Genomic DNA, 144,179 nt, shown 5'->3' on the forward strand with positions numbered 1-144,179 from the left:
CCCGCTATATATACTAGTCTAAACCGAGACCAAACCCCTAATTTCTAGGGATCCTACCCTAGCGCCGCCGCCCTCTTTCTCCTCAATTTCAGCGCCAGGCCAATCACCTCGCTCCGACCATCTCCCTCGATTTCCGCTGATCCACCCAACCAGCTCGCAGCCGCCTCCCCTTCCCTGCTCCCGTGCGTGTCCAACACCAAAGGAGAGGTGCTCCTCGAGCCCTCGATCCAGCGCGCAGACGCCTGAGCGCCTCCTCACCTCGTCCCCGTGCCGCCGTCGCTTCGCTGCAGTGCCCGCAGCATTGTGCTCGCAGCATCGAGAGGAGGCCGAGCTCCTCTCTCCGTCCAGCCCCGCCTCCGGCCGGCAGGCCACATGAGTCGCCTGACGGCACCAGATCCATCAGGCCAGGCCCCTCGCCGCCTCCCCTTATTTCTCCTTCCTCCCTCTGCTTTCTCCCTCTCACGCAATTCTCTCCCTCTCTCTGAACCTTCACAGGAACAATGGCTCGCCGCCAGGAGCAGCGTTCGCTCAGCCCGCCTGCCTTGGCCGCCTCGTCCCTGCTCCAGAGGAGGACGAGCAGCGCTGTGCCTGTTAACTGCGTCGCCAGATCCGCCGCCCGCGTCCTCGACCGCGCCAAGTCCCTTGCCCTGCGCCGCCGTCTTCCTCTTACGCCTCGTGCCGAACCTCTGCTTCCAACCGTGCCGTTGCTTGCTCGATCTGCCCGTATGCGCGCCCCTGCGCATTGACCAGCCGCTGGTGTTTCTCGATCGAGCGCCTAGGCCGGCCTCGCCTTGTGCCTCGTCGCGGCCCAGCAGGGCGCTGAGGCCCAGGCCTCTCCAGTCAGATTCCAGCCCAGCACCAACCGGGCCAAGCCCAATGTGAGAAGCCCCCCTCCAGCCCCTGTGCAGTGTCCCAGATTTCAGCCTAGTAGTGTTTTTTTTCAGTCTGCGCGAATTTAGCTTTTATCCGCAGGATTGCAGTTTTGCAGAAAACCCCCCAGCATCATGCATTTAATAACTGTTGAACCGTGCATCGGATTAAAACAAACTTACTATGAAATTTGCTTAGAATTTTGTGTAGTTTCATAATATGTCTTTTTCATCCATGTTTAAAATGCTTAAAATGCTGTTTGTTTAAATTTGCTTAAATAACTTGCTAAAATGATTTAATTCATAACTAAATAACCGTAGCTCGGTTTTAAATAATCTTTTTATGTAAATGGGGTAGAAAAATGTCTAGTTTAACATGGTGGCATCACTTTGCATGTTTAACAACTCTAAAATTGTGTTTAGGGAAGAACAGTACCAAACCTTAAAATATGCACATGAGGAGTTTCCGGAATTGTTGTTTGTTATTTCCGGCCTCATTTAAACTTGACTAGATAGTTAGTTTACTTTTGCTTCACCGTCTTGCCATGTTTAACAACTTTTAATATTGTTGGGTACATAAACAAGATCGAACTAAATAAGTCATGTGGTGTTCCGTCAATATGCAACTCATTGCATATTGAGCTCCAACTAATTTGTAGGATTGCTTGTGCATTTTGCCATGCCATGTATCTTTAAACCGGACATGCATCATACTTGGTTGTGCATCATGCCATGATTATGTGATGGTTGTTCACTATGTTGTTTGCTTTCTTTCCGGTGTACTTCTTCTCGGTAATCCGGTAACATTGCGTTTGTGAGGATACGTTGGCTACGTCCATTTGTCTTCTTCATGGACTCGTTCTTCTTCCTTGCGAGATCTTTGCAGGCAAGATGACCATACCCTCGAAATCACTTCTATCTTTGCTTGCTAGATTGCTCGCTCTATTGCTATGCCTATGCTGCGATACCTACCACTTGCTATATCATGCCTCCCATATTGTTAAACCAAGCCTCTAACCCATCTTGTCCTAGCAAACCGTTGTTTGGCAATGTTACCGCTTTGCTCAACCCCTCTTATAGCGTTGTTAGTTGCAGGTGAAGATTGGAGTTTGTTCCCTGTTGGAACATGGTTTCGTTGGGATATCACAATATCTCTTATTTAATTAATGCATCTATATACTTGGTAAAGGGTGGAAGGCTCGGCCTTATGCCTGGTGTTTTGTTCCACTCTTGTCGCCCTAGTTTCCGTCATACCGGTGTTATGTTCCTTGATTTTGTGTTCCTTACACGGTTGGGCTATAATGGGAACCCCTTGATAGTTCGCTTTGAATAAAACTCCTCCAGCAAGGCCCAACCTTGGTTTTACCATTCGCCACCTAGCCTTTTTCCCTTGGGAGTCACGCATCCCGAGGGTCATCTTTATTTTAACCCCCCTGGGCCAGTGCTTGTCTAAGTGTTGGTCCGAACTAGAGTCCTTTGCAGCGCCACCTCGGGGAAACTTGAGGGGTGGTTTTAGTTGTACGGAGCGCTCATCCGGTGTTGCCCTGAGAACGAGATATGTGCAGCTCCTATCAGGATATCGGCACATCGGGCGGTCTTGCTGGTCTTGTTTTACCATTCTCGAGATGTCTTGTAACCGGGATTCCGAGTCTGATCGGGTCTTCCCGGGAGAAGGAATATCCTTCGTTGACCATGAGAGCTTGTGATGGGCTAAGTTGGGACACCCCTGCAGGGTTTTGAACTTTTGAAAGCCGTGCCCGCGGTTATGGGCATATGGGAATTTGTTAATGTCAGGTTGTAGAAAACCTGAAAGTTATCTTAATTAAAATGCATCAACCGCGTGTGTAGCCGTGATAGTGTGTTTTCGGCGGTGTCCGGGAAGTGAACACGGTGTTGGAGTTATGCTTGAACGTAGGTTGTTCTAGGATCACTTCTTGGTCATAGTTTAGCGACCGTGCCTTTGCCTTCTCTTCTCGCTCTCTTTTGCGTATGTTAGCCACCATATATGCTAGTCGCTTGCTGCAGCTCCACCTCATACCTTTTTTCCCTACCTATAAGCTTAAATAGTATTGATCGCGAGGCGTGAGATTGCTGAGTCCCTGTGACTCATAGATACTTCCAAAACCAGTTTGCAGGTGCCGATGAAACCGTGCAGGTGATGCAACCGAGCTCAAGGAGGAGCTCGATGAAGATCTCGTTCATTGTGTTGTTTCATTTCAGTTGTTCAGTAGTGGAGCCCAGTTGGGACGATTGGGGATCTGTGTAGCATTTGGGGTAGTCTTCTTTTATTTTGGTTCCGTAGCCGGACCTTGTGTGTATCTGGCTGATGTAATGTTATATTCATGTATTGTGTGATGTGGCGATTGTAAGCCAACTATGTATCTCTCTCCCTTATGTATTACATGGGTTGTGTGAAGATTACCTCACTTGCGACATTGCTTTCAATGCGGTTATGCCTCTAAGTCGTGCTTCGACACGTGGGAGATATAGCCGCATCGAGGGCGTTACCAGTTGGTAATCAGAGCCTTCCCCGACTTAGGAGCCCCCCTGCTTGATCGAATCACTGGCGTTGTTGAGTATAGAAAAATGTTTTGAGTCTTTTAGGATTATATATATCGGAGAGTAGGATTCTTTTTACTCCTTAGTCCCTTCGTCGCTCTGGTGAGGCATCCTGACGTAGAGTTTTGACTCTTCTCTTCTCAAATTTCACTAAATTTTTTTTAGGATCACGCGAGTATCTTGGAATCGTTCCGATGGTTTTGTGACGAGAACATTGTTCTTGGCGCCTCCTGACATTTAGGGGTTGTGGCAGTGTCCCGGGGATTTGAGCTCCGAGGTGTTGTCATCACAATTTTATCGTTGCAATTCTGGAATACCTGAGTTTCGCCGACATCAAAAATCTCTTTTATGCATTTATTGGTGAGATAACCTCGATGCCACCCAGTACTGGGGCGTGAGTTCGGGAGTATTGCCATAACTCGTATAACGGATGCTTTTCGAAGGTTGAGGTAAATGATTTCGGATGGTTTCTTGGTTATGTGTTGAAGGATGGATACAGCTGGATGTAGGATTTGCTAGTTTTGGGTGAGATATTATGCTTCCCCTGTATCCCCAACACCTGATTGCATAACCAGAAAATTTCGGGAGTTGATAAGTGGGAATTCAAGTAGCTCCTAGGATATCTTTCCGACAGATGTATGATATGAAATTGGGGTTCGACGTCTAGTGGTCCGCCTATCCAAGGTTGGTTTTACAGTGGTCTCGTTGCGTCTTAAAGAGTTCTTGGCTATGTTGACTCGGGGATGCTTCGTATGTCATGTGCACTGCCTTGTACATGATGGTGCTGTAAGATCGAGCCCGTGTGGGCCCCACCACGAAAACTTCGGACGAAATCTCTATCATATGTTTGTTTCGGCTTATTCTGCTTTGTTTTGTTTTGAGTTGTGGTTTTCGAGTTTCTTCAATGTCAAGTGTTGATTCCATACCTTTCCTAAACGGTGTTCTCATATTTCTATGTGAATACTAATCCTTCATGATAATCGAGATTGTCATGTCAATCCTTTTTCAACCGGCGTGTTTCTCTTCAAGTGGATCCGATCATTACTACATTCGCAAGATCAACTCAAGTCTTCCCAATGTTGTTGGTCTCATCCGTCTCCAAGTTGCCTTTGTTTTCCCGCCCACCCAGGTGACGCCCGGATAATTAAGCTACAGTAATTCCACGTTAATGGTGCCATGTCATCGGCATTACTGTTGCTAATCTCGCCTTGGTTCAAACACGAGTCAAATTCAAATTCAAATAACAAGCCAAAATATTATTTCTTCAAACAGTAAATTAAAAATGTTACTTGGGTTGCAAATATTCACTAACTAATTGTCATTTATTAACCAACATTTTATAAGGTGGCCGAGTGTCCTAAAATAAATGAAACATGAGCCAATTCATTGTTTAAAATGCTTTTCCTAATTTATGAAAATACAAACTAATTTAATTAACCCCCCAATACTTTGTTGCGGTGTCTAATATTGCATCACTAAATATGGGCCAAGTTTCATATTTTATAAAACTCATTTACTATTAAAAATAAAGGCAAAACAACAACAGAAAAGGAAAACGGAAAAGGTTAAGTAAAAAAAACACCTCCCCCAGTGGGCCTAATGGCCCAGCTGTCCATTCAGCCGGCCGGCCAGGCCTGCCCACATGGCCCACCCCACTCCCCCGGCCTACATACCCTCCCCCCCGAAACCCTAACTCCATACCCCCACGATCCCCACTCCCTTTGTTCCCTCCCCAATCCAGATCGGGGCAACGGCGCCCCGACCCCATCGCCCCCCCGGTGGCCGCTCGACGACATCGCTGCCGCCGCTCGAAGGCCTCCCCCCTCGCCGGACCCTTGCTGGATGCTCCCGCCGCCTCAACGCGTTGGACCTCCTCCTCTCCCTCGTCGAGGCCACCTCACCGCCACACCTCGTCGTCCCCGTCCTCCTCCCCGAACGGGTACAACGAGCCACGTCGCCGCCCTCTTCCCTCCATCGCCGGTGAGGCCCCGCCTTCGCCTCCCCCTTTTTACTCCCATCACCGCGCCCTGGACCATGCCTCGTCCGGCGTGCCCCTGCTCGCGCGCCCTCGTGCATTGCCGCGCGCCTCGCCCGTATCGCCTGTGTTCGCCGCCGACAGCGGTCCGCGCTTCCCCTGCTCGCATCGTCGCGCCCGCCTTGACTAGACCACGCCGCACGTGCTCCTCTCCTCTCCTGCTACGGCCCTGCCTCGCCCCAGGGTTGCGCTCGCCAGCCACCCTGCATCATGCCTCCCCTGCCCTTGCCTGTTGCGCCGCCCCGGCGAGACCTACCGCGCGCTGGCCCGCCCCTGGCCGCCGGCCAGCCCGTGCCTCGCGCCCTGCTGCTCCTCCGCCACTCGGTGCCCGCTACCGGCGCTCGCGCCCGCGTGTGCCTGGTTTCGCCGTTCGGGCTGGTGCCCGCACCCAATCCCTAGCGCCCTTTTGGCCCTATGGGTCCATGACGAGTGGGCCCCACGCTCAGTGAACGTAAAAAAAACAAATAAAAAATAATAATAAAATAAAATAAAATAATTAAGATTAATAATAATAATGATGAAATTTAATCAATTAATTAATTAAGATAATCAATTAGCTTAATTAATCTTGTTAATTAATCTAATTAACCCTGTTAATTAATCTAATTAACCCTGTTAATTAACCTTAATTAGATGATGAGACAAACAGTCTACGACAGTGGGGCCCCACCTGTCAGCTTGACTGGTCAACGGTCAAAGCTGACTGCTGACATCACCCCGACATCATGCTGACATCATAATGGCATTTCCAAATTAACTTAATTCTATTAATTCCAAAAATGATTAAAAACTTGAAAATTAATATAAATTAAGCCATAGCTCGGATGAAAAAAACTTTGTACATGAAAGTTGCTCAGAACGATGAGACGAATCTGGATACGCAGCCCGTTCGTCCGCCACGCATTCCTAGCATAGCAAACACGCACCTTTCCCCCTCCAATTCATCTGTCCGAAAACGCGAAACCCCGGGGATATTTTCCCGGATGTTTCCCCCTTTGCCGGTACCACCTCATACCGCGTTAGGGCACCCCTAGCACCGCGTATTGTCATGTTATGCCTTGTGATGCTTTGATTGCACTGTTATTTATTGTGTTCCCCTCCGATATTTCTTTCCGGTAGACCCCGAGACCGCTGCCGGTACCCCTGTTGTCGACTACGGTGTTGACGACCCTTCTTGCCAGAGCAACCAGGCAAGCCCCCCCTTTGATAACCAGATATCGCCTACTCTTCTCTATACTGCTTGCATTAGAGTAGTGTAGCATGTTACTGCTTTCCGTTAATCCTATCCTGATGCATAGCCTGTCCTTGCTACTACCGTTGTTACCTTTACCTGCAATCCTAATGCTTAGTATAGGATGCTAGATTATCATCAGTGGTCCTACATTCTTGTCCGTATGCCATGCTATACTATCGGGCCGTGATCACTCGGGAGGTGATCACGGGTATATACTATATACTTTATACATGATACATGTGGTGACTAAAGTTGGGTCGGCTCGTGGAGCACCCGCGAGTGATTCACGGATTGGGGGCTGAAAGGACCTTTGTCCCAACGGCCCTCTGTGTGGATCTTTATGGCGAAGCGACATGGCGGGTTGAGACCACCTAGGAGAGAGGTGGGCCTGGCCCTGGTCGGCGTTCGCGGTTATTTCAAGATAACACGTTTAACGAGATCTTGGTATTTGATCTGAGTCTGGCCACTGGCCTATACGCACTAACCATCTATGCGGGGACAGTTATGGGCACTCGACGTCGTGGTATCAGCCGAAACCTTCGTGATGTCAGCGACTGAGCGGCGCGCGCCGGGTTGGACCGCGTAACGCAACTTCCTTTCTAATGGAGTTGCTAGGTCTGCTCTCCGCCCGCCCACGCAACGTGCAGGTGTGTAATGGGCGATGGGCCCAGACCCCTGCGCCATAGGATTTAGATCGGCGTGCTGACCTCTCTGTTGTGCCTAGGTAGGGTTGTGACGTGTTGATCTCCCGAGGCCGGCCATGACCCATGAAAGTGTGTCCGGCTAAATGGGATCAAGCGTGTTGGGAAATGTGGTGCACCCCTGCAGGGAAGTTGATCTATTCTAATAGCCGTGTCCCTCGGTAAAAGGACGGCCCGGAGTTGTACCTTGACCTTATGACAACTAGAACCGGATACTTAATAAAACACACCCTTCCAAGTGCCAGATACAACCGGTGGTCGCTCTCTCACAGGGCGACGAGGGGAGGATCATCGGTTAGGATTATGCTATGCGATGCTACTTGGTGAACTTACCATCTACTCTCTTCTTCTGCTGCAAGATGGAGGTTACCAGAAGCGTAGTCTTCGAAAGGACTAGCTATCCCCCTCTTATTCCGGCTTTCTGCAGTTCAGTCCACATATGATACCCTTATTCCATTTGATTCCAATGCATACATATGTAGTGTAGCTCCTTGCTTGCGAGTACTTTGGATGAGTACTCACGATTGCTTTGCTCCCTCTTTTCCCCTTTCTATACTCGATTGCTGCGATCAGACATTGGGGCCCAGGAGCCAGACGCCACCGTCGACGACGACTACTACTACTCGGGAGGTGCCTACTACAATGTGCAGTCCGCTGACGACGACCAGGAGTAGTTTAGGAGGATCCCAGGCAGGAGGCCTGCGCCTCTTTCGATCTGTGTCCCAGTTTGTGCTAGCCTTCTTAAGGCAAACTTGTTTAACTTATGTCTGTACTTAGATATTGTTGCTTCTGCTCACTCGTCTATGATCGAGCTCTTGTATTCTAGCCCTCGAGGCCCCTGGCTTGTAATATGATGCTTGTATGACTTATTTTATTTGTAGCGTTGTGTTGTGATATCTTCCCATGAGTCCCTGATCTTGATCATACACGTTTGCGTGTATGATTAGTGTACGATTGAATCGGGGGCGTAACAACCCACCCCTTTTCTTCAAGGACTCAGATTTCTTATTCAAGTACCCTTTTATGGATGGGAAGTCTCTCCAATCTTTTCCGTCAATATTCTTATACGGTGATTCTCAAGAAGATTCTTACGGAGATTCAAGATCATCATTCTTCATTCTTTTCTTCTCCGATGGTTTCAATTCAAGCTTTTGGTGTTGATATTATCCTTTTTCTTCGTGGAAAATACCTTCTTATGCCGGTGCACCTCATAATCTTCCACTTCTCGCTATCCAATTGTTCCGGAGTATTCAAGATATCTCGAGGCTGTTATCTCATTCAAGTCGTTTAAATCAACCGGTGCAATATCTCTTCCTAAGTAATCGTTCTATGGTGTATCTTTTGAGTGGGCCCTAACCCACAGGTCTTTTCCCAGAATCTTACCTGACTCTTCTAATTTTCCCAGAGCTAACCGAAATTCTTTCAAAATTGACGTAAGAATGAATTATCATCAGTCTTCTCTAAGATCTTTCAAATTCTTTTCATCGATTGATTCAACCTTTCCATTATTCATTCTCCCGGAGTATCTCAACAATTCTTGGTGGTGTTTCTCATTGTCATTCTCAACATTTGAAGACCAAAGAAGATTTTACCTCTAAATCTTGCTCCTTTCTCTTCAAGATTCATGGCTCTAGCTTCGTGCCATCCTCTCATAGTTGGTTTTGATTGTGAGAATTCTTTTCACCCACCTGGAGCATTTCGTGAGTTGTTTCCATTTATTTCCTCCGAAGGCCATCTTTTCAAATATTATTCATTCTCAGCTTTCAACTATTATTCTCCAAATCTTACCGGTGCATCATTCAAATATTCTCTAATCAATTCATGATCTCTTCGTTCTCAAGTATCTAAATCCTAGCAAGCATCTTCGTTCATTTGCTAATTTTACACGGTGTTTCTTTATCTTTCCTTCGTTCATTTTCAATTCTTACGGTGGTTCTTCCAGATTTCTCTTCCTTATCAATTTATTCGTTGGTTAAATCCTACCGGTGGTCCATTAAGTTTGCACAATATCTCTCTCCAATCTTTTCAAGAAGAATAAGTAGTATGCCAAATCCGTTGTTTGTCATCAATCTAAATTGGTGAAGGATAAGCATAATGTAATTCTTATCCTTGCTTCATCCAAATGATGGATTCTTTCTTCCGGAGTTTGCTCATGATGAGTAAATTCTTAGTTTCAAGTGCTCATCTTCCTTTCCGGAGTTCCAAGTTTTTCTCGTTTATATCACCACGAAGATTCATCTAAATCATTGCAAGGCTTCACCTTGTGTTTTCAACTTCACTTTCTTTTCAATTATTCTTTTATTACCGAAGTTCTTCATGGAGGTTCTACATGATGGTTCATCTAGGAGTTAATTCATTCTCGAAGTGTTCATCAAGATTCTTTTCAAAGGAGCTCAAGTATTCTTCATCTTGCATTCCGAAGTGTGATTCTTTCTACTGTATCATTTGAGGTGGTGCTATGTCATTCTTCATATTTTTAGTTCATGTTTCATGTTTCACATGTCATCAAGAATGAGGTATCTTAAACCTATCACCTCCTTCCTTGGAGTTATCTTGTGTCATGTTTCACCTAAAGCCTTCCCTAAGGATTGTTGTTATTTATGGTGCGTGTAAATGACCCAAGTTCTTTATTTATCCTCCCGGCGAAATAAGTTTCTCGTCTCCTTGTTGATATCAATCCAATCTATTGTTTTCCGTTAGTGGCAGTATTTCACCTCATAGTTTTGAGATGTTCTCCATAAGCCCATGACAAGCTTACTCTTTTCGTTGTTGGTTTTCCAACAACTACGTTTGACCCTTCTCATAAAGATGCTTTCAAGCTCATTCGAGATAGAAGATATTGATTTTCTCCTCTGTTCATTCCATTCCATTATCTCTTTTCTTCCGAAGGCTTTGCGATGTTGCTCTCTTCGACCCATCATCTTGTTTTATCAAGATCATGTTTCTTTGTTTTGCTTATCCATTCAACTGGAGTGTTGTGCCCTCGGCTCAAGTTCTTTTCATCTTATCAATTCCTGCATCTCTTTTCAATCGGAGTGCTGCCCAAATTATATCATTCTTATTCCTTCTCTACCTTGTTTTAACCGGAGTGGTTCCAATATCTATCTTGGCATTTAACCTCAAAGTTTCTCGTAATGTTCCTTGTTCCTCTTTTCTAACGGAGTGTTTTCAACTTCGTTCATCTCCGTTGCATTCTTTCTTTCAATTTGTTCAACCTCGCAAGGTTCTTTGGTTTCACTCGTTTGTCAAAGAAGCAACTTAGTTTACCTTTTCTCTTCCTCTTCCGTTTTTCCCTCCGGTGCCACTCAAGATCTCGGGACGAGATCCTCTCGTAGTGGTGGAGTGTTGTGACGCCCCAAGACCGTTGCGCCAGGTGTCTTCCAGTTATTCGCTGTCGTTGCCATGCCAGTCGCTTGCGTGTTGCATCTTGTCATGTCATCATGTGCATTGCATGATCATGTTTTCTTGAAACTAGCATATGTCCGGGTTTCCCCGTTCCTTCCGTTGTCTGTTCTGAGTCCAGACACACTTGCACATGCCCGCGGCACGTCCGAGATATTATTTTACAAGTGGCAGGAAAATGTTCTCGGAATGGGTTGAAAGTTGGCATGCGATGTTGCTATAGTGTAGATAGGTCGTCTGCCAAGTTTCATTGCGTTCGGAGTCCGTTTAACGCCCCAACGGATAACTATAGCGGTAGTATAGCCGATCTAACATCGGACGTTTTCGGTCTCCGAAAACAGTCGCTGGGTCTCTCTCTTCTCTTCTCTGAGCCCAAGGCTTTCTGCACAGCCCACTGCCTACCGCCATGCCCAACCTGACCTCTCTCGTCAGCCCGCGGACCTCCCCTCGCGTGCGTCCGAAAGTTGTCCCGAGCCCGACCCGGGCAGTCGTCACCGTTGGGTCCGGATCATCCCCAAACATCTACAAAACGTCTCCGTTTTGTTAATTGGATTTCCTAACATATTTTTTCTCGACCGCCTGATCACGATCGGAGGGACGAGGTAGCCGCTAGCCTAACCTACCCGCTATATATACTAGTCTAAACCGAGACCAAACCCCTAATTTCTAGGGATCCTACCCTAGCGCCGCCGCCCACTTTCTCCTCAATTTCAGCGCCAGGCCAATCACCTCGCTCCGACCATCTCCCTCGATTTGCGCCGATCCACCCAACCAGCTCACAACTGCCTCCCCTTCCCTGCTCCCGTGCGTGTCCAGCACCAAAGGAGAGGTGCTCCTCGAGCCCTCGATCCAGCGCGCAGACGCCTGAGCACCTCGTCACCTCGTCCCCGTGCTGCCGTCGCTTCGCTGCAGTGCCCGCAGCACTGTGCTCGCAGCATCAAGAGAAGGCCGAGCTCCTCTCTCCGTCCAGCCCCGCCTCCGGCCGGCAGGCCACCGGAGTCGCCCGACGGCCAGATTCATTAGGCCAGGGCCCTCGCCGCCTCCCCTTATTTCTCCTTCCTCCCTCTGCTTTCTCCCTCTCACGCAATTCTCTCCCTCTCTCTGAACCTTCACAGGAACAATGGCTCGCCGCCAAGAGTAGCGTCCGCTCGGCCCGCCTGCCTCGTCCCTGCTCCATAGGAGGACGAGCAGCACCGTGCCTGTTAACTGCGTCGCCAGATCCACCGCCCACGTCCTCGACCGTGCCAAGTCCCTTGCCCTGTGCCGCCGTCTTCCTCTTGCACCTCGCGCCGAACCTCTGCTTCCAACCGCGCCATTGCTTGCTCGATCTGCCCGTACGCGCGCCCCTGCGCGTTGAACAGCCGCTGGTGTTTCCCGATCGAGCGCCTAGGCCGGCCTCGCCTTGTGCCTCGTCGCGGCCCAGCAGGGCGCTGAGGCCCAGGCCTCTCCAGTCAGATTCCAGCCCAGCACCAACCGGGCCAAGCCCAATGTGAGAAGCCCCCCTCCAGCCCCTGTGCAGTGTCCCAGATTTCAGCCTAGTAGTGTTTTTTTTTTCAGTCTGCGCGAATTTAGCTTTTATCCGCAGGATTGCAGTTTTGTAGAAAACCCCCCAGCATCATGCATTTAATAACTGTTGAACCGTGCATCGGATTAAAACAAACTTAATATGAAAGTTGCTTAGAATTTTGTGTAGTTTCATAATATGTCTTTTTCATCCATGTTTAAAATGCTTAAAATGCTGTTTGTTTAAATTTGCTTAAATAACTTGCTAAAATGATTTAATTCATAACTAAATAACCGTAGCTCGGTTTTAAATAATCTTTTTATGTAAATGGGGTAGAAAAATGTCTAGTTTAACCTGGTGGCATCACTTTGCATGTTTAACAACTCTAAAATTGTGTTTAGGGCAGAGCAGTACCAAACCTTAAAATATGCACATGAGGAGTTTCCGGAATTGTTGTTTCTTATTTCCGGCCTCATTTAAACTTGACTAGATAGTTAGTTTACTTTTGCTTCACCCTCTTGACATGTTTAACAACTTTTAATATTGTTGGGTACATAAACAAGATCAAACTAAATAAGTCATGTGGTGTTCCGTCAATATGCAACTCGTTGCATATTGAGCTCCACCTAATTTGTAGGATTGCTTGTGCATTTTGCCATGCCATGTATCTTTAAACCGGACATGCATCATACTTGGTTGTGCATCATGCCATGATTATGTGATGGTTGTTCACTATGTTGTTTGCTTTCTTTCCAGTGTACTTCTTCTCAGTAATCCGGTAACGTTGCGTTTGTGAGGATACGTTGGCTACGTCTGTTTGTCTTCTTCATGGACTCGTTCTTCTTCCTTACGAGATCTTTGTGTCGGGGGTTGGGTGCAACATATGCCAAAGGATGGCTTATCATGGTGGGGGCGAGTAGAACGTCGCCGGTGCCTGGAAACGGGATAAGGCGAAGGCATGCACGTCGGCGAATCTTACCCAGCTTCGGGGCTCTCCGTGGAGATAATACCCCTACTGCTGCTCTGCGGGGTCTCCGCATGATCACTATGGCAAAGTGTGTACACTGTTGCTCCTTGAGCTGTTTCCTGGAGGTAGGAGAAGGCTAGGCTAGCTCTCTTCTTCCTATACGATCTGGTCTAGTGCTAATGGATTCGAACCCTTTGCATGGGTGCCCTGGGGGGTTTATATGGGCCTACCCCCCAGGGGTATAATGGTAATCCGGCTGGGCGCAGGCCCAGCCGTCAGTTTCTCCGGCCTCCGTCTTCTCCACCGACTGCTGGGGCCCGCCAACTGACGGGCCCCGTCGACTGGTCTGGTACGGCGCCGACAGGCCGTGTCCGCCGCTGGCGGGTCTTGCCGACTGCTGATTACTGTAGCCGTGCTTCTAATGACACGGGCTTGGTCATGGGGTCGTGGCGACAGCCCCGCCGCCTGGCGGGCGATCACTATTGCCACTCCTCATCACATCTAGTTAATGGTGCGTGGGCCCCGGGGGAGGGGCTGGCCGACTCCTGGGGGCCGACTCCCATCCGGGCCGACTGGTGGCGCTCTCGCCGTCTTCTGGACTCCCGCTGACTGGTGGGACCCGCCGTCCCAGGGTCGTATAGACAAGCCGTCGTGGGCGCAGGATTTTTCCCACTAGTGCTGATGTCAGGGCCGGCATGGCAACAGTGCCGCGCCGGACGGAGATCTCCGCGGGTTCGGCGTACTATGGCCATGCCTGCCCTTGGAAAGGGGTGGGAGTGGGCTTTACTGTAGCCACTCCCAGCCCCGTCCCTCTTGATGAGGGCGTGGGGTTTGTTGGAGTCGTAGGCCGGCTCCCATGGCCGGCTTCTCTGGAGGTCGCTAGTTAGGAGTCAGCTCATCCTGAAGCCATCTCCGGGACTCGGCCGCGAGTGGGTAGTCAGTTGCCTTGCCGCCGACTTCTCAGAAGGCGGCTCTTCGTCCTGGGGTCTTGAGGGGCGCAGCCTGCCCCGATGTCATGAAAGGTTCAGGGACTCGGGTTAGCCTACCCGTGGCCCATTACTCCGATAGTAGTCCCCGAAGCTGATGAGGCGCCGCGGACGATTGGCCGAGGAGCCTCAGTAGTTTCTCTTTCCGGGTGCCCGAGACATGGATCTTGCTTGACTTCTGCCGGGCCGACTAGAAGGAGTCGGACTCACTCAACTCTGATTTGAACAATATTTCGAACGCCACGGCGGGATCCAAGTGGCGTGCTGGCTAAGCTTCCCGGCCGCCGCACGTTCCGGGCCTGTCACGTGGCAACACGCGGCCGGGCCAGTCTGCCTGCCCACGCATGTGACGGGACAGGCCCACAGGCGGGGCCCGCCATTACCGCGCCTCGGCGCACGAGCGGATCCGCTGCGGCCCGAGCGGACGGTTGGGACTCCCGTGAAGTTACTGCGCGCAGTAAGTTTGGCGTGGAAATATGGGGGTCATGGGGTCATGGGCGCAGTAAATCCCACGATCGCCCCCTCGGCTTCGCAGCCCATGAGGCTATAAGTAGGGGGAGGAGGGGGGCGCGGCAGAGCATGTGTGCCCCTCCTCCACGCTACTCCTTGCTCTTCTTCTTCTTCCTCGCACCGCCGTGCGCCCAAGCTTTGCCGAACGCTGCGGCGATCCTCTCACGATGAGCTCTTCCTCCGCCGACGTGCCTCCCTCGGTGCATTCCGGCACCTGGGATGGCTCAAAGGTCCATGACGACCACATTGAGTTCCTTCGCAAGACTCGTCGGCTCCCCGGCGAGGATTATGTGCGGGTACGCCTTGCGTCGAGGGGGAAGATCTCTCCGGCGCCGGAGGAGGGCGAGCGGGTTATATTCCGCTCGCACTGCCTGCGCGGCCTGGGGCTGCCGGCGAGCAGCTTCTTCCGCTCCTTTCTGGAGTTCTACGGCCTCCAGCCGCACCACCTCACGCCCAACACGGTGGTGCTGCTGTCCGCCTTCGTTGCTCTATGTGAAGGCTTCCTCGGAGTCCTCCCCACCATCGAGCTCTGGGGGGAGTTCTTCTACTCCAAGCTCGACACCCAGGCCGCAGGCATGCCGGCTCAGTGCGGCGCGTTCATCGCCGTGCGGAGGTCGGGGGCCGACAACCCCTTCCCCACCATCAAACTGATAAAGTCGGTGAAGATGTGGAAGCGATCGTACTTCTACGTGAAGAGCGTCTTCACGAAGGGCGATTGGGTCAATCTGCCGGCTTTCGAAGCCGGCCCGCCGGCTGGGAGGCTGCCCAACTGGTCATATCGGGCCAAGTCGCTGACGCTTGCGGGAGCCGGCGCCGTCACGCGACTCCGAATGCTGACGCAGTCAGAGGGCTTGACTGGTCCTGATCTGCTGGCCGCCTTCGTGGTGCGCCGAGTTCTCCCGCTCCAAGGTCGCCCCCACATGATATGCCAAATGAGCGGGCACCATGACCCGAGTCGGATGTGCACCAAGGACATGCCTCTCGAGGAGGTGGCCTACATGGTGAACTACCTCTCGGACAGCAAGCTCCTGGAGGATTGGCGGTTCGGCAAGGAGCCGTACTCTCGCGCCAACCCCTCGCCCATAGTGAGTTGCCTTTTTTCCTTCTTTCTTTGAATTGTCTTCTTTCTTGCCGAGTTTGTCTTGTCCGACCTAACCAGTCGGCTTTGGTCAGAATCCCCTCCTCCATCCATCAACCGGCACCGCGGGGCCGGCCCGCGAGTTCCTCGCCGACCGGGAGGAGAGCGACATCGACGACCCCGATCTGGGGGCAGCGGCTTTGGAAGACGACGCCGAGGGAGGAGGTGGCCCGCGACTCGGGGCCAGTCCAGAGGACTGGCCTGATGATGAGGAGGAGGTCACCCCTGCCACCGGCCGGGAGTCGGCCATCCCGGCGCGGGCTCTTCTGCCGCGCCGGGCGCTCCAGGCGGCGGGAAGAAGCGCAGGGCCGTGCTGACCTTGTTCAGTAGTCGGCCGAAGAAGCCCAAGAGTTCGGCCGCAGCGACCAAGCGGGACGAGGCGGCCGCGAAGGCCATCCGCTTCCGCAAGGAAGTAAAGAAGCCGCAACTGGTCTCCGCGTGAGTATTCCATCTTAGCGCCTTTATTCCTTCTTAGTGGCTTTTGTCTGAGTCTTTACTTGCTTCCCTCGCTTCAGGGCTCCCCTCACTCTTGAGAGGGTCGTCGCCGCCTCCGTCATGGGGTCGGCGGAGACGTCCGCCACCACTCGGCGGATTGACGCCGCCGCCGACCTCCGGGAGGCGACGGAGCGGAACGCACATGAGAAGCGCAACGAGGAAGAGGCCGCCCGCCTGGAGAAGGTGGAGGCCGAGAAGGCGGAGGTCTCCGCCAAGAAGAAGCTGGCGGAGGCCGAAGCCGCTATCGCGGCGAGGCGGCAGGCTGAGGAGGCCGCGCACCACCAATCGGCGGTGTTCATCACCCTGCTAAACTTTGCGCCGCCGCCTCCGGAGTTCATGGGGCAGACTGGGGAAACCGGCGGCGAGAACCCCATCATGGAGAGGGAAGGCGGCGACGCCTCCATGCGGACGTGATCGTTCCGCCGCCGCCTCCGCCACCGTCTAGGAGCGCGCAAGGCAAACAGCCGGCGGACCCGCCGGTGCCGCCGACTGAAGACGAGGCCGTGGCGAGGCTTCTCCTTCAAGTCGGCTCGCCAACGCACCGCCGTCTTGAGAAGGCGACTTAGGCGCCACGCCCTTTGGAGACCGGCACCGCCAGCTCGGTGATCCCAGATGCCAAAGCGACGAGCGCCGCGCCCATTGGGTGGGTGCGAGGAGGCGGCACGGGCCCGCTGAACCAGGCGTTTCTGGATGTCCAGACAAAGCTGCGAGCTAAGGGCGACGCTATCCAGAACTGCACGAAGGCGTACCTGGCGTCGCGGGCAGCCGTCCGGGTATGCTTTCTCCTTTGTCCTTGTTTTCTTGTTCCTCTCTATGGGGGCGCGCCAGCGCACCTGTCGGATTTCGGGTTCCGGCAGACCCTTGAGGTTCGAACACTGGGGTGCGCGCGGAGATTTCGCCTCCTACCTACCTGCACCCCTCCGCCTTGCTAAGGTCTGATCTATGGAAAGAATAACACGAGGGACACAAGGTTTATACTGGTTCGGGTCACCGTTGTGGTGTAATACCCTACTCCAGTGTGTGGTGTGGTGGATTGCCTCTTGGGCTGATGATGATGAACAATACAAGGAAGAACAGCCTCGCGAGGGTCTGTTCTTGGCTGGGGGGAAGAACTGCTGGGAGGAGTTCAGTCACCCTTCTCTCTCTCTCTCCCCCTGATCCTTCGATCTCCAACCTCTCACTGAGTTGCCCCCTCCTGCGGGTGGCTGGTCCTATTTATAGAGGCCCTGGTCCTCTTCCCAAATATCGAGCGGGAAGGGAGCCAACAATGGCGGGCTAATTTGAAAGGGGATAGCTAGTACCAGCTATCCTGACAAAAGTAGTCTTCGCCTGCACAAAGCTCTGGTGGTGACGCCGTCTTGGGCTCCATGATGACCTCCGTCTTGCAGTCCTCCTGGTCTTGGTCTTGTTGCACCGAAATGGCAACCTTTGCCTGATGCCTCGGTACTCCGCGGCTGCGCTTGCCCCCTTTGCACCAAAGAGGAAAGGAGGACACTGCGCGGGCTGGCACCCGCCTGGGGCCCTTGGTCGTCATGGCTTGCGTCACGGGCACCTCGTGAGGTACCCCGCCTTGATCTCTCCACCTCCTCGTGAGCCAGCCTGATGAGGCCATGCCCGAGGAAGCTCTGCGTCGTCTGCCCCGCGAGGCTTGGCCCCTCGCGAGGGTCTTGGGTCTGTGTTGATGAAGATGGGTCGTACTGGGCCCCCCTTTGTGCCACGCCGCAGGCCGCAGGCAGGCAAGTCTGGGGACCCCCTTTCCCAAAATGCCGACAGCACACACTGGGTGTAGTCACCGAGTTTCGGGCCGGCTGCTGAGCAGGCGGCCCGGAACTCCAATTGGTGAGTTCTGGGTACTAACTTTTGTCTGAAATACTTGTCGCAGGACTATCACAACCTCCGTGTCACCGCCTTCAACCGCAATGTTGAAGAGCTGGGCAAGCGGACCGCCGACTTGTCGAAGAGCCGGAGTGAGTCCTTTTTCTTCTTTGCGGGGGCGCGCTGGCGCACCCGCGAGCTGTAGTCCCCGAGATTCGGGCCGACTGCTGAGCAGTCGGGCCAGATCTCCCCGGCGACCTTCTTTGTTGATGACCTAATGCCTTCTTTCTTCTTTCTCTTCAGAGGCTAACGCCACTCTTGAACAGCAGCTGAGCGAAGCCAACTCCGCATTGCACGCCAAAGGGGAGGAGTGCAGCAAGCTCGCCGCAGAGCGCGATCTGCTGGCCGCACAATTGGCAGAGCAGAAGGAGCTGCTTAAGAAGACGCAGAAGGAGGCGGAAAAAGCGGAGACCGCCCTCCTGGCCGAGTTCGCAAGCGAGCTCTCCTCTTGGTCCGACAAGGAGGCATTGCTGGCCTCTGGCTTCCACGAGATTGAGGACATCGTTGATGGTGAGTTTCTTTACTTTCTTTCTTCGAGCTGCCGACTATAGGTCGAGCCGACTCCTGATTTTTGACTTGCTTCTTCATTCTTTTCGTCTTGGCAGACTTCTTCCCTGGCCACTCGCAGGCCGCCAACCAAGCCATCGAGGCTGACCGTGAAGGCGGAGGGCGGAAGGCGCAGAGATCGCCGCCGACGCCCCCTGAACCCTTGACGAGCATATCCTGAGCATCGAGGCTCGTCTTCGGCCGGCCCACCGGATACTGCGCCGGCTTCAACGTGTCGGCGCCCAGGCGATTGCTGCCCTGTGGCCGGACATGCAGGCTCCGCGCACCCCCAGCCGGACTGCCGACTGGCTGGAGGTCGCGGCTGGCCGTCTTGAGGCCTGGAAAGGTTCCTCGGCCTGGGCTGGAGCGCGTCGAGCCTTGGAATTCGTCAAGGCGTGGTATCCGGGGCTGGACCTAGACCGGCTGGCCACACTTCGGTCAGAGGCCCAGCCGAAGCTGGCAGCCGCGGAAGACGCCCTTGTCAAGCGCGCGGCAGCGATCACCGAGTACACTGACACCAACATCTTTGTCCCCGAGCGGCTGAAGACGGCGGGGAGGTACCACCGGAGTGGTTTGGGATGAACCCAGACTACGGCGAGGACTCGACGGAGGTGATCGGCTCCAGTGTCGAGGAGGAAGGCGAGGCGGAGGACGGAGGCAAGACGGAGGCACCAGAAGACGGAGCAGACGGCCAGCCTCAGCTCGACCGCGCCTCCAGCAACGAGCCGCGTGCGACCGAGTCGACTGCCGCCAGAGGCGATCAAGCCGAGACTGCCCAGCCGGCCGCCCAACGCCTGACACTGCCGTCTCCTCTGACCCTCCGAATCCGTCTGCCGCTTCCTAGGCTGCCGCCTTATCTTTATTTTATCTGCTTTAGTAGTCTTTGAAGAACTTGTTAATTCGCACAATTCCACCCGCGGGGTGTATTTTGCACTTCTACACAAAGATTCGGCCAAGGGCCTATGTTATGTAAATATTTATCCGAATTCTATTTTTTCTTGCTCATTGCTCCTTTGGCTTTTTCCTTTGCCGCCTTCCCTTAGTTGCCGTCTTGCCAGTCGGACAGCCGCTTTGCGGACTGCCGCTGGATCAAATGCTTGGCTACTTTTGGGAAGGCAAGTACTTAGCCGTTTTAGAGTTGTTTAGCAAATTGGATGGAAGGCGGCGAGCCGATTGCTTAATAGTCGGTTTGCGAAAAAAGGCTGGAAGCCGGCTTAAGCTATGTTTTATGCTTTGAGTCCTTTGCCATTTTTCATGTGAACGCCCATTCTACCTTATCCTGCCCACCGGACAGTCGCTCTGCGAGCTGCGGCTTCTAACAGGAGATGGCTTAGGCGCCACACACTACTTGTCCGGCTGCAGGAACCATTTCATAGCGCAAGGCGGCAAGTCCCTGGGCCGACTAGCCGAACCCGGTGCCAAGCGGCATACCAAAGAGTAACATACTCGTAGGCATAATTATGATCATATAGATAAAAGAGGGCAGTCCCCGAGCTCGTCTCCGTGGGGCCCGAAGTCTTGGTACTTTTAATACAAGAGGTAGCGTGGTACATACTGCATCAACTGTAAAATCTTCGAAGGAGATTTGCATTCCATGGCCGCTCCGTTTCTTTGCCGGAGTCGTCCCTCTTGCATGCTCGGGGTTTCTGAGCGTCAATCAGGTAGTAGGAGTCGTTGCCCAGCACTTTGCTGATGATGAAAGGGCCTTCCCAAGGCGCCGATAGCTTGTGCTGGCCGGCTGTTTGCTGGATCAGTCGGAGCATAAGGTCGCCCTCTTGGAAAGATCTCGGCCTGACCTTCCTATTGTAGTATCGGTGCAGGCTCTGCTGGTAGATGCTGGACCGGCTGAGTGCCAACAGCCGGCCCTCTTCCAGCAGATCGACGCCGTCTTGACGTGCTTCTTCTGCTTCCTCCTCGGTGTACATGGTGACTCGCGGGGAGTCGAACTCTATGTCCGTTGGGATGACGGCTTCAGCACCGTAGACGAGGAAGAAAGGCGTGAAGCCGGTTGACTTTTTTGGAGTCGTGCGCAGACTCCAGAGGATGGTTGGCAACTCATCGAGCCAGTAGCCAACCGAGCGCTCCAGAGGCTCGACCAGTCGGGGCTTGATGCCGGACAGGATGAGGCCGTTTGCTCGCTCCACCTGGCCATTTGACTGCGAATGGGCAACGGACGCTAAGTCTAGTCGGATGCCCTGCATCATGCAGAAACGGGCCAAGGCGCCTTTGGCAAAATTTGTGCCATTGTCGGTGATGATGCTGTGTGGTACGCCGTACCGAATTGTGATGCCGGAGATGAAAGTCACGGCAGTCGGGCCATTCAGTTTCTTGATTGGCTTCGCTTCTATCCACTTGGTGAACTTGTCCACTGCGACGAGTAAGTGAGTTAAGCCACCTAGTGCCGTCTTGAATGGTCCCACCATGTCTAGGCCCCAAACTGCGAAGGGCCAGGCAATGGGGATGGTCTTGATGCAGAAGCCGGCTGATGCGGCTTGGAGCGGAACTTCTGGCACCCTTTGCATTTTTGGACCAATTCCTTGGCCTCTCCTAAGGCCGTCGTACAGAAGAAACCGTGTTGGAAGGCTTTGGCGACGAGTGCTCTGGAAGCTGCATGGTGGCCGCACTCGCCTTGATGGATGTCTTTGAGAATTGCTTGGCCTTGCTCTGGCTCTACGTAGCGCTGGTAGACACCAGTGACGCTGCACCTGACCAGCTCTCTGTTGACTATGGTGTAGGCTGCCGCTCGGCGTTGTACTTGCCGAGCTGAGGTCTCATTAGTCGGCAACTCTTTGCTCACCAGGAATTTGAGGATGGGCTGGGCCCACGAGGGTGCTGCTATTTCTTCGACTGCCAGAACTGCGACTTGGACGAGGGCGGCTTGGCCGGGAGGCGGCGAGCTGGAGTCAGCGACCTCTTGCTGGATCAATGAAGTCCCCGGGCCGACTGGTGCAGCCCTCGGGCCGAGTTCTGGAGTCTTCGGGCTGGCTTCGACTGTGGCAGCTTTGGAGCCATCTGCCAAAATCCTCGTACCATCTGCCGGGGCTCTGGAGTCGGATCCGACTTCTTCGGGAGGAGCCGGCAAAAAGATGGAGTCTGATTCTGGTGAAGGCTTGACAAATGGCTTGAGGAGGCGTTGAAGGGCGACGCCGGATGGTATTGCTTGGCGGGTAGAGCCGATTCGTGTCAGGGCGTCTGCTTGGTCGTTGTCGTTTCTTAGCACATGAAGGAACTCGCACCCTTCGAAATATCCACTGAGTTGCTGCACAAGGAAACGGTAACTCGCCATGTTTGCATCTTTGGCGTCCCAGTCACCAGACGACTGCTGGACCACTAAGTCCGAGTCGCCATAACACAGGATCCGGCGAATGCCAAGTTCTTTGGCAAGCCGGAGCCCATGAATGAGCGCCTCGTACTCGGCGACGTTGTTGGAGGTGGCAAAGTGGATTTGCATTGGGTATTTGAGCTTGTTGCCTTTAGGAGAAGTGAGGACAACGCCGGCTCCCAAGCCAGTGCGCATCTTGGAGCCATCCAAATGCATCCGCCAATGGGTGGAGTCGGGCGCTGGTGGTAAGTACTGGGTCTCGGCCCAGTCGACGAGGAAGTCGGCCAGTGCTTGTGACTTGATGGCAGTGCGGGGTTGGTAGTAGATGGTGTAGGGAGCCAGCTCTATGGCCCATTTGGCCACTCGGCCAGAAGCATCTCGACTTCCGATGTTCTCGCAAGTGGGGCCGTACAGACCACAGTGATCGGATGCTCTTGAAAGTAAGGCTTCAACTTCTTGGCGGCAAAGTGCACGCCATAGCACATCTTCTGGTTGTGGGGGTAGTTCTGCCTGGAGTCGACAGTACTTCGCTCAGGTAATATACCGGTCTCTGGACAGGTAGTGCCTTGCCTTCCTCCTTGCGATCCACTAGAATGACTGTGCTAACTACCCGGCTGGTGGCGGCGATGTACAGGAGCATGGGCTCCTTAGGAGTTGGAGCCACCAGAATGGGTGGAGTAGTCAACATCTTCTTCAACTGAAGAAAGGCTTCGTCCGCCTTGTGGTTCCACTCGAAAAAAGTGGTCTTCTTCATGAGCTGGTATAAGGGGAGAGCTTTCTCGCCCAGCCGACTGATGAATCGGCTGATGGACGCCAAACAGCCAGTGAACTTTTGCACGTCCAGCAGTCGGCTGGGTACCTCCATCCTCTCAATGGCTTTGATCTTTACGGGGTTGCACTCTATGCCGCGTTCAGAGACCAGGAAACCAAGGAGTTGGCCGACTGGTTCTCCGAAGATGCACTTCTCAGGGTTGAGCTTGATCTGGAATCGGCGCAGGTTCTCAAAGGTCTCCTTCAGGTCTTCCAGCAGTGTTCCACGCTTCTCCGTCTTCACCACCACATCATCCACGTAGACATGGGCGTTTCCGCCGAGTTGCTTGAGGAGGCACTTCTGCATGCAACGCTGAAAGGTGGCGCCGGCATTCCTCAAGCCAAACGTCATGGTTAGATAGCAGAAGGCTCCAAATGGTGTGATGAAGGCGGTCTTCAGTCTGTCAGCCGGGTTTAGCTTGATCTGGTGATATCCTGAATATGCATCCAAGAAGCTCAGCAGCTCGCATCCGGCTGTGGAGTCTATCACCTGATCGATTCTTGGCAAAGCAAACGGGTCCTTGGGGCAAGCCTTGTTGAGGCTTGTGTAGTCAATACACATTCGCCACTGCTTGTTCTTCTTCAGTACTAGGACCGGGTTGGCTAGCCACTCTGGAAAGAACACTTCCATAATGAAGCCGACTGCTAGGAGTCGGGCTATCTCTTCTCCGACAACTCTTCTCTTTTCTTCTGATAAGCGGCGCAAGGGCTGCCTGACTGGCTTTGCATCAGATCGGACATGTAACTTGTGCTCGGCGAATTCCGTCGGTACACCTGGCATGTCTTTGGGGGACCATGCGAAGATGTCCCGATTCTCATGGAGGAAATCGACGAGCTCGCCTTCCTATTTGCTGTCGAGGTTTGCGCCTACGACAGCGTACCTCACTGGGTGCTCCGGATCCAAGGGTATCTTCTTTGTCTCTTTGGCCGGCTTGAACGAACCCTCAGCCTCCGACTCCTTGGGGTTAGGCGTCACCTCTAGCTGCTTGCCGGCCATCGCCACAACCCGGTCAAGGAGCCGCTTCTCGGCCGCGATCACCAGGGACTCTGCCAACCGACTACTCTCAGCCGCACAAGCAGACGACTTCCGGTAGTCACCGGCTACGGTTAGAATCCCCTTGGAACTAGGGATCTTCATCTTGAGGTAGGCATAGTGGGGGACCGCCATGAACTTGTCCAAGGCGGGTCGGCCAAGTAGTGCATGGTATGGGCTCTCGAGATCCACCACCTCAAACCAAACTGACTCTTGGCGGAAGTGATCTTTGTCTCCAAAGAGGAGGTCCATCAGGATCTTGCCTATTGGTGAGCAGGAAAGGCCAGGAACAATGCCGTGGAACACAGTCCGGCTGTTCTGAAGCTGTCTTTGCTTGATTCCCAACTTCTCCATGGTGTCTGTACTGGACGTTGATGCTACTGCCTCCGTCTATCAAAACTCGTGAGAAATGAGCAGCTCGTCTATCTGTGGCAAAGGTGGCATCCAAGACCAAGGCATAGGAGCCCGGACTCAGCATCACCTCTGGGTGATCAGCTCTGCTCCAGCTGATAGACTTCTCGGACCAGTGCATGAATTCTGGTGTCTCTGATGCTACTGCATTCACCTCTTGCTGCTACAGCCGCCTGCTGCGTCAATCGTCAGCCACGCTGGTAAATATCATGTAGGCTCCGTGCTCTTCGGGGTACTCGTCTTGTACTGCGCCGATTGGCCTGACAGCCGGCTGCTGGGGTGGAGGCGGAGGCTGCTGCCCAGCAGGCGGGGGAGGCAGGAGGCCGTCTCCTTTGGCGATCCTGGTGAGCCAATGGCACTTCCGGGTGGTGTGATTCGACGGCTTCGCGCTGCTGTGGAACTTGCAAGGACCATCCAGAGTCTGCTCATATGAGAAAGCCGGCAACCAGTTGGGCTTGCCGCCTTTCAGTCGCTTGGGTGGAGGCTGCCCATCCGGCTGCTGGTCTTCGTCTGTCGCCACCTGCCGGCTGCTGGAAGCCGGCTGCGGGGCCTTGCTCTTGTGGTCGCTCTGCTGTTGTCGCCGACTGGCGTCTCCAGCCGGAATTCTAGGAGCCTGAGGGGCCACTTTGCCAGTTGCACTGACTTGAATCTCCACCTTCATGGAGGAGTCTGCCGTAGCATACTTGTCTGCTATGATCAGCAGCTCGTCGAGGGTTTCTAGCTCGTCACAGAGGAGCTTGTGCTTGAGGAGGGTGCCTTCTCTGCACCCGGCGGTGAAGTACTCGATAGCCTGCACCTCGTGCACGCCCTCACAAGAGTTCCGGAGCTCGGCCCAACGCGTGAGGTAGTCGCGAGTCGACTCGTTGGGGCCTTGCACGCACAAGGAGAGCTGGCGAGGTTTGGGAGGACGCTTGTACGTGCTTGTGAAGTTGCGGACGAATGCATCGGTGAATTCGACCCAGCTGTTGATCCTGCGGGGCTTCATGCTGTTCAGCCATGTCCAGGCCATGCCCTGGAGCATGAGCGGAACGTATTTCACGGCAACACGCTTGTTGCCGTTCGCTATGCTGACAACCGTGGAGTAGTCAACCAGCCAGTCCTCCTGCTTCACGGAGCCGGTGTACTTGGGCGTGTCTCTTGGGAGCGTGAACCCTTTGGGAAAGGGCCCGTCTCGAATGCGGGGCCCGAAACAAGGCGGACCCAACTCATCTTCTTCTTCCAGCGCCAGGGATCGGTGAAGTCGGTCGATCCGGTGGCGGGCGTCGTTTTCTCCGACTCCCTCTCAGCGGCCCAGGCAGTCGCCGAGAGTCGGATGGTCAACAGACGGCGGGGAGACTCGCCTTTCCTTGCGAGGAGGAGGAGGCGGACAGTCGTCCCGTCGTTCCACTGCTCTCGGGCGGCCGTCTTGGTCGCGTTCTATTGTAATGCGAGTCCGACTGTGGCTGACAGCCGGCTCCTTGTCTTTCCTTCCTCGGGAGCCGCCATTCGGCGTCCGAGACGTCACGCCTTGGTCTTGGTGTGGAGGCGGGTCGTCGTTTTGTCACTGCGGTGCCTCTATGCGGCAGCCGACCTCATTCTGCGCGGCAGCCGCGTCGAGGAGCCGCTGGACTTACTCTGTCATCAAGCGGCGCTCTTCACCCTCGAAGTTGTCCAGCTCATCCGCCGCCGCCTGGGCGGCCCGAATGTTCTCCGCAGGCGTGGCGTACACAGGGCGGCTTGCCCCGAATAGGTTGGCGATGGCCACGCCGTGCTGCTGGACCGCGCCTAGGCGGCTGGGCCCAGCTGGGGCTGGCGAGCCACCTACATCGCGATCCTACTCATGCTGGTAGGCTTCTGACAAGCGTCTCATGCTAGCTAGCTTCTTCGCGCCTTCGATGAGCTGAAGGCGGCGCGCCTCCAACGTCTCCGCGTCAGCGTCTTCCGGAATGGGCGCGGTCAGGTCTTGCAATGCCGCGCCAAGTGGGTCAGGCGCTCCTCCGCGGGGATGCTCGTCATGACTGATGACGAGCACCTCTGTGACAGTGCTTCCATCGCTCTCCACATGAGGGAGCGGCTCATCGTAGACCACCACATTGGTGGGGAACGCATCGAGCGACGCGGTGTCGGAGTCGACCAGCATCGGGTCGGTGGAGCCTACAGACTCCAAGTCCACGGCAGGCTCGCCGGTGACGTGGAGTTGGTCAAGGAGGCCCGCGAGGAGGCTCTCGGGGCCGCCCGTGCCTGCGTCGGATGCGGGCTCGTCGGAGAGGCGAACCTCGCCGACAAGATCGGCGAGGCAGCTAGCTGCGCAGGCAATCTCAGCGCCATGCAGCGTGTCGGCGCAAACTCCGTCTGGCATGCCGGGCTGGCTGCGCTCGCTAGGGAGGAAAAGGGTTCCCGTCCAGAATAGGTCTCCAGACGACGGCGCACCAGGCCCCATGGTGGGCGCCAAATGTCGGGGGTTGGGTGCGACATATGCCAAAGGATGGCTTATCATGGCGGGGGAGAGTAGAACGTCGCCGGTGCCTGGAAATAGGATAAGGCGAAGGCATGCACGCCGGCGAATCTTACCCAGCTTTGGGGCTCTCCGTGGAGATAATACCGCTACTGCTGCTCTGCGTGGTCTCCACATGATCACTATGGCAAAGTGTGTACACGGTTGCTCCTTGAGCTGTTTCCTGGAGGTAGGAGAAGGCTAGGCTAGGTCCCTTCTTCCTATACGATCTGGTCTAGTGCTAATGGATTCAAACCCTTTGCATGGGTGCCCTGGGGGGTTTATATAGGCCTACCCCCCGGGGTACAATGGTAATCCGGCTGGGCGCGGGCCCAGCCGTCAGTTTCTCCGGCCTCCGTCTTCTCCGCCGACTGCTGGGGCCCGCCAACTGGCGGGCCCCATCGACTGGTCCGGTACGGCGCCGACAGGCCGTGTCCGCCGCTGGCGGGTCTTGCCGGCTGCTGATTACTATAGCCGTGCTTCTAATGACGCGGGCTTGGTCATGGGGTCGTGGCGACAGCCCCGCCACCTGGCGGGCGATCACTATTGCCACTCCTCGTCACATCTGGTTAATGGCGCGTGGGCCCCGGGGGAGGGGCTGGCTGACTCCCATCCGGGCCGACTGGTGTCGCTCTCGCTGTCTTCTGGACTCCCGCTGACTGGTGGGACCCGCCATCCCAGGGTCGTACAGACAAGCCGTCATGGGCGCAGGATTCTGCCCACTGGTGCTGATGTCAGGGCCGTCATGGCAACAGTGCCGCGCCAGACGGAGATCTCCGCAGGTTCGGCGTACTGTGGCCATGCCTGCCCTTGGAAAGGGGTGGGAGTGGGCTTTATTGTAGCCACTCCCCACCCCGTCCCTCTTGATGAGGGCGTGGGGTTTGTTGGAGTCACGGGCCGGCTCCCATGGCCGGCTTCTCTGGAGGTCGCTAGTTAGGAGTCGGCTCATCCTGAAGCCGTCTCCGGGACTCGGCCGCGAGTGGGTAGTCGGTTGCCTTGCCGCCGACTTCTCAGAAGGCGGCTCTTCGTCCTGGGGTCTTGAGGGGCGCAACCTGCCCCGATGTCTTGAAAGGTTCAGGGACTCGGGTTAGCCTACTCGTGGCCCATTACTCCGACACTTTGCAGGCAAGATGACCATACCCTCGAAATCACTTCTATCTTTGCTTGCTAGGTTGCTCGCTCTATTGCTATGCCTATGCTGCGATACCTACGACTTGCTATATCATGCCTCCCATATTGTTAAACCAAGCCTCTAACCCACCTTGTCCTAGCAAACCGTTGTTGGGCTATGTTACCGCTTTGCTCAGCCCCTCTTATAGCGTTGTTAGTTTTAGGTGATGATTGGAGTTTGTTCCATGTTTGAACATGGTTTTGTTTGGATATCACAATATCTCTTATTTAATTAATGCACCTATATACTCGGTAAAGGGTGGAAGGCTCGGCCTTATGCCTGGTGTTCTGTTCCACTCTTGCCGCCCTAGTTTCCGTCATACCGGTGTTATGTTCCTTGATTTTGCGTTCCTTACACGGTTGGGATATAATGAGAACCCCTTGATAGTTTGCTTTGAATAAAACTCCTCCAGCAAGGCCCAACCTTGGTTTTACCATTCGCCACCTAGCCTTTTTCCCTTGGGAGTCGTGCATCCTGAGGGTCATCTTTATTTTAACCCCCGGGCCAGTGCTTGTCTAAGTGTTGGTCCGAACTAGAGTCCTTTGCAACGCCACCTCGGGGAAACTTGAGGGCTGGTTTTAGTTGTACGGAGCGCTCATCCGGTGTTGCCCTGAGAACGAGATATGTGCAGCTCCTATCAGGATGTCGGCGCATCAGACGGTCTTGCTGGTCTTGTTTTACCATTGTCGAGATGTCTTGTAACCGGGATTTCGAGTCTGATCGGGTCTTCCTGGGAGAAGGAATATCCTTCGTTGACCATGAGAGCTTGTGATGGGCTAAGTTGGGACACCCCTGCAGGGTTTTGAACTTTCGAAAGCCGTGCCCGCGGTTATGGGCAAATGGGAATTTGTTAATGTCCGGTTGTAGAAAACCTGAAAGTTATCTTAATTAAAATGCATCAACCGCGTGTGTAGCCGTGATGGTGTGTTTCCGGCGGTGTCCGGGAAGTGAACACGGTGTTGGAGTTATGCTTGAACGTAGGTTGTTCTAGGATCACTTCTTGGTCATAGTTTATCGACCGTGCCTTTGCCTTCTCTTCTCGCTCTCTTTTGCGTATGTTAGCCACCATATATGCTAGTCGCTTGCTGCAGCTCCACCTCATACCTTTTTCCCTACCTATAAGCTTAAATAGTCTTGATCACGAGGGTGTGAGATTGCCGAGTCCCCCTGGCTCACAGATACTCCCAAACCCAGTTTGCAGGTGCCGATGAAACCATGCAGGTGATGCAACCGAGCTCAAGGAGGAGCTCGATGAAGATCTCGTTCATTGTGTTGTTTCGTTTCAGTTGTTCAGTAGTGGAGCATTTGGGGTAGTCTTCTTTTATTTTGGTTCCGTAGCCGGACCTTGTGTGTATCCGGCTGATGTAATGTTATATTCATGCATTGTGTGACGTGGCGATTGTAAGCCAACTATGTATCTCTTTCCCTTATGTATTACATGGGTTGTGTGAAGATTACCTCACTTGCGACATTGCTTTCAATGCAGTTATGCCTCTAAGTCATGCTTCGACACGTGGGAGATATAGCCGCATCGAGGGCGTTACACTATCCATCACAAGCGCTTTTACTGCTAGAACCGTTTGCAAAGTTCCATCACACATTTAGCAGGTTTATTAGTTTACAATTAATAATACCAGTATTATGCAAATTCACATTTCATATCGAACAACTGTTTGCCAATTTCATATCAGACACATGAATATATTTTAACATCATAGTACGATAGCTACATGAAAACAGCACAATACATCATATAGCTAGTTCAACTTCATAAGAACAATATTAGAACAATATATTCATTTCCCTAATTGAGATCATCCAGGCTTGTCTTATCCACCTCTGCTTTCAGTTCAGTAAGAACCTGTTTTGCACTGGCCAACTAGGAAAGTGCCTCCTCCTTCACCAACACCATCTTAGCAAAGTCTGATTAAAAAATCTGAGCTCATTCTCCACCTTCCTCTTTTTATCCCCCATCTTCAAATATTCTTCAGCGTTGACAACACTTTATCTGTTCTCTTCCTCATACATGCTCCAGAACTTCGCTCGGCACATCTTCAAAGACTGTGGCCACTCTTGATCAACCCACTCCAAGTAAGAACACTTCCGTTCATCCTATAATATTTAAAACCAGATCGGTAACAATTGTAGGGGAAATGGGTTTATAGCAACATAGAAAATCACCAATGCTTATTTTGAAAAACTGAATAAACATGTTAATTATGACATATCTTCTCAAAAAGATCAATGTGCAAATGAATTAATTGCTACTGAGATAACAACCAAATTCTGGAACATCAGAAGCTATAATTAACTACAACAACGCTACAACTTCTTACTCATGTACAATAAATAAGAAATTGAACATTTATGAGGAAGGTAAATATAACAGCAACAGCATAGCGACAGTGTTTAGATGACAGCAAATTGATACTAAGAGGTGTGTACATGCACAAATTTAGTAACATAGAACTAATAGCACTAAGGCCGTCCACTATGTATGCCAAGACAACTATTGCTACATCTCGCACCGGTGCCCTGCACTGGCGAGCCGATGCAGCGGAAAAAAATTAGGGACCCGGACTCCGAAGCACCTAGTTGCTCCGATGCCCAGTTCCTTCGTGCCATAAAGATTTAGTATTTTACTGCTTGGCTGTTCGGATGTGTGGACCAAAGTTGGCTGCACAAACTACTGAATCGGTGCCAAATAATTTTCTAATGGCATCGCTGATGAGATGGCAACAATTTTAGATACCAGGTACAAACTGTGACACTGTCTTAGGATGCGTTTGGTTGAAGGTGTGCTATGAATGGGTTGGGACCGTGACAGTGTCTGAATCACATCTAACAAATGATTTGTAACAACGAAAGAGGGTCTAACCTTCTCTGCACATGCCAGAAACTTCCTCCCACTGTCCACAGATTCAAATGCAACTATCTTCACGCATGTATATTGATGGTGACAACGAGTAGATAGATCTTCAACCACCCCGCTCCATTCGTTGCCACTGATGGTCCTAGGGAGCTACAAGAGGAAGAAATGACTCAAATCGACCGCGGGTAAAAATCCTTCATTCCAAATCATAGCTCAAGAGAGAGAAGAGAGGCATACCCGGGTAGTGAAGGAGTCATCACCGGAGGAGGAGCCGCTGGAGAGGTCTTTGAAGAAGACCATGGCAACCCCGGCGGTAGGATGCGAGATGGCGAGAGCGAGGAAGCGGCTATAGCTTAGGAAGGAAGGAAGGAAGGAAGGGGGAAACGGGGGAAATGGGGGTTGGGGTGGGGGAGAAAGGGGGGGGGGGAGGGGGGGCGGGGGTAGATATTTTGGCGGTTGGCCAAAATTTTGGAAATGTGGAGGGAAACTTTGCGCGCGGTGTCGCCGGACCATTCACTTTGAATGATTGTGTGCATTGCAAATGATTCTTCTGCTTTACGCGCATGGGATGAGTTTGATAATTCAAATTTTGGTGGAAATTTCCCCAGATACGTCATTGCATAATTTAACATCGCTTGCTAATTGGGGCACACAAAAGAGAGTACAGCAGACAAACCACACTTACTGAATCGAGAAATTTTAGTAATTAAATAGAGCCAATTGACCTAAACATTGCTCTAATAAAAGACCAACATTAAAAATAAAGCCTAAGTACGCATAATTTTAACAAATCTGCCGCCGCGCCGGTCTATGCATCGCCGGTGTGAGATGAGACGTCGATGACTTGTCCTGGCGACATGCCGCCGTTGGTGGACTCCGCATCCCCCATGCTGAAGTCGGCCGCATCCTCGTCCTTGTCCTCGGCGCCACCCTCAAGGTTGTAGTACTCGTAGTAGTGGCTGCGCCAGAGCTCGCGTTGGTACTCCACGGCCGATTCCTCGATGGACAAACTCTTCTCTACCTCGACCTCAGCCACGCGCAACTCCTTCTCCCGTCGCTCCTCGATCTCCGCCGCCTCCTACATCTCCAGCTCCCGCTCGGCGACCTCATGAGGAAGCATGTGGTCCATGGCCACCATCGCCTTTTCAGATGTGGGTTGCATGCTAGAGTCTGAGGTGGCCTAGAATATCTTAGCGTGTGCATCCTCGATCTTGGCGTGGATGGCCTCGACCCGGGCCAGGGCGACATCGGCGGCACGGACGACAGCTCGAGCGCTCTCGATGTTTGCAGCCGTCGTCGCAGTAGCAGCTGCAGCCGTCTTGGCTATTGCAGCTTCCCTGTTGGCTGTCGTAGACGCCCTCTTGGCGGAAGCGGCCGCGCTCAATGTGGATGCGGCACCACTCTCGGCGTAGGCGACCGCACTCTCGGCGCAGGCGGTGGCGCTCGGGGGGACGCGACCATCGTACGGGCCTTCACGAAACGATTCCATGGCGTCATCTTTGCAAGAAGGGGTGTGGGAATGGGGATCATGATTCATGGATTCGGGGGTTGCCGGCACTGGAGCAGACGAGCCGGCGAAGCTTAAGGAGGAAGACTTAAATAGACCTAGATATTTTCATCGCAAACGGTTCCTAGAAAACAACTGTGTGTGATGTTGTAGATATTTTTTATTACCTATGAAAGACGAATTTGGAGTAAAGTGGCAACATATGGTGTTTTAAATGTACGAGAAAATTTGTAGTACTAATACAACTGTCATGTCAAATTTTGGAAAATTTCAAGGGTCATTTGAACTTTTAAGACATTTAAGTGATTTTCTAGCCATTTAATGACCGTAATTGAAATTTGAACTACATGTACATGCAACAGCTAACCATAATGGTTTGAAAAGTCATATTTTGTGTACTTGTGTGCGATTTAATTCCATGTGCAGTAAATTGGAAGGAATTTTCAAACATATTGGTCTAACGGCTATGCCACAATTAAGCATGTATTTCCATGGCATTTAAATTCCAAAAAATAAAAAAAAATCAGAAACACATGAAACCTTGGTTGATGTAATGTCATGCCACCAAGATGATGTGGTAAAAACTTGGCATGTGTGACGAAAGTTTGTACACACCCCTCACAAACCGGAGCAACTCACTAGAAGGCTCATGGTTCCGAGAGGGAACAATGCATGTTTGATGACGAATGGGAGATAGCTTCCTCTTACAGCCTTCAAATTTTTTGTACGTGTAACGTGCACTAATACAACTATCATGTGAAAAATTGGAAAATTCCAGGGGTCATTTGACCTTTTAAAGACATTTAAGTGATTTTATAGCCATTTAATGGCCGTAATTCAAATTTGAACTACATCTACATGCAACGGCTAACCATAACGGTTTGCAAAATCATATTTGTGTACTTGTGGCGAGTTAATTCCATGTGCAGTAAATTAGAAGGAATTTTCAAACATATTGGTCTCACGACATGGACACGTGCATATGTATGCATGGAGTGCCATGGCATTTTAATTCCAAAAAAATTAAAAAATTATCAGAAAAACATGAAACCTTGCTTGATGTAATGTCATGCCACCAAGATGATGTGGTAAAAAATTGGCCTATTTGACAAAAGTTTGGACACACCCCCCTCACAAACCAAAGCAACTCACTAGAAGGCTCGTGGTTCCGAGTGGGAAGAATGCATGCTTCATGACGAATAGGAGATAACTTCCTCTTACGGCCTTCAATTTTTTTTCTACATTTAACGTGCACCAATAAAACTGTCATGTGAAAAATTGGAAAATTTCAGGGGTCATTTAACCTTTAAAGACATTTAAGTGATTTTCTAGCCATTTAATGACCGTAATTCAAATTTGAACTACATCTGCATGCAACGACTAACCATAACGGTTTGAAAAATCATATTTGTGTACTTGTGTGCGAGTTAATTCCATGTGCAGTAAATTAGAAGGAATTTTGAAACATATTGGTCTCACGACATGGACACATGCATATGTATGCATGGAGTGCCATGGCATTTTAATTCTAAAAAATTAAAAAATGATCACAAAAACATGAAACCTTGATTGATGTAATGTCATGCACCAATATGATGTGGTAAAAAAATTGGCCTTTTTGACGAAAGTTTGGGCACACCCCCCTCACAAAACCGGAGCAACTCACTAGAAGGTTCGTGGTTCCGAGAGGGAACAATGGATGTTTGATGACGAACATGACATAGCTTCCTCTTACGGCCTTCAAATTTTTTTCTACGTTTAACATGCACTAATACAACTGTCATGTGAAAATTTGGAAAATTTCACGGGTCATTTGACCTTTTAAAGACATTTAAGTGATTTTCTAGCCATTTAGTGACCGTAATTCAAATTTGAACTACATCTACATGCAACGGCTAACCATAACGGTTTGAAAAATCATATTTGTGTACTTGTGTGCGAGTTAATTCCATGTGCAGTAAATTAGAAGGAATTTTCAAACATATTGGTTGCACGGCATGGGCACATGCATGGAGTGCCATGACATTTTAATTCCAAAAAATTAAAAAATGATTAGAAAAACATGAAACCTTGCTTGATGTAATGTCATGTCACCAAGATGATGTGGTAAAAAAATTGGCTTGTTTGACGAAAGTTTGGACAACCCCCCTCACAAACTGGAGCAACTCACTAGAAGGTTCGTGGTTCCGAGAGGGAACAATGCATGTTTGATGGCGAACGGGAGATGGCTTCCTCTTACGACCTTCAATTTTTTTCTATGTTTAACATGCACTAATACAACTGTCATGTGAAAATTTGGAAAATTTCAGGGGTCATTTGACTTTTTAAACACATTTAAGTGATTTTCTAGCCATTTAATGACCGTAATTCAAATTTGAACTACATCTACATGCAATGGGTAACCATAACGGTTTGAAAAATCATATTTTTGTGTACTTGTGTGTGAGTTAAAAAATCATCAGACGATGTAAATATCTGGTGTTCAAAAAAGAAAATGTAAAGATCTGGCAAGACAACTGCCCCCACACGATTGGCGCTCTATCTCGCGGTCGAGGTTTGGTAGGTGAGTGGCGAGGATCATTAATTAGGCACTCTGTTTTTGTATACTAATTTGAATCTAGCTATTATCATCCACATATACGGAATGGAAAGCGTATATACACACATTGAAACAGAACATATAAGAACGGAAAATAGAGTACACACATTGAAACAGAGTAATAAAGAGAGCAATACTATGATTGCTGTGAATACATAGCTATTCATGTCGAAACGACTCAAAAAAAGAAAAAAAACGTCCATGAGACCATGACCAATAGCCCTTGCCAACGGTAGCTCTTGGCTCTGCCTGAACTCGTGGAGGCGTTCTTCCAAGCGGTCGACACGCTCGCGGTACATCCGGAGTGCGATCTCGAGCTCCAAGTTGGCTATTTCATCGGAGATCACCAGCTCGAGGATGTGACGACCATGTTCCTCTACTGTGCTCAGGTGGACACCTGGGCCAAGGAGGCGGTTGAGCCTACCGACCATCACGTTGGCATCGAGCGGGCCGCGGACAAGGCGAACGACGCGACCCATGCGAACAGCGTGGCGGGCGTCCGATGCAAGTACGGCACGACCAGCCACTGAGGGAGTCTTGGATAAGGGGTCCTCGAGCATCCAGCCTGTGTGACATGGGCCATACTATTGGGCCATGAAGATACAAGATAGAAGACTTCCTCCCATGTCCGGATGGGACTCTCCTTTGCGTGGAAGGCAAGATAGGCATCCGGATGTATTATTTCCTTTCTCTGTAACCAACTTTGTATAACCCTAGGCCCCTCCGATGTCTATATAAACCAGAGGGTTTTGTCCGTAGAGGACAATCACAATCATACAGGCTAGACTTCTAGCGTTTAGCCACAACGATCTCGTGGTAGATCAACTCTTGTAATCCTCATACTCATCAAGATCAATCAAGCAGGACGTAGGGTATTACCTCCATCAAGAGGGCCAGAACCTGGGTAAGCACCGTGTCCCTTGTCTCCTGTTACCATTGACCTTAGACGCACAGTTCGGGACCCCCTACCCGAGATCCACCGGTTTTGACACCGACATTGGTGCTTTCATTAAGATTTTCGCTGCGTCGTCACCAGAAGGATCGATGGCTCGCCTTGTCATCAAGGACGGCATCACCTCTGGAGGAGCCCTGGCCCCAGGCCAAACCCTCCGGTTAGGCGACTTTACCATGATCGCCCGTTCGGCCATTAACCCGACGATGACTTCTCAGGTCATCGAAAATCCCCTCTGTGTTGACTCCGAATACTCCAAACGGATGGATCCGGCGGAGTTGTCATCTTTAAACGAACTCCTGGATCGCATCGCCGCCATGGGGTCGCTACAGACTACGATTAGATTGGGTTTAAACCCGATTAGAGAGAAATCAAATATCTGCCGATCACCCATCAGATAGCAGTCGTAGAGGAGCAAAACAACAACTCTTCCTCTATGTTGAAGACGAACTATGTTCGGATTTCCAAGCTCGAAGAGCCAGACACCTGTCTATGGAATGATACTCCCAGTCCTCCGAACCTAGAGTCGGACGTTGGGCCTGAAAAATCAACTGACATCCCGAAGCCCAGTCTAATAAGCTCGGAAGCCTTTCAAACTCCGAACTCCAAATTGGGTCAGGGTTCAGATTTAAAGCCACCCACCCACCACATGCAATATTCAACAAAAAATTCCGGTCATCCGGATATGTGCGACCTCACGTGCATACGACAACAGTCTCAGGAAACAGTCCATCACTTTTGGGCCAGGTTCCTCCTTGTCAAAGACAAGATTAAAGTTTGCCGCAACGAGGACGCGATTTCAGTATTCTGCAATAATTGCACGGACGAAGGAATCCTCAACTCCATCAACCGCCGTCGCGTATTACACTTCACTGACTTGGCAACTATAGTACAAAAGTACTGTATAATGGAAAGCACCTGGAAAACCCAGACAGCTCACTGGCAGCCACCGGTCTCCACCCAACCCCTCGGGCGAGCAAAACGGATGCACCCTCACAGGGCACCCGAACCCATAGTAAAGAAAACTAAACCCATTACGGGACACGAAACCGTTCTAGAGGGATGGCTCGATAGGCAATGCAAAATACACGCGACACCGGATACCGTACCAACCCACAGCCTTAGAGCATGTTGGATACTCTGGCAAGTGGCCACGACCGGCGAGGATATCCTCACCAAAAACACCGCGGAGCAAATTCCCCCGGAAGACGATGACCTCAAAGTATTAACAGTCTTCAAGACTTTTGCTTCAAACAATCGGCACAAGAGGGCACTCCGCGACCTCGCCGAAGTCTGCCAAGTCGCAACAATAAATCCTTGGAACAACACGGTCATAACTTTCAATGCCAGTGACGAACCAAAAATCTGGTCAGTCCAGGCACCAGCCGCCTTGGTCCTCAACCCAATTGTGGATGGCTTTCGGCTCACTAAAGTGCTCATGGACGGCGACAGCGGACTAAACCTCATCTACGAGGACACACTGAATAAAATGGAAATAGACAAGAGCCGCATCGAGCATAGTAATACGACCCTCCGAGGGATCATTCCCAGCCAGGAGGCACGACGCCCGGGGAAAATTACACTTGAAATGGTATTCGGCACGCTGGAGAACTATCGGTCCGAAGAGATAACCTTCCAAGTGGCCCCTTTCAACAGTGGATATCACGCCCTGTTGGGGCGAGACGCATTCACACGCTTTCAAGCTATACCTCATTACGGGTATATGAAGCTCAAGATGCCCAGGCCCAACGGTATTATCACTCTTGCTAGTGATACGGACATAGCCCTCCGCGCCGAAAATAAAACAGCATCCCTGGCCCTCGAGGCACTATCTGAGGCCCTCGCGGCTGAAGAGTTAACCGCACTACGCTCTATGGTAGATAGGGATGACATAATCCTTGATAAGCGTCCCAAATCCACCTCCTTCAAATCAGCAGATGAAATAGTCAAATTTCAAGTCCACCTGACGGACCCCAAGAAGACAGCTTCCATCGGGGCACAACTGGACCCAACGGTTGACGCCGCACTACAAACGTTCCTGCGTGAGAACTAGGACATATTCGCCTGGCACCCTTCTGATATGCCAGGAATCCCACGCAGGCTGGCCGAACACAACCTCAACATATTGAAGGGATATAAGTCGGTCAAGCAAACACTGCGGCGCTTTTCCGAACCTAAACGAGAAGCTATGGGGGAGGAGCTAGCCAAGTTAATCGAGGCTGGATTCATCAAAGAAATAAAACACCCGGACTGGCTAGCAAACCTGGTGATGGTGCTAAAGAAGGACAAATCCTAGCGCCTGTGCGTCGATTTCAAAGACCTGAATAAGGCTTGCCCTAAGGATCCCTCCCCCCGCATCGATCATACTATTGATGCAACTGCCGGACACGACTCACTGTGTTTCCTTGACGCATACTCCAGATACCATCAAATTAAAATGAAGGAGTCCGATCAAGCCGCAACGGCATTCATCACCCCATACGGGCCTTTCTGCTTCAACACTATGCCCTTTGGGCTTAAAAACGCCGGCGCAACCTACCAATGCATGATTCAAACATGCCTGGAGAAACAAATCGGCAAGACAGTTGAAGCATATGTGGATGACGTCGTCATCAAGACTAAGCACGTCCATTCATTAATAGAAGACCTGCGTCTCACATTCAACAACCTCTGGACATATGACATCAAGACCAATCCGGAAAAGTGTGTTTTCGGCGTTCCCGCCGGAAAAGTGTTGGGCTTCATCGTTTCCAATAGAGGAATTGAGGCAAATCTAGCCAAAATCCGAGCTTTGTCACAATTGGCTACACCAACGAACCTTAAATAGGTCCAAAAACTAGCCGGATGTGTGGCAGATTTAAGCCGCTTTATCTCCAGACTAGGAGAAAAAGCATTGCCACTTTATCGCCTTCTCCGACGTACCAACAACTTTGAGTGGACGGAAGCGGCAACAGCTGAACTGGAGGAAATAAAGGCTCTTTTAGCGATCAACCCAATCCTGGCTGCGCGAAACATCGGTGAACCGATGCTATTATACATCTCTGCAACAGACCAGGTGGTGAGCGCAGTGCTCGTCGTTGAGCGAGAACAGGACGGACACAAGTTCCCACTTTAGAAACCGGTATACTACGTATCCACTGTCCTCACACCATGCAAAATCCCGGTACCCTCATTACCAAAAGATAGCATACACAATCTTCATGGCATCCCGGAAGCTACGACACTACTTCCAAGAGTGTTCGATCACGGTGGCTTCCGAAGTACCACTCAATGATATAATAAATAACCACGACGCTACGGGCCAGATTTCCAAGTGGGCTATTGAGCTCCTACCATTTTACATAACATACAAACCATGCTGAGCCATTAAATCCCAAGTATTGGCCGACTTCGTCACCGAATGGACAGAGGCCGAACTCCCTAAAGAGTATGGTACATATTCCAACTGGGTCATGCACTTAGATGGCTCTAAAATGCTGGCCGGCTTGGGACCGAGCGTCGTCTTGACATCCCCCACTAGAGACACAATTCAATACGTACTCCAAATATTATACACAGACTCCAACAATGCAGCCGAATGCGAGGCCCTATTGCACGGTCTTCGGATGGCTGCCTCCATGGGCATACAATTCCTGGTGGTGCGCGGGGATTCAACTCTCGCGATATCCCTAATAAATGGAGACTTCGACGCCAAATATCCAAAGATGGCGGCATATCATAACGCCGTACTCAAAATATCAGCTTGGTTCGAGGGACTCGAGTTTCATCATGTGGCTCGAGAAAGTAATCAAGCGGCGGATGTCCTTGCTCGCATGGGCGCTAAGCGCGACCCCGTCCCGCCTAACATCTTTCTGGAATGGCTCTTCAAGCCATCCGTGGTGTGGCAGGACGAGAACGGCAACGCCAATCCAGATTTGATTATACCTCCAGAATCCGAACATAATACCGATATCATCGGGGGCTCAGCCACCGAGATAACACCATCGGCCCATCTAATAATGGCAGTAATTGCCCCATAGACCGAACCCTTCTTGGCCTACCTTAATAGGCGAGAGCTCCCCAAGGATCAGAATGAGGCTCGCTACATTGTTTAACATTTGAAAGCCTATAAGGTCCATGAAGGAGAGATCTACAAGAAAAGTGCTACCGGAGTCCTTCAAAGATGTATCTCTGAAGAAGAGGGACGGTAGCTCCTGGCTGAAATCTATGTTGGCCTTGGTGGTCACCACGCCGCGGCTCGGGCCCTTGTAAGTAAAGCCTTCCGTACAGGTTTCTTTTGGCTGACGGCCCGAGCAGATGCACAGGACCTTGTCCAATGCTGTGTCGGATGCTAGCTTTTCGCCAATCAATGCCATATGCTGCCTAACCCTCTACAAACAATCCCCATTACTTGGCCTTTCGTGGTCTGGGGGCTTGATATGGTCGGACCCCTCAAAGGAGGAAGCCACAAGAAAAAATATCTACTGGTCATGGTAGATACGTTTACAAAGTGGATAGAGGCCAAGCCAGTTAAAATGGCCGAAGCCAGACCGGTGATAGACTTTATATCCAGTGTCGTGCATCGTTATGGTGTCCCACACAACATCATCACCGATAATGGCTCCAATTTTATAGCCGACGAAGTAAACATGGTGTGCTAACCTAGGCATTAAGCTCGGTTATGATTTCGTCTATCACCCACAAACAAACAGTCAAGTCGAACGAGCTAATGGTCTTATCATGAGCGGCATCAAGCCTAGACTAGTGCAGTCTTTAAAGGAATTAGACAAGCACTGGGTTGAGGAGCTCGACTCCGTACTCTGAGGGCTATGGACCATGCCCAGTCGCACAACCAAATACACACCATTCTTCATGGTGTATGACGCAGAGGCCATTTTGCCCTGCGACATCCTTCATGACTCACCTCGAGTGCACATGTACGAAGAGAGAGAGGACGAGCTCGATTGACAGGACAGTCTAGATGCCCCGGTGGAGGAGCATGACGTTGCAAAGGCCCGTTCTGCATTCTATCAACAACAGGCTCACAGATACCAGAATAGAGAAGTGTGGGCCAAGACTTATAATGTTGGTGAACTCGTTCTACGCTTGCCAGAAAAGAAAAAGGACAAACTCAAGCCCAAGTGCGAGGGTCCCTTCATCATAGATGAGGTTCTCACTGGAGGAGTGTACCGCCTGCGTGATGCATCTGACAATCGCCTAGAGCCGAACCCGTGGAATGCCGCAAGACTCCAAAGATTCTACGCCTAGTGCCGTACTCTTTGTTCGTCTTCTTCTCCCTTTGTTTTCATTTTTACCCTCTTTAATTTTTCTCTAGCTCTTTAGCTTTTGTGCGGCCGGACCGCACACCTATGATGTGCACATCCTTAAATGTATACACTCATAATACCTGGGGGCTTCTTTTACAGAAGCTTATTATTATTTTCCGAGCATCAAGCTCAACACATATGTGTCCTCTTCCGCATATGTACCTTTTCTTCGCCATTATATGCATCGTTATGACTTAAGTTTTTGCCAAGCTAGGTTGCCTGGCTCCTGTGCTTATGCCCTACGTTCCCGTTTGTTCGGCTAGGGCATAAAGGGAGCACCTCTGCGATTGTTACAGCCGGGTCATCCGGATTTGTACCTCAGACTGGGTGAAGCCGAAAGCTAGCGTTCTTACGGGAATATTCGGTCGGCGAACTAACTACGTTTTACCTTCATCACACTATGAATCCCCAGATGTTACGTATACTGTGATTTTTCAATCACAGTTCGGACATGCATACTAACGCGTATCCGCCCAGGGAAAGGAACCCTTAACGGAACTATTCTCCCTGGAAGATGTTTCTTACAATCAACATGTAATATAACATAGCTAGCCAGATACAACTTGTCTGTTCAAGCAACTATAACCCCTACATCTGGTTTCCACGCGTACCCCGGTCTATATTATCGAGCGGGTATTCGGAAACACTCCTTCGGATCCAGAGGTCGAAGCGAAAAGGTGTGCCATGACAATCATTTTATAATCCGGCTAGGGACAAATTTGTCAAATGAAGTACATAGTCACTTGGACTCAAAAACTTCTTCCTCTATGCTATCTAACAGACTGTCTAGCTTACAATCCTGTTGTGAAAACTTGGCGGCTATCTTTACTTGGTCATATACCAGACTAACTGGAATTTCTTTTCCATCTGACCCCCGAGGTCCGACCCGGGCCATATGATTTAGATCAAGCTTGGTGTACCGTGTTTTTACCATGGCCCAGGCCTCTCGTGCACCTTCTTGGCAAGCCGATATCTTCCATAATCGGAAGCGCCACCAAGCTCCTTGGAATAGCTTCACAAGATCCTCTATACTTCCTGGAGGAGAGGCGGATGGCCACAAACCTTTGGAAATGCTCTGCATTGCTTGTCGAGCTCGCTCGTGCAGTTGGGACAACTCTTGCAGCAGGTCGCCTTGAGAGCCGGACATTTCCTCTTCAGGACGGCCAGTCAGCATACCTGTAGACATAAATCTGTTAAATCATTTCTTCGCTGAATTACATTAAGGTAAGGTCAAAAGCATACTGAATATGCTGCCTCGTAGCCTCCTATTCTCCTTGACAGCGTCAGCTAGCTGGGCTCGCTCATCTTTTAGTCCTTCACCCAGCAGGGTATTAGAATCCTGCAGCTTGTTCTTTTCATCCCTGACCCGTGTCAGCACACGTTCGCCTGCGGCCAGTTGCCTTTTGGCCTCTTGTTCGCCTGCCTGCGCGACTTTCAGTTCCTCTTCCAGTTGATCTACTGATCCTATCATCAGAAACGCAATATTATTAACATTACTGGTTTATGATTACATTTTTCTGGATGGAAGGGAATATTACCAGGCGTTGCCTTCTTGGATTTCTCCAGTTTGGCGGTAAGCGCAACCAGCCGGGTCTGACACTTTTCCAACTCTTGAGACAACAAGCTATTCTTCTCCGTGAGCGCCTGATTATACAATGATCCTTAAATCAGTTGTATCAACTTCTTCAAGTCTCAGGGGCTACTGGTACGTGATTACCAAATTTGTATTTACCCGCATATCTTTTAAATGTTGGTCCGTGGCTTTGGCAAGCCCATCCCGAGTAGCTCGGATGTATGCGTCAGCCGAGCTGAAGGCATTAAATGCCTCTTTTGTAAAGTCGGGGTCGCAAAGAGCGGCCCTTCGGCGCCGATGATTCATGGCGCTCTCCACTTCAGAGTTCGTGACAGACATATCATCTGAATCCTCTGCAGAAGGACAATCCAGCGTTACTCCCATGTCAGCCCCCATCCTTAGGGCAGGGTCTGGAATCTGACTAGTGGAGGAGCGACTGGCGGGATCGCCGGACATAGTCCGGCGAACGCTGTTCCTAATAAGACGCCGCGGATAATGTCACGGTTTGATGTGACGGCCAGGATGCATATCTAAAAAGCCATACCTCTTTGATGAAGGTTCGGACGTGTTATTGTCTGCCTTCCTCTTTGACGACTTGTTCGGCGCTGTCGGCGTTCTGGGAACAGGGGTCCCCAGACTTGCCTGCCTGCGGCCTGCGGCGTGGCTCAAAGGGGGGCCCAACATGGCCCATCTTCACCAACACAAACTCAAGACCCTCGTGAGGGGCCAAGCCTCGCGGGGCGGATGATGCGGAGCCTCCTCAGGCACGGCCTCGTCAGGCTGGCTCACGAGGAGGTGGAGAGATCAAGACAGGGTACCTCACGAGGTGCCATGACGCAAGCCATGACGACTCAGGGCGCCAGGCGGGTGCCAGCCCGCGCAGCGTCCTCCTTTCCTCTTTGGTGCAAAGGGGGCAAGCGCAGCCGCGGAGTACCGAGGCATCAGGCAAAGGTTGCCATTTCGGTGCAACGAGACCAAGACCAAGAGGACTACGAGATGGAGGTCACCGTGGAGCCCAAGACGGCGTCATCACCAGAGCTTTGCGCAAGCGAAGACTACTTTTGTCAGGATAGCTGATACTTGCTGTCCCCCTTCAAATTAGCCCGCCATTGTTAGCTCCCTTCCCGCTCAATATTTGGGAAGAGGACCAGGGCCTCTATAAATAGGACCAGCCACCCACAGAGCAAAGGGGGGTGGTAGGAAGAAAGAGGCTCGTTAGAGAGGTTAGAAGCAAAGAGAGAGAGAGAGAGAGAGAGAGAGAAAGGTGGCTGAACTCCTCCCATTAGTTCATCGCCTGAAAGTGCAACTATCCCTAGGTGGTTTTGGTAATTCATAACAACAAATAGCTCATTGAGCTAATACTATTCCAAGATGATTATTTCAGGAAAGCTCAATGATTGGCATGGCATGGATGTGAAAGTGGAACCCTCAAAATGCTAAGGACAAAGGATTGGCTCAAGCTCAAAAGCTCAAGACTCTTCATTTTATATTTTAGTGATCCAAGATCACATTGAGTCTATAGGAAAAGCCAATACTATCAAGGAGGGATGAGGTGTTGCTTAATGAGCCTCTTGCTTCAGGTGCTTAGTGATATGCTTCAAAACCCTCAACTACTTTCCCATATCCACATATGACCTAAACCCTAAGCCAAACTCGGTCCTACCGATTCTTCCTATCCGGTGCCACCGAGTTTCACTTGTCATTAGCCACTGCCAAACCCTAGCAATTTGGTTCTACCGATAAGGATCTCGGTCTCACCGAGATGGGGTTGCAAACTCTCTGTTTCCCTTTCGTAACTTTTCGGTCCCACCGAAAGAGCGAATCGGTCCCACCGAGATTGCAATGTAAACTCAGTGTTTCCCCTTTGTAACTTTTCGGTCTCACCGAGTTCCACTCGGTCTCACCGAAAGAGCAAATCGGTCCCACCGAGTTTGCCTGACCAACTCTCTGGTTAGCTAGTTACCAAATTCGGTCTCACCGAGTTTGTGTAATCGGTCTCACCGAGATTACGTTATGCCCAAACCCTAACCGAATCGGTCCTACCGAGTTGCATGTCAGTCCCACCGAAATTCCCAACGGTCACTAGGTTTACTATTTCGGTCAGACCGAGTTTTCTGATTCGGTCCCACCGAGATTGGTAAATTGTGTGTAACGGTTGGATTTTGTGTGGAGGCTATATATACCCCTCCACCTTCTTCTCATTCTGTGACAGAGCCATCAGAACACACACATCATTCCAACTCACATGTTCTGAGAGAGAACCACCTACTCATGTGTTGAGACCAAGACATTCCATTCCTACCATATGAATCTTGATCTCTAGCCTTCCCAAGTTTCTTTCCACTCAAATCTTCTTTCCACCAAATCCAAATCCTATGAGAGAGAGTTGAGTGTTGGGGAGACTATCATTTGAAGCACAAGAGCAAGGAGTTCATTACCTACACACCATTTGTTACTTCTTGGAGAGTGGTGTCTCCTAGATTGGCTAGGTGTCACTTGGGAGCCTCCGACAAGATTGTGGAGTTGAACCAAGGAGTTTGTAAGGGCAAGGAGATCGCCTACTTCGTGAAGATCTACCGCTAGTGAGGCAAGTCCTTCGTGGGCGATGGCCATGGTGGGATAGACAAGGTTGCTTCTTCGTGGACCCTTTGTGGGTGGTTGCTTCTTTGTGGACCCTTCGTGGGTGGAGCCCTGTGTGGACTCACGCAACCGTTGCCCTTGGGTGGAGCCCTGTGTGGACTCGTGCAACCGTTACCCTTCGTGGGTTGAAGTCTCCATCAACGTGGATGTAGGATAGCACCACCTATCCGAACCACGGGAAAAACATCCGTGTCTCCAATAGCGTTTGAATTCTCCAAACCCTTCCCTTTACATTCTTGCAAGTTGCATGCTTTACTTTCCGCTGCCAATGTACTCTTTGCATGCTTGCTTGAATTATGTGATGATTGCTTGACTTGTGCCAAAATAACTAAAATCTGCCAAGAACTAAAATTGGGAAAAGGTTAGGTTTTTATTTGGTCAAGTAGTCTAATCACCCCCCCTCTAGACATACTTTCGATCCTACAAGGATCAATATCCTTTATTATGAAACCTTCCGTCGCATGGGGTTGACAGATAAAAATCTTAAACCGTCAAACACCGTTTTTCATGGTGTGGTGCCTGGTAAATCGGCGTACCCAGTTGGTAAGATAGCTCTAGAGGTTTGTTTTGGAGATGATCATGATTCAAGATCAGAGACATTGACTTTTGAAGTGGTGAAAATCAAGAGCCCGTATCATGCCCTGTTTGGACGGCCGACTTATGCTAAGTTCATGCAAGGCCATGTTATGTTTATCTGCGGCTTAAGATGCCAGGTCATAAGGGGACCATCACAGTGCATGGGAGCCGGAAGATTGCTTTGGAATGTGAAGAAGGTGATGCGGCCTATGCTGAGTCGGTTTGTGCAACAGAGGAGTTGAAGTTCTACAAGGACAATGTTGATCCGGCAGATATGACTTCTCTGAAAAAAGCCAACTACAGAGCATGATCCGGCTTTGAAGTTTAAATCGGCTGAGGAGACTAAGCTGGTTGACTTTGTTCCTGGCGATTCATCCAGGCAGTTCAGCATCAGCGCCAACCTGGATCCGAAATAGGAAAGCGCGCTCATCGAGTTCATCCGTGAGAACCGGGACATCTTTGCATGGAAACCTTCTGATATGCCAGGTGTACCGAGGGAACTCACTGGGCACACTCTTAATATAGATCCTAAGTTTAAACCGGTCAGGCAGTTTCTCCGGTGCTTCAATGAAGAAAGGCGCAAGGCTATTGGTGAGGAGGTAGCCTGGCTCTTGGCAGCAGGGTTTATTCTGGAGGTTTTTCACCCTGAGTGGCTAGTTAATCTGGTGCTGGTACTTAAGAAGAACGACACTTGGCATATGTGTGTGGACTACATAGATTTGAACAAGGCTTGTCCAGCTGATCCCTTGGCTCTCCCTTGTATTGATCAAATCATTGATGCTACGGCGGGTTGTGACCGTTTGTGTTTTTGGACACTTATTCTGGTTATCATCAGATTTAAATGGCAATCAAAGACCAGGAGAAGACAACTTTTATAACTCCCTTTGGTGCCTTCTGATATGTATCTATGCCTTTTGGGCTCAAGAGTGCCCATGCGACTTATCAGCGCTGTGTGCAGAATTGTCTTAATAATCAGATCGGGCGCAATGTTCATGCTTATGTAGATGATATTGTGGTGAAGTCCAGAAAAGAGGAGACGCTAATAGATGACTTAAAGGAAACCTTTGATAATCTCCGGGTCTATAAGATGATGCTTAATCCGGCCAAGTGTGTTTTTGGTGTTCTGACAGGCAAGCTCTTGGGTTTTCCGGTGTCTAACAGGGGAATTGAAGCTAATCCGGAAAAGATCAAAGCTATTACGTCTCGGGCTAAACCGGCATGTATTAACGATGTTCAGTGTCTCGCAGGTCGTGTTGCAGCATTGAGTCAGTTTATCAGCCGTTTGGGAGAAAAAGCAATCCCTCTGTATCTGATGATGAATAAGACAGACAATTTTGTCTGGAGTGATGCTGCTAATGCGGCATTTGAGGACTTGAAGAAACAGTTAGCCGAGCCACCTGTCCTTGCGGCTCCGGTCGATAAAGAACCACTTTTTTTATATGTGGCTGCTAATGTCCGGGCTGTTAGTGTGGCCATTGTGGTGGAGCGCAAGGAGGCTGGGAAGGAGTATCCGGTTCAACGACCGATTTATTATATAAGTGAGGTGCTTATTGAATCCAAACAAAGGTACCCACATTGGCAGAAACTGGTGTATGGAGTTTTCATGGCAAGCCGGAAGCTCAAGCAGTATTTTCAGGGTCATCCTATCACTATGGTCAGTTCTGCCCCTTGGGGGATATCATACAAAACAGGGAAGCAACTGGCCGGGTTGCCAAATGGGCCATTGAGCTTGGACCTCACGGGTTAAAATATATGCCTCGCACGGCGATCAAGTCCCAAGCACTTGTGGATTTCATCAATGACTGGACAGAGTTGCAGGCACCAGAGGAAAAGCCAGATAACACTTATTGGACTATTCATTTTGATGGGTCCAGACAATTGGAGGGCTCGGGGGCTGGAGTCGTATTAACTTCCCCACGAGGTGATAAGTTTTGTTATGTTCTCTGTTTAATGTTCCCTTGCACTAACAATGCAGCTGAATATGAGGCCTTGCTCCATGGTCTTTGAATGGCTAAGGAGATGAATTTAAACCGGGTTAAGTGCTTTGGTGATTCGGACCTGGTAGCTCAACAAGTGTTTGGCACTTGGGATTCCAAGGATCCACTCATGGCGGCGTATCGATGAGAGGTGGACATGGTGGCTGGTCATTTCAAGGGTTATCAGGTCGACCATGTAGACCGATGAAAGAATGAAGCAGCGGACGCTTTAAGTCGTTTGGGCTCTCAACGTAAACCGGTACCACCTAATGTTTTTTTGGATGTTTTGCATAACCCATCGGTCAAGCTACCTACAGAGGAGGATTTGGCCATTCCTGACCCGGAAGCTCAATTGGTGGCGGCTCTTCATGTTATTCCAGATTGTACAGTCCCATATTTGGCGTATATGAACCGGGGCGAGTTACCGGAGGATGAAACCTTGGCCAGGCAGATAATCTGGCGGTCCAAGTCAATGACTATTGTCAATGGGGAATTGCATCATTGCAGTGTAACAGGGGCGTTTCAGCATTGCGTATCTCCTGAAGAAGGCTGTGAGATTTTGCGTGAGATCCACGAAGGAGATTGTGGTCACCATGCCGGTTCAAAATCCTTGGTAGCCAAAGATTTTCGTCATGGCTTCTATTGGTTGACAGCTCATGCTGACGCTGATGACTTGGTGAAAAGGTGCAATGGTTGTCAGAAATTTTCACGTCGAGCCCATGTTCCGGCTCAAGAGTTGAGGATGATTCCAATCACTTGGCCGTTTGCAACTTGGGGGCTAGATATGGTTGGGCCCTTTAAGAGGTCCAAGGACAAGAAGACCCACCTTCTGGTGGCGGATGATAAATTCACCAAGTGGGTGGAGGCAGAGCCAGTCAGTACGTGTGATGCAGCTATGGCGGTTCAATTCATCAAAAAGGTGATCTTCCGTTTTGGTTTTCCACACAGCATCATAACCGATAATGGTACTAATCTGTCCAAGGGTGCTATGGAAGAATTTTGTCAACGTGAGCACATCCGGCTTGACGTGTCATCAGTGGCTCACCCCCAATCTAATGGTCAAGAAGAGAGAGCCAATCAAGAGATTTTGACATTCATCAAGCCCCGGCTTATGGTTCCTTTAAAGCGGACGCCGGGTTGTTGGGTGGAGGAGTTACCTTCTGTGTTATGGAGCATCAATACCACACTGAATAGATCTACGGGTTACACACCTTTCTTCATGGTTTACGGAGCAGAGGCGGTTCTCCCTAGTGACATCCGTCATGACTCACCCCGTGTGGCGGCTTACGTTGAAGCTGATAATGAGAAAGCACGTCAGGATTCACTTGACCTGTTAGATGAGGAGCGTGATATCACTACAAAAAAATACACTTCCGTGATGATACGTGTTTGTCACAGTAGGTCGTGTTTTTGTCATGCATGTACATCCATGGCAAATTTATGACAGAATCAAGATAGTCATACCTGTGCTGTCGTAGAAGTGTTCCATGACATTACCAAAATTATCATCACGGAAGTGTCCACTTCCATGACGATAAATCATGCGTCACAGAAGTGCTTTCGTCAAGGGTGACCGACACGTGGCATCCACCGTAACGTAACGCCGTTAAGCTATCGGGTCGGGTTTTGGATCCGATAACCCGTTAACAGCCCCGACCAATGGGAAATTTCCACGTGTAAAATTCTTATTGGCCGGACGAAACACGTGTCAGCTCGTCAGTGGGTCAGATAGACGCCTATGATATGTCGACACGTGCCACGGCCCACAACTAGCCCATTTAGCTTACAAAGCCGGCCCGTTTGACTTGGTCAAAAGTTAACGGGCTGGCCCATGAAAAGCCTGTTAACGGTATCTTCGCAAATAGCCCATTTTATGGCCCATTAACTCATGGCCCGTTAGGCCCTAAAGGAAATCGGACCAACAACGTCATGTGGGCCATTGAATATAACACCAACCCATTTCACTTTCGGGCCATGTATGGCCCATGACGTCTTTCGGCCCATATGAGGCCTTCGTATCTTTCGGCCCATATGAGGCCTTCGTATCTTTTGGCCCTTTACAGGCCCACGATGACTCTATCCCATAATTAACAGTAATTTTCTTTATACCCGTTAACGGCCCGTGATTTACATAGGCCGTTTCCACCCCTTTTAGCTTTCGTACTATTGACGGCCCATACGTTCTTGGGCTCCTTTTTGGCCGTCGATTACTTCTGGCCCGTTACTGGCATGTTCCCCTAATGGGCCAAATTCAGCCCATGGCAAGAGTCGGCCCGTTACTGGCCTGTTCCCCTAACAGGCCAAATTCGGCCCATGGCAAGAGTCGGCCCGTTACTGGCCTGTTACCCTAATGGGCCAAATTCGGCCCATGGCAAGAATCGGCCCATTTCTGGCCTGTTAACCCATTGCGCCATTTCCGTTATGCCCAACCCGTCCTATATTCTGGCCCATTAACGACCCGTTATGCCTGTGACAGAATTAAGCCTTTGCTGTCCTACGGCCTGTTAACGGCCTGTTACCGTGCTGGGCCGATACCAATTACGCCCGATTACGGCCCATGTAGACCCATTTATACGACGGCCCGAGGCCCACCGATTACAGGCCCATTTATCGACGGCCCGTAGGAGACCCATGGATCCTACGGCCCATATATGGCCCATGGTAGTTGCGGCCACTAGCAAACCAGCGAAAAAGAAGACTAGGAAATAAATAAGGCCGAAACTAACGCTAGGCTATTAAGGCGATTGCACAGATTACATCCACTCGGCATCAAAGATCACCACCAGTGCAAATATAGGGAACACCCAACACTATACAAAAATGGCTTGCTGTTTTCTTCAGCCGGTGGCTGCACGTTAAGAATAAATTTTGTATCACACCAAAACAAATTACAACTATATAACAAAAGGTAGGTTGGCATAAAACTTAACAGTCTAGCAGATAAATGCACCACCAGAAGTTCAGAAGCTCAGTTCATTTGACCTGACTGTTATGTTTTCATGCTGTATTGTCCGATGGAGCACCATAACCCTCGCCTTCATTTCCCCTAGGCTCCTGAACAACATAGCAAATGTCTGATAGTCTGGTTTCAAAACCATGCATATCTTGACGACATTGAGCAATGTTTCTCCTTGTTTCACAAAGGGTCTCTGTTAGGGAATGGACTTGTATCTGGAGCGCAGATACAACATTGCTTTGAGCTTGCATATCTTGATCGTGAGGCAGTTTGGACGATATTGCCTTAACAACCAACCCAGTATTACGCAGGAACGTGCTTTTGGCACTGTTAGTGGACAGGTACTGACCCACTGTAGCAAGAGCTGACATTGCGGTTATAGTTGCCTCGCCACCTTCAGAAGGTGGCAGTTCCACCATTTTTTCCATAGCTCGCTGAAAAGTTGAGGTTTTACATTAGTAGTACCAGAACATAAGATATTAAGGAGGCAGCAAAACCAAACAAAATAGCTTTGGTCTATATATAGAACTTATTCTGGTGAACCATGTAAAATATTAGTTGTATTTCATTGCAAAGTACGTAATAAAACCAGGTTCCAAACATATGACCATGTACCATCGCTAATGTATTGTCTATTTCTTCACATTGTATTGAGGGCTAAGGATAAAGAGACGAAGTTTATAATACGGAAGCATAGTATGACATCATTCATATCACAAAACAACTGAGATTAGACAAACAGGCAATTGTAACGTTGTGTGGGCAAGTCCACCACGGAACTAGATTACGGGTAAAGATCAAAGGAACATCACTCCTCTCTTTTAAACCTTGTAAGGTGCAATGATACGCTAAGACAATTGTGTATAAAATTGAAAAGAGTAATAGACATTGGCTGTAAACCATGCAGTTCAAGGCACAAGTCAGAGTAAGTAGTAGTTAAAAGGCATGAGGATTAAGGACTTACAATAGCGGCTTTGACTGGTGTAGTCATGCCCTTCTTCTAGCTGGTGTGACAGTCCTTGAAGATTTCCACAACATTTGGTTCAGGTACTTTTTGGTCCTTGCGGGCTTTCCTCTGCATTTCGAACAAGTCAATATAGATCTGATAATATGGTACAACGAAAAGAGTGAAACAACAGCGAATTACAAGAGCCTCGCAGTGTGCAATATAGCTACGAGATCCTGTTGTCTGTTGGAATTTCACTTTCGTACGGTTGGCCTTGTTCTTTGAACAGTTCACCTACAAGAAGATAGATTTGTGTGGCACATGCGTAAATAGGACTTTAACATGTGATCTGATCACATATATATAATGTACCTGATACTTCGGATCAGACCAGTGTTTAACAAGGCCCCTCCAGTCTTCATCCGATATATTTTCCACTAGAGATGTTTGGGAAAGTTCACTATTAGCCTTGCCTTCAAAGTGAATTTTCCTCAAGTTATATCGATACTGTTGCAGAGCAGACTTGAAAACATGGGTGCAAGCTTGTCTGGTTGCATCATCTTGGCTATCCAACTTGAACCTCATCTGTTGAAAATTATGGGAGTCTCATTATCAGCAACCTAGAAAGTATGGGACAGAGCAAGACGATATTACTAGTTTCCATACATAACCATACTTACAGATAAATGGTCGAGGAAGGTGTTGAACTGGGTTTCTTCTTTGTCATTCCTGTACTGAATCCATGTTGGGAGGATACATACATGACACCTAACGACAACTGCTACCTCTGATACTAACTTGGCTGACTCTGTAGCATCACGTGGCCTTTTTAAACCTGCCTCAAAATGGATCTCCATTCTTCCTCCTCTAGATTTAGTTAACCTATCGAACATTATCCCTGATGTTTGTTTCCTCTTGCGCCTAGGTGCTAGTCCAACAATGAACATAGGAAGTGTTAGTGTACATCAAACTGTGAGACTACATATAAAGAAGCATGCAACTATAACTTGACTCCAACAACTACCTTCTTGCTGTTAAAGCTCACAACGTTCATCTGATATTGCCAACTCGTCTTGTGTCAAGAGTGCTTGGGAAGTAGTGTCAGGTGGCAAGGGAGCTTGGGAACGTGCTGCTAGCTCAGTTGACGCACGAGTAAGTCGTGCAGCTAGTAGTACTGTGGTAGGTGTTGCAAGAACTAGGGATGTCTTTGCTTGTTTGGTGGCAGCTATTTGTTTCTGTTTGGCTTTTTTTGCAACTCATGTAGCATGGGATGCCATGTTTGTAGAATTTTCCGCTGGGCTTTGACCTTCTATTGCACCATCAGTACCAGCAGAATCTGCAGGATTCATCTGCTTCTCATTCCCTGCCATTCTGTGTTTCTTCCTCTTTCTCTATGCCATGTTAAGTCAAGCCGACAATAAAAACGAATAACAATTTAGTTCTTTAGAACAAATTGATGCGTGGTCTAGACGAACTGAACTTTGATGTTAGACAACCACATGATAGGAGGATGTAATATGTATGAAAAATAGGACGGAAGAGATAACCAGAACTATGATGTGTAAACTAAGAAGAAGACATTTCACCAAATTAGAAGCAATGCAATGGAAGGTAGACACCATATGAAAGATGCTACAAATATCGCTCTGCCAAGTTAACAATGTCTCATCATAAATGGCGTTTAAACAAATGTGAAGAAGTACAAGAAATAAATCATATGCAAGATGCAAACAACATCACACTACCATGTTAGAGGTCTCTCGTCATTAGTGCCATTGCATATTCACAGCTTATGATGTGTAAACTAAGGAGAAGGCATTTCAACAAATTAGAAGCAATGAAAGCTAGACACCATATGAAAGATGCAATGAATATCACTCTACCAAGTTAAAACTGTCTCATCATAAGTGCCATTTCAACAAATTAGTAGTACAAGCTAGAAAAGAATGTGAGATGTAACCTATATCACACTCCAAAGTCAAACGTGTCTTATGATAAGTTATTGTTGCAGGTTACACAACAGTAGTAATTTGATGTAAGAACATGGTGTGATAGACATATATTGTATGTTCTAGAAACAGGAACACATGTCTTATTCAAGTATAATGTGTAAAGTAAGCAGATGGAATTCAACAAAATTAGAAGCAATACAAGCTAGACAGCACACATAACATGCAACCACATATAACAGTGCCAAGTTAGAGGGAGCACCGGTGATGCTGCACTAGGGGAGACGTGATCATCATAAACACAGCTTTGTTGAGTGTCTATGCATGTGTTGTCTTGGAAATCATCTTGGGGGTGTGGAGGAGTAGAAACTGTAGAGGCCCTCCGTTTGGAAGGAGCACCTTTATCCGCTGCCTTGCTAACTTCCTTCCGCTTTATAGATTTTGAATTGTCAAGTAAAACCGACAAGAAAAAGCAATAAAATTCTCTCTTCAGAACTCATTCATGCATGATACTAACAATCACTACTTTGATGTAAGGCAAACACATGATACTAGGATGGAATATGTATGAAAAACAGGACGGCATGGCATGTTCACAACTGTTTGTGTAAACTAAGCAGAAACCATTCCAGCAAATAAGAAGCAATACAAGCTAGACACCACATGAAAGATGCAACCAATATGACTCTGCCAAGTTAAAAGCGTCCCGTCATAAATGGAATTTCAACAAATTAGAAGCAGCACATGCTATAAATCATATGAAAGATGCAACTAATATCGCACTGCATATACTAAAGGTGTCTCGTCATGTTGATTGATGCGGGATACAAAAAAACAATAGTTTTATGTAAGGACATGCTTAATAGACAGATGTACTATGTACTAAATATAGGAAGGCATGTCACATTAATAGGTATAATGTATAAGCTAAGCAGACTAGCACATGCAGTTTAACCAGATTGGAAGAATTACAATCTAGACACCATATGCAACATGCAACCACATATCACGCTGCCAAGTTAGAGTAAGCACCTGCGATGCTAGTGTAGGGGAAATGCTGTAATCAACTACAGAGCTACGTTTACTATCTTCATCTAGCATTTCTGTTTCTTGAGAATCATATCGGGAGGCTGACGCTGCATTCTTTAAATGAGGAGTAGTCCCCTTGCCTGCCTGCCTCGTCATAAGTGATTGATGAGGGATACACAAGAACATTAGTTTGATGTAAGAACATGGTTAATACACAGATGTACTAGTATGTACCAAAACCAGAAAGGCATGTCATATTCAAAGGTATAATGTGTAAGCTAAGTAGATGCAATTTAACCAAATTGGAAGCAATGCAAGCTAGACATCCGGCTGGAGTGGTGAGCATGATCATCTAGGACCTGAGAGCCTGGTGGGAGGCGGGCTGCTTCGCCTCCATCGTAGCTTTTTAGTTGGCTTCCAGGTGATGACTATCTTTGCTGGGCTTGTCACTGGCTTGACCAGTGCCCTGACTAGCTATTTGTCTTCTGGTGCTCACGGGATGGTGGTTCATGTAAAAAAATATCTTTCCTTATCTTACCGACTTCGGCCTTTCGAATATAAGCTAGACACCATATGGAACATGCAACCACATATGACACCGTGAAGTTAAAGCAAGCACCTGGGATGGTGGTTCATTGTGAGCAAGGTCATCAACTCCATAGCTATGTTTACCATCTCCATCTACTGACACTGCACCCTTTATAGCGCTGTAACGTGTCTTGCCTACCCGCATACGAAGCCGGAGCGACTTCTCTCTTTTCTTTTTGGCTTCTCTCATGGCAGCAGAGTCTGAAATACCCTTGCATAAAAACACAATAGTGAGAGTAAGGGTAAAGTGTGTGCAGAACTAGTGCACTGTAAAAGTAGCAGATAGAAGGTGGCTGAAAAATAAATGATAGGAGACATACAATAGCTCTACAACATTGCATGGCAAACAAAATTAGATTCTACTCCATATGATTTTGTAATATATGAGCACAGGAAATGCAAGTACTCCTCCAGCACACCACCACATGTGGTCATATCTAAGATAACACTCGACTGAAAATAAATAGGTCAGTCGATTGTTTTAATGAACCATCCGATCTATAAGGAACGGGCACATGGCCTTCGTCTACCTCCCGCCAGTCACTGTTGACGATCTTTCTCGAACCGCCAACGACCACCAGCCTAGACCCCTGCCTCCGCCGCCCCGCCCTCCCATTGACCTCACACCACCGCCGTGCTTGGCAGCACCCCCAGGCCATCCCTTTAATCCCGGCCGACCTCCAGATCGGGCGCCAGTAGCTCTAGACCGCACACGCCCCTAAGATAAACACCAAGGCGCTGCTTCCCCGGCGTAATAGGCATACTAGCGCCTGTTATGCTGGGGAATTCTTCCGTTAATTGGGAATCAACTGGCCAGAAATTGAAATTCAGGGGGGCGACGGACCTCTAGCTAAGGTGAAATAGTATATGAGGAGAAACCTTGTGCATCAGGAGTTACTAGCAACATCTAGTATCAAGAAGAAGAGGTCAACTAGTGCCTTCTGTGGGATGAATACCGTGCAAGCAGAGACATAAGATTTGCATGAATAAGGGAAGAGGAGTACCTTTTTCGGTTGCCGGTGTGGTCACCTCCACATGTCGCGCCGATCTTCTTCTTTTTACCAGGGAAACCGATGTTCTGGAGGGTGCAGGCTTGGACGAACCCATGGCCAAATTGTTGACTGTGTTGCCGTGGCCGTATGTCGGCGGAGGGGAAGCAGATCCGAGGCGGCGAAGGACGGCGTAGCAGGAACACCTCCGGTGCGGTGGAGGGTGGCGAAGTTGGAGCGGCAGCGGTGAGACGCAGGACGGCGTGGTTGAACTGGTTCGGGTACGGACGGCTCGGCCTCGGCTTCAACTACTAGCCGTGGAGGGCGTTGCGGTTGAGGTTGCGGTGGACGACGACGTCGGGATATCGGCTCCGGCGTGATGGAGGAGGGCGGCGGTTGATGGGTGGGATGGGGTGGCGGACGGAGGACGCCGGGGTTTCGCGGCTGGTGGAGAGGTAGTTTTGGCGCCCACGGAGTACGAATGGGGAATCAGACGGGTGGGGGGAACCATGTTTCGGTCTGGGACGCGCTTGTTTTTAGCTTTTTTGAACAGAAGATGGGACGCGCTTGTTTGAAATTTGGGGAAAGTACAAACTTTGCCCCCCTCTTAAATTTCGGACCTACTGCGGGTCGGGGGTAGGATGGTAATCCCAGGTGTCCCAAATAGTGGGCGAGAGCGATTTCGGCCACGCGCATGTGTGCTTAGGCGGCCATTGTGTATGAATATTTTTTGGATGCGGTTGCGTGGCGTCTATATGAAGCTACAAACCTACCCCGGTTTAGACCTTTGGACGTCGGGCTGGTAGGTTTCACGGGTCGGAGTTATTAGAAAAGTAATTTCCTTGTACTACCAAACATTGGTCTCACGCGGTTTCGGGCGTGTAGAGGCTCTTTTGGCACTTCGTTCGGAATTTTGAAACACAAGCATTCACGTTTAGAGTACTCTTGAACTATTAGGATTGACCTAAATAGACAACGTTATATTTGACCTTGTATGTTTGAAAACCTCATTAAATTATCCGCTTCTTTTTGAAATTTTGATACTTGAAAATCCTATAACTACGATTATTTTGGAATGGAGGAGCTAAATTTGAATCTATTTTGTACATGACTACATATGCTATTATGTACAAAATCAGAGCAAAGATTGGTGCCCCCATAATTTAGGTATGGTTTACAAATGCCATGATATCAAATTCAAATAATTGAATGGACTTCATGTTGAATTCGATTTTTTTAAACCACCTTAAGTTGAATTCAAATGTATGCTAGTTCATAGGTAGCTATTTATAATGTCCATTGTGTAACTTTCGTATATATAATGTGCTTTACACACACAACATGAACTATACTCACGTTTATATTTGATTGCTAAAGCAATGCATTGTCTGGACTTCAAAATACTAACTATGTGGATCAATTGTGTCGAATAATAACATAGACATGCTCAAATTCGATAGAATCTAGATGTCTGATGGATCAATGACCGCTCCTTACGCGAATTGCAAATATCATGATCCCATCCTAATATTTGGATACAATTTATATATTTAATCAATGTGTAGAGCAGTCTTTTACGTGTAGTTTCACTCTCCATCGGTGGTCTCTCACACATGCTCACACACTCTCTCCCGAGGTGTCTTTCTCGCACACATGCTCTAGATATAACCCTCCCTCACTCTCGTAACCATTTACAACTGTTTCCACTAACCTTTATCACAAGCACTCTTCCTCTCGCAAACATGCACACGCACAATTCTCATCGACCCTTTCTATATACATGGACATGCCTATGTGTCTCATGTACGCACATTATCTTTACGCCTGTTTCTCACGCATTGTCTCACACCTCTCTTCCTAATCGACGAGTATGATTCTAGCAGAGCATTCTGTAGGATGCCCCATAAAGTTAGGTTGGATGAATAGTAATATCAGAGATAAAGGGGTTACCTTAGTCCGAGAACCTAGGGTTACAAATCCTAGCTGGCTTTGTCAGTGGACACAGAGTCCTTCACCATTCTGCTATCTTTGTCTTGTACGACTAGTCATCAATGGGTCTTCCTAAATGCGTCATGGGCCGACCAATGTGGTGCAGGACGAAACCGAATGAAGGGCCTCACCTCGACCCACCGGACCTCACGCGGTGACGCACCCTCTGCCCCCACGTCTCATTATCTTCTCACACCCACACATACCAACACAAACACCACACACACAGAAAATTTCTCCTGGTGCCTCTATTCCCCCCCCTTGCATATACACACTCAAGGGAATGGAATCTCTTGTCGTGACGTCATATTCGTCTCTCTCTAGACCACTCTCATTTCTCGTGCTATCTCTCCCACGCCCCCCCGTCGGCCCCTCTATCCATGCCTCTCTCGAATAGGTAATACACACACATACCTCTCCAGGCCCCGCCAAATGCATCAACTACACATTCACACATGTTACATCACGTACCCCATTGATCTAAAAAGCCCTCTCTTCATGTTTATTTCGCATACAACATTCCTATTGAATAAAGTGTGGCAAAAATTATTTTAGAGTGTCTACATATATACAACATTACAAAGTTATATGGAGGAGTACGAACGCTAATTTGCATTGCATGGTGCCCATAATGATATTTATTCCGCACTGTGAATTTGTATATTTTTATACTATATACAAAGTTAGTCATAATAAAGAGAAACGAAGAGCATTTCTCTCTCCATCGCATACCCCCTGTACGCCCCTTTCACGTATGCACACAAAACTATCCCCAGGTCCTCTAAAAGTAAGCCCCCAGAAAATTCACGCATGTTTCATCTTTCTCTCACGATATATGCAATGACGATCATTGTATTTGAAGCGAAAGCACGATACGTACATTGGACTTCAGAATCCACTCATTACGATCCCATTTACATTTAGTGGTTATTATACAGTCATGGGCTCACCGTACAACTCTGTATTTGCTCATGACATGACTAGTTGACCAGTTAAACGCTCCACGTGGCACCTCTAGTGTTGCATCACATTATCTCACTACCATCGTGCCCACCTGTTGACTTGTATCTACTCTACATCTACACTCTTATAAAATACATAAAATGCACTCTTATGGTGTGCCTGCAATATAGGCCATCGACTTATCTCTAACGGATAGGAAAAAAATTATGGCAATTTTTCAAAAAGGTACCCACACACCTCTCCACATTTGCAAATAAGGCCTTCCGTCATTCATCCTTTTCTCTCACAAGATAAACAAGTCATACAAATGCATCTTGATGTTACGTGCAACACACGGGCATCTTGCTAGTAAGAATGAAAACAAATGACAAAAAAATATTTGGACGGTGGTTCGAAGTCATGACCGCGGGCACAATGGACAAGGTGGCCTTGTATTGGTATGCTGAGCCGTCTGTTTTAACACACATGAGCTAGTGTGGTGATTATACACACACGCACGCATGCACACGAACTGCATCCACACAACACATGCACCCATGCACGCACGCAACACTCACACATACACACGCAGCCACGCACGCACGCAACACTCACACGCACGCATGCATGCACACACTAGTACACCACACGACCAACACACACTCTCACGCTCAAGCGCTCAACCTACACGTGCATGCGCACACATCATGCCCTGACAGACACATACGCAACCAGGTGATTCCCGCGCACGGGTTGGAGCCTTGTCGCGCCTGCGTAAATTTGTGTTTATCTGACCTTTTACCTATGCGAACTGACAGGTGGGACCCACAAGGAACGTGGTCAATTTAACTAGTCAACATGGCGCCATGCATACTATTTGGCCGGTCAATAGAGTGCAATCCGATGCTGAACTGTGAGCAAGTGACCGTATAATCACTGCAAAACGTATATAGTGACTGTAATCAGCTTATTCTGAAATTCGGTGACCGTATTACACTTTTCTCTCTGTAGGCCCTCCAAAACTACATCTCTACACGTTCTCGCATGTTACATCTAACAACTATGCAATACAGCACTACTACTACACTCTAACACAATAAATCATATGTGTTTTTAGTTTTACTAGATATCATATTCTTACTTATAATTATTTAGTTTGCATACATTAAAATTGCCTTTGAAATGTATGGCCAGTACCATCTACTGCGCGGGAAAAATCCCGCCCTTTCCTATTTAATCGGGTTTGTATCGATGGATCATGCGAAACAGCAAAACTATAGTACTATATAGTACAAGTGACAATTCACTTGGCCGTCGTGTCGTCTACTCCTCCGTCGTAAGAGTCGAGCGCTCGCTTTCATAAATCTTCTAGTCCCTTTCGCCGACATGTGGGACATCAAGCTACCGGGTCCACGTGCCATACCGGAATACAGTGCAGAGCAGCCGGGGTGAAGCACCCCAGTCATGGCGCCGACATAATAATGAGCAATGAGGCGTCAAATCACAAAGTTGCACCTTTCCCGCAGTTAAGTTGGAGGGACAAAGCAATCATCATTTCACTCGTTGCTGAATCCGCTTCTCCCTCATCTGCTTCAACTTAACCACGTGTTGCTTCTGCCGTTGTTCTGCCTCATGTGGGACGCGGATCAGCTTGGTAAAGCACTGACATGTGGGACCGCATGTTAGCAAACGACGAGGACAACGTCCTCCGAAAATAAGAAGCCTAATCCTAGACTTACAAAGGGCTACGTAGCTGCTACGTATACTTTCCATCTAATCTATATATGCCCCCCTGATTTCAGGTGGGGTGGGCCTAATCCTCTCCTTTAATCCAATCAAATAGTCCCACATCACATCAGTTCGTAACTTTACGTAAACCATTGCGTGGATGTAGCATTGCTCAAATAAGAAACCTCCCCCGCCATCCGCGGGGCAAAATCACCTCCTTTTTACTAATCTTGATTCTATAGTTTTTTAGATCAATATTATTGAGATTTATATAGATAGCACACAGGAGCAAAACCAAGTGGTACGGTTAAGGGCATCCACAATGTGTAGCCAAATGTGAAAATAGCTTTTGGCATCGTGGGAACCATTGTGGATGGTGTTGCCAAAGCCAAAAAGATGGAACCAAAGCTCCCTGATCGATTGATTGAAGGAATAGAAAAATGCAACGTCTCTCCTCTTTCTCCCATGCTTGGACGCATGTAGTACAATATAGAGCACAGAGTCTACTCCCCTGTCCCTTCTATCACAAATCACAAAGCAGTGAGGCGTCAAATCAAAAAAGCACGGACGAAGCAACCATCATTTCACTCTTTGCTGACTCCGCTTCTCCATCATCTTCTTCAAGAAACCATCTCACCGCACTAGTACTCCTAGTAGTACTCCCTCCGGTCCTTTTTTGTCTGCGTCTTTTGTTTTCCCCGCAATGCTCCGCGCATTGTCATTTTTTCGCTGCTCTTTCCAACCGGGCCCTCCATCCCTTTCCACCGCATGCGTGCCTGCAGTAATCCCATCTCTCTCTCCCATGTGCGTCGCATCTTCCCAAGGCAGAGAGAGCTGCTTGCATGCAGAAACAGGAGAGAGAGCGAGAGGCACATGTATGCAGAGAGATGGACAGGGGAGAGAGAGAGACGACGTGCACGCATGCGGAAGTGAGAAGGTTGGATTGCATGGCGCTGCATTAATCAAGCGATGAGGAGTGAGATGGTTAGCTCTTTGGTCTTTGGAGAAAAAAATACGCATTAATTGACACGTGAAATGAGGATTTGTATCGATTAAATCCCGCGAAGGAAAACCCCACCTTTCTTTTTTAACACTAATACTCCTTGTACGTACGTACTTATCCTGTTTGGGTCTAGGCCTTGCATTGCCAAACTTCGCCACACATTTTTGCCAAGCTTGCCTAAAGTTTTCAAAATGAGAAGGAGGTACACTTGCGCATGGCTATCGCGGTCGCACCGCACCCTCACACGGTCGCTCCTGCACGTCGCGGTTGCACCGCACCCTCACACAGTCGCTCCTGCATGACGCAAACCCAACCAAGGGAACGCACCCTCACTGACACGTGCTGTCCCATGTGAACAAACCAAACTCAGCCATCCTATCGCTGACACATAATTTTCGTTCATAGAGTATGTTTATATAACCGCATGTTGGGGAGTATCCGTACGGCCCGTGCGGTGGTCTGTTGGGGAAGAAGAAGAGGTGAGGAAGAAGGAAAGAAGGGTTAGGAGACGTAGGATATTCATCCAACCGCTTGAAATGGTAGACTGACCCAAGTCAGGTGACTTGCATAACAAATATATGTTTTTACACAGCAAAAGATCCATAAAAACAACAACATAAAGAAAAACTATCACTGCTCGTGGAAAGAGACGGCCTCGTCGTCTTTGGTTGCTGGCGTGAACCAGCCGTTGCTGCCGATGTGTGTCTCCGCACTGTGGTTGTCCTCGGCCTCCAGCTCCTCGTTCAAGCGGAGTGTGCAGGCGCTCTGCACGGACGAGAGAACAGCCCGGTTCAAGTCAATGACGTCCGGTTCCGCCTGCAGCAGGGCCTCGATGGCAGCGGCATCCACGCACTCCGCGTCGAGTCGAGTCGAGCCTCCGCCGCCCGGTTCAAGTCCAGGACGTCCGGTTCCGCCTGCAGGAGGGCGTTGATGAGAGAGGCATCCGCGTTCTTTGCGCCGAGTCAAGCCTCTGCCGCCCGGTTCAAGTCCAGGACGTCTGGTTCCGCCTGCAGGAGGGCCTCGATGGCAGCGGCATCCGCGCGCTCCGCCTCAAGTTGAGCCTCCGCCGCCCGGTTCACATCCACAACATCCGGTTCCGCCTGCAGGAGAGCCTCGATGGCAGCGGCATGCGCGCGCTCTGCTTCAAGTTGAGCCTCTGCCTCCCGGTCCTCCTTCAGTATCGCCATGTTGAACCGCTGGTCCACCTGCACCATGGGGGACTCAGACGCCGGCACAAAGTCGACGTCCATCGTCTCATACCCATCGGGGGCCTTCTGCACCGCGACCTCCGCCATGAACATTGGATCGGCTTCCTCCTCCTCGTAGCTTGGCTCCAGAGAACTCGGGGATTGGCCCTCCGCAAAGCGAGCTTGGGAACGGATGTCTGTGGCGCCGACCGCCGCCACGATTTCTGCGGGGTGCTCCGGCGTCAGCATCTTGTAGTAAGTGATCTTGCGGCGCACCATGGCTTTCTGGCAAACTAGGGGACGCTTGATGCGGGCTAGGGGATCGAAAGGTGGGGGAATGGGCTGGAGATTTGGTGTGGTTTTAGGGCAGTGGCTGGCGTACGCCGAGCAGCGAAGGTTCAGGTGTGAATAGTGGTTCCGGTGACGACCGGACAATTGGTTTTGACTGTACATCGCTCTTGTCGCATTCGCGTTGCAGCCCGGCACGCCGGACCCTCCACGCCGCTCACCGAATGGAACGTGCTTCGTCTTGCGTTTTCGCTCACTTGTGGGTCCGCAGTTGAGAGCAAACCGACGTCCCTCCCCTCCCCGCCCGCGTCATTTATTATACCACCACTCCCTCCGTTCTATGTGGAGTAAATAAAAACAGAGGGAGTATACTACGGATGAGGATCCCCTGACATGGCTGAACCCATTGAGTAACTGACATGCGGGTCCTAGCAAGCATGGGGTCCGCCAGTAAGTGACCGAAAGGGAGGGTAAGGCAGGGATACCTACGTCAGAGGATCCACTTCCACTATACTACTTTGACCAAATGTTAGAGTAATAATATATGACATGCAACTTACACAAATTTTAGAGTAATAATATATGACATGCAACTTACACAAAGCATACAGGGTCTAATGCGTTTTTAGAGGCTAACTTTGACCAAATGTTAGAGTAATAATATATGACATGCAACTTACACAAAGCATACGGTCAAATTCGTATGTGAAAGGAGTTTCCAATGATATAATTTTCACATTATACATCTCATGTACTATTAATCTTGTCAATAGTCAAATTGGAAACCATCTCGAGTACAAATCTAGCAGTACGTACGAATCTAACAATATTGATTGGGCGTTGTTGAATGTTGATACCTTTTGGATCAAAGTAGAGATACTTTGACTACACATAAAACTTATATGTAAACTAGAAAGGATAGGAGGGAGTATATTGTACGTTCAAAAATGAAACGAACATTGAATACCCTTTATATATGATTTGCGGATGCTATGATCACCGGTTCAAAATTTTGAATCCGCCTTAGGTATCACGTGCCCCCACTCGTTCCCTCTCGATTTCATCTCGGGGTCCGGAGATCTATTGAAAGAGGACTAGGGTGGGTACATGCGAATGATACTCGGCGGAATGTTCAAATGAGGCATGCAGGAGGATGGACTCGACTGGAGGGCGACATGATCGATGGAGAAGAGGGTTGGAGAGGAATGAGAAATAAGCAAACACCACATGATTATACTTGAACGGATCAAATAAACAATAAGTTGTCTCACTTGGCCTACATAGTGAAAGGCCTAATGCGCAACGCGGAGCACTGACGCTCGAGTATGGCCGGGAAAATAGGGAAACCGACATGTGGGGCAGACTAGTCCAATGGAGGAGCTGGCCCACGACCTCCTCGCCACCGACAACTGTTCATGTGGGTCGTTGGGCTAACAATGGGGCGCAGCTCCAGCACCGCCTCTGAAAACGGCGACCGCGGTGAGCGACACGCTCATATCGTAGCTAGACACGGTCGGTTTCAGTGTGCCGAGGGTGGCATTAGTGATGTGGCACGACCAACGGTATGTTTGGTTTGTGCCCAAGGTTGCCCCATCAAAGCATTGGGTAGCCAAAATTTTGGTTGAGGTATTGGTTGCCCATGATTTGGCCGATTGGCAAGAAAAATGAACTAGAGTTGGCTAGAGTTCATTGGCATGCCAAAGAAATGGCAACCATCCAAACAAAGACCAATCTTTGGGTCATGACCAAAATTTTTGTTGAGGTATTGGTTGCCCATGATTTGGCCGACATTGGCAAGAAAAATGAACTAGACTTGGCTAGAGTTCATTGGCATGCCAAAAAAATGGCAACCTGAAAGCACAAGTGCTCCCTGGGTGGTTTTGGTAATTAATGTCAACATATCTCTTGTTGGACTAACACTTTTACCTAGTATGTTTCAGGTAAGTTCAACAATGGAGTGGCATGGACTAGAGGATGTGGAACCCCTTCAAGATGCTAAGGACAAAGGATTGGCTCAAGCTTGAAGATCAAGACTCTACATTTTCTATTTTAGTGATCCAAGATCACATTGAGTCTATAGGAAAAGCCAATACTATCAAGAGGGGATGAGGTGTTGCTTAATGGCTTGCTTGCTCAAAGTGCTTAGTGATATGCTCCAAAACCCTCAACTACCTTCCCACATCCACATATGACCCAAACCAAAACTCAAACCGGCCCCACCGATTCTATCTACCCGGCGCCACCGAGTTTCAGATGTCATAGCCACTGCCACAAACCCTAGCAAATCGGTTTCACCGATAGGGATCTCGGTCTCACCGAGATGGGATTGTTATCTCTCTGTGTATGTCCATTACCAAAATCGGTCTCACCGAGTTTGAGCAATCGGTACTACCGAGATTACAATGCAAACCCTCTGGTTAGCTTATTACCAAATTCGGTCCCACCGAGTTTGTGTAATCGGTCTCACCGAGTTTGCCTGACCAACTCTCTGGTTAGCTTATTACCAAAATCGGTCCCACCAAGTTTGTGTAATCGGTCACACCGAGATTACATTATGCCCTGACCCTAACCATATCGGTCCTACCGAGTTACATCTCAGTCCCACCGAAAATCCTAACGGTCACTAGGTTTGCTGAATCGGTCCGACCGAGTTTAACCATTCGGTCCCACCGAGTTTGGCAAATTGTGTGTAACGGTTAGATTTTGTGTGGAGGCTATATATACCCCTCCACCCACTCTTCATTCGTGGAGAGAGCTCAGAACATACCTACACCTCCAATACACATTTTGTGAGAGAGAACCACCTACACTTGTGTTGAGGTCAAGATATTCCATTCCAACCATATGAATCTTGATCGCTAGCGTTCCCCAAGTTGCTTTCCACTCAAATCTTCTTTCCACAAAATCCAAATCCTGTGAGAGAGAGAGAGTTGAGTGTTGGGGAGACTATCATTTGAAGCACAAGAGCAAGGAGTTCATTACCTACACACCATTTGTTACTTCTTGGAGAGTGGTGTCTCCTAGATTGGCTAGATGTCACTTGGGAGCCTCCGACAAGATTGTGGAGTTGAACCAAGGAGTTTGTAAGGGCAAGGAGATCGCCTACTTCGTGAAGATCTACCGCTAGTGAGGCAAGTCCTTCGTGGGCGATGGCCGTGATGGAATATGTCGGCGTTCTGGGAACGGGGGTCCCCAGACTTGCCTGCCTGCGGCCTGCGGCGTGAGTCAAAGGGGGCCCCAGCACGGCCCATCTTCATCAACACAGACCCGAGACCCTCGCGAGGGGCCAGGCCTCGCGGGGCGGATGACACGGAGCTTCCTCAGGAACGGCCTCATCAGGCTGGCTCGCGAGGAGGCGGAGAGATCAAGGCGGGGTACCTCACGAGGTGCCCGTGGCGCAAGCCATGACGACCAAGGGCGCCAGGCGGGTGCCAGCCCGCGCAGTGTCCTCCTTTCCTCTTTGGTGCAAAGGGGGCAAGCGCAGCCACGGAGTACCGAGGCATCAGGCAAAGGTTGCCATTTCGGTGCAACAAGACCAAGACCAGAAGGACTGCAAGACGGAGGTCATCGTGGAGCACAAGACGGCGTCACCACCAGAGCTTTGCGCAGGTGAAGACTACTTTTCTCAGGGTAGCTAGTACTAGCTGTCCCCCTTCAAATTAGCCCGCCATTGTTGTCTCCCTTCCCGCTCGATATTTGGGAAGAGGACCAGGGCCTCTATAAATAGGACCAGCCACCCGCAGGAGGGGGCAGCTGAGTGAGAAGTTAGAGGTGGGAGACCGAGAGAGAGAGAGAGAGAAGGGTGACTGAACTCCTCCCAGCAGTTCATCGCCCCAGCCAAGAACGAACCCTCGCGAGGCTGTTCTTCCTTGTATTGTTCATCATCATCAGCCCAAGAGGCAATCCACCACACCACACATAGGAGTAGGGTATTACACCACAACAGTGGCCCGAACCAGTATAAACCTTGTGTCCTCGTGTTATTCTTCCCATAGCTCAGACCTTAGCATGGCGGAGGGGTGCAGGTAGGTAGGAGGCGAAGTCTCCGCGCGCACCCCAGTGTTCGAACCTCAAGGGTCTGCCGAAACCCGAAATCCGACATTTGGCGTGCCAGGTAGGGGTGCGTCGGAATCCACCTTCTATCGCTTCGTGCCCCGTTGCGTCGTCATCACCATGTCCGGCGACCAGGCGGGCAACCCAGATCCATGGGCGGCGTGGCCCGCTCGTGCAGAACCGCTCGCCTCGGGCGACCCCGTGCCCCAGGTAGCTCGCGGTCCGCAGGGCGCTGTGGGCCGCGGGCGATGCGGACAGGCTCCGACAGCTCCCACACCACGGCAGGCGCGGTCGGCAGCAAGGGCCTCCAATCACACCGCGACCACGACACCGTACACCCACCGGGAGCAGGCGAACTCGAGGGCCGCGCTCACGGTGGCCCGAGAGCTGCTGAAGTGCAGGCTGCTGGAGGGTGGCCGTGACGTGCTGTTGGAGCGGGTGGCGGAGCTCCTGGGCTTCGCCGCCTCGAGGGCTCACCCCTTCTGGACCCAGCTCCCATCTCAAGCCCAGGGCGGCCTGCGCGGGGCTCCGCGCGCGCCCGCGGGCTCCAAGGCTACTCCAACGCCAGCGAAGCTGTCAGCACCGGACCGGTGGTAGCGCTGCCCCCACTCCCGGTCCGCGAAGAAGAAGGACTCGACATGACCCGCGGCCCCAGCGGACAGCCGCGCTGCCACCCCACGGTGGGCGCGTCATGCAGGACCGCGTGGCACGCGGGGCACTGCAGCATGGCCTTCGGGATGGCGGCGCCAGAGGAATACGTGCCCCTCATGATGGACCAAGGACACCCTCACGAGAGCGAACAAGGCTCGCTCCTCAGCCCAAGCTAGGGGGACGAGGCGCCAGAAGCTGAGCCTTTCCGGGAGCCCCAGGACGGTCCCACTGGCCACGCTGGAGGCAACGATTATCGGGTACCGCTAATTCTTCAGGAGCAGTCATACGCTAACCATGGATCGCAGGAGGTGCAGGTCGCCACAGTGAGCAGGTGCCCCGCTCCCACAGTCTCCTACCCCTCGGGAGGAGGGCGCAGGGGACTGCAGGAGAGGGGTCGGGATCCGACATCACCACCGCGGCGTTCGGAGCAAGGTGTTCTTAGGAGGTAGGCCCTCCGCTGGGGAGGTGCCTCAGGGCCTGCCCCCGGTGGAGGACCCGTGGTCGTCGGGGGAACCGCTGGCGACCGCTCTACCCCATCGGCGGCGTCCTGGTTTCTGGTCGTCGTTGATGGCACTAGAGTGTGGCGCAAGGCGGGGCCCTCATCTGGCGATATGAAGCAAGGCCAGTACCTGTGAAGAAGGCCCAGTACCTGTGAAGCTCGCCGCCCCGTGACACTCTCACATAATAATAGTGGGGCTGTACACGCCCCCGAGTCTCAGGGGTGCCGGCCTCAGGCCCTGGGGCTCCCTCCACGCCCAGTGGCAGCACTTAGCTCCGCGCTGGTGAGAAGACGTCCAAGACTAGACTAGGTGCCGGACGCGGCCTTTTGTTTGCTTTCGTTGCTTTTCCCTATGGTTGTCGCTTTCCCCCGCTGGATTCAAGTTGGATTCGAATTTTAGAGTTGTGTGTGTTCGGGGAAGGGTTGCTTAGTCTCGTTCGAGCAATTTCTCGCGTTTTGGTTACCACTTCGCCTCAGCTGCCTCCCCTCGCGAGCCCCTCGCGAGCCGGGTCAGGCCTAGCTTGCGCGCAGCCCAGACAGCCGCCGACATGTCCTCTCAGGAGGGTGTTTTACTGCAGATCCTACGAACCCAATCAGGGAACACTCGAGACACCACAACCTCCCACAGGCTGCCTTAGGGCCAGCATGGGACAAAGGTAAACTAGCCGACCAGCGTGTCGCTTAGGCCAACCACTTGGCGTGGGCGCATGGGCAATGTAGTGTCTACTAATACGATGAACACAAGTTTTACATAAGGGGCTCCCCCTCCAAAATGCTCTCACTGCCATCAGGCCAAAACCTGAGTTTTATTCATGCAGGGTAAGGAAGTAGGAACGATACACAATCAGTCAGATAAATCCCCCAATGTGTTCTCAGGAGCACCACCTGAGCCGTTGCTGGCGTCGCTGAACTCGCCATCGCCGCCCTCGTCGGCCGCCACGATCACGTTGTGATTGTCTGAAGTGAAGGCCCAGATAAGAGCATCCACATTGTCTTCCACCCGGTGCGTCAGATCGCCTCGGACGGCCTGGGGGACTGGGGCGATGGCGGCGTCAAAATCAAAGTGGGGATCCATGTTCCCGAGGTGGCTGAAGACGCGAGAAAAGGCACGCCCGAGCAGGGCGCGGCTCCTCTCGTCCACCAACCTGTCAGCCCTGACCGACTGCGCCTCCAGCTGCGTCACCACGTCAGTGAAGAACTGAAGATTGCCAGCATAGTTGACTGCGTGCCGCTCGCCAACAGCCGCCTCGCAGATGTTGCCCAAGGCTGTGTTGGCTCTCTCCCGGAGCATGGTGAGCATGGGGCCGTGCTCATGCTCCAGGATCCGCCGCTGACGTATCTCGTCTGCATTCTGGCCCGCGACGACCTCAGCATCCTCCACCCGCTGGCGGAGAAGGAGCACCTCGGCCTGGGAGGCGGTTAACTCACCTTGCGCCACCTCAAGAGCGCCCCGGAAAGCGTCGGCCCGCCGCGTCGCCTCCTCCAGCTTGGCCCTCAAGGCAGCAGTCCTGCCTTCAGCTTCGGCCCGGATCAACCCCAGCTTCTCTTCGAACTCATGCTCGAGGTTCAAATGCGCCATCGCCACTCGACGTCCGACCTCCTCCAGGACGCGGGCTTCCTGTGCAGCAATATCATCCTCCGCCTGCGTCACCAATCGCTCCCTCGTCTCCAGACGCTCGTACTCACGGGTACGTTCGGCGGATTCCAGCGTCAGCGCCTCCTCACGCTTCTGGAGCTCTGCTGAGTCGCCGGAGGCCACCTTCATCAACGCGAGGGCTGCCTCGCGCAGCTCCACCTGCTCCTCCAGTGAGTGACACTAGGCCAAGAGCTCCCGAGCCCGCTCCTCCGCCGCCGTTCGCTGCCGGTCAGCTTCCCGAGCCTCCTCAGCGGCCCAAGATCGGGCCTCCCGAGAGGCCACCAGCGACGCCTTGGCCTCTGCGTCGTCAAGATCGCACTGACGGCGCGCAAGGGCGATGGCGTCCTTCAGCTCGCGCCTCTCTGCAGCCAGGCGCAGGCCCTCGGCCTCAAGGCGCGCGTCTTCATCGGCAAGCTCCTCTCCAAGCAGGCTTACCGCGTTAGCCTCCCTTCGAAGGAATCCTTGGCGGAGAGCGCGACGCTCCCGAGCGCGCTCGAGCACGTCTTCCACACCATCATCAGCCCCAAGCAAGTGCCGGGGGCCACGAGTCAGCACCCCCCCTCCGGGCTGGGGGCTGGGGGCTGGCACCCTCGCGATGGCCGGGCACGCCGCGTCAGAAGCCCGGCCTGGGGCCAGCCTGTCCCCAGGTGAAGAGCGCAGGAAGCACCTCAGCCAATCGTAGTCCACGACCAGGCGAGAATCCCACGGCAGGCTGGCTATGCCACGAGAAGGCCCGCGAAGGATCGCGAGGTGCGCGGGGCCACGATACGCCTCGGGACGGTTCGCCTCGTCGTTCTCCCTCACCACAGGGGCTCCACTGCTTGGAGCGCTTGAGGACGGTGGAGGGGGAGAAGCCAAGGGGGACGGCTCCTCAGCAGTCTCCGCAAGCTCGACTGGAAGGGGCCTGCGGAGCAAGGTTCAGTAAGAGCAACAGAAGGATCGGGAGCTGGGAAAGGAGAAGGCTTACTCATCAGTGGCGAAGTACTTCCTACGCTTCAGCAGGCGACAAGGGTAATCGTCGCCTAGGGCCTCCCTTCTCTTCCGGAGGGCCTCAAAGTCCACGCGGAAGCGGCCTAAGAGTTGGGCGCAGGGATCAACCTGCGACGAAGATGGAGCGTCAAGGCGATCTGCGTCAGGGGCGCCTGCCTGATGTGCGCCACCAATCGCCTCGCCAAGAGAAGCCACCGGAGCCTCAGTGGCCTCGGTCGTAGGCATAGAGGGCAGCTGCTTGTCACCCTCAGCCTCAGCGGCACGGGCCCCAATAACTGCTTCCTCATGAGCATCGCCCGGCGCTGTCACCTTGCCGGGAGCCCCCTCGGCCTCTGGCGCCTCATGCCTCCCTGCTCCGCCACTTGAGGAAGAGTCGCCTTGGCCGACTGGAAGGGCAGTCACCACCACTGGGTTCTCGCGAGGCCCCAGGGGGCCGGCGGGGCGCGGCCCCCACTCATCAAAGATAGGCATCTGCCTCACAAAATTGCCCCCGCTCTGGCAGAGGTACAGCAAGGCCCCTCCCTGCTGGATGCTGCCAGGGTTGGGGTCCCCCGTCAGGGTCAAGAGTGCCATCCTCAGCACTTCAGGCGTCAGGTCCTCTTCCTGGAGCCTCATACGATCATCGCGCCCGCTGAAGGCCCACATCCGACAGGAGTGGCGTTGGAGAGGAGCAACGCGGCGTAGCAGGAACTCCTTCACCACCTTGGGCGTTGTCGCGCCAAGCGACCTCAAGAACGCGAAGCGGTGCCAGACGAAGACGAGCCGGGGGCTCTCAAGCGTCTCCTGGCCCCAACCCGAATTGGGGACAGCAGGCGAAGTTGGCTCCGACAGCAGGGGGCTGGGCACCCCAGCATCCACATACAGCCACCGCTCGCGGAACCCAGCCGCGGGCGGAGGGAGCTTGAAGTCAATCCCAGAGGCCGCCGTCTCAGACGCGGCAACGAAGCTCACACACGCCCAGCATTGGGTAGGGTCAATAAGGCGCAGCGAGAAGAAGTGGCGTAGTAAGGCAACTGAAGGAAGGATGCCCATCATAGCCTCGCAAACAAAGGCGAAGACCGAAAGGAGGGTGATGGATTCAGGACCCAGGTGCATCATGTGGATCTGATAGTGGGAAAGCACGGCATTGAAGAAGTCAGAAAAGGGAGGAACCAGACCCGCCCACAGGGCGTCGGCAAAATACGGGACCTCGGTGACTATCCTGTCGATGGAGAAGTGGGACGCGGGCCAGGCCGTCGTCCTCCTGCACTCGTTGAAGATAGTGGCCAGAGCCGAGCTGACCTTGCCCAAGCCCTCGGCGGGGGACGCCAACGGCGGCGGGCAAGGCAGAGACACGGGTTTCTTCCCTCTTCCCTTCTTCGTCGGAGCCATGGCGATGGGGAAGGGGGGGAAGGTTTGAGATTGGGTTGAAAACAGAAGCCGGAGTTCGAGCGGAGGAAGAACAGAGGGTGCTCAAGCAACAGAAAGGGGAACGGCTGTGTACGACTACGGGTCTGCCTAGCATGGCGCAAAATAAGGAGGGAGTGGGGGAACAGTGCCGCCCACGTCCAATCAACCGCCACGCGGCGCCCAGGGCCGCAGGCTGTTCGGGCCCGCGGCGCTTCGCTCTTGCCCTTCCGCCTCCCTGCATGGCCAAGTCTGGGCATGCCTTGGGCCCGGGGGCTACTGTCGGCGTTCTGGGAACGGGGGTCCCCAGACTTGCCTGCCTGCGGCCTGCGGCGTGGCTCAAAGGGGGGCCCAGCACTGCCCATCTTCATCAACACAGATCCGAGACCCTCGCGAGGGGCCAGGCCTCGCGGGGCGGACGACACGGAGCTTCCTCAGGCACGGCCTCATCAGGCTGGCTCGCGAGGAGGCGGAGAGATCAAGGCGGGGTACCTCACGAGGTGCCCGTGACGCAAGCCATGATGACCAAGGGCGCCAGGCGGGTGCCAGCCCGCGCAGTGTCCTCCTTTCCTCTTTGGTGCAAAGGGGGCAAGCACAGCCGCGGAGTACCGAGGCATCAGGCAAAGGTTGTCATTTCGGTGCAACAAGACCAAGACCAGAAGGACTGCAAGACGGAGGTCATCGTGGAGCCCAAGACGGCGTCACCACCAGAGCTTTGCGCAGGTGAAGACTACTTTTCTCAGGGTAGCTAGTACTAGCTGTCCCCCTTCAAATTCGCCCGCCATTGTTGGCTCCCTTCCCGCTCGATATTTGGGAAGAGGACCAGGGCCTCTATAAATAGGACCAGCCACCCGCAGGAGGGGGCAGCTGAGTGAGAAGTTAGAGGTGGGAGACCGAGAGAAAGAGAGAGAGAAGGGTGACCGAACTCCTCCCAGTAGTTCATTGCCCCAGCCAAGAACAGACCCTCGCGAGGCTGTTCTTCCTTGTATTGTTCATCATCATCAGCCCAAGAGGCAATCCACCACACCACACACTGGAGTAGGGTATTACACCACAACGGTGGCCCGAACCAATATAAACCTTGTGTCCCTCGTGTTATTCTTCCCATAGCTCAGACCTTAGCGTGGCAGAGGGGTGCAGGTAGGTAGGAGGCGAAGTCTCCGCGCGCACCCCAGTGTTCGAACCTCAAGGGTCTGCCGGAACCCGAAATCCGACAGAATAGACAAGGTTGCTTCTTCGTGGACCCTTCGTGGGTGGAGCCCTCTGTGGACTCGCGCAGCTGTTACCCTCCGTGGGTTGAAGTCTCCATCAACGTGGATGTACGATAGCACCACCTATCGGAACCACGACAAAAACATCCATGTCTCCAATTGCGTTTGAATACTCCAAACCCTTCTCTTTACATTCTTGCAAGTTGCATGCTTTACTTTACGCTGCTCATATACTCATTGCATGCTTGCTTGATATGTATTGTGTTTGTTAAACTTGTGCTTAAACTCCACTTAAACTTAAGAATATTTAAAACTGCAACTTTTGGCACTTAGTGTCTAATCACCCCCCCTCTAGACACCTCTTCTCGATCCTTTCAATTGGTATCAGAGCTTTGGTTTCCATTGCCTTGGTTTAAACACCATTGGAGGAAGATGGATGTGTCTACTTTGGGGAGTGAGGGAGTCCTGGATTAGGGGGTGTTCGGATAGCCAGACTATACCTTCAGCCGGACTCCTGGACTATGAAGATACAAGATTGAAGACTTCGTCCCGTGTCCGGGATGGACTTTCCTTGCGTGGAAGGCAAGCTTGGCGATACAGATATGCAGATCTCCTACCATTGTAACCGACTCTATGTAACCCTAACCCTACCCGGTGTCTATATAAACCGGAGGGTTTTAGTCCGTAGGACAACATACACATGAACAATCATACCATAGGCTAGCTTCTAGGGTTTAGCCTTCTCGATCTCGTGGTAGATCTACTCTTGTACTACCCATATCATCAATATTAATCAAGCAGGACGTAGGGTTTTACCTCCATCGAGAGGGCGCGAACCTGGGTAAAACTTCATGTCCCTTATCTCCTGTTACCGTCCGGCCTAGACGCACAGTTCGGGACCCCCTACCCGAGATCCGCCGGTTTTGACACCGACATTGGTTCTTTCGTTGAGAGTTACTCTGTGTCGTCGCCGTCAGGCTCGATGGCTCCTACGATCATCAATAGCGATGCAGTCCAGGGTGAGACCTTCCTCCCTAGACAGATCTTCGGCTTCGGCGGCCTCGCACTGCGGGCCAATTCGCTTGGCCATCTGGAGCAGATCAAAAGCTATGCCCCTGGCTGTCAGGTCAGATTTGGAAGTTTAAACTACACGGCTGACATCCGTAGGGACTTGATCTTCGACGGATTTGAGCCACTGCCGAGCGCGCCGCACTGTCACGACGAGCATGATCTAGCTCTGCCGCCGAACGGTGCCCTGGAGGCCGCACCCGCATCGGCTCCGACCCTTAATTCGGAGCCAACTGCGCCGATCGAGGATGGGCGGTTGGACGCCACCCCGGGGGCTGCGACCCCAACGTCGATTGAGCCGAACACCAGCCCCGTACTCTGCGAGACTCGTGACTCCAAGGATCCGTACTCCTCTCCAGACTCCGAACCCTCCACGCCCCTGCCAATCGAATCCGATTGGGCGCCGATTATGGAGTTCACCGCCGCGGACATCTTTCAGCACTCGCCTTTGGGCGATATCCTGAAGTCAGTGAAGTCTCTCTCTTTATCAGGAGAGCCCTGGCTGGACTATGCTCAGTGAGATTGGGATGCGGACGATGAAGAAATTCAAAGCCCACCCACCACCCACTTTGTAGCCATTGTCGAGGATTTAACCGACATGCTCGACTTCGACTCCGGAGACATCGACGGTATGGATGCCGATGAAGGAGACGATTAAGAACCAGCGCCTATTGGGCCCTGGAATGCCACCTCATCATATGACGTATACATGGTGGACGCACCAAAAGATGACAACGAAGAGAGGAAGGACGCACCGAAGGCTTGTTCCCTCGAAAAGCAGTCAAAGCGGCGACGCAAGCGCCGCCCCAAATCCCGCCTCGACAGAAATAGCAATCACACAGACCCAGCTCTGGAGCAGGGCGAACCGCTGCCGGACAACGGCAATCCGGATAATCAAACCGAATAAAAAGTCCTATCAAGGATAATGGTCTGGACGACATAACGCTGGACAGACACCCGGAGCAACAGACTGCCCGTAAAAGGCTTGTTGCCACCGCGAGGAGCCTGAAAAAGCAACAGCAAATGCTCAAGGCCGCGCAAGACACACTCCAATTCAGATGGAGTAAAATACTCAGCACTGCAGCAAGGTACGGCGACAATCGCCCCTTCAAGAGCTACCCGAAGCGGAAGCTGCTACCCGAATTCGATGAGGAGGCCTCAGCACCCCCACAACCAAATATCGAAGCAGCCACCTGGTCGGATAGACGACCCCTCTACCAATACAGAGCGGCATACAACGCCGCTCACCATACAACACACAACCAATGCGAGGGCTCGCACCCAAAGGACGGTGTCACAAGATCCATCTATGGACCACGCAAGCGTGCCCCAGCATACAATGCAATACAACAAACATCCGAACAACGCAGTACACCCAGCTACAGGGGTGCCGCACACCCCCTATGTTTCACCGATGAGGTGCTGGACCATGAATTTCCAGAAGGATTCAAGCCCGTAAACATAGAGGCATACGACGGAACAACAGACCCTGGGGTCTGGATTGAGGACTACATCCTTCATATCCATATGGCTCGAGGAGATGATCTCCACGCCATCAAGTACCTACCCCTCAAGCTCAAAGGACCAGCTCGTCACTGGCTCAAAGGACTCCCCGAAAGCTCCATCGAAAGTTGGGAAGAGCTCGAAGACGCCTTTCGGGCAAATTTTCAAGGGACTTATGTCCGCCCTACGGATGTGGACGATTTGAGTCATATAACTCAACAGCCCGGAGAGTCGGCCCGAAAGCTTTGGAACAGGTTTCTTACTAAAAAGAACCAGATTGTCGAATGTCCGGACGCCAAAGCCTTAGCAGCTTTCAAGCATAGCGTCCGTGACGAATGGCTCGCCAGACACCTCGGCCAAAATAAGCCGAGAATGATGGCCGCATTAACAAACCTCATGACCCGCTTTTGCACGGGGGAGGACAGCTGGCTAGCCAGATGCAGCACCAGCGAGCCCAGTACATCTGAAGTTAGAGATGGAAACGGGAAATCACGGTGCAACAGCAATAACAAACGCCGGAATAAAGAAGACAGCACGAAGGGCACGACAGTAAATGCTGGATTCAAAAGCTCTCGGTCAGGTCAAAAGCCGCCTAAAGGCACCAGGGATGAACTGTCCAGCCTCAACAAAATTCTGGACCAAGTATGTCAGATCCATAGTACCCATGGTAAACCTGCTAATCATACCCACAGAGAATGTTGGGTCTTCAAGTAGTCCGGCAAGCTCAACGCCGTACATAAGGGGGAGGATACACCAAGTGAAGACGAGGACGAGCCTCCCAAGCAACGGCGGAACAAAAGAAATTTCCACCAGAAGTCAAAACAGTAAACGTGTTACACATAATCAAGGTAAAAAACAATACGGCACTCCCAGGAAAGTATACCCAAGTGCCTATCACTACGAAGTCCTGCCACTGGTCATCTCAACCGATCACTTTCTACCATCGCGATTACTCAGCAAGTATCCGACACACAGGATGGGCTGCCCTGGTATTAGACCTAGTAATCGGCGGATATCACTTCACAAGGGTCTTGATGGACGGCAGCAGTAGCCTAAACCTAATATATCAGGATACAATCCGCAGGATGGGGTTAGACCCAACACAAATTCGCCATAGCAATACTACCTTTAAAGGAGTAACGCCAGGCCCAGGGGCTCGTTGTACGGGCTCCCTCTTACTACAAGTTATATTCGGCTCCCCCGATAACTTCCGTCGCGAGCATTTAACTTTCCACATCGCTCCATTTCAATGTGGCTATCAAGCACTGCTCGGATGCGAAGCTTTCGCTCGCTTTAATGCAATACCGCACTACGCCTCCCTCACACTCAAGATGCCCGGTCCACGTGGCATCATTACAGTGCATGGAAATATCAAGCGATCTCTGCGCGCCGAAGAGAGTGAGGCTGCCTTGGCCGCCGCGCACTAAAGGCGCCCGGACAAACGAAAGCATCCAATAGGTCGTCAAGACCTCAGATACAACTAATCAAGTCCGGCACCGCTATTTATACAGAAATAAGTGGTCACACCCCTATTTGTCAATACAAGGGGCTCAACGCGCGCAGACAAGTGGCAATTTCTTATCATCTTGAATTACACATGGTTTCTTTAAAAACTATCTTTTTGCATGACAACTTTTTCACTTAACTTCCTCTCTTTTACAGACGATCATCGTGCTACACCCGTCTAGGATACGGCACAACAGAGACACAGGCGCAGACGTGCAGCAGGGACCCGTTCCAAGGATTCTTTTTAGATTAAGACCCTGCGTAAACCTTTTTTACTGTCTCTTGTCGATACATATCCACCATTGAGAAGGATGCTGACGTCTTGGCATGTGGCCACGCCAGAACGATGCACGTACCTGGACACAAGGGGCTTCTTACAAAGGCCATTATGCCCGGTTTATACCACAAAGACCGAATACCTTAGGGAGTGTTCGGTGTTGCGAGTTTGGCCCTATATGCATCAGCTCCGAATCATTATCTTTGTCAAATGTTGGGTTTGCCCGGCTCCTGTGTTTTGGTGCCTTACGTTCCGCTTTATCGGCTAAGGTAGCACCAGGAGAACTACTGCGATTGTGCCCTGGTTCATCCGGACGAGCACCTCAGTAGAGAAAGCCGAAAACTGACTTTCATGATATAGCGTGAGACTGGTCAACCACTCGATGACCCTGGGAATGTTAGAATTCCTCCGCCTTAACGAAGGGCCGTTTTCCGGCCAGGCATGTACGCACCCCGGAACCGGGAGAGTGCGGAGCCACCAGGGGCTATCTAGTAGCCCCACTATCAAACTCCTATGGCTAAGTGAAAGTGCTAAAGCATTATAGTCCGGTTGCCTCGCTCGCTCCGCTATCACCTCCTTAATAGGACCAAGACGTTGGGTTAAGTGTGAACGCGTGTTTTTGTGAGCACCTCCGCATTATATGCGTGGGGGCTGAAGCCAACGACTGCAATCTTTCAGGTTATACACATGTATACATAAACGGCCGCCCAGGAGGCATCATATTACTTTCAGGCAAAAGTATAAAAATAGCCTTATAAAAATTTATAAAAGCATTTCGCTTACAATGAGATTACATATCACTCAAACATAATATTTTTTGAGCACTGGGTCTCTATCAAACGGGCACCCTCAAGAACTTCTTCAAAATAGTGCTCAGTAGCCTTTCGACCTATAGCCGAATCCCGCGCTGCAACATTGGTAGCATCCATCTCCGCCCAGTATGCCTTAACACGGGCAAAGGCCATCCGTGCGCCCTCTATGCACGCCGACCTCTTCATCACATTAATGCGCGGCACCACGTCAAGGAACTGCTGCACCAAGCTAAAATAGCTGTTCGGTTTTGACCTTCCCAGCCACAGCTGATCCACAATAGACCTCATAGAGAGTCCGGACAACCTGTTTAGTTTGGCCCATTCGTCTAATTGGTCAGTCAATGAAAGTGGTCGCTCGGGAGAATGGAATTGTCTCGAAAATAGCTGGTCTACTCCACGGTCTGTCTGACCCTGGAAGTACTTGGCCGCATCGGCAGCGCTAGCCGCCAAATCCATATACACATCCTCCGAACTGCATAGCCGATCCAAAGGGGCTTACCGTGGATCTCTGAATTTCCTCCGCAACATAAAGGATTTCCCAGCTACAATATCCCCGGCTTCCCGCAGCTCCTCCTTCTTTGCCCTCATAGCAGAGCGGATATCCTTTTTCGTCGCAGCAGCCTTCTCAAGGTCTGATGCCTTCGCTTGGTTTTCCTTTCCGAGAACCCGACAACGGTCGGCGGCGGCTTTTAATTCCACAACCATCTTGGCCATCTTGTCTCGGGTCTCGCCATGCGTGGCCTTCTCGGCTTGCAACTCTTCGGCCGCCTTCACAGCAGCTGCATTACCTAACCTTGCTTGTTCCTTGGCTCAGGCAAGTTCTGCCTGCAAGGCTTCAACAGTGGCAGCTCCATCTGCAGTCACAACATATTTAAGATACTGGTATCATGCTGCTCTTCCTATGTGGCATTTACCAGATATTGACACTTACCCTGTGCCTCGTCAAGCCTTTTGTTAACAAGCTCGATGTCGGCATCTGCCGCATCCAACTGCCATTCTAAATGGGCAAACTCGCTAGTCCGGCTAGCCACCGGAGCTTCCATCACCTGCACATAGAGGTAGTATGGTTATTACCTGGGAATATGATCCTCTGTTCGTTGCCGTTTCCGACGACAACCAGAGTCTCAGGGGCTACTATCTACACAGGGCACACCTAGCATGTGCAGGACTATCATACATTGTTTTACGTACCTCAAAGCCTGTCAGTAGACTCATAAAAGCTTCATGAAATCCGCTTTCGGCAGACGATATTCTCTCCATCACCGTATTCATCAGCACACGGTGTTCATCTGAGATGGCCGCTCGCCCCACCAACTCCCTCAGAACATCCGATCGCACACTAGACGGTGCCGGACTCTTTTGTCTGCTCTCTTCGGGAGCCGGACATTGGGAGCTTCGAGGGTCAACGTGATTATCTTCTGTCCTCACCGGACTCGGAGAGGCCCTCCGCGACGACAGTTCAGGGTCGCCCGCTTCCAGAGCGGAGGAGTCCGGAGGAGGCGTTTCACTCTCCATCATCTCTGGAAGAAGATCCCTTGAAGATGAGCTCATTTGAGAGGGGCTAAGGCCCGAACTGCAAAAAAATATGCGGTGGTTATCTTCTCAGAAGAAAAAGATGGCATATCTGTACTATCAAAGGTGTTTCGGGTCGCTTACGACTCGTGGGAGGATTGATCCCCCCGCGGACTTTGTGCGGCAACAACGCCCCCCAAGGTGGGACCCTCTGTGGGAGACTTCTTCTCCCGTTTGGAAGCTTCGGCTTCCGAATCCCTGAGCGCAGTCCTTTTTCTCTTCTGGTCACCTTCCCTCATGGAGACACTCGCTCCCTCGGCTAGAATGGGCAGCGTTGGGGGCCCGCGTCCGCCCGCATTATCCTCCACAGTATCTTCCTTCAAGGGCTCCGGGTAAGGTGCGGTCTGGAGCATCTTTTCCAATACCGGATTTTCCAAACCCTCAGGGAGGGGGGCCGAACACCGAATCAACTTCGCCTTTGTTAGCCAGTCCTGGTCAAAAATCGAACTCTCAGAGATAACTTCGTAACAAAGTAGAGAAAGTATGTTCGGTCAGAAGATGCCTTACCTGTTCGGCGGTGCGGTTGTTACTCAGGCCCACGTCCTCGGTGATTTCCGGACACTCCGTCTGAGGTCCGAAGAATGATTTGTACATCTCCTCGTGCGTCAGGCCGAGAAAATTTTGAATGGCATGCGGTCCCTCGGGATTGAACTCCCACAGACGAAGAGGCCGGCGTTTGCAAGGCTGGACTTGACGAACCAGCATAACATGTATCACCGCAACCAAACTGAAATCTCCATTGAAGAGATCTCGAACGCGGCCTTGCAGTATAGGCACGTCCTTGACTGGCCCCCAGCTCAGGCCTCTGCTGATCCATGACATCAGTTGTGGTGGGGGGCCCGAGCGGAAAACAGGGGGGCCGCCCACTTGGCACTTCTAGGAGCCGTGATGTAGAACCACTCCTGTTGCCACAATTCAGACACCTTTAGGATGGAACATTTGGGCCACGGAGCTCCCGCCATCTTGCGTATTAAGGCACCTCCACATGCTGCATGCTCCCCCTCGACCAACTTCGGCTTCACTTCAAAGGTCTTGAGCCATAGGCCAAAGTGAGGGGTAACCCGTAGGAAGGCCTCGCACACGATAATAAATGTCGTGATATGAAGAAAGGAGTCCGGAGCTAGATCATGAAAATCTAGCCCGTAGTAAAACATCAAACGCCTGACGAAAGGATCCAGGGCAAGGCCTAGGCCTCGGAGGAAGTGGGAGACGAACACGACATTCTCGTTGGGTTCGGGGGTGGGCACGGTCTGCCCTTGGGGAGGCAGCCAATGCAAAATCTCGGCGGTCAGATATCTGGTCTCCCTCAACTTCTTGATGTCTTCTTCCGTGACGGAGGAAGGCATCCTTCGGCCTAGAAGGCTAGATCCGGACATGAATGGAGGTACGGAGCACCTGACCTAAACTTCGGGCATTTGAGCTTGAGATAGGGGAAGGATTCGATTGAGCACGGGAGGGAAAAATAAAAGCCTTGTCCCCTTTATAAAGAGGGTGAATATCAAGCGTCATCTCCGTGTCCGCTTGGACTTGCCTATAATCTAGGAGTCCTAAAAGTGGTTGGGTTACCCACGCCCGTATTGATGAGAATCCCGGAATAAGGGGACACAATCTCTGCTTTAACAAGACGTGCCAAGGAAACCACCTCGCATAACGCACGGAGATGGGACAGTAAAATGGTTCAAATAAAAGCTTGGCTGTGGTGTGATGTCGCACCACGGAATACGTCAACAGATTAGATTTGTGTAAATATTATTCTCTCTATGGCAATATGTGGAAACTTATTTTGCAGAGCCGGACACTATCTTTGCGTTCAAAATCTTCTATGAAGTACTTCGAGGAGGAACCCGCCTTGCAATGCCGAAGACAATATGCGCGCCGGACTCGTCGTCATTGAAGCCTGGTTCAGGGGCTACTGAGGGAGTCCTAGATTAGGGGGTGTTCGGATAGCCGGACTATACCTTCAGCCGGACTCCTGGACTATGAAGATACAAGATTGAAGACTTCGTCCCGTGTCCGGGAGGGACTTTCCTTGGCGTGGAAGGCAAGCTTGGCGATACGGATATGCAGATCTCCTACCATTGTAACCAACTCTATGTAACCCTAACCCTACCCGGTGTCTATATAAACCGGAGGGTTTTAGTCCGTAGGACAACATACACATGAACAATCATACCATAGGCTAGCTTCTAGGGTTTAGCCTCCTCGATCTCGTGGTAGATCTACTCTTGTACTACCCATGTCATCAATATTAATCAAGCAGGACGTAGGGTTTTACCTCCATCGAGAGGGCCCGAACCTGGGTAAAACTTCGTGTCCCTTGTCTCATGTTACCATCCGGCCTAGACGCACAGTTCGGGACCCCCTACCCGAGATCCGCCATTTTTGACACCGACAGGGAGTCTTAGACATAGAGTGCCTATTCTTGATGGAGAGTATTTTCATGAGTGGAAAAATGAAATGCTTGAGATTTGCAATGAATATCATTTGAACAAGTACATTACTAGCCCTTGTGCACCTCATGTTGATCCTTTGCACCCTACCCTAGATGAAGATATTGACATGATTCGCAATCTTAGAACTGTTGAGCTCATCATTAGAGGCTTGCCTAGAAACTTGATTAGATGTTTGCCTACCCTCAAGTGTGCCTACACCATATGGAAATTTCTTGAGGAACTCTTTCCTAATTACTCCTTGAAAGATCTAGATGAAATCCTCCATAAGTCTATTGCTTTCATTAAGATGAGTTCCAATGATCCCAAATTTGGTGACTGCTTATTTGAGCTTACTAATCTTACGAGTGCCAAAGGATATGTTGGAATCATTAGCAATATCATTTCTAGAGCTATTAGAATTCATAAAGATAACTATAGAAATGATCATTTATCTAATGAATTGCCCTCTCTAGGAATTGATCAATCACAAGATGATGTTGAACATGAATACTCGGATGAGGAGGATGATGATGATGATGATGATGATAGTGACTATGATCTCGATGATATGATGAGACACTTTGGTCTTATGGCAAATCTTCGCGGCTACATGGCTGGAGGAAAGGAATGGGTCCTTGATAGTGGATGTACTGATCATATGACCGGAGATAAAGATACGTTCTGTGAGCTTGCTGAAAACGACGGCCCTCAAAAATATGTCACTTTTGGTGATAATTCAAAGGGTAAGGTGGTTGGCCTTGGTAAGGTGGCCATCTCACATGATAGCTCCATACAAAATGTCATGCTCGTTGAATCCCTTGGATACAATTTACTTTCAGTTTCTAGACTTGCGGATTTCGGTTTCAATGTCTTATTCACTGAAGTAGATTGCCAAGTGTTTCGTAGAGACAATCATAAAATGGTCTTTACCGGTATACATAGAGGAGATCTTTACATTGTTGATTTCACTAAAAAGGCTTAACCTAGAACTTGCTTAATTACCAAATCTTCTAAAGGCTGGTTGTGGCATAGAAGACTAGGTCATGTTGGTATGCGAAATCTTGATAAGCTTATTAAAGGTGATCATATCCTTGGAATAAAAGATGTCATATTTGACAAGGATAGACTTTGTAGTGCTTGTCAAGCAGGGAAACAAGTTGGAGGAAGTCACCGCGCGAAGAGCATCATGACCACAAGAAGACCACTCGAGCTACTTCACATGGATCTCTTTGGTCCAAATGCCTACAAGAGTCTCGGTGGTAACTCATTTGGTCTAGTCATAGTTGATGATTTTTCAAGATTTACGTGGGTGTTCTTTCTTCATGACAAATCGCAGGTCCAAAAGATCTTAAAAAACTTCGCTAGGAAGGCCCAAAATCAGTTTGACGTGAAGATCAAGAAGGTTCGGAGCGACAACGGAACGGAGTTCAAGAACGCAAATGTTGACACCTTTCTTGACGAAGAAGGGATTTGACACGAGTTCTTGGCTACGTACACACCTCAACAAAATGGAGTTGTTGAAAGGAAGAACCGGACTCTTATCGAGATGGCAAGAACGATGCTTGATGAGTACAAAACGCCAAAGCACTTTTGGGCGTAAGCGGTTGAGATAGCTTGTCATGCAACAAATCGCTTGTATCTTCACAAGCTACTCGGCAAGACGGCATACGAGCTCCTCACCGGTAACAAACCCCAAGTTGGATACTTTCGAGTATTCGGCTCAAAGTGCTACATTCTTGATAAGCATCGTCATTCTAAATTTGCTCCTAAATCTCATGAAGGTTTCCTACTTGGTTATGGCTCAAACTCTCACACTTACCATGTCTACAACAATTTCACCCGAAAGGTTGAAGAGACGGTAGATGTGAAGTTTGATGAATCTAACGGCTCGCAAGTAGAGCAATTGCCAATTGATGTAGGAGACAAAGACCCTTTAGAAGCAATTCAAGACTTGTCCATTGGCAAGATTCGTCCAACGGAAGTGAAGGAGAGTACCTCGTCTGTCCAAGTGGAAGCTTCTACCTCACGACAAGGTGAACCAAGAGTTGATACAGAAGCATCCACAAGTGGGACACGCCAAGATGAAGAAAACGAGGAAGAGCACCAAGATGAACATCAACAACCTCCTTCTCCACCACGACAAGAGAACGACAACATCAACAATGAAGAAGGCCAAGAAGAAGCACAAGATGAAGAGGATGTTCCACCCCGACCCAAGCAAAAGCTTTCACGAGTTCGAGCAAGAATTGCTAAGGATCATCCCGTCGAACAAATCTATAATGATATCCAAACCGGGAGAATCACTCGCTCTAAAACTCGTTTAGCTAACTTTTGTGAACATTACTCATTCATCTCTAGCATTGAACCTATGAAGGTTGAAGAAGCATTGGAGGATCCGGACTGGATAAACGCTATGCATGAAGAGCTACACAACTTTGAGAGAAATCAAGTGTGGACATTGGTCGAGAAGCCCGACAACAACCACAACATCATTGGTACCAAATGGGTGTTTCGCAACAAGCAAGATGAAGATGGACAAGTGGTTCGCAACAAAGCACGTCTCATCGCCCAAGGCTACACACAAGGGTAAGGTATGGACTATGGTGAGACATATGCTCCCGTTGCTAGACTTGAGTCGATTTGCATCTTACTTGCTTATGCTAATCACCATGATACTTGTACCAAATGGACATTAAAAGTGCTTTTCTAAATGGCAAAATTGAGGAAGAAGTTTATGTTAAGCAACCTCCTGGCTTCGTCAATCCTAAGAAACCTAATCATGTTTACAAACTTCACAAAGCCCTTTATGGTCTTAAACAAGCTCCTAGAGCATGGTATAAATGCTTGACCAAGTTCCTTACTGAAAAAGGCTTTGAAATTGGTAAAATTGATTCTACTCTTTTTACTAAAAGGGTTAATGGAGAACTATTTGTGTGCCAAATTTATGTTGATCATATCATATTTGGTTCAACTAACCCTCATTTTAGTGAGAAGTTTGGAAAGCTAATGTCGGAGAAGTTTGAGATGTCTATGATGAGTGAACTCAAATTCTTTCTCGGTTTGCAAATCAGGCAAACTAAGGAAGGTACCTTTGTCTCTCAAATGAAGTACACCAAGGACTTATTCAAGAAGTTCAATATGCAAGAATGCAAAGGTATGACTACACCCATGCCTACTAGTGGACATCTTGATTTGACCAAAGATGGTGAATCGGTTGATCAAAAGGTTTATCGCTCTATGATTGGTTCATTGTTATATCTATGTGCCTCTCATCCCGATATTATGCTAAGTGTGTGCATGTGTGCACGATATCAAGCTGCTCCTAAAGAGTGTCATCTTAAGGCTGTGAAAAGGATAGTGAGATACCTAATCCATACACCAGATTTTGGCATTTGGTATCCCAAGAGGTCCTCTTTTGATCTTGTTGGCTACTCCGATTCGGACTATGCCGGAGACAAGGTTGATAGAAAATCCACTTTGGGTACTTGTCAATTCCTTGGTAGATCTCTTGTGTCTTGGTCTTCCAAGAAACAAAACTCGGTATCCTTATCCACCGCCGAAGCAGAATACATTGCCGCTGGTTCATGTTGTGCTCAATTACTTTGGATGACCCAAACTCTTAAAGATTATGGGATATATGTGACATATGTTCCGTTGCTATGTGACAATGAAAGTGCTATTAAGATTGCTCACAATCCCATGCAACATTCTCGAACCAAGCATATTGAAGTTCGTCATCATTTCATTCGAGGTCATGTTGCAAAAGGGGACATTAACCTTAAGCATGTTCGCACCGATAAGAAATTGGCAGATATATTCACTAAACCACTTGATGAGAAAGTGTTTTGCAGGTTGAGAGGTGAATTGAACATCATTGATGCTTCAAACTTGGAGTAGGAACTCCATTTGATACATGCGGGGCATGAGCCTATGACTAATCCTCGATATTTCTCTTATAATGCTATTCATATGTCTTGGATATATTTGTACCTTGCATGTTATCTAACCCGTGTAGGTACTTGGTTGAATATAAATCTATGAGATTGCAACTCACTCACATCTTGAGCAATTTCTGCATCACCAAGTCTCTACACAATGGTGGTTGAAGACAAGGAAGCACGAAACCATTCAAACATATCCTTTGGAAAATTCTATGTTGAGTCTCATGATTATCATTTTGGATACACAAGTGCTCTTCCTTGCAAAGCTAACCCATGTAGGTAGATGAACTCAAAATCCAAGTGGTGCTCCCAACTCTTGATGAACTACATCAATCTTGAGCAACCCACACAAGTTCAACTACATGTGCAAGATCAACACCACCACCCAAGGTATGTTATTCCATCTTAGAGAAGCTTTACTCCAAGTCATGAGTCAAAGCAACTCGACAAGATGTGAATACATCAAGATGCTTAAACGAAAAATGGTAACCCCATTTTGAGCTTAAACGATGAGTATGACCTATGATCAAGTGCTCTCACTTGACTCCTAAGTCAACATACTCTAACATAGGTGACTTTGTCACCGACCATTTCTAGATGAAGTTCTCTAGTGTTTCTTCGTGCTTTTGCATTTGCATATTTGTTTCCCCTTTCAAACTTCATCTAGAACTTTTAGTTTCATTTCTTTCCTTTTTGTTCTGCATTTTCTGCATCCAATTCATTGCAAATCTCTCAGTAAATTTCTTGCATATCCTTGTGAGATCTTACTTGTCTAGTGAGCTGAGGTGACAAGTGGTTTCACTCTAATGAACTCAGTCACACCGGTTTGTTCTCTTTGGCCCAACCAAAATCTCTCGGTGCAACCGAAGCACACAACTCGGAGTCACCGATTCCATCACAGGAAAACCAACTTGCAACTTATTCCTGATTTCTGTTTGCTCCAGCTCCACTCAATGATTCTTGTCCTCTACCAGCATCATATTAGACATGCTGCTTTGCTCTGTGACTCAAGGACCAACCCATTTGTATCACATGTCCAGAAGAGCCCTTTTTGGAAATTGATGTCGAGGGGGAGAGAGAGATCACATCAAAGCTTAATCCTTCCTATATGGGGAGAAAGAGAGAATACTCAGGGGGAGAGAGTTTCTCAACTAGGAGAAAGTAATATCATCAAAGACCCCAGATGCTTGGTGTTCAAGAGGAGAGATGTCACATGTCTTTAAGAGGGGAAAGACATGTTTGGTTGCTTGCTTTAGCTCAAGCTCTGTTGTTTCTTTTTGTTGCTCTGATTTTCTGTTCCCTATCTTCTCCCAATATCCCATGCAGATTCAGGGGGAGCAAGACATCTAAGGGAAGGAAATCTCTGATTTTATTGCATATCTTTACCTTTGGGGACATGTCTATATCCAATGTGGTACTTAGTACTCACTCTACGTGTCATACTAGTCTTGGTTCTCTTGTGGTTTCTCTTGCTTGCTCTGGTCAGTAGGTGCATCTGTGTTATTTAACCTTGTTTGCGCAGGTTCATCCCATCCTAAGCCAACTCAAGACCACAAGGTAAGTATATGCATCACAGTCATGTGAATGAGAAGTTCTTGCTGATGTACATACTGTTTGCAAGAAGGACTCATGAGCATGAAGGTACATTTCTCACATTCACATCATTTGCTCTGATGCATATAGCCAAGATACATGTAACACATTGCTTACTCTGTCATGTTTACGCATTCACATGCTCCTATATTCAATATTCACATGATTGCATACATGTAGGGGAGCCTATGCATGTTACATGTCTTTCCAAAGCTTTACTTGCTATTCTCTATATCTTTATCTAAAGCTTTGATGTATGTTGTCATCAATTACCAAAAAGGGGGAGATTGAAAGCACAAGTGCTCCCTAGGTGGTTTTGGTAATTAATGTCAACATATCTCTTGTTGGACTAACACTTTTACCTAGTATGTTTTAGATAAGTTCAACAATGGAGTGGCATGGACTAGAGGATGTAGAACCCCTTCAAGATGCTAAGGACAAAGGATTGGCTCAAGCTTCAAGATCAAGACTCTACATTTTCTATTTTAGTGATCCAAGATCACATTGAGTCTATAGGAAAAGCCAATACTATCAAGAGGGGATGAGGTGTTGCTTAATGGCTTGCTTGCTCAAAGTGCTTAGTGATATGCTCCAAAACCCTCAACTACCTTCCCACATCCACATATGACCTAAACCAAAAGTCAAACTCGGCCCCACCGATTCTATCTATCCGGCGCCACTGAGTTTCAGATGTCATAGCCACTGCCACAAACCCTAGCAAATCGGTTTCACCGATAGGGATCTCGGTCTCACCGAGATGGGATTGTAATCTCTCTGTGTATGTCCATTACCAAAATCGGTCTCATCGAGTTTGAGCAATCGGTACTACCGAGATTACAATGCAAACCCTCTGGTTAGCTTATTACCAAAATCGGTCTCACCGAGTTTGCCTGACCAACTCTCTGGTTAGCTTATTACCAAAATCGGTCCCACCGAGTTTGTGTAATCGGTCACACCGAGATTACGTTATGCCCTAACCCTAACCATATCGGTCCCACCGAGTTGCATCTCAGTCCCACCGAAAATCCTAACGGTCACTAGGTTTGCTGAATCGGTCCGGCCGAGTTTAACCATTTGTCCACCGAGTTTGGCAAATTGTGTGTAACGGTTAGATTTTGTGTGGAGGCTATATATACCCCTCCACCCACTCTTCATTCGTGGAGAGAGCCATCAGAACATACCTACACTTCCAATACACACTTTCTGAGAGAGAACCGCGTACACTTGTGTTGAGGTCAAGATATTCCATTCCAACCATATGAATCTTTATCTCTAGACTTCCCCAAGTTTCTTTCCACTCAAATCTTCTTTCCACCAAATCCAAATCCTGTGAGAGAGAGTTGAGTGTTGGGGAGACTATCATTTGAAGCACAAGAGCAAGGAGTTCATCATCAACACACCATTTGTTACTTCTTGGAGAGTGGTGTCTCCTAGATTGGCTAGGTGTCATTTAGGAGCCTCCAACAAGATTGTGGAATTGAACCAAGGAGTTTGTAAGGGCAAGGAGATCGCCTACTTCTTGAAGATCTACCGCTAGTGAGGCAAGTCCTTCGTGGGCGACGGCCGTGATGGAATAGACAAGGTTGCTTCTTCGTGGACCCTTCGTGGGTGGAGCCCTTCGTGGACTCGCGCAACCGTTACCCTCCGTGGGTTGAAGTGTCCATCAACGTGGATGTACGATAGCACCACCTATCAGAACCACGACAAAAACATCCGTGTCTCCAATTGCGTTTGAATACTCCAAACCCTTCTCTTTACATTCTTGCAAGCTGCATGCTTTACTTTCCGCTGCTCATATACTCATTACATGCTTGCTTGATATGTATTGTGCTTGTTAAACTTGTGCTTAAACTCCACTTAAACTTAAGAATATTAAAAACTGCAACTTTTGGCACTTAGTGTCTAATCACCCCCCCTCTAGACACCTCTTCTCGATCCTTTCACAACCATCCAAACAAAGACCAATCTTTGGGTCATGACCAAAATTTTGGTAAGGTGCACTTTGGCCACAATCCAAACACACCCCAACACCCGGCTCGTCGAGGATGCACGGGGCGCCGCAACGCGTCCGCGGAGTGGTGTAGTGCGGCCAACTGCATCCTTTGGACCTGACACCATGCCGGGTCATCTTGCTTTTTCAATGACATGCAGGGAACGCATGTGAGCAAAGGGCATCTCCAACGTTGCCACGACCGCAGCTGACTACCCTGGCACACCAAAACCCTCACGCCGTCACGCGATGCGTTCCCAGCCGGCGCCAGCTGCCCGCATTCATGCCGTCCGTTCGTATGTCGTCGTTAAGAGGCTCGGTGCCCGAGGAACCAACTCCGGCGACTTAATGACGCACCCGGACGCTTGGCCTCACCGGAATGCGCTACTTAAAGCGGCAACGCCCAGCTAACCTCCACACCATAGCGCATCGTCCTCCTACCTGGCACCACATCCGCCATGACGCAAGTGCGAACGCTCTGCGGGAGAGCCTGTCTTCGGGGATGAAGCTCGAGGTCGCCACCCTCGCTCAAGTCACCTCTCGCGACGCAATAGCGGCGTAGCCTGACGTGGACGCGACCGCACAAGCGGTGGCCACGCTGGCGGCCGATGACGGGAGCACCGTCAGCCACACGTCCTACTTGCCGCCGTCCAACGTCCAGCACCGCCGAGGCCAGGGACTCCTCCGAGGATGAGTAGGGCATGGGAGGCGACAGGGCATGGTGTGCCAACTGGCCGGTCCGTATCCCGTGTTCTACTCTTCCTCGCCGGAGACCGCACCTTCACTTCACGGGTCTTGAACCCCGCCCCTATACATAGAGATCGCAGATGGAGGACGTCAGTCGCCGCCGTAGAATAGGTTTAGGGTCGGGTTTCTTTTATTTTTCTGTCCTATAAAAGTTCGAAATGTAATGAAAATCTGCCGTGTTTGCATTAATCTCGGCCGGTGTATATGAACTTTCACAATAATATACATATTGTAGGAGTACTAGCAAGATGCTCGTGCATTGCACGGAAGATCAAGATCTTGTGGGAGAAAAGGATGAACGAGGGAAAGCCTTATCTGCAAATGTGGAGAGGAGTGCGGGTAAATTGTCATAGTTTCCTTCCTATCCGTTAGATATAGATTGGATGACCTATATTGCAAGATGACAGGCACACCATCATCACCAACTCTGCTTTTTATTGTACCGAGACAAATCTAACATGCGAAGTAAAATAAACACATAGGGTCTATACATACACAAATTATCTTAGGCACTCCAATAGTACGTCCACTACACATTCACACATTTCGCATCTTTCTACATCTACGGGAACCTACGAAAGGGTTAACGTAAATTGCCTCTCTCTCTCCTCCCCTGATTTTCATGGTGGTGGGCCCCTCCCTCCCCCCAATCTACAATCAACAGCTCACACATTTCACATTATGTTAATTACGTAACTGGGATTACGTAGGTGTAGCATTACTCGTCCTAAAAAACCCAACTAAGCCAACCTCTGTCGGATTTCGGGTTCCGGCAGACCCTTGAGGTTCGAACACTGGGGTGCACACGGAGATTTCGCCTCCTACCTACCTGCACCCCTCCGCCTCGCTAAGGTCTAAGCTATGGAAAGAATAACACGAGGGACACAAGGTTTATACTGGTTCGGGCCACCGTTGTGGTGTAATACCCTACTCCAGTGTGTGGTGTGGTGGATTGCCTCTTGGGATGATGATGATGAACAATACAAGGAAGAACAGCCTCGCGAGGGTCTGTTCTTGGCTGGGGGGATGAACTGCTGGGAGGAGTTCAGTCACCCTTCTCCCTCTCTCTCTCTTCTCGATTGTCCCTTTTCTAAACCCTAACCTCTCAGCCCCCTGATCCTTCGATCCCTTTACCCTGCGGGTGGCTGGTCCTATTTATAGAGGCCCTGGTCCTCTTCCCAAATATCGAGCGGGAAGGGAGCCAACAATGACGGGCTAATTTGAAAGGGGACAGCTAGTACCAGCTATCCTGACAAAAGTAGTCTTCGCCTGCACAAAGCTCTGGTGGTGACGCCATCTTGGGCTCCACGATGACCTCCGTCTTGCAGTCCTCCTGGTCTTGGTCTTGTTGCACCGAAATGGCAACCTTTGCCTGATGCCTCGGTACTCCGCGGCTGTGCTTGCCCCCTTTGCACCAAAGGGGAAAGGAGGACACTGCGTGGGCTGGCACCCGCCTGGCGCCCTTAGTCGTCATGGCTTGCATCACAGGCACCTCGTGAGGTACCCCGCCTTGATCTCTCCACCTCCTCGCGAGCCAGCCTGATGAGGCCATGCCTGAGGAAGCTCCGTGTCGTCCGCCCCGTGAAGCTTGGCCCCTCGCGAGGGTCTCGGGTTTGTGTTGATGAAGATGGGCCGTGCTGGGCCCCCCTTTGAGCCACGCCGCAGGCAGGCAAGTCTGGGGACCCCCGTTCCCAGAACGCCGACAGTAGCCCCCGGGCCCAAGGCGCGCCCAGGCTTGGCCGTGCAGGGGGGCGAAAGGGCAAGAGCGAAGAGCCGCAGGCCCTAACAGCCTGCGGTCTTGGGCGCCGCGTGGCAGTTGATTGGACGTGGGCGTCTCCACTTCCCCATGGCACCTCGGCAATTGCACGAATTGGACAAGTCCCTGCATGCAAAGCGGGTCATAATTACCTACGATCGTGGGGGCCGTCGGTTGGCCCTCGCCAGCTATAAGTACGGATCAGCGCGCGCCCTTCCAGTTCATCCTCCCTTGCTTCTCCTTCTTCTTCATGGCCCCGTCGAGGAGGTTCTCAGCCGCAGCGGCAGCTCCCCGCGGCCGTGGAGGGGATTTTCAGCATAGCGACGGGCGGATTGCTGCGGCTGGGGGGGCGCGCTCCGGCTGCGCGTCCCCCTAGGCCGCGCTTTCGCGCTGCTGAGGTGCTGCCGGAGTTCGTCTTGTGGTCGGCGGAGCCGACTAGCACCCGGCTTCCACTTCCTCGCTTCCTCCTTGGCGAGCTCCCGGCCGGCGCCCCGGGCGGCCTCTGGCTTCAGGCCGACGGCTGCTGCAGCCGGGCCTCATGGGTCTCACTGGAGGTCTCCACAGCCGGAGCCTGGCCCTGGCCTGCGGTTGGCAGACGTTTGCCCGCGCGCGTGGCCTGAGCCATCGGTGCACCCTGCACTTCAAGTTCGACGGCGATGCCACCCTCTACGTGAGGGTGTTTGGGGAATATGGTCGCCGCGCAGGGTGTTGTCCCGAGGGCGACGACCGTGGCTGGGAACCCAGCTCCGGCGATGATGGAGAGGGCAGTGCTCGCGCGGCTGGCGGCGCTCAGGGTTCCCCAAGCTTCTCCGGTTCTTCTTCAGGCGGCGACTCTTCTAGCGGTGGCCGCGGTCAGCCTCCACGCCGTCGTATCTGCTCTGGAGGTGGTAGCGTGTCCGCCCGCCGTCGCGCCCCGGTGAAGCGCGAGAGGGAGTCTGCCTGAGCCTCGGAGGCAGCTCGGGTCTTCCCTGCGGGCCGGTGTGAGGCGAGCTACGCCTGATTTGTTCTTTCTTTTCCTTTTTCCTACATAAAAAGACAGTAGTGTGGAGCCCCGCGGGGGCGTGTTTGGGTTATTGCTATTAATCATTGTTTTGCTTTCGTTATCGTACCTTCCGGCTACGTGCCCGCGCGTGGATAGTTCCCGGCCCCAGCCGTGGGGGGCGACCGACCCAGGCCCTGTGTTTGTGTCGCGGTGCCCGTGGGGCACGGACTGGAGGGGTGCTCCTGTAATGGGCCCAGGTCACGAACCCTTTGAACGACTAGGATAGGAACGCTCACGAGGGCGCTCGGCTGCCCCCCCTCGCGAGGCCTTGCACAAGAGAAATCGAGGCAGGAGGGTGAAAAGTTGAAGAACCACAAGCCAAAGACGGCAACAACTTCAATAAAACTTCGAATGAGAAGGAACAAGCCAACTGCGGAAAGCAAATGAAAAGCCGCGTCCGGCACCTAATCTAGTCTTCGACGTCTTCTCACCAGCGCGGAGGTAAGTGCTGCCACTGGGCGTGGGAGGGAGCCCCAGGGCCTGAGGCCGGCGCTCCTAAGACTCCGGGGCGTGTACAGCCCCAACTCATTATTACGTGAGAGTGTCACGGGCGGCGAGCTTCACAGGCGTTGGCCTTCTTCACAGGCTCTGGGCCTTTTCCAAAACGCGACAGCTTCATAGGCATTCGCCTTCTTCACAGGCTCTGGGCCTTTTCCAAAACGCAACAGCTTCGCAGGAATTCGCCTTCTTCACAGGCTCTGGGCCTTTTCCAAAACGCGACAGCTTCACAGGCATTCGCCTTCTTCATAGGCTCTGGGCCTTTTCCAAAACGCGACAGCTTCACAGGCATTTGCCTTCTTCACAGGCTCTGGGCCTTTTCCAAAATGCGACAGCTTCACAGGCATTCGCCTTCTTCACAGGCTCTGGGCCTTTTCCAAAACGCGACAGCTTCACAGGCATTCGCCTTCTTCACAGGCTCTGGGCCTTTTCCAAAACGCGACAGCTTCACAGGCATTCGCCTTCTTCACAGGCTCTGGGCCTTTTCCAAAACGCGACAGCTTCACAGGCATTCGCCTTCTTCACAGGCTCTGGGCCTTTTCCAAAACGCGACAGCTTCACAGGCATTCGCCTTCTTCACAGGCTCTGGGCCTTTTTAGGGGTAGAACCTCCGGAGGTGCTGGATGTTCCATGCGTTCTGGACCGGCACCCCCTCCTGAGTCTCCAAGCATGCGGAGCCGGGCCTGGAAACATGAACAACTTTGAACGGGCCCTCCCACATGGGAGAGAGCTTGTGCAGCCCCTCCCTAGAGAGAACCCACCTGAGCACGAGGTCTCCTACCTCAAGAGTTCTGGGGCGGATGTTGCGGCAGTGATATCGCCGCAGTGCTTGTTGGTACCTCACCGCTCGCAGCGCGGCTTCTCGGCGACGTTCCTCCCCCAGCACGACGTCCATCCCCCGCATGGCGTCCTGCTGCGCCTTGTCGAACGCCAAGACCCGCGCGGAGCGACGTCTGACCTCGTGAGGGAGGACCGCTTTGGCTCCGTAGACCAGGAAGAACGGGGTCTCTCCAGTCGGCTTGGTCGCGGTTGTGCGGATGGACCACAACACGGACTGAAGCTCGTCGTACCAACCTCTGCCGCAGGCCTCCAGCTTCTTCTTGAACGTCCTGGTCTTGAGGCCCCTCGGGACCTCTGTGTTGGCTCGCTCGGCCTGGCCGTTGCTTCGGGGGTGCGCCATCGAAGAGTAGCATATCTGCGTTCCAAGGTTAGCACGGTATGTTTTGAAGAGGTTACTGGTGAACTGCGAACCGTTGTCCGTGATGATGCGGTTCGGCACCCCGAACCGGCTCACGATGCCCTTGATGAACTTGACCGCGGAACTCGCGGGAATGGTGCGGACAGCCTCTACTTTAGCCCACTTGGTGAACTTGTCCACGGCGACGTAGAGGTAGTGGTAGCCCCCTGGCGCCCGAGGAAACGGGCCCAAGATGTCCAGCCCCCAGACTGCGAATGGCCACGAAAGGGGTATAGTCTGCAGGCCTCCTACTGGCTGATGGATCTGCTTGGTGTGGAACTGGCAGGCCTCACAAGCTTTCACTAATTCGACGCCGTCATTGAGCGCGGTGGGCCAATAAAACCCACTGCGGAACGCCTTGCCGATGAGGGTCCGTGATGATGAATGATGTCCACAGTCTCCGCCATGTATATCTTCGAGCAGTTCCTTCCCTTGCTCCCTGGAGATGCAGCGCAGGGATACATCGTTTGGTCGCTTCCGGTAGAGCTCTCCATCCTTGATGCAGTATGCCGTGGCCTGTCGTGCCACTCGCTCCGCTTCCTCCTCCTTCTCCGGTAGGGTCCCTTGTGTTAAGTAACTCCGGAGCTCCGTGATCCAGCATCCCTCCCGAGGTTCCATCGTCAGGAGCAGGCATGCTCCTGAGGCCGGGCCACAGGCCGGAGCTCCCCTGGCAGGTGGCTGGGGGAGCTCCTCCCGAGGCTGAGCCGTGTTTGGCATTGATGGCTGGGCTGAGGGCTTGAAGAGCCGCTCCTCGAAAACGCCAGGCTCCTGAGGTAACCGCCTGGACGCCCGTTTGGCGATGTCATCGGCCTCCTAATTGGTGCCACGGGGCACATGCTGCAACTCCAACCCCCAGAACTGCTTCTCCATCCTGCGGACCTCCGCAAGGTAGGCTTCCATGTGCTCATCTTTCGTCTCATACACCTTGTTGGAGAAATTGACAAGAAGCTGTGAATCGCCCTTGATGGTGAGGCGTTTCACTCCCAGGGCAGCTGTGGCCTTCAAGCCTGCTATTAAACCTTCATACTCCGCTATGTTGTTGGAGACCTTTTCACCTTGCTGGAAACAGAGCTGCACAGTGTAGTAGAGCTTGTCCTGAGTGGGCGATATAAGCACCGCCCTAGCCCCAGCGCCATGCCTGGAGAACGCCCCATCGAAGTACATGACCCAGCCTTCTGGCGCCTCGCTTCCCGGGGAGAGGGACCGATCCTCGTCTGCCTTGAGGCCTGGTGCCTCCGTCCATTCTGCCACAAAATCCGCCAACGCTGCTCCCTTGATGACTCTGGTCATGCTGAATTCGAGCTGAAACGATTGTAGTTCTATGTTCCACTCAGCGACCCTTCCAGCTGAGTTAGGGCTCCTGAGCACTCTCTCCCGGGGGTATGACGAGACGACCTTGATGGGGTGACCCTGAAAGTAGTGCCGCAGCTTGCGTGAGGCCACCAGTAGCGCGAGGAGGAGCTTCTGAGGCATGGGGTACCGTGCCCTTGCATCCCGCAACACCGTGCTGACGAAGTACACTGGGTGCTCAACGAGGTGGAGTGCGTCAGTGCTGGTGGCTCCCTTCGGAGACCATGGCGCCTCTTGAGGCAATGAGGCCTCCTGAGACTGGCCATCTGGGAGAGGGGCCTCTTCCGCCTCCGATGCACTCCTCTGCGGCGGCTGATCCTCCTCAGCCGCGGTGGCGGTTTCTGTGGCCCTTCCTTGTTCCTGTTCTGCCTTGTCCCGGGCTGCTGCCGCGGTTTTGATTCGACGCTCCTCTCTGACTGCCACCAAGGCTGCGCTGGCGGAGTAGGGAGTGGCGGCGAGGTAAAGCACCAGGGGCTCTTGAGGGCGCGGAGCCACCATGACCGGTGGGCTGGTCAGGTATCTCTTGAGATCCTGGAACGCCTTGTCGGCCTCTTCAGTCCACTAAAAGGGCCCCTTTTTCTTCATTAGCTGGAAGAAGGGCAGCGCTCGTTCCCCCAACTTGGAGATGAAGCGCCCTAGCGCGGTCACACACTTCGAACACACACTTCTCTGGGTTGAGCCGTAGGTTCACTGCATTGAGGCTCGCGAAGGTTTCCTCCAGGTCTTGTATCAAGGTCTTGGCCTCCTGAAAGTGGCGTTGGTGGACCCGTCCTCATCGACGGGTATCTGCTTGGTTTCTGCCTTGTCTTGGGTGAACAACTGTTTCTTCTTGGCGGGTGCAGCCCCCTTGGGCTCAGGGGGCTCCAAGTCGGCGGGCTGTGCCGACGCCGCCGTCTTGAAGGCGAGCTTGAGCACCCGCAGCGCGTCTCCGGTGTCCCCGTGCACGGTGAGGACACCGCTGCTCCCGGGCATCTTCATGAGGTTGTACGCCGGGTGCGTCGCGGCCATGAACTGGGCCAGCGCTGGGTAGCCGAGGATGGCGTTGTAGGGGAGGCCGATGGGGGCGATGTCGAAGTCGACCAGCTCCGTGCGGAAGTTGTCGTAGGTGCCGAAGGTTACTGGGAGCCGGATCTGTCCCAAGGAGCTGGATGATCCGCCCCCAACGCCTGAGAAGGGCCGGCTGGGTTGCAGCCGTTCGAGGGGTATGCGGAGGAGGTTGAAGGCCTCGATCGAGAGCATGCAGAGGCCCGCACCGCCAATAATGAGAGTTCTGCTGACGGCCACCTGGCAGATGGTGGGGGTGCACAGCATGGGGAGCACACCCGAGCAGGCCGAGTTGGAGGGGTGGTCCTCCGAGCTGAAGGTCAGGCCGGTCTCGGGCGTCGCCCGGTCCGGGAGAGCCCCCTGCCGCGTGGAAGCGGCGCTGACCCGACGGATGAACGGCTTGACGTGGTGACTTGTAGGCGGCACCTGCGAGCCGCCCAGGAGGGCCGCAACGACCGGGGGTGTTGGTGTAGCGCGATGGGCGGGGAAGAGGCTGCAGGGCTCTTCCTGTGAGGCCACGGAGGCTGCCGGCAGGTGGAGCAGCCATGTGCGCGGAGCACCGGTGAGGGCCATGGGGAGCCAGTTGGCCACGACCCTATCGTCACATTCGGCTTCGAGGAGGGCCTCCTCGCTCGCCAGCAAGAAGGCCAGCGGATCCGTCGCGCCGCCGTAGCGCGGCGGCGTCGTTGGCTTGAACTTGTCCGGCCACCGTACCCGTTGCCGGGCTGGGGCCAGGGCTCGGAGCCCCCTGGCCCCCGAGCTGGCACCGGCGGCCGGAGCGGGCGACGTGCTACTCATCGTGAGGCAGGCCGTGGCGGTGGCGGAAGAGAAAACTCCGACGCACCCCTACCTGGCACGCCAAATGTCGGATTTCGGGTTCCGGCAGACCCTTGAGGTTCGAACACTGGGGTGCGCACGGAGATTTCGCCTCCTACCTACCTGCACCCCTCCGCCTCGCTAAGGTCTAAGCTATGGAAAGAATAACACGAGGGACACAAGGTTTATACTGGTTCGGGCCACCGTTGTGGTGTAATACCCTACTCCAGTGTGTGGTGTGGTGGATTGCCTCTTGGGCTGATGATGATGAACAATACAAGGAAGAACAGCCTCGCGAGGGTCTGTTCTTGGCTGGGGCGATGAACTGCTGGGAGGAGTTCAGTCACCCTTCTCTCTCTCTCTCTTTGTGTTTATCATTGGATGCGATGTTGGCTGCTTTTCGCAAATCTTTCCCGGATGCGTCTGAGATGCCATGTTTGTAAGAATAATTGTGTTCTGTTTCGGAAGGATTATGCCAACTTAAGTGAATGCCCGAAATGCAAATCATCAAGATGGAAAGATGGCGATGCTGTGAAGAGGATTCCTCATAATGTTCTGAGACATTTTCCAATTACACCAAGATTGCAGAGGTTGTTTCATGATGCTGAAACAAGAGAGGATGTACTGTGGCATTCTAGGAACCAGGAGTACAGAGATCAGAATGTAATGAGCCATCCATCTCATGGTAGTGAGTGGAAAAGCTTCAACGATAAACACAAAGAGTTTGCTGCTGACCCGAGAAACATTAGACTTGGCTTAGCTTCAGATGGATTTAACCCATTTGGCCACCAGAGCGCCACATATAGCATGTGGCCAGTGCTTGTTATCCCTTACAACATGCCTCCAAATGTCTGCACCAAAGAATCAAACTACATGATGGCCTTGCTCATCCCAGGTCCAAAAAGTCCTGGAAAGGATTTTGATTTGTTCATGGAGCCTCTTGTGGAGGAACTTCAGCAGCTATGGAAGGGTGTTCTCACTCGAGACCTATATAGCAGCCCTCCAGCTGATTTCTTTCTGCGTGCTGTTATAATTTGGTGCATCCATGATTATCCGGCTTTGGGCACTATGTCAGGGCGAACGGCACATGGTTACAATGCATGTGTTCGCTGTGACAGGAATCCGCTGTCATACGCAATACTTAGCAAGATCTGTTACATTGGACACTGTCGTTTCCTTGCCAAGGACAAGCCGCATCCTAGAAAATACTAAAGACATGTGTTCAATGCAAAGCATGAAAACCGTGATGCGCCAAAGAGGCTCACCGCCGATGAGTTGCAAGTGGAATTAGAGAAGGTCAGGCATATTACACCAGGAAAGCATCCTGGTAATGGTAGCGGGAAAAGGAAGTGTGGCAGGGTAGAAGAGAGATTATTGTTTACCTGCAGGTCCACTTTGTGGGACTTGGAGTATTGGAAAGATTTGGATCTGCGGCATAATCTTGATGTGATGCACATCGAGAAAAATATATGTGACAACATTATCGGACACTTCTTAATATTGAAGGCAAGACGAAAGATACCTTAAAATCTAGGATTGATTTGACACACCTGGGTATCAGAAAGGATTTGCAGGTGCAAGATGAAGGTAAACCATGGAATATGGCACCAGCTGTGCATGTCTTGGACAAGGTAAAAAGAAAAGAATTCTGCGAGGTCCTATCACGTGTGAGATTCCCACATGGATTTGCTTCCAACCCTGAAAGGAGAGTCAGTGCAGATGGAAAGAAGGTACACGGGTTGAAAACTCATGACTGCTACGTCCTACTTCAAAGGGTTTTACCTGTTATCCTTAGAGGATTGGGCCGCCCTGACTTATACAGAGCAGTTGCAGAGTTGGGACAATTCTTCAGGGAACTCTGCAGTAGGAATATCAGGATAGATGCTTTGGAGCGTATTAGAGACAATATACCAACTATCCTATGCGACCTTGAGAAGATATATCCTCCAGCCTTCTTTGATGTGATGGTGCATTTGGCTGTTCATCTACCTGATGAGGCACTACTTAGAGGTCCAGTACAGTATGGCTGGATGTACCCTATTGAAAGGCGGCTAGGCACTTTCAAGGGCTATGTTAGGAACAGAGCTAGACCCGAGGGTTCCATTGTAGAGGCCTACATTGCTACAGAAGCGTTGACATTCTGCTCAAAATACATTGAAACAGCTCATCAGCCTAGCAAAGAGGTGGGTGAAGACAATCCCGGGCTCAATGTTTTCGATTATTCTGTTCGAGTTACAGGGAAGAGTCGACAAGAGGACAAACCTAAAGATTTGGACAAAATGGTTTGGTATGTGTTGAATAACTGTCCTGAGATACTACCTTATATCAAGTAAGTGCAGTACTGCAGCTTATACATCGTAATATACTAAACTTGCAGCACATTCTTATATATTTAGATGTTTGACGCGATCACTATGTTGTGCAGCATCTACAAAGAGGAGTTACTGCCGCAAAATCCAAGAAACATTGACAAACTGGTTATGGCAGGATTTGCGAAATGGTTCAAGAACCATGTAAGCTTTTGAAGTGCACTGTCAGTTTTTTTAATATATTGAGTACATAAGATGATCATCTTGTCTATTTTCTAACCATAGGTTAAGAAGATGCGGGAGGATGGGCAGGCAGTTGATGATGCCCTTTACTCACTAGCAATGGGTCCTGATACTCGGGTAAGACATTATGAATCTTGCGTTGTTGGACATGTGCGCTACAACACCCTTGCACGAGACGAAGGCAGGAAGACACAAAACAATGTCATCATGAGCACGAATACGTATGACAAAGAGACAACTGAAATGTATGCTAACATAACAGACATTGTTCAGTTGTAGTATATCTCCAGTTTCGAGGATCATCGGTGTGTGGTTCTGTTGTGTTGTCATTGGTATAACCTGTTTTCCAGGATCGCAAAACCCAGAGCTAATGATTATTTCAAATCCATCAATGCCAAGGCGGCGTACCAGACCAACGAGCCTTTTATTTTGGCAAATCAAGCAACACAGATATTTTTCTTGGAAGCCACATTTGCACATAGCGATGACTGGAGAGTATTGCAAAGGTTTGAGCAGAGGAATACGTTTAATGAAGTTGCACAACAAGATGATGCTTACACTGCTCCTGATGTACAAGATAACACAGATGTTCCTAATATCTTTGAGAACCATCACGTCAATGACGTCGGCGAAAAGATTGCCTGTCGTGCTATGGACATACAAGAGTTGATCAAGAAGAAGCCAACGTTCGAGGACGTTGAGGACGAAGAAGAAGATGACACCATCGGGAATTACGATTCAGACTGATACACATGGCGAAGATGTTGACGCTGCTGCTGCGGATGATGATTACATTGCTTTTGTCGTATTTGCCTGTCAGAAGATGTTTTTATCTACTATGTGAAATTGTGTTTGCTATGACAACTGAAACCTGATGAACATGTTGTTTAGTATTTTGCTTTGAGAACATCACTTGTTATGTATGGCGATTTGTGTTTGGTGATTGTATGACAACTAAAACATGATGACATTGTTGTTTAGTTGTACTCATATTTGGCTATGAAACTTGAATTTGATGACATAGTTTGCTGTTGGACTACAATTTTCTCGACGTCTTCGAATGAGAACAAAGCTGACCCGACAGGGCCTCTGCTATTTATTTATTTATTTATATGAGCAAAAGGGGATACCCCCTGATTTCCGTTAATAGAAATCATTAGATGTTCACAACACTACGCCCAGGCTGCTACACAGGTTTCATTCATTACTAGTTTCAGCAATGTGCTCATGTCGTAGCGACTGAATACATCACGGGTGCTACATACACTACAAATAAAGAGACAATCATCCTACAGAGCACATCGATTTTTCCCATTATCTTCACAAGCTCTTTCATCTCCTCATTGCTGTCAAGGCCGTCCAGCAGCTGTTGCTTGGCCATGATCAGAGGAACTGCATCTTTAATCTTCTGCTCTGCATCTTCCTCTTCTGCCGTTCCTTCAGTTACTTGTCCAACACCCCAACCTCCTGGTATTGGGATTCCTCGGCCAACCAAATAATCAGCGTAGTTGCATTCCCCCACATCAGCAACTTCCCAGAAATACAAATCACACGGATCTTCCCTTTTCTGCACGAATCAAATTGGAAGATCATCAACCAAACTATTAAAAAAATCAGCAACTGAAAGCGGCAGAACAACACTTAAACATATTATTACCCCATGATTCGGGAATTTGTAGAAGACTCGGCCAGGGTTGCAGATTGTGGTTGAGACGCGACGGATGACTCTGCGTGATTTGCAGCAGTGGCACCACACCAACGGCAGCGGGTTGCGATGAGCAATCGGCTGTGGTGCGCGTGCCGGCGGGGGTGTGATGAGACCCACAGGCAATGGTATGGGTGGCTACTTGGCGCATATCTGGTTGTTGCATGCTGAAGAGCGGCTGGACGAGCAGCCAGTGGACATGGTTGCTGCGGCCAGAGCTTCTGATGCTAGGCAGAGTAAGTAGAGAAGAGGAGAAGCGAACGTTGGATATGTCAGTTTCATTACTTGCAGAGTAGCATAGATAGTCATAGTCTAGGTTTGGATTCGATCCAGCTACAGGAGCACGTCTTTCTTTTTTCTAAAACTCGGCAACATCTCTTTACTGGTACACTAGCTTGTTCTGTACGCCTTCCCAAGTCTTTGATTTTCTTTATATATTTAAAGAAGTATGCTACTTGGTGTCCGCTTAGTCAACAAACGATTGTGCGAACCTTGACCGTTGGATTGAAATTCAACGTCTGTCGCGTTTCTTCAGTCTCTTCTTCCTCAAGCCGCCAAAGCCAAACCAGCACCGGCGGGACCGCCTGCTCCCGCCTCCCACGGCTGGCTGTGATCTTCCCCGGCTCTTGTTCGTTCCCGTCCGAGGCCTCACCATCATCCTCCTCCTTGGTTCACTCACCGTGGCGCCGCCCTCCGGTGTTGTCAGCATGGTCAACAACCGAGAGGAATAAGGAGATGACTGTACATGGTGAGGATGACAGTAGGGACCCAGCAGCGCGCAGTAATTTTGTTTTTTCGGGACGGAGAAGGGAATCAACTGGGTTGTGCGGGACCCGTGGCCCGTCTAGCCCAGGCTTTTATTTCACATGTTTAGCACATGACCAGCCCAGTTTGTTTTTTTTTCTTTCTAAAAATGGCTAGCCAGCTATTTTGTTTTTTGCAGAATAACCAATGTAGGCCTACTTGCTTTTCTATGCCCTGTTGGGCCGGAAATCTTTCAAGACGAGGAGGGATGCATTTTGCCCAGAAATGGGCTATAAGTAATAAGAAATGGGCTATAAGTAATAATAAATGGGCTGTAAATTAAAAAAATACAGCAAACATGCAATTAGTTCCAAAATATTGTTTTCTTTCGGATTTTGATATTTTAAATTTCATTGTTTTTGTGCAGGTAAAATTTCATTGAATTTAAATTAAGGTATATTTAGATTTAAAATTAATTTGAATCTGGCTAGAAATTTCGGGCTGTATGCTGTTTGGGACAAATTTGGAGGCTGACTTGTGGGTCTACTAGGTTGACGTGTACTTTGGCTTTGTCAACTTAGTCCACAAACGATTCTAGCAGCAGTGACCGTTGGATGTTAATCCAACGGCCGTGCTGCTTCTTCAATATCTGATCTTCTTGCTCCAGCCGCCCAAACCAGCTCCGGTGGGACTGCCTGCTCCCGCCTCCCGTGGCCGGGTGTGCTGCCGCACAGGCCACACCGCCCCACCCTACTTCATTGCTGGTCAGGCCATTCCTCTACTCACCCACACCTCCTGTTATTTTCTGGCGACGGCAGCCGGACCAGTAAACCCTCGTACACCCCACCACGTGGGCAACTATTGCCGAGTCTTCCCCGGCTCCGTGTCATTCCCTTCCTAGGCCTCGCCGTCGTCCACCGCCATGGTGCTCTCGGCGTGGTCTGGTCAACGTGGTCAACGAACGACATCCATCGGCCGTGGACTATACGCACAAAATAATGATTCCTCCACCTGGGAGCTGGGACCCACCGGAAGGGCCTATGTATTTCACGAAAAAATGCCCCCCCCCCGCTGACATGTCGGACCCACCAGCTATATCTTCGCATGCAAGGAAGTGCCTCCTTATTACGCATAAAAAAATGAATACCCCTACTAGCTGGGTTCCACCATTGTGGGAGGCTGACTTGTGGGCCTTCTAAGTTGATGGGGACGGAGGGCTTTGTCAACTTAGTCAATATGAACGATTCTAGCTCCAGTGACCGTACGATGTCCATCCAACGGCCATAGTGCTTCTTCAACCTCTGGTCTTCTTGCTCCAGCTGCCCAAAGCAGCGCCGGTCATGCCGAATGCTCCTGCCTCCCGTGGCCGGCTGTGCTGCCACGGAGGCCTCACCGCCCCCTACTATTCCCACCACTGGCCAGGCCCTGCGGCGACGGCAGCCTCACACCGCAGCCGAACCAGTGAACCCTCGTACTCCTCTCCGCGCGGGCTTCCACTGCCGCGTCTTCCCCGGCTCCACGTCGTCCCCTTCCTAGGCCTCACCGTCGTCCACCGCCATGGTGCTCTCCGCGCGGCGTGGTCAACGTGGTCAAGGAACGACTTCCATCGGAAGAGTACTATATGTGGAGAGGCTGACAGCTGGGTCCGTGTCCACAGCCCAGTTTTTTTGTGATTTGCCAAGTAAGTCGCTTTGTCAGGCCTGTTGGGCTGCAAATCTTTCAAGACGAGGAGAGCTTTCATTCGGCTGCCCGAGAAAATGGCCCATCAGTAATGAGAAATGGGATGTACATTTTTAAAACACATCAAACCGGCAATTAGTTTCAAATATCTTTTTTTTCAATTCGAGATTTTAAATTACATTAATTTTTATACGTGGAGAATTTGTTGGATTTTATATTGATATACATTTATTTTTAAAATCAGTTTGAATGTGAGTTGAAATTTCGGGATTAAAAACAGTTTGGACCGCACCGAAATATGCAAAATTTCTTATAATTTTTTAACCGTGGCCACAATATGGGCTGTAATGCTAACAAAAAGAATATGGGCTCCAAAAAACCTTAACAATTAGCAAATGGGCTATATGTTGTTTTCCACAGATTTGAGGCTTTCCTAAAAAAAGGTTGACGCATAAGCAGTGACTGTTGGATGTCCATCGAACGGCTGTCGTGCTTCTTCAATCTCTGCTCTTCCTGCTCCAGCCGCTCAAACAAGCGCCGGCGGGAGGACTGCCTGCTCCCTCCTCCCCGTGGCCGGTTGTGCTGCTGCGCAGGCCACACCGCCCCACCGTACTCCCATCGCTGGCCTAGCCATCCCTCTACTCACCCACACCTGCAGTTATTCTCCGGCGACGGCATATGAACCAGTAAACCCTCGTACAGTCGTACTCCCCTCCGCGTGGGAAACAATTGCCGAGTCTTCCCTGCCTCCGTGTCGTTCCCTTCCTAGGCCTCGCCGTCGTCCACCGCTCTGGTGCTCTCGACGCGGCCTGGTCAACGTGGTCAACGACCGACATGCATCTGAAGTGGACTGTACATGGAGAGGCCGACAGCTGGGTCCATGGCCGCACGCAAGGAAATGCCTCCTTATTGCGCGCAAAATAATGATTCCTCCACCTGACATCAGGGACCCACCGAAAGGGCCTCTGTATTTTGCGAAAAAAATGTTACTGCCGCTGATAGCTCGGACCCACCAGCTATATCTTTGCATGCAAGGAAGTGCCTCCTTATTACGCACAAAAAATGAATACTCCCCCTGTTAGCTGGGACCCAGTATAGTGGCAGGCTGACTTGTCGGCCTACTAAGTTGACGAGGACGGAGGGCTTTGTCAACTTAGTCAATATATGCACGATTCTAGCTCCAGTGACTGTACGATGTCCATCCAACGGTCGCAGTGCTTCTTCAACCTCTGGTCTTCTTGCTCTAGCCGCCCAAACTAGCGCCAGTCGTGCCTCGTGCTCCTGCCTCCCGTGGCCGGCTACGATGCGGCGGAGGCCTCACCGCCCCCTACTACTCCCACCGCTGGCCAGGCCATCCCTATACTCACCCACACCCCCTGTTATTCTGCGGCGACGGCAGCCACACACCGCAGCGAACCAGTGAACCCTCGTACTCCTCTACGCATGGGCATCCACTACCGCGTCTTCCCCGGCTCCGCGTCGTCCCCTTCCTAGGCCTCGCCGCCGTCCACCGCCCTGGTGCGCTCGGCGCGGCATGGTCAACGTGGTCAAGGAACGGCTTCCATCGGACGTGGACTATACGTGGAGAGGCTGCAAGCTGGGTCCACGGCCGCAGCAAGGAAGTGCCTCCTTATTACGTGCAAAATAATTATTCCTCCACCTGACAGGAGGGACCCACCGGACGGGCCACCGTATTTCATGAAAAAAACGTTTCCCCCCTGACTGCTGGGACCCACCAGCTACACCTTCGCATGCAAGGAAGTGCGTTCGGGCAAAAAAACCATTCGCCCCCCTGACTGCTGGGACCCACCAGCTACATCTTCGCACGCAAGGAAGTGCCTGACAGTCGGGACCCACCTGGTCGAAGCGTACGTAGCATTGTCATTCTGGTCGCGAACGTGTACGTACATATATACTGGTCGATTTAGAGGCGCGCACGTGTCATATTAGAGGCGCGCACGTGTCGTAGTAGAGACGCGCATGTAGCATGTACACGTACGTACAATGGCCAGGTGCAAGAAAGAAAATACGACCACGTACGTACATACAGGCAGGGTCTCGAACGCCTACTCGCGCCTACGTACGGCCAGGGCTCATGTACATGGCTGGGTCGGAACGAAGAAACAGTGTCGTCGTCGTGTTCATGGGGAGGCAACGGAATGCGTCGTGTTCATGGTGAGGCAACGGAATGCGTCGTGTTCATCGGGAGGCAACAGAATGTGTGGTCGTGTTCATCGGGAGGGCTTGGACGGAACAGGCGATGGAAACGAGGCTTGGCGTACCATAGAACGGAGGAAACAGACTTCCTACGGTCGAAACGGGGGTCCTGTTGATCGGGAGGGGTGTGGCGTGCCACAAAACGGAGGAAACAGACCTCCTACGGTCGAAACAGGGGTCCTGTTGATGGGAGGGGTGTGGCGTACCGCAAAACGGACGAAACGGACCTCCTACAGTCGAAACGGGGGTCCTGTTCATCGGGAGGGGTGTGGCCTACCGCAAAACGGGACTCCACGGGATACTGTTCATCTCCACCGTCGACCTCCTCCAGCCTCCACGGGCTACCGTCCACCTCCTCCAGCCTCCATGGGCTCCTGTTCATCCAGCCTCCACCACGCGCTACTCCACTGGCTATTGTTCAACCACCCATCCACCGTCTACTGTTCATCCAGCCCTCCACACCACAGGGTCTTGTTCAACCACCCCTCCACGGGCACCCCTCCACCGTCTACTGTTCATCCAGCCCTCCACCACACCACGGGGTCCTGTTCATCCAGAGGCAACGCCACCGCTCACTGTTCATCCAAACCCCCCGCAACGCTCACTGTTCATCCCAGAGGCAGCATCGATCGGCTTCAGTTAGCAGTAGTAGCGAAGGAATCGCTTGATCGGGTTCAGTTAACAGCCATCGATCAATCGCTCGGGTTCAATAACGCGTAGCCTGCAGTGCAATCACTCGGGTTCAGTTAGAGCCCAACGCCTCGCTCGGGTTCAGTTAGAGCCAACGCCTCGCACACACGCGCGTACGTGTACGAGAGAAACGCGCATCGCTCGGCCCCCGACCTCCCACCATAACCGGGAACTCCCCGAAATTTTCCTCCCCCTCGCTTCTACCATGGTTTTTTCCGTCAGGGACGGCCCAAAGAATGTCATGCAACTGCGTCTCCGGCCCACCCAGGACGAAAAGCCCATTTTCTGTCATGATTTTTTGTCATAGAAGTAGGAGCCCACCACATATATGATGATACCGGGTTTTGTCACAATTATCGTCATAGAAGTGTCATATGTATGACAGAAAAAAAATTGTTCAGCCCAAAATGTCACGGATGTGTCTTTTTTTTGTAGTGTATTGCAGCAGCTCGTTCGGCGATTTACCAGCAAGTCTTGCATCGTTATCACAGCCGCCGGGTTCAAACCAGAACTTTTCAAGAAGGCGATTTGGTGCTCCGGCTCATCCAGGATCAAACTGATATGCACAAGTTGTCCCCACCTTGGGAAGGACCTTTTGTGGTCAACAAAAATCTGCACAATGGACCATACTACCTTATCGATGTTCGAGAGCACAAAGACTCACGTAAATCGAAGGAGGAGACCCAGCGGCGGTGGAATATAGCTCATCTTCGGCCTTACTATACTTGAGCCACATGCTCTTCTTATGTACATAGTTATGACAATGTGTATATTATGATCAATATAATAAACCGGAGCCTCAGCTAAAGCGGGGTCTCTGTTGTTTTTCTGACATCATGTGTGATTACATGGGGGCTTCTGTTTATAAAGTGGAGTTCTGTTTACCCATTGATCCGGCTTATAAAGTCATATATATGAAAAAATCACTTGGGGGCTTGGTCGTTCAAACCATAGCTACACCTCTTGATCGGCATAAGGCCACCAGGCAAATCACTTGGGGGCTTGGTTGTATTTAAACCATAGCTACACCTCTTGATCGGCTTAAAGCCAAAAGGAAATCACGTGGGGGCCAAAGAGAGTGTTGCAAAAGCACAACTCAAACATAGGCACCCACTGAGCACAACTCAAAATATTGTTTGGGGGCTCTTTGCTTTTCAAAGAACAAAGAGTCTACACCCTTGTAATAGGCTATCAAGCCAGGCTTGGAAGCCAGGTGTATTCACCTAAAACCCCGGGTTATCCTGCCTTCTTAAGTAAGCCACTCCGTCCAGGTAATCCTGGTATGACACGCTGAACGTTTGACAAGTCAATCTCATAGACCCTGAACTTGTCAAAGTTAAAACGACGATTGGTTAATGTGAGGTCCATCTTAAAAGGCTTTGTAAAATGGTTTAACTCAGTGGCCTAGCTGCCCATGAAAAGTCTCGATTTGGGCCTGGCAGCCCATGAAAAGCCTTGCATGTTCTTTTTATATTTTTATTTGCCAAGTTTTTTCTCCTTTGATGAAGTTTATAATATCTTATGATAAACCAGCGTTTATTGACCCAGCTTGGCTTTCAACTATAAGTTGTCAGTTCATGATCAGTTATAATCCGGTGCTTATTGACCCAGCCTGGCTGTTGACTATAAGTTGGCCGAACAAATTGAGAATATTGCTGGTATCTATTGACCCGGCTTGGCTATCGATTATAAATCGTCAGTTTACAATCAGATGTAAACCGGTGTTGATTGACCCGGTTTGGCTTTGACTACAAGTCGCTAGTATGATATACGAATAATCCGGTGTTTATTACAACCCGGCATGGTTTTATTATAAGCCAGCGAAGTAAGGAGGAGTTATCGGTACTCAAGATTTGGGTTATCACCCTTACTACAGAACGTTGGTAAGCCAACGATGTGATTCAATATCACAGGTATGATATATTTCATATTTGATTATTATTATTTGCAGCCTGGTTATAAACCTGGGTTATATGTTGGGCATTATGACCCGCCTGGCAATAAACCGCCAGGGCACTTTATACTTGTCATATGCAGAAACAAATTCAATAAAGCTACTAAGGATCATAAGCAGACATAACATAAATCATGGCGGATTCACAGTATCAGGCAAAAGTGAATATGCACGATGGCATAGAGACCAAGTGTTTAAACTAGCCTATTACGAGGCACTTTGATGCCCAAAAGGATAACTATTTTTTTTCAAGCAAAGGATTGCAGTATGTAGAGAGCTAAACCGGCCTCCGGATCACGATTCTTCGGGCTAACTTGACGGCTGCGGGTCATCCTGTGCTGGTTCATGCTCCTCCTCTCTACCCAGCAGCTAGAAGTCAATGGTTGTCCAGTCGATTCCAATTAGGGCCTTGAATACAGCTTCGTCGCTTATAAGGGTGGAGGGGTCAACATCAAGGGCATAGGTATGCTTACGGATTGGCGGGATAAGAACTTCTGCATCATGAGTTGGCGCAGGAAGTCATGTGTTGTCAGTATCATAAACCGCGTGATAATGCGAAAGATATGTTTCTTCAGCCAATTTGCTAACTAAGGGGCGCATTTCCTTTGTCAACCTTCAAAGATCATCATTGTTAAACTCTGAACCGTCTTCCTTTAGGCTCGGATAGCCGCTTCCTATATCTGCTGAGTCAAGATCTGGTACCCAAGCTTTAGCCCAGATTACCGCAGTCAGAGCACCCGACCTTGCAGTTGATCTTTTTAACTCGTCCAACTGGGCAGGCAGCATTGATAGCTTCTCAAGTGTTTCCTTCATCAAGGTTGGGGGCGGTTTGTTATGAGCAGCAGTGCAAATGGCCCGTTGGGCACGGGAATATAATTGCTCTATAAGAGTATAGGCATGCTTCAGCTTCTTTGGCATATTAGAGCCCGGGTGGGTAATGCAGGATCCTGCGGCATTGAACATATTGATAAACCGGCAGTTTATGGGATAATACATATTGAAGCTTATCATAAAGGTACTTACCAAATACAGCAGTGGTCATGGCATTGATTTGCCACTTCAAGCCAGTCAATTCTTCTGCTACCGGTTTAAGAGATGTTTCAGCATCCTCCGCCCGTTTTAGCAGAGCTGCTTTTTCAGTATCCCATCTTGCCCGTTCGCTTTTGAAGCTTTCCTTCAGTTGTTCCATGGCAGTTAAAGCGCCAGTCAGCTCCTCTTTAGCCTTGGAGGTTTCAGCTTGCTGGGACTTAATATTTTCCTGAAGGTCGGCGATTTGAGATTCTTTCTGGCTCAGATTAGCCTGCAAGCGTCATTTACTAAGTCAGTAGTGCATGTTGGAAGTCCCAAGCACATAACAGGTTATACACTTGGCACTTGGGGGCTAATGCATATGGCTTTTCTCAACTGACATTTTAAGTCCCAAGCACATAACAAGTTATACTCTTGGCACTTGGGGGCTAATGTATATTTTCTCAAGACAGAATTATGGATTTTTCTTCATCAACCGGTTTACAAAGATGGTTATCAAGAGTTTTGGAAGCTTCATGACAAGAAGGTACCGATTCATCCTAAAAGTATAAACCGATCCCTTGGGGGCTTCGCAGGCAAAAAATGAAGTATTACAAAGTCCCGGTTCATGTTGATATCATAAACCGGCCCTTGGGGGTTGCTGGAGTTGATAGTAGAAATTGAACACGAGAAACAATTATGAAGAGTTAAACAGTGTTTACCTCATACCGCTCCTTCATCAGGCCTACTAAACCGGCTTCATAGTCGCGACTGGTATACAGGTGGTTCAAGAAACCAGAATGAATCTCTTGAGCGTTGAGGTGGGCATAGCTGGATAAATCCGTTTTACACTTGCCCTTGTCCATAGCAGAAAACTCTTCCTTGGCACTATGCTTTGATGAAGCGATAGGATTGCCAGGGGTGGTGTGGCTGACATCAGTAACAATAACGTTGTCTGATTGTTCCTTAGCGGATTTGGCCGGGCTTGGCGGTTTATCCGCGGCTTTGGCTGGGCTTGGCGGGTCAGTAGCACGACCGGTGGGATCCTCTTCCATCGGTTCAGCAAAGGTATCATGGTATTCTGGTGGCGAATCATCATGTATGTCATCAGCGTTCGGCTCAAACTGTTCTGGGTTATCTTCAGCTGGGTTATCATCAGCCAGGTTATCGTCCGCTGGTTTATTCAATTTGGCCTTTTTTCTGGGCCTGGCCTTGGCTCTGAAAGGAAAAGATATAAAGGTTAGTATAACATGCAAGTATAAAGCGTGAAAAGGTTAAGTTTAAAGTGTTTACCCAGGAATAGTCTTAAGAGGAGGGAGATGTGTGGCCGTTAACTCGCCAGATGATGAATGAAGCGTTCCCTGATAATTTGAATCGGACAGATTAAGAGGTTGTCAGAAATAGCCTGCCTTGGGATAAGAAGTATCAGAAGTATGTGAGACCTCAGATTGACGTTTCCGAACCGGAGTGTTCGGTAAACCGGCTGAAGTGACTACTTGGCCGCTGTGCCGGGTTGTGCAGCGAGCTTCGTGTTGCTGCTTCTTCAAAAGAAAGTTTGGGTCCAAGTGAGCTAGGGGGTGAGAAAATCTTACTTTCCGGTTTGCTTGACGGATTTTCTGTGTTGGCAGAGGATCTGAACCGGAGGAAAGAATAATTACCTCTGCGTCATCGGCTTGGCTGCCTTCAGCGTCATCCTGATAATAGTCATTGTCAATGAGGTGTACGAAAAACGAACCAAGAGAGTCAAGTTCTACCTCTGAGTCCGGATTATCCACGTCATCATCAACGTTCGGTTCAGAGGGTTCAGCGTTTTTCTTCTTGGCAGGTTTTTTAGTAACCTTGGTCTTGGGGCGAGGCGTCTTGGCCGGTTTGTCCTATGGTTTCTTCTTCTAGAACGGATCATCACCCTGTCAAAAATTGACAAAATTTTGAGGGAATATTTAAAAGGATCAGATTAAAGCAGGAGTTATATGATTCTTACAGCTGGCGGTTTATTGGAAGCACAGAAGGGATTCAGCAGTGTTTTGCTGTAGACAGCCACCGATTCATCCAATATCTTCTTAACAACTTCAATAATTTCATTTTCTGTTAGCTGAATGTCAATATGTCGTTGAGGATCTTTCCAGCCCCCTGTGTACTCACACATTAAACCAGGGCGTTGGCTTAAAGGCCGAATGCTCCAGGCGATACAGCAACGAACAAAATTGACGTCTGTTAAACCGTTTGCAACGAAGGCCCGAAGCTTTGGAAGCTGTGGTGCATACTTGGATCGTTCCTTGGCACTAAGACGTTGGGCAAATGGATGTGTATTGCTAAGACGATGAGGACGATAACCCGGTAGAGGATTTTCATCAGTTGGAGATGTATCTTAGCAGTAAAACCAAGTCTGATTCCAGTCCTTGGGGTGACTGTGATGCTTGGCGTGAGGGAAGGTGACGTCTTTCCTTTTCTGAATTTCCATCCTGCCAAGTTCAGTATTGGGTCCGTCTGTAAATTCTACGGCAGTTCAAGTAGAAGAAATCCCTAAACAGTTCAACCGTGGGCTCTTCTTGAAGATAAGCCTCACAAAATACTTAGAAATTGCAAATATTGGACACGGAGTTTGGTCCAATGTCTTGAGGATGGAGTTGGAAGCTAGCAAGCACATATCGAATTTTTTTTGATCCGGGAGGGCTAAACCCTCGGCCCAGATGGTCAGCAAACACAATCACTTCTCCGTCCTTAGGCTCAGGAGGATTTTCTGGGCCAGGGACCCTCCAGTGGATGGCCTCCTTTTTTGCTAAAGCGCCCATGTTGACTAAACCGTTCAATTGTTCCTCGGTAACCTGGGACGGAACCCAATTGCAGGAGTAAAATTGCTTGGCCATTTCAATGAAAAGCTGAAAGAAAAGATTAAATGTCGGTTTATGATTTATGACTGACAAGTATAAAGCGTCACAAGATCAAAGGAAAAGACGTTGAGGCATATACACATGTTAAACCGGAGTCTGACATTGGAAGGGTTAAAAAGATAAAAAAATCGGCGGTTTAAAGGGGACTAATGGTACCTACCAGATTATCATTTTCTAAAAACCAAACTGCCTATGCTGGTAAGGAAGGTACAGATCTGAAATAACTAAGTGATGGAGAAACAATTTCCACAAATTGGTATTACAAATATGGATCTATCATGTGTCAGAAAATGAAAAATTAATCAGGGTTAAATATTTTGGTACTTGAACAGTCAAAGGATTCAGATGGGATTTTCTACTTAAATAAGATGCATTAGTAGAAAGGAAGGATCATGGCGATTTCTATGCGGAATAAGCATCAAAGTTTAGATCAAGAACCATCAGGAAGAGATGAATAAGGACGAACACCGACGAACTCCAATGAACACTGAAACCCTAATGAAAGATCTAGGGTGGAAGGAAAGAGGACTTACCAATGTCACAGGAGCAGCGGAGAGGCGCCGTGGTTCTCTGGTTTGATCAGGATGATGCAGTGGCCATTGTTGGGGTAGAAGCGAAGGACTAAGGCGGCGGTAGAGCTCGAGCGCTAGGTCAACGCAAGGAAGGGGATAATGCGAAGAGGCACGAGGGGGAAAGATGAAAATGACCCCCGGCCTTATTTACAAGGCGAAGGGATAAGTGACAGGCACAAAAATCGAGGAGCCCAAAAATTGGATATGTGACAGAGCTGTCGCCTCGATTGTCGGAGGCTCATTAATGAAGGTGTGGTATATACAATTTATCATAACAGGTAACGTCATGGCGGTTTACTATAATCCTGGAAGATGACGCCATGGCGGATTACAAGATTTACGCGAAGGTATTGAAGGAGGAATTTTTCTTAAAGTGTTGAAGATTGACATGAACTGGTTCAAATCAACCTGGGGCCTAATGTTGGGGATATTACTACTGAGTATAAACCGGCCAGGAGGGGCCGGGTTATACCCATAACAAGTTATTCATATGGAAGCCCATGAAGACAAAGGGATATGACACTTTATGGAGTAGATCTGGCATAAAGGCCCAGGGCCCAATGGCAGATTAGGGCCCGTAGACATAAACCGCCATACGATATGTAACTTGTATTGTAAGATAGGAAAGGGTAGAAACCGAGCCGGACACGTTTATGAGCCGGCCGTGATTCTGTGAACCACCGGGTGTCAACTTGTGTATATAAAGGGACGACCCGGCGGCGGTTTAAGGGGAGGACAACAACTCGAGAGCCAGGAAAAGCGGATTCGCTCCCTGGTCATTGAAACCCTAGCAATTCCATCACAACTGGAGTAGGCTTTTACCTTCACCATAAGGGGCCGAACCAGTATAATTCCTTGTGTCCCTTGTTCCGCTTTAACCCCTCTAAGCTACTACGTTGCGATGGCTCCACGACTAAGTCCTTACGCTAGGAAATCTGCCGTGACAAACCCACGACAAAGCTCAAAGAAGAGAATCGTATCTTGAGGGGCATCATCGCCAAGAATATTACATCACCACCCCCGAAGAAGGAGACATGAACACATGGGTATGGGCACTCCCCTTGGCAACTGCCAAGCTTGGGGGAGTGCCCCGGTATCGTATCACCATCACTTTTATCTTTACCATTTTTCTTAGTTCGATCCTTTTGATAATATCTTGATCTAGTAGAATAAAGTTTTAGTATGGTCTAGTTGTGAGTTTTGCTTTATGATCTTCTTGTGTAATCGAGTCCGTGAGCTATATATAATAAAGATTAGTGTTGAGTCAAGGGCTTGATTATTTTTCTATGATCTTGAGGGAATAAAATAAAAGAGAAGAAATAAAAAGAAATAAAGAGATCATATGGATCTTATGGAGAGTAACGAGCTCACATATAGAGAGTATGATGAATAAAAGTTGTTGAGAGTTGACAAACATAGTTTTGGTCATTGTTGCAATTAATAGGAAGTAATAAAGAAAGAGAGGTTCACATATAAATGTACTATCTTGGACATCTTTTATGATTGTGAGCACTCATTAAAATATGACATGCTAAAGAGTTGACGTTGGACAAGGAAGACAATGTAATGGGTTACGTTTTCTTACATCTGAGATAAATTATATTGTCATGGATCATCCAACATGTCGAGATTTCCTTTCCCTCTCTTGCTAGCCAATTTCTTTGCACCAAGTAGAGATACTACTTGTGCTTCCAAATATCCCTAAACCCGTTTTTGCCATGAGAGTCCACCATATCTACCTATGGATTGAGTAAGATCCATCAAGTAAGTTGTCATTGGTGCAAGCAATAAAAAATGCTCTCTAAATATGTATGACTTATTAATGTGGAGAAAATAAGCTTTATATGATCTTGTGATATGGAAGAAATAAAAGCGACGGACTGCATAATAAAGGTCCATATCACAAGTGGTAACATAAAGTGACGTTCTTTTGCATTAAGATTTAATGCATACAACTATAAAAGCACATGACAACCTCTGCTTCCCTATGCGAAGGGCCTATCTTTTATTCTTGTCTTATACTTCATGCAAAGAGTCATGGTGATATTCACCTTTCCTTTTTACATTTTATCCTTTGGCAAGCACAATGTGTTGGAAAGATCCTGATATATATAGCTAATTGGTAGTGAGTTGTCATGAACTATTATTGTTGACATGACCTTTGAGGTAAAACGTTGGGAGGCAAAACTATAAGCCCCTATCTTTCTCTGTGTCCGATTAAAACTTCATAACCATAAATATCGCATGAGTGTCAGCAATTGTGAAAGACTAAAAGATGGTTGAGTATGTGGACTTGCTAAAAAGCTCTTATATTGACTCTTTCCTATGTTATGATAAATTGCAATTGCCTCAATGACTGAGATTAGAGTTTGTTGGTTCTCAATGAAGTTTATGATTCATACTTGAAATTGTGATTGAATTGTTACTTTAGCATAAGAGATCATATGACAATATATATATATGTTGCTATTCTAAGAATGATCATGATGCCCTCATGTCCGTATTTTATTTTCATCGACACCTCTATCTCCAAACATGTGGACATATTTTTCGATTTTGGCTTTCACTTGAGGACAAGTGAGGTCTAAGCTTGGGGGAGTTGATAGGTCCATTTTGCATCATGCTTTTATATCGATATTTATTGCATTATGGGTTGTTATTACACATTATGTCACAATACTTATGCCTATTCTCTCTTATTTTACAAGGTTTACATGAAGATGGAGAATGCCGGCAGCTAGGATTCTGGGCTGGAAAAGGAGCAAATATTAGAGAACTATTCTGCACAGCTCCAAAAGTCCTAAAACTTCATGGAAGTTATTTCCAGAATATATAAAAAATACTGAGCGAAGAAAGTTCCAGAGGGGGCCCACACCCTGGCCACGAGGGTGGGGGCGCGCCCTACCCCCCTGGGCGCACCTCCCTCCCTCGTGGACCCCCTAGTGGCCCTCTGATGCCCATCTTTGGCTATATGGAGTCTTTCGTCGAGGAAAAAATCATAAGAAAGCTTTGGGAAGAAACTCCGCCGCCACGAGGCGGAACCTTGGCGGAACCAATCTAGGGCTCCGACAGAGCTGTTCTGCCGAGGAAACTTCCCTCCGGGAGGGGGAAATCATCACCATCCTCATCACGAACGATCCTCTCATCGGGAGGGGCTCAATCTCCATCAACATCTTCACCAACACCATCTCATCTCAAACCCTAGTTCATCTCTTGTATCCAATCTTTGTATCCAAACCTCAGATTGGTACCTGTGGGTTGCTAGTAGTGTTGATTACTCCTTGTAGTTTATGCTAGTTGGTTTACTTGGTGGAAGATCATATGTTCAGATCCATTATGCATATTAATACCCCTCTGATTATGAATATTAATATGCTTTGTGAGTAGTTACGTTTGTTCCCGAGGACATGGGAGCAGTCTTGCTATAAGTAGTCATGTGAATTTGGTATTCATTCGATATTTTGATGAGATGTATGTTGTCATCCCTCTAGTGGTGTCATGTGAACGTCGACTACATGACACTTCACCATTGTTTGGGCCTAGAGGAAGGCATTGGGAAGTAATAAGTAGATGATGGGTTGCTAGAGTGACATAAGCTTAAACCCTAGTTTATGCGTTGCTTCGTAAGGGCTGATTTGGATCCATATGTTTCATGCTATGGTTAGGTTTACCTTAATACTTCTGTTGTAGTTGCGGATGCTTGCAATGGGGGTTAATCATAAATGGGATGCTTGTCCAAGTAATGACAGTACCCAAGCACCGGTCCACCCACATATCAAATTATCAAAGTACTGAACGCGAATCATATGAACGTGATGAAAACTAGCTTGACGATAATTCCCATGTGTCCTCGGGAGTGCTTTCCTTCATATAAGAGTTTGTCCAGGCTTGTCCTTTGCTACAAAAAGGATTGGGCCATCTTGCTGCACCTTATTTACTTTTATTACTTGCTACTCATTACAAATTACCTTATCACAAAACTATCTGTTACCGATAATTTCAGTGCTTGCAGAGAATACCTTACTGAAAACTGCTTATCATTTCCTTCTACTCCTCGTTGGGTTCTACACTCTTACTTATCGAAAATCTATTATAGATCCCCTACACTTGTGGGTCATCAAATAGAAGGTCCAAGTCCACCAGATAATTGTACAAACACGGTATCCCCTGCTACACTAGCTGCAAAACAATCCAAATGCAAACGAAAAGCTGGCACCAAACAAGCAACAACAACCCTAGTTGTTGTAGCGCCTTCTTCCACAGTACCAACATCCGCACGAGTTACTCGTTTGTCAACTCAGCTAGCGGCAAGTTCCGAAGCTCCCTTGCCACCTGACACTACTTTCGAAGCACTCTTGGCACAATAGGAGTTGGCAAAATCAAATGAACCTTGTGAGCTTCAACAGTAAGATGGTAGTTTCTTAAGTCAAGTTACAGTTGCATGCTTCTTTATATGTAGTCTCATAGTTTTATGTACACTAACACTCCCTATGTTCGTTGTTGGACTAGCACCTAGGAGCATGAGGAAACAGACATCGGGGATAATGCTCGACAGGTTAATTAAATCTAGAGGAGGAAGAATGGATATCCGTTTTGAGGCAAGTTTAAAAAGGCCACATGATGCTACAGAGTCATCCAAGTTAGTATTAGAGGCAGTGGTTGTCGTTAGGTGTCATGCACATATCCTCCCAACATGGATTCACTACAGGAATGACAAAGAAAAAACCTAGTTCAACAACTTCCTCGACCATTTATCTATAAGTATGGTTATGTATGGAAATTAGTAATATCGTCTTGCTCTGTCCCATACTTTCTTGGTTGCTGGTAATGAGACTCCCATAATTTTCAACATATGAGGTTCATGTTGGATAGCCAAGATGATGCAACCAGACAAGCATCCACCCATATTTTCAAGTATGCTCTATGACAGTATCGATATAACTTGAGGAAAACTCACTTTTAAGGCAAGGCTAACAGTGAACTTGCCCAAACATCTTCAGTGGAAAATATAACGGATGGAGACTGGAGAGGCCTTGTTAAACACTAGTCTGATCCAAAGTATCAAGTATGTTATATATATGTGATCAGATCACATGTTGAACTCCTATTTACGCATGTGTCGCATGAATCTATCTTCTCCTAGGTGAACTGTTCAAAGAACAAGGCCAACCATATGAAAGTGAAATTGCAACAGACGACAAGATCTCATAGCTATATTGCACACTATGAGGCACTTGTAATTAGCTGTTGTTTCACTCTTTTCACTGTGCCATATTATCAGATATATATTGACTTGTTCCAAATGCAGAGGAAAGCCCGCAAGGACCAAAAAGTAACTTAACTAAATGTTGTGGAAATCTTCAAGGACCGTCACACCAACAAGACGAAGGGGATGACTACACCAGTCAAAGCAGCTGTTGTAAGTCCTTAATCCTCATGCCTTTTAACTACTGGTTACTCCGACTTGTGCATTGAACTGCATGGTTTGCAGCCAATGTTTATTATTCTTTTCAATTTTATACATAATTGTCTTAGCTTATCATTGCACCTTACAAGGTTTTAAAGAAAGGAGTGATGTTCGTTCTATCTTGATCTGTAATCTAGTTCCGTGCTGGACTTGCCCACACAACATTACAATTGATTGTTTGTCAGTTCTCAGTTGTTTTGTGATATGAATGATGTCATACTATGCTTACCGTATTATAAACTTTGTCTCTTTATCCTTAGCTGTCAATACAGTGTGAAGAAATAGACAATACTTTAGCCATGGTACATGGTCATATGTTTGGAACATGGTTTTATTATGTACTTTGCAGTAAAATACAACTAATGTTTTACACGGCTTCAGCAAAATAAGTTCAATATATAGACCAAAGCTATTCTGTTTGGTTTTGCTGCCTCCTTAATAACTTCTGTTCTGGTACTACTAATGTACAAACTCAACTTTTTAGCAAGCTATGGAATGAATGGTGGGACCATCACCTTCGGGAGGTGACGAGGCAACCATAACTGCAATGTCACCTCTTGCTGCGGTGGGTCAGTACATGTCCACTAACAGTGCCAAAAACACTTTCCTGTGTAATATTGGGTTGGTTGTTAAGGCAATCTCGTCCAAACTGCCTCATGATCAAGATATGCAAGCTCAAAACAATGTTAGCATGGTAATTTGCTTTGGTTATAAATTTAGTCCTAATATGATGGGCATCCAAAGAGGGATATAATAAGAACTTTCATATAAAGTGCATTGAATACTGTGAGAAGTTTGATTCCCTATGATTGTTTTGAGATATGAAGATGGTGATATTAGAGTCATGCAAGTGAGTAATTGTGAATTTGAGAAATACTTGTGTTAGAGTTTGTGATTCTTGTAGCATGCACGTACGGTGAACCATTATGTGATGAAGTCGGAGCATGATTTATTTATTGATTGTCTTCCTTATGAGTGGCGGTAGGGGACGAGCGATGGTCTTTTCCTACCAATCTATCCCCCTAGGAGCATGCGCGTAGTACTTCGTTTCAATAACTAATATATTTTTGCAATAAGTATATGAGTTCTTTATGACTAATGTTGAGTCCATGGATTATACGCACTCTCACCCTTCCACCATTGCTAGCCTCTCTAGTACCGCGCAAATTTTGCCGGTACCAAAAACCCACCATATACCTTCCTCAAATAGCCACCATACCTACCTATTATGGCATTTACATAGCCATTACGAGATATATTGCCATGCAGCTTTCCACCGTTCCGTTTATTATGACATGCTCCATCATTGTCATATTGCTTTGCATGATCATGTAGTTGACATCGTATTTGTGGAAAGCCACCGTTCATAATTCTTTCATACATGTCACTCTTGATTCATTTCACATCTCGGTAGACCGCCGGAGGCATTCATATAGAGTCATATTTTGTTCTAAGTATCGAGTTGTAATTCTTGAGTTCTAAGTAAATAAAAGTGTGATGATCTTCATTATTAGAGCATTGTCCCACCTGAGGAAAGGATGATGGAGACTATGATTGCCCCACAAGTCGGGATGAGACTCTGGACAAAAAAAAGAGGCCAAAAAAATGAGAGAATGCCCAAATAAAAAATGAGATAAAAGAGAGAAGGGGCAATGCTACTATCCTTTTACCATACTTGTTCTTCAAAGTAGCACCATGATCTTCATGATAGAGAGTCTCCTATATTGTCACTTTCATATACTAGTGGGAATTTTTCATTATATAACTTGGCTTGTATATTCCAATGACGGGCTTCCTCAAATTGCCCTAGGTCTTCGTGAGCAAGCAAGTTGGATGCACACCCACTTAGTTTCTTTTTGAGCTTTCATAAACTTATAGCTCTAGTGCATCCATTGCATGGCAATCCCTACTCACTACATTGATATCTATTGATGGGCTTCTCCATAGCCCATTGATACATCTAGTTGATGTGAGACTATCTCCTTCTTTTTGTCTTATCCACAACCACCATCTATTCCACTTGTAGTGCTATGTCCATGGCTCACGCTCATGTATTGCGTGAAAGTTGAAAAAGTTTGAGAACATCAAAAGTATGAAACAATTGCTTGGATTGTCATTGGGGTTGTGCATGATTTAAATTTTTTGTGTAATGAAGATGGAGTATAGCCAGACTATATGATTTTGTAAGGATAAGCTTTCTTTGGCCATGTTATTTTGAGAAGACATAATTGCCTTGTTGCTTGAACTATTATTGTTTTATGTCAATATTAAACTTTTGTTTTGAGTCATACAGATCTGAACATTCAAGCCACAATAAAGAAATTACATGGATAAATATGTTAGGTAGAATTCCACATCAAAAATTCTGTTTTTATCATTTACCTACGCGACGACGAGCAGGAATTAAGCATGGGGATGCTTGATATGTCTCCAACGTATCTATAATTTTTGATTGTTCCATGCTATTATATTATCTGTTTTAGATATTTTATATGCATTAATATGCTATTTTATATTATTTTTGGGACGAACCTATTAACCTAGAGCCCAGTGCCACTTCCTGTTTTTCCTTGTTTTAGAGTTTCACAGAAAAGGAATGCCAAACGGAGTCCAAATGGAATAAAACTTTCGCGATGATATTTCTTGGACCAGAAGATATCCAGAGGACTTGGAGTGCAAGCCAGAGAATCCACAAGGCGACCACAAGGACGGAGGGCGCGCCCAGGGGGGTAGGGCGTGCCCCCCACCCTTGTGGGCCCCTTGTTACTCCACCGACCTAGTTCCTTCGCCTATATATTCTCATATATCCCAAAACCAACAGAGAGAGCCACGAAAACACTTTCCCACCGCTGCAACCTTCTATACCCGTGAGATCCCATCTAGGGGCCTTTTCCGGCGTCCTGCCGGAGGGGGATTCGATCACGGGGGGCTTCTACATCAACACCATTGCCCTCCGATGAAGCGTGAATAGTTTACCACAGACCTACGGGTCCATAGCTAGTAGCTAGATGGCTTCTTCTCTCTCTCTCTATGATTCTCAATACCATGTTCACCTCGATGTTCTTGGAGATCTATTCAATGTAATACTCTTTTGCGGTGTGTTTGCCGAGATCCAATGAATAGTGGATTTATGATCAGTGAAAGTGCGTTATATCGACTAGAGGGGGTGAATAGGCGATTTTTATGAAATTCTTCACTAAGGCATTTGCCGGTGAGGAAATTCCTTAGTGAAGAACTACTAGCAGCGGAATAAGTACTCAAAAGTAAACATAACAAAATACAAGCATAGTCATCATGATGAAATGAAGACAGGCACAGAGTACAGGAAGCGTAAGCACAGGATAACATAGGACGAAGACAAATAGATTGAAGAAATTAAACTGAGGAAATTGAGAAAGTCTTCAGTCAAAGTCTTCAAACACAGATATGAACAAATACACAACACAGTTATGAGGAAATGAACGAGTTGAGGGAATAGAACCAGTAAGCTTGGTGAAGATAATGATTTGGTAGACCAGTTCCAACTGCTGTCTCAGTTGTACGTCTGGTTGGAGCGGCTGAGTATTTAAACTCGAGGACACATAGTCCCGGACACCCAGTCCTGAACACGCAGCTCAGGACACCCAGTCCTCACCGTATTCTCCTTGAACTAAGGTCACACGACCTCGTCCAATCACTCGTGGTAAGTCTTCAGGTGACTTCCGAACCTTCACAAACTTGGTCACTCGGCGATCCACAATTCCTCTTAGATGCTCTAGACCATGACGCCTAACCGTCTTGAAGAAGCACAGTCTTCAAAGGTAACAAGCGTCGGATCCACGCAGGATCAATCTCTTCAGTGATGCTCAATCACTTGGGGTTTGTAGGTGTTTGGGTTTTGGGTTTTTTCCTCACTTGATGATTTTCGCTCAAAGTCCTCGGAGGATGGGTTGCTCTCAAATGACAAGTGTCAGTTTCTCTCGGAGCAGCCAACCAGCTAGTGGTTGTAGGGGGGCGGCTATTTATAGCCTAGGGAGCAGCCTAACATGATAAGACATAAATGCCCTTTAATGATATGACCGTTAGGTGGATAGATATTTTGGGACAGCTGGCGCATAGCACAGCAATGGTCGGAATTTTGAGTAGCAAAATCCTCAGGGCTATCATGTTCCTCACTATGTAGGCAATCCGCACTGGTGAATTCCTAACTCCTCAGTCAGAACAAATTCCTCAGGGACCAGAAGAACTTCGTCTCTGTCGCTGAAGAATATGACTGAAATGTATGAGATTTCCAATGGCTTCACTCGAAGGGATTGGTAGGTGTAGGATTTTGAGTTGAGCATCACATGGAAATTTTTCCTTAGTATTTCCTCGACCCCCTTTAAGAGTACGGTGTTTCCTATGACTCAAGAAAGAGAAAATGAAACTACGAAAACAAAAGTCTTCACGCTTCATGTTCCTCGAATGAATACCAAGTCTTCAAGGTCACACCAATTTCTTCACTTTCAAAGTTTTCAGAAAGTCTTCAGAGATTTAAAGTCTTCAGTCGAAGAACTTCATTTTTAGGGGTCGACTTTCTCTGTAAATATCAAACTCCTCATGGACTTATAGACCTGTGTACACTCACAAGCGCATTAGTCCCTTAACCTATAAGTCTTCAATACACCAAAATCACTAAGGGGCACTAGATGCACTTACAATCTCCCCCTTTTTGGTGATTGATGATAATATAGGTTAAGTTTTCAATGGGGATAAACATATGAAGTGTAAATACTGATATTGAGGAATTTGATTGCAAGATATAGAAGAACTCCCCCTGAAGATGTGCATAGTGAGGAATTTGCTTTTGAAGCAATGCACACTTGAAGAGTTGAATCATGGATATCTCCCCCTATATCTTGTAATTCATACACGCATTTTACATATAACAGTGAAGAATTTGAAATGCATGATGAAATATGGTGACTGATGTAATTCAGCATGCGTGCAATAATATTAGCAAGGAATAAGCATGCAGGAAAACGTCTCAAGAGTATCAGAGCACCATCGGGTTTAAGTTTACAACTCGATCCAATAAAGTCTCAGAAGAACGAGAGTTGTAGCTTGAAAAAATGCCCATATAGAAAGACCCGCTTGAAGACTAACTCAAAATTCTCTCCCTTTGTCATCAAATGACCAAAATGATCGAATATGAGGACTAACGCCCCTGAAGAATATCAAGTTGATGAAGGAGCGCCAGCATTGTTAGGGTCGTTTGTCGTAGTAGGGCCTGCCGCAGTGTCGTCCAAGTCTTCATTTTCATCAGTGTCGCGCGATGAAGAATATGAGCTGGCCACTAAGGAAGGAACCTTGACCTTCTTGAATTTCTTCGGTGGAGGTGCAGACCAGTCAAAATCTTCCTTGAGACCCATTTTCTTCAGATCGTCTTCACCATACAGATGTGACAGAATTGCCCAGCCGCGACCGAACACTTCATGGAGGTACTAATGGTTTTTCTTCACTGCATTGTGTGTAGCAGTCATGTTGTGAAGAAATGAACCAAACTGACGCTTAACCCATTTATGATTTTGATCCACCTTCTGGTGAAGACTAAGCAGAAGCTCACGATCAGTCATCACACGAGGAGCAGTGGCTTGAGGAGTAGACTTGGTTGCATTGGCAGAGTCGTGTGTGGCAGAGTCATCATTGGTGGAATAAGAGGCAGCTTTGCGAAACTGTCCATCCAATGGACGTATGCCTTCATCTATAACAGCTGGTGCCTTGCCCTTTTCATCAACTGAGGAATAGGTCTGCTTGAGGACTTCAATCGGGGGCAAGTAGCTGAGGTGATTCTGAAAATCAGCTTTGTAGTTGAGTGAAGACCTTGTCCTGAGGAATCTCATAATCCAAGGTGCATAAGGCTTCAGCTCAAACGGAGATAGTGCAACATTTGCCAGAGTCCTCATGAAGAAATCGTGATAATTGATAGGAATGCCACGAACGATGTTGAATACCAGATTCTTCATGATGCCAACAATTTCCTCATCAGATGAGTCATGGCCTTTGATAGGACTCATTGTCCTCGTAAGAATATGATAGACAGTTCTAGGCACATAAAGTAATTCCTTCACAAGGAATTTGGTTCGTGGGGCCTGGCCTGGCTTCAAAGGTTTCATCAGAACCTGCATGTAGTGATTTGTAAGCTCAGGTTCACTGTAGATGCAACGAGCTTCTTCAAGGGGAGGACTGAGTGGTAAGGCACGAAGCAATTCAGAAGCTGGTGCAGTGTAGTGAGTGTTTTCAGACATCCAGTCCAGCACCCATGAATTCACATCTTCAGAATCTCCTATGATGTGCAGCGTTGCATAAAATTGAAGACTCAGTTCTTCATTCCAATCGCAGATGTCAGAGCAAAAGTTTAATAGTACAGCGTCGTGAAGAACATTGAGGACTGGTGCAAAGCACGGTAGAGATTCCATATCCACGTGAGGAATATGCTGATGGTAGAAGATTTTCTCTTTGTTGAACAGCACTGAGGAATAGAAATTGGCTTGACTCGTAGTCCAGAAATGCCTCTTCCTAATGCGAGCGGAGTTATAAGGATTGTAGTCTTCGAAGAATACATGCTTGCCGAAGAAATCATCAACCTTGAACTTTTGCTTGCGTGAGAATGGATCCTTTGGCTTGGGCAGAGGAGTGTCAGTGAGTTGCATCACGACCTCAGGAATCGCAATCTCAGGTTCTTCAGGCTGAGTAATTTTTGGTTCCTCTTCAGTGGCAGTCTGCGTCTTCAGATGTTCAGCAGCAGCAGTTTCTTCAGCACTAGTGGCTGGAATTTCCTCATGTGCAGATGAAGTGGGGTGAGTTTCTTCAGAGCCCATTTGAACAGTTTGTGTGGGGGACTGAGGTTTTGCTGCAACGGTGTGAACATTAGAGAGTTTGGATGCTGACTTTCCCAGAATTCATCACTTATTACTGGTGTGGAGCAGCCAACGTCCACATCTTCATCTTCCATTTCTTCAACGCCAGCCTCTTCAGCTGTGAACTGAGGCATGGGCGAGGAGATGACAGGTGTTGAAGGGATCGTATCCACTTCAATTTCTTCATCAATCTGCTCTGACGAAGCAGCAGAATGATTTTCTTCATCAGATCCGCTAGGGATCTCATATTCTTCACCAAAAGGAACAAGGTCCTTTGATGGCATGGTTGAGATCGGAACCGCATCAATGGGATTAACAAATGAACTGGTCAAAGGCTTCATCTTCTTCGGAGCTGAAGAATCTGATGTAGCTGATGCTTTCCTTTTCTTCACTGCTGCACGCTCTGCAGCCTTGGTCTTCTTCACATCTGATGCAGATGGAAGTATCGGAGTTGGTGTTGGCACAGGAGGAGCAGAGGAATCTGGTTGATTTTCTTCAGGCACAACTGATGCAGTTCTCCTGATTTCTGCAGTTTCTTCAGGTGCACCACTAGTGGATGCCCTGGCAATTTCTTCAGCGGCTGGAATGTAGTCATCAGCCTTAGAACTCACATATTCTTCAGCAGCCTGATTTTCATCAGTGGTGCTGGCATGTTCTTCAGTCGGCTGAGCGGATGCTTCAGCCTGAGGAACTTCCTGTTGCGTTGGGGCAGCAACATTGGAAGTGAAGTTATCCGCAAGTTTCACAAAACGAACCTTGGCTCCAAGCCAATCAGCATGGTATGGGTCAAATTCATCACTGAGTTTCTTGATCTCAGATTGAGCAGTGACAAGTTCTTTAGTTGTCATAGAGACAAATTTTTTCTTTAGATAGCACTCCTTTTTGTACTACGCTTTCTTGATCTGCCTGGCCTTCTCATATTTCCATTTTTCTTCTTGGATGAAATGGGTCAGCATGTGACTTTGGCCAGGAGTCAACTTGAAATCGGGCATGGGAGTGTTGGGGTCCTTGTGCCAAACATCAATGTATTCGAGGATCAACTTGGGATCCAAAAGTAGTGACACATCTGTTCCCTTGGCTCTAGCAGCCCTGACTTGCCTATCTCTGATGATTTCAGCAAGTTCATCATCATCAGCTTCGTCTTCATCAGACGGCACTTGGAAGGCAACTTGCTTCTTCTGAGGACTGGGGCGAGGACCTCGTCCAGCAGTGGCCTTTGTCTTCAGTAGAGAGGGTCCCATTGAGGAAGTTGGTGCAGCTGAGGAACTAGCTGAAGCTCCTGAGGCAATTGAGATGCCTGTAGTCCTTTGGCACGAGGCAAGATGCACAGGTGCTGAGGACTTTGTCGGAACAGCCGAGGACTTTGGAGGAGCTGAGGATTTTGAAGGAGCAGGAGCAGGATGAGGAATTAGCCGTGAGGGCTTTGAGGATTCTGGCTGTGAGGGCATTTCTGAGGAACTTGGCATTGAGGGCACTATTGGTGAAGCACTTGGCTTGCGCGCATGCTCCTTTGACATAGCCTTCTTCGGCTTGACAGCAGAGGCCTCAGCAGAGGCAGCAGCAGCAGAGTCTTCATTGAATTTCCTCACTGCTTCTCTGGCTTGCTTAGCCAACTTGGCTCGGCACTTGGCCCATTCGTCAGGATAGTCCTGATCGCACTTGAGGCTGGTGGGATCAGCTATTTGGCCAGGTGCCAATGGAGGTCTTGGGCATGGAGGATTGAGTGTGAATTTCTTCATGTACTTGGGAGTGACATATTTGTACTCCCTCCACTCTCTAGCCCATCTCCTCTCTATCTTCTGAATGCGCACCTTGCGCTCATTCTTGGTTTCCTCAGTAGGTGTGCAGTACCCAGCATATATTTCATCAGGGATCTCAAAAGCTGTATTGACCTCAGGCCTCTTTCCTCCTTTCTATGGCTTCTTACCGTCAGCCATTTTCTTCAGTTGAGGAATTTGGACAATTGAATTCTCTGAAGAAGTATGCAACTTTTCTTCGAGGAACGCTGCAAATGAGTTAAGTTGATGAGAACCTAGTGATTCAGCAGCTGACATGAGTACCTGTGAACAGAGTATAGTTGCAAGGAATTTGGAGAGGTCATATGCGTTCTCAGAAGGTTTTTCAAAAAAGGAACAAGTTTGAGGAATTTGACCAGATGAGTCTTGAAGAATTTCACTAAGCGTTCTTTGTCTTAGGTTCTAGAGTTGTATAGATCGAAGATCCACATAATTGAGGAATCTTGAAGAAAAATGATGCTTAGAGAAACGAATCAAGAACAGATGACTTGTGAGGTGTTTAGTGTGTGAAGATATGAAGAAAAACACCTTTGAAGATTTTGTAGATAATCATGCGAATCAACGAAGGCAGTAAAAGTAACTTTTAATTACCCTGGATGAAGAACACGACGAACAGTGAAGTAGAGAGGTGAAGTTCGTTTGTGTAGATCTTCCACGCCCTAACTCGGCGGAGGAAGACGGCTACAGCGGCGGCGGAGTGAAGATTTCCGCGGACGGCGCTGCTATGTCTTGAGCTTGCGTTGGTTTTCCCCGAAGAGGAAGGGATGATGCAGCAGAGTAGCGTAAGTATTTCCCTCAGTTATTGAGAACCAAGGTATCTGTTAGGACCCCGATTCTAAGTCACACCGATCTAGCATGTAACACCTCATATCACTTTGCGGCCTCACGCACGATATTCCCACGGGTGTCGCCTTACCATGGCCCGGGACCGTTTGTGCCTTTTGGCTCACGTATATGATAGTGTCGCTAGCATCCATATGACAAAGAACTCGGGCCGACATGACTAGTCGTGAACCCAAAGTGGCACTAACTTACAGGAACAGGCATACATGAATCAACATCGAGCATGTCGGTCAGCAGCGTGTGAATCCGGGCTGTAGCACTGGGCTAGAAGGACTCCGGGAACCCGGGCTATAGCAGGCTAGGCAGGACTCCGGATGTCACCGCGTGACATTTCCCCGAAGGGACAGACACAGGAACGAAGTGAATCACATGCCGACCAGTCAAGTATTCCGAAGCAGTAGTGCTGGGCTAGCAGGACTCCGGTGAACCGGGCTATAGCGGACTACTATGGCTCATGGAAGCACAAGACTACATTTCCCCATAAGAGAGGCTACCAAGGATAAACAACTAGGTTGTCGGATCCCACACATACCAAGCATTTCAATCATACACACAATATGCTCGATATGTGTAAATACAACATAACTCTACGACTCAAGTATTTATTCATTAGGCTCCGAAGAGCCAGATAAAACAAACATGGGTCTCATGACCCAACATTCAAAGCATACAAGTCAAAGCACAAGCGGAAGCTTAATATGTCTGAGTACAGACTTCTACAAATAAAAAAGGCTGAGAAGCCTGACTATCTACCAGATCCTGCCGAGGGCACAAGATCATAGCTGAGGTAACAAGCTAAACGTCGAAGTCCACGCGGGACTACTAGCGAGACCGACGTCTCTCTGCAAAACATAAAATAGGCAAACGTGAGAACAAATGTACCCAGCAAGACTTACATCAGAACTAGCTACATATGCATCAGTATCAACAAAGGGGGTGGTGGAGTTTGACTGCAGCAAGCCATCTTTGACTCAGTGGCTAACCTGAACTACGACTGCAAGTAACTCTTTTGAAGTGGCGCACACGAGTCCACAAATTCACCATACCAATACACCACTATGGATCCGCTCCCGTCTCCCTGCGAGAACGCCATCCATAGCACTCACACTTATCTTGCGCATTTTAGAGTATCCTCTTTCACTTGTCTATGAACTATGCAAGGGGTCCAAGTTTCCATATCCGAGGAATCCGGCTATTCGAATAGATAATGATAACCCTGCAGGGGTGTACTTCTTCACACACGCTCTCGCCACTTATCGCCATGTACACGTCATGTACCTCGGCAACCTTCAAGCGGAAGCCGGGCGAGGGTGTCGGCCACGACCTGACTAACCCAAAAAGTCTCTAGTCCAGGTTAATCGCCTATTCGGGTTCCATCCGCAAGGAGATCCGGCCAGGGTGTCGCTCACGGCCCCAAACGATGTGTGCAGGGTTCCCAAGCCCACCATCCGGGTGCCACTTGGTACACCGTGCCACTGTGCCTAGTCTGTCCCAAGCCCACCTGTACCGGGTGCCACTTGGTAGACTACTAACACTACCTACAAACACCAGAAACTAGTTGCAACTCCTGGACAGAGATCGAGTTGATTAATAAGCCGAGATGGGCCGAGTTACCGGAACCCAATGTGTGGTATTAAGTGTTCATGGATCACAAACACAGAACTCAGTTCCTGAGAACGGCTGCAGTGAGACAACCTACCATGTACTCCTACATGGCCTCTCACCGCTACCTTTACCAAATCGTGTTCACACACTTAGCTCTCAGCGGTAGGACATGTTCACCACGTTCCAATTCATTCCCGATGAATCAGACCTGACTCAACTCTAAGCAGTAGCAGGCATGACAACAAGCATGAATGGGTAGGCACATCAGGGCTCAAACAATTCCTACTCATGCTAGTGGGTTTCATCTATTTACTGTGGCAATGACAGGTCATGCAGAGGAAAGGGGTTCAGCTACAGCAGCATGTAACAGTTGAAACGTTGTTGTCCTAATGCAGTAAAAGAGAGCAGGAGCGAGAGAGTGGGATTGTATTGGAATGACCAAGGGGGTTTTGCTTGCCTGACACTTCCGAAGATAGTATAGCTCTTCATCGGTGTCATCGATCTCATCGTCGAAACCACGTGTAGTGAGAGGGGACAAACACTGGCAACAGAGAAAGAACACGATCAATGCAATGCGACAATATGATGCATGATCATGACATGGCAATATGATGTGATTTGAGCTAATGCATCTAGCTATGATTTAAATGAAGTTGGTTTGAATACATGATTCAAATTCCAACTCCATATATGATTATTTAAATGCCCTTTATTTGTCTTGTCCAAAACAGAGGACGAACATTGTTCAAACATGCATGAAAATGGTACAGATGGATTCCTTGAATTTTTCTGATAATTTTTCATATATAAATTATTTTATTTGGAGTTATAGATAATTTTCTATGATTTTTAGAAGTTTTGGGCATTTTCTGGAATTTCCTGATTTATTTAAAATCCAGAAAGTCAATTTCTGTGTCATGCTTGCGTCAGCAAGTCAACAGCGCTGACTGGAGTCAAACCTGACGTGTGGGGTCCACACGTCAGTGCCATAGAGTTAAACAGGTGTGTGCTTAGCCTAATTACAAGATTAGTGGGCACTAGGGCCCACAGTGAGTGGAAGTGAGGTGGCTAATTAGGGGGGATTAGCGCTAACGACCACGCCACGTCGGCTCTCGCCGGTGTTCTGCCGGTGGCGACTAAAGCTACGGCGGAAGCTCGCCGGGGCTGCGCTATAGGCGGCGGGTGGACGCGCGAAGGCCACCAAAAGATAGCCCGCACACGCCCGCACCTAGCTGGCTGCTCGGGAGGCCGCGGGGTCACCGGAAACGATGGCCACGACCATGGAGGCGGCGGCCGGAGTTCGGTGGTGCACAGGCACGAGGCTACGGAGCACGAGGAGCCCGACTAGGGTTGTCTACGGCTTCCTGGCATAACCAGGAGCACGACCGTCCGCTCGGGTGCGACTACCGCGAACTAAAGCAACGGCGGCGAAGAGGACGCCGGCGGTGAGCTCACGGCATGGTGGGGATCGGAGCTAGCGAGCATAAACGAGAGAGGGAGGAGACGGGTTCGACGCGGAAGCTCACAGAGAGGCTAACGGAGGGGTCGGCAGGCACGGGGACAGCCGGTGGGCAGCGAATCGACTCTGAGGATCTCCGGGCACCGAGGTTGAAGAAGACGTCGAGGACGACGTTGTGGTGCTTCCTCGGTTTCTTGGCTCGGCGTGGATGAAGAAGACGATGATGCGGAGCTCGAGGTCTCATCGGCAGGGAGTGGGGTGGCCGGTGGCCATGTCTACGGCGAGCGGCGGTCTCGGGTGTGCTCAGCGGTGCGAGGAAGAGAGGCTAGAGGAAGGGGACGAGGCAGAGGAAGGAGGGGAAAGTGAGAGGGGGTCGTCCTCATCTCCTGGGCGTGCAGGTGGACTCGGGGGAGGATATCCAGCGCGAAGCAGGAGGTGGCGCGCTCGGCCCCGTGCGAGGTCTCTCCCTCTGCCTACTGGCAGAGGCTGAAGATGAGTGGCAAGCCGCCAGATGGGCTGGGCCGGCCAGTGGGCCGCCAGGTAAGTGGCCTGGGTAGCTTCCTTTTCTTATTTGTTTCTGTTTTTCTATTTTTATTCCTCTATTTTGAATTATTAAAAATACTAATTCATTTTGTAAAATCCTGAAAATAATCATGGGCACTTTTGAAAATATTTCCAACAGCCCTCAAATGCTTTCAAGATTATTTGGACACTTCAAATATTTTATAGAATTTAAATGTCCAAATTCAAATACTTATGATTTAATTCAAAAATCCAAAGTGTCCTGGCAAAAAGTGCACCATTTTTGGCAGAGGTTCTAGACCAATTCAAAAATGATGAACTTTTGTGAAGGGCATTTTGGGTTCATTGTAATAGATTTTACTTTAGCCTATTTGATTTGATTTGATGCTAGGGTTTGTTCAACCCCCATTTCATATTTAAATGAAATTTAGACATGATGACATGACGATCATGCAAGGACAAGCAAAGGCTAAGCTAGGGCTGTGACAACTCACCCCCACTAAACAAGAATCTCGTCCCGATATTCAAGACATGAGGTAAGAAGACAGAGGGGACACAGAACTGACACAGTCTTCACGATCCATTGCATTTCTGAAGATGTTGATTCGTTGCATCATATTGATCTTGACGTCTTTGCCTTCGAGATCCTTGTCCAACACGATGATGATAGAAAGAAACTCTATAGAAATCGATCTCCTTAGAGATCAAGCAACTCACGATCAACTTACGAAATGAGACCTCGAACATCTCTTGAGCTGAGGGCAAAACACACCTTAAAAAGGACGGAAGAAATAATTGATGAGGGTTTCAAAGTAGCGAGGAAAAATTGCCATGATTCCATAACGGGGCACCTTAGGGAAGGTGACTCGTAGAATTATTCCCTTAAGTGGCAAAAAGAATTACTTTTGATACAGAGATCATCGAAACTCTTCTCACCAGCCTGAGGCAATTTACGAACCGATCGTTTGACGGAGTTCGGGAGAACGACACACTCGGGTTAGAATGGACAATGTGGACTACCTTGTTGAAGACAACGCAAGGGATGATTTTGCTTGCGCGTGCTCTCAAGAACTTGAGCATTTCCATATTCATCAAGGTTCTACCAACATCCGTGTCAAGGATCCTGGCAACCCAACATACTACCATGATGAATAGTGATGGACAATGCAGATGCAAAGGAAGATAACATCAACTCAGATTTCACCCTAGCGAGGCCAAGGAAACAAAATCCGGATGATCAACCGAGAGACATTTAACACTCCGCTTCTAGTGTTCTCCTTGATGTACTAGCGTAACCCATTTATAGATATGGTTTGGTATCTAGAACATCAAGTAAAAGGTCAGACTTCGGGAGCACAAGAGTCCATAAGGAATAACTACTGGAGTATATCCTACGAATTCCTTATGGGGAGGTGGCCAACTTCCTCAATCCAGATACTACAATGATAGGTCTTCCGGCTGGGTGTGTTGGCCACGAGATCCACCTTACCGGTTTAGAAAGACCAACATTATAATTCTTGGGAAAAGGTCCAACCATCATGTCTGCCTGAGATTCAGATCCGGTTGGTGTCAGGATATTCCAGCCCCATCAAGTCTAGGAAGAAGAATGAAAGTTTGCAACACAAGTCGATGAGATGGCATTGCGAGATTCTCGAGAAATGAACTACGATAGCAAGCTCCAAAACATGAGCTGGTTCTACTACACACATGTGAGCATGCTGTCCAAGACAAGCATGACCATGTAGTAGTCTTATAATAAAATACTACCAAGTTCAGGTTGGGAACCATCATCAAGGATATCGAAGTCTTGTGCATTACCATGGATTAGCACTTAACTCCTTTTCTTCGAACAAATCAATCAGTGGCTTGGTGTGCTAGGAACACATATGGAGTGGAGGTAATTAATCTACCAAACCATAGAATACTTCACACGAATGCATGACTGACTTGGGATGATTCCAAGTGAAGCAACATTGACTTTCTTGAATTCACGACGGCAACTTGCATCAAATGCACATGAATTAGAGGAGGTCACTTCTTTCACCAAAACATATACCTCATGAGCGGAACATGAAGGCAATGCTTACAAAGTTTCCAACACTAGCTCAATGTTCAACATGAATCATGGAGGAGACAAGATGCTGCTGATGGGCTCAACAGCAACTCATCGGAATTTCCGTATCACTAGAATTCCACCATTTATGTGAACAATGTGGTAGTATTGGTCAGACCCAAAAGATATAATGGTGTATGCTCGAGGAAACAACCATGAGTAAGACAACATTACGAACATCATTGGTTCTGATTTGATTTGACGATAGCCCATATTCAAATCAAAGACTGGATAAGACAATAGATCCAACAACTGATCACGAGGAACAATTGATGAAGATATCATCTTTCTTCCACACACACAAACACAAAGATATCCCTTTGGAGATGAACTAAGCGGGACAAGCTTTCATCTTCCAACTCTCCAAGTTGTTATCTAGCTCAACCAACTACCTCAGGGATATACAACACAGATTCTTGGAGAAGGGGTGGTTTATAAGAAAACCAACTTGATCGCGAGCTCAACATAACGATCAGGGGACAACCCGGTGATACTTCCAGGAGGGTATTCAGAAAATCACGAACCACTGATATGTTATTAAGCTCGGGAGCATTCTTGCTTTCGAGGCAAGATGATGTGATCAAATAAGCAAGGGATTGACACAATCCTTACTCATTGATCGAAAAGTGCACCAGGAATAAGGACTAGGTCGCACGATCAATCTTAGCATGATGATTGAATAACCAGCACGCTAAGAATGAGAGTATTGTCCATTAACTACCAAGCAATGGAGTTGCTAGGAGTATTGATTTCACACATCATGGTTCACTTGTCGGCATTCCGGTTGAGACAATACGGGACCGAGGAATGAAAAATGATGGCAAGAAGTATCACTGCGTCAAAAATTCATGAGAGATGGTGCAATTCTCATGACAATCCTGACATAAAGGGGGTAATACTCCGAGGTAGAACAGAACAAAAGCTGGATTGGCATTTTGATCTGCGAAATATAGCTATGACCCAATCCTGGATATGGATGAGGTACTGGAGTTTGTTTCTCCTAGTCATTCCGGATTGGAATGGCTTGACGGGCCACAAGAATAATAGGCATCGATAAACACGATCGCACACATACCCTTGACTATCAATTGATAGATGAAGGTCGGAATATAACTGAAGGGGGAAAACTCAAAGAACGTATAACCTTCTGAGTTGTGAAAGCATAGATTAGTATGTCGAACCAAGTTCAACATGTTTCTTCTGGATAACCCATGCAGAGAGGTAGGATTGGCAGAGTCACAACTATTGAACGGAGAACTCATCAAGAGTACTCTAATTGTGATCTTTCAGTCCAAAAGAACTCCTGCCAAGAATGGTTCATGGTATTTGGAATGATATACCACGAACCTCGAGGACTATCACAAAAGTTGCCAATATCCTAAAGGTACGAGCAACACTATCAACATGAAGAAAGTAGAGTGAATCTTGGGTCCAAGGACCCGGAAATAGAATACCTACTAACTAAATAACATCACGAGATGCTTTCGAGAATGGTGGCCAGAATCATCACACTGGGAACACAAAACATGGCTAGATTACTAGGTGACTCCCTAAAACACCTAGTGTCATAATAATAGCTCCAACATATACGTCGAGGCAACAGAGTACCTCAACTCACTGGTTAGTGTGGTTAATCTGGCCCAAAGGAACATCAGGAACGGAAAGATGGGAGTTGCAAATGCATCAGACTAGTAAGAAACCTGGGACGACTCGGACAGCATAACGGCTGTAAATGCTCAAAATGATTTGAGACATCCTGCAAAATGGTGGCATAACCACTCAACATCACAATATCAAAGTTCCGGGATCAACGGTCAACATACGGAAGTAGTAGGAACTAAACTGAGGCTTAAACTCAACAATCCTAGGCAACTATGGTTTAGTAACACGTCATCCTGAGAGATAGAAGAGAAGCCTAGTTCTTAACCCCGTAGAAAAGATAAGATGACTCAGATCAAAAGGTCATGAGGATAAGGAGTAAAAAGATCCTTACGTTCCCATCCACAATCAATTCCCTTATATAACTAAAGCATTTCTAGACTCAACTTCGACCAGATTGGCTTGGTAAACCTACAGGCAGTCAGGCTCTGATACCAAAGCTGTCAGGACCCCGATTCTAAGTCACACCGATCTAGCCTGTAACACCTCATATAACTTTGCGGCCTCACGCATGGTATTCCCACGGGTGTCGCCTTACCATGGCCCGGGACCATTTGCGCCGTTTGGCTCACGTATATGATAGTGTCGCTAGCATCCATATGACAGAGAACCCGGGCCGACATGACTAGTCGTGAACCCAAAGTGGCACTAACTTACGGGAACAGGCATACATGAATCAACATCGAGCATGTCGGTCAGCAGCGTGTGAATCCGGGCTGTAGCACTGGGCTAACAGGACTCCGGGAACCCGGGCTGTAGCAGGCTAGGCAGGACTCCGGATGTCACCGCGTGACATTTCCCCGAAGGGACAGACACAGGAACGAAGTGAATCACATGCCGGCCAGTCAAGTGTTTCGGAGCAGTAGTGCTGGGCTAGCAGGACTCCGGTGAACTGGGCTGTAACGGACTACTATGGCTCATGGAAGCACAAGACTACATTTCCCCATAAGAGAGGCTACCAAGGATAAACAACTAGGTTGTCGGATCCCACACATACCAAGCATTTCAATCATACACACAATATGCTCGATATGTGTAAATACAACATGGCATCACAACATAACTCTACGACTCAAGTATTTATTCATTAGGCTCCGAATAGCCAGATAAAACAAACATGGGTCTCATGACCCAACATTCAGAGCATACAAGTCAAAGCACAAGCAGAAGCTTAATATGTCTAAGTACAGACTTCTACAAAAGAAAAAGGCTGAGAAGCCTGACTATCTACCAGATCCTGTTGAGGGCACAAGATCGTACCTGAGGTAACAAGCTAAACGTCGAAGTCCACGTGGGACTACTAGCGAGACTGACGTCTCTCTGCAAAACATAAAATAGGAAAACGTGAGTACAAATGTACCCAGCAAGACTTACATCAGAACTAGCTACATATGCATCAGTATCAACAAAGGGGGTGGTGGAGTTTGACTACAGCAAGCCAGCTTTGACTCAGTGGCTAACCTGAACTACGACTGCAAGTAACTCTTTTGAAGTGGCGCACACGAGTCCACAAATTCACCATACCAATACACCACTATGAATCCGCTCCCGTCTCCCTGCGAGAACGCCATCCATAGCACTCACACTTATCTTACGCATTTTAGAGTATCCACTTTCACTTGTCTATGAACTATGCAAGGGGTCCAAGTTTCCATATCCGAGGAATCCGGCTATTCGAATAGATAATGATAACCCTGCAGGGGTGTACTTCTTCACACACGCTCTCGCCACTTATCGCCATGTACACATCATGTACCTCGGCAACCTTCAAGCGAAAGCCGAGCGAGGGTGTCGGCCATGACCTGACTAACCAAAAAGTCTCTAGTCCAGGTTTATCGCCTATTCGGGTTCCATCCGCAAGGAGATCCGGCCGGGGTGTCGCTCACGGCCCGAAACGATGTGTGCAGGGTTCCAAAGCCCACCATCCGGGTGCCACTTGGTACACCGTGCCACTGTGCCTAGTCTGTCCCAAGCCCACCTGTACTAGGTGCCACTTGGTAGACTACTAACACTACCTACAAACACCAGAAACTAGTTGCAACTCCTGGACAGAGATCGAGTTGATTAATAAGCCGAGATGGGCCAAGTTACCGGAACCCAATGTGTGGTATTAACTGTTCATGGATCACAAAACAGAACTCAGTTCCTGAGAACGGCTGCAATGAGACAACCCACCATGTACTCTTACAGGCCTCTCACCGCTACCTTTACCAAATCGTGTTCACACACTTAGCTCTCAACGGTAGGACATGTTCACCATGTTCCAATTCATTCCCGATGAATCAGACCTGACTCAACTGTAAGCAGTAGCAGGCATGACAACAAGCATGAATTGGTAGGCACATCAGCGCTCAAAAAATTCCTACTCATGCTAGTGGGTTTCATCTATTTACTATGGCAATGACAGGTCATGCAGATGAAAGGGGTTCAGCTATAGCAGCATGTAACAGTTGAAACGTTGTTGTCCTAATGCAGTAAAAGAGAGCAGGAGCGAGAGAGTGGGATTGTATCGGAATGACCAAGGGGGTTTTGCTTGCCTGACACTTCCGAAGATAGTATAGCTCTTCATCGGTGTCATCGATCTCATCATCGAAACCACGTGTACTGAGAGGGGACAAACACTGGCAACAGAGAAAGAACACGATCAATGCAATGCAACAATATGATGCATGATCATGACATGGCAATATGATGTGATTTGAGCTAATGCATCTAGCTATGATTTAAATGAAGTTGGTTTGAATTTTTCTGATATTTTTTCATATATAAATTATTTTATTTGGAGTTATAGATAATTTTCTATGATTTTTAGAAGTTTTGGGCATTTTCTGGAATTTCCTGATTTATTTAAAATCCAGAAAGTCAATTTCTGTGTCATGCTTGCGTCAGCAAGTCAACAGCGCTGACTGGAGTCAAACCTGACGTGTGGGGTCCACACGTTAGTGTCACAGAGTTAAACAGGTGTGTGCTTAGCCTAATTACAAGATTAGTGGGCACTGGGGCCCACAGTGAGTGTAAGTGAGGTGGCTAATTAGGGGGGATTAGCGCTAACGACCGCGCCACGTCGGCTCTCGCCGGTGTTCCGCCGGCGGCGACCAAAGCTACGGCAGAAGCTCGCCGGGGCTGCGCTATAGGCGGCGGGTGGACGCGCGAAGGCCACAAGAAGATAGCCCGCACACGCCCGCACCTAGCACACGCCCGCCCGGAAACGACAGCCACGACCATGGAGGCGGCGGCCGGAGTTCGGTGGTGCATAGGCACGGGGCTACGGAGCACGAGGAGCCCGAATGGGGTTGTCTACGGCTTCCTGGCGTAACCAGGAGCACGACCGTGCGCTCGGGTGCGACTACCGCGAACTAAAGCGACGGCGGCGAAGAGGACGCCGGTGGTGAGCTCACGGCATGGTGGGGATCGGAGCTAGCGAGCATAAACGAGAGAGGGAGGATACGGGTTCGACGTGGAAGCTCACAGAGAGGCTAACGGAGGGGTCGACGGGCGTGGGGACGGCCGGTGGGCAGCGAATCGACGCCGAGGATCTCCGGGCACCGAGGTTGAAGAAGACGTCGGGGACGACGTTGTGGTGCTTCCCCGGTTGCTTGGCTCGGCGTGGATGAAGAAGACGATGATGCGGAACTCGAGGTCTCATCGACAGGGAGTGGGGTGGCCGGTGGCCATGTCTACGGCGAGCGGCGGTCTGGGGTGTGCTCGGCGGTGCGAGGAAGAGATGCCAGAGGAAGGGGACGAGGCAGAGGAAGGAGGGAAAGTGAGAGGGGGTTGTCCTCATCTCTTGGGTGTGCAGGTGGACTCGGGGGAGGATAGCCAACGCGAAGAAGGAGGTGGCGCGCTCGGCCGCGTGCGAGGTCTCTCCCTCTACCTACTGGCAGAGGTTAAAGATGACTGGCAAGCCGCCCGGTGGGCTGGGCTGGCCAGTGGGCCGCCAGGTAAGTGGCCTGGGTAGGTTCCTTTTCTTATTTGTTTCTGTTTTTCTATTTTTATTCCTCTGTTTTGAATTAGTAAAAATACTAATACATTTTGCAAAATCCTGAAAATAATTGTGGGCACTTTTGAAAATATTTCCAACAGCCCTCAAATGCTTTCAAGATTATTTGGACACTTCAAATATTTTATAGAATTTAAATGTCCAAATTCAAATACTTATGATTTAATTCAAAAATCCAAAGTGTCCTGGCAAAAAGTGCACCATTTTTGGCAGAGGTTCTAGACCAATTCAAAAATGATGAACTTTTGTGAAGGGCATTTTGGGTTCATTGAAATAGATTTTACTTGAGCCTATTTGATTTGATTTGATGCTAGGGTTTGTTCAACCCCCATTTCATATTTAAATGAAATTTAGACATGATGACATGACGATCATGCAAGGACAAGCAAAGGCTAAGCTAGGGCTGTGACAGTATCAATCCAGTAGGAGGCCACGCTCAATTCCTCGTACTTGCACAAAACGATAGCTACTCGCAACCAACGCGATTAGGGGTTGTCAATCCCTTCACAGTCACTTACGAGAGTGAGATCTGATAGATATAATATTTTTGGTATTTTTTGTATAAAGATGCAAAGTAAAAAGTAAAAGTAAAGTAAAAAGCAAAGCAAGATTAAAGTGATGGAGATTGATATGATGAGAATAGACCCGGGGGCCATAGGTTTCACTAGTGGCTTCTCTCAAGAGCATAAGTATTCTACGGTGGGTGAACAAATTACTGTTGAGCAATTGACAGAATTGAGCATAGTTATGAGAATATCTAGGCATGATCATGTATATAGGCATCACGTCCGTGACAAGTAGATCGAAACGATTCTGCATCTACTACTATTACTCCACTCATCGACCGCTATCCAGCATGCATCTAGAGTATTAAGTTAAAAACAGAGTAACGCCTTAAGCAAGATGACATGATGTAGAGAGATAAATTCATGCAATATGAAATAAACCCCATCTTGTTATCCTTGATGGCAATGATGCAATATGTGCCTTGTTGCCCCTTCTATCACTGAAAGGACACCGCAAGATCGAACCCAAAGCTAAACACTTCTCCCATGGCAAGAACTACCAATCTAGTTGGCCAAACCAAACGGATAATTTGAAGAGACTTGCAAAGATAACCATTCATGCATAAAAGAAGTCAGAGAAGATTCAAATATTATTCATAGATAGACTTGATCATAAACCCACAATTCATCGATCTCAACAAACACACCGCAAAAAGAAGATTACATCGAATAGATCTCCACAAGTGACGGGGAGAACTTTGTATTGAGATTCAAAGAGAGAGAAGAAGCCATCTAGCTACTAACTATGGACCCGAAGGTCTGAGGTAAACTACTCACACTTCATCGGAGAGGCTATGATGATGTAGAAGCCCTCCGTGATGATGGCCCTCTTCCGGCGGACCTCCAGAACAGGCCCCAAGAAGGGATCTCGGGGATATAGAAAGTTGCGGTGGTGGAATTAGGTTTTTGGCTCATGTTCTGATCATTTGGGGGTACGTGTGTATATATAGGAGAAGAAGTACGCCAGAGGAGCTCTGAGGGGCCCACGAGGCAGGGGACGCGCCCTAGGGGGGGCGCCCCCACCCGCGTGACCGCCTCTTTTGTTCCTTGGAGCAGGGTCCAAGTCTCTTGGATCACTTTCAGTGAGAAAATCACGTTCCCGAAGATTTTATTCCGTTTGGACTCCGTTTGATATTCCGTTTCTTCGAAACACTGAAATAGGCAAAAAAACAGCAATTTTGGGTTGGGCCTCCGGTTAATAGGTTAGTCCCAAAAATAATATAAAAGTGGAAAATAAAGCCCAATATAGTCCAAAACAGTAGATAATATAGCATGGAGCAATCAAAAATTATAGATACGTTGGAGACGTATCAGGCATCCCCAAGCTTAATTCCTGCTCGTCCTCGAGTAGGTAAATGATAAGAAAGAGAATTTTTGATGCGGAGTGCTACTTGGCATAATTTCAATGCAAATCTTCTTAATTGTGGTATGAATATTCAGATTAGAAAGATTCAAGACAAAAGTTTATATTGACATAAAAATAATAATACTTCAAGCATACTAACAAAGCAATTATGTCTTCTCAAAATAACATGGCCAAAGAAAGTTATCCCTACAAAATCATATAGTCTGGCTATGCTCTATCTTCACCACACAAAATATTTAAATCATGCACAACCCCGATGACAAGCCAAGCAATTGTTTCATACTTTTGATGTTCTCAAACTTTTTCAATCTTCATGCAATACATGAGCGTGAGCCATGGATATAGCACTATAGGTGGAATAGAATGGTGGTTGTGTAGAAGACAAAAAGGAGAAGATAGTCTCACATCAACTAGGCGTATCAACGGGCTATGGAGATGGCCATCAATAGATATCAATGTGAGTGAGCAGGGATTGCCATGCAACGGATGCACTAGAGCTATAAGTATATGAAAGCTCAAAAAGAAACTAAGTGGGTGTGCATCCAACTTGCTAGCTCATGAAGACCTAGGGCAATTTGAGGAAGCCCATCATTGGAATATACAAGCCGAGTTCTATAATGAAAAATTCCCACTAGTATATGAAAGT

This window comes from Triticum urartu, chromosome 1, assembly GCF_003073215.2.
Source record: "Triticum urartu cultivar G1812 chromosome 1, Tu2.1, whole genome shotgun sequence".
In the NCBI taxonomy this organism is placed as follows: Eukaryota; Viridiplantae; Streptophyta; class Magnoliopsida; order Poales; family Poaceae; genus Triticum; species Triticum urartu.